At 45.5% G+C, this 108,689-nt stretch overlaps 1 protein-coding gene across 2 annotated transcripts; it reads right to left on the bottom strand.

Annotated features, from left to right (window-relative positions):
- Positions 1 to 25,399: 25,399 nt before the first annotated feature.
- CLCN4 (chloride voltage-gated channel 4) lies at positions 25,400 to 98,779 on the bottom strand. 2 transcript variants are annotated; one of them, XM_040266483.1, is made up of 13 exons: positions 98,629 to 98,779; positions 97,238 to 97,490; positions 68,706 to 68,860; positions 65,355 to 65,454; positions 60,791 to 60,978; positions 57,975 to 58,097; positions 50,891 to 51,097; positions 50,710 to 50,790; positions 49,087 to 49,632; positions 47,451 to 47,637; positions 45,968 to 46,366; positions 39,197 to 39,413; positions 25,400 to 30,325 (listed from the first exon to the last, which is right to left on the bottom strand). In XM_040266483.1, exons 3-13 carry the CDS (start codon positions 68,847 to 68,849, stop codon positions 30,235 to 30,237), a joined length of 2,283 nt encoding a protein of 760 aa, XP_040122417.1. In that variant the 5' UTR covers positions 68,850 to 68,860; positions 97,238 to 97,490; positions 98,629 to 98,779; the 3' UTR covers positions 25,400 to 30,234. The 2 variants fall into 2 exon arrangements, with proteins under 2 accessions (XP_040122417.1, XP_040122418.1); XM_040266484.1 differs by having other exon boundaries at positions 97,238 to 97,365; positions 98,629 to 98,773.
- Between the last annotated feature and the right edge of the window lie 9,910 nt (positions 98,780 to 108,689).

Raw genomic sequence — 108,689 nt, forward strand, 5'->3', positions numbered from 1 at the left:
TTAGTCAGTATAGGATTGGCTGTGCTGCGGTAATAAATATTTCAAAGGCTTAGCACAATGTAAGTTTACTTCTCACTTACGTGAAGTCCAGAGCAAGTTGGCCAGAGCTCACTCCCATGTGGTGACACAGGTATCTGTTTCCTCCATGCTGCCAATCATAATCTGTGAATTCCAGGGTTGCCATGCTTGGGAAAGAGAGGGAAGTGGCACTTATGGGCCAACTCTTCATTTCCTTGGTCCATAAGTGACTCATGGCTTTTTCATACTCAGTTCACTCACTAGAAGTTGTCAGATGGCCCCCTTTTCACAAAAGCCTGAGAAATATTGGGGAACACATAGTAACTTTGATGACTAACCATCTTTGCCATATAAGAGGAATAAAATTAGTTCTGAAAAGTTAAACATATTTTGGATGCAATTAAGAATCAGGAATGTGTGTATAAATGGGTGACTGAAGAGTCTGGGAGATATCCAGAGCTCCATGAAGACCCTGAGGCCCTGGAAAGTCACTGGCTAATCTGGAGATTAAAAGGCCTTGGTGCTTCTGGTCACTGGCAGTATGTCAAATTTTCCTTCATCTGGGAAAAGAAGAGATACCTAAAATTGATGCTTTTGTCAATAAGGCAAGGTTTTGCCAGACTCTTGTTTCAACCCCAAATATAATTTAGACATGCTGCAAAAAGAGAAGAGAATTGCAGATACAAGTATAAATTCCTGAGCTAGAACTTCCTCTTCCAAAGTTGGGACTTGCTACCTTAAAGATCCTATGAGAGAAAACCTTCCAACGAGAAGAGTCAATCGTAAGCAGAAAACATCAGTTCTCATCATTTCTGCCCCAAGATGAATTAAAGTCACTGGGCATGGCTCCATTTGCCCCATCCACAATCTTGGGATGAGCATACCCAGCTCCAACATTTGAAAGATAAAGAAACTTGCACTGATTTGAGGCTAAAACACCACATGTGGTTAATAAATGATTATTACTTGGTATTGTTATGGAAAAAAGAAATGAGAGAAAAACATTCTTTTTCTTTGTTTACCTCTTTCTGTTTTGAAATGTCCATCCCAACACTTTCAAAAACCATTGAGCTAATTAGGACTAGTAAGAGTTTGCCCCTGATCCCAGTAAGATCAGAATTATACCAGCCTCAACTTAGAGAGGCAGGTCTAGAAGGTGATTGTAAACTATTCCACTGTGTTATATTCTTTTTACATCGGTTGGATCATAGAAAAAGCAAGAGAATTCTAGAAAAACATCTACTTCTGCTTCATTGACTACATCAAAGCCTTTGACTGTGTAGATCACAGCAAATTGTGGAAAATTCTGAAAGAGATGGGAATACCAGACCACCTGATCTGCCTCCTGAGAAATCTGTATGCAAGTCAAGAAGCAACAATTAGAACTGGATATGGAACAACAGACTGGTTCTAAATTGAGAAAGGACTATGTCAAGGCTGTATATTGTCACCCTGCTTATTTAACTTATATGCAGAGTACATCACGTGAAATGCTGGGCTGGATAAAGCACAAGCTGGAATCAAGATTGCCAGGAGAAATATCAATAACCTCAGATACTCAGATGACACCACCCTTATGGCAGAAAGCGAAGAGGAACTGAAGAGCCTCTTGATGAAAGTGAAAGAGGAGAGTGAAAAAGCTGGCTTAAAATTCAACATTCAAAAAGCTGAAATAATGGCATCCAATCCCATCATTTCATGGCAATAGATGGAGAAACAATGGAAACAGTGAGAGACTTTATTTTCTTGGGCTCCCAAATCACTGCAGATGGTGACTGCAGCCATGAAATTAAAAGACGCTTGCTCCTTGGAAGAAAAGCTATGACCAAACTAGACAGCATATTAAAATGCAGAGACATTACTTTGCCAACAAAGGTCCGTCTAGTCAAAGCTATGGTTTTTCCAGTGGTCATGTATGGGTGTGAAAGATGGACTATAAAGAAAGCTGAGGGCCAAAGAATTGATGCTTTTGAACTGTGCTGTTGGAGAAGACTCTTGAGAGTCCTTTGGACTGCCAGGAGATCCAACCAGTCCTTCCTGAAGAAAATCAGTCCTGAATATTCATTGGAAGGACTGATGCTGAAGCTAAACTCCAATACTTTGGCCATCTGATGTGTAGAGCTGACTCACTGGAAAAGACCCTGATGCTGGGAAAGATTGAAAAGAAGATTACAGGAGAAGAAGGGGGCCACAGAGGATGAGATGGTTGGATGGCATCACCAACTCAATAGGCGTGAGTTTGAGCAAGTTCCAGAAGTTGGTGATGGACAGGGAAGCCTGGCATGTTGGAGTCCATGGGGTCGCAAAGAATCAGACATGACTAAGCAACTGAATTGAATTGTACTGATATTCTTTTTAAAGAAAGACTATTTTTTTTTTAAGGTTAGATGGTACTAGTCTACCTGTAAACTAGAAAAATGTGTATGTTTGCATGTGTGCTAAGTTGCTTCAGTTGTGTCCAACTCTTTGGGACCCTATGGACTGTAGCCCGTCAGGCTCCTCTGTCCATGGGATTCTCCAGGCAAGAATACTGGAGTGGGTTGCTATGCCCTCCTCCAGGGGATCTTCCCAACCCAGGGATCAAATCCACGCCTCTTACATCTCCTGCACTGGCAGTTGGATTCCTTACCACTAGCACCACCTAACAGAAGCAAAATATAGTAATGTTTATCCACAAGAGAAGAGGGCACTGAATCTGACAAATGCAAATGCTCTTATTCTTAGAGATAAATACTAGGGAGAGAGTTGAGTGGTTTAACAGAATCACCACGACCTGGATAGAGTAGCCTTGACAATCCACTAGCCTTGATCCTATTCCTTGTCATCCACTCAGTCTTCTGATTTCTAAGCCAACTCCCCCACATGTCTGGATACCAGGACAGAAGGCATCAGGAAGGCTGGCACAGATGCCCCCACCCAGCACCCATTACAGCTGGCATTTGTGTCCTATGTTTTCTCAGTCTATCAGGTGATTGGCTAGCTTGAGTCAATTCCCAAGAGCTCAGTATCGCTGATGACATTGATAAGATAGACTTTCTGTCCTTGAAAACCCAGAACATGGTGAGCCCCTATGTTGCCTAAGCTGTCAGTCCATCAGCTCATGTCATCTCTCTCCTGGCTTTGGCAACACCAGTCACACCTTCCTGGATGTACGCACAGACACTCGGTACAATGAAGTCACTCAACTCGGTTACAGTTTATGATTTAACAGGAATAGACATAAAAAGAGCTCGATTCTCAACTGCTGCTGCTAAGTCACATCAGTCGTGTCCGACTCTGTGACCCCATAGACGGCAACCCACCAGGCTCCCCCGTCCCTGGGATTCTCCAGGCAAGAACACTGGAGTGGGTTGCCATTTCCTTCCCCAATGCATGAAAGTGAAAGTGAAACTGAAACTGAAAGTGAAGTCGTGTCTGACTCTTCGCGATCCCATGGACTGCAGCGTACCAGGCTCCTCCGTCCATGGGATTTTCCAGGCAAGAGTACTGGAGTGGGTTGTCTTCTCCACGATTCTCAACTACAAAGTAGCAATTATATAGCCCTTTGCTTGTTAAATTTACCCAGCTACAGACATGCCTGTAATAGCATTTGTCTTCAATTTGCCCCTTGAGGCCATGGGAAGTTTCAGGACACTGTTACTGACTCGCACTGGGTTTCCATGCTGAAGGTTCCACAGAAAACCACTATTATTTGTATTCACATCAAATCTCAGTAATTAGAAGTCAGATGGGTGAAGCAGAGCTTCTATTCTGTTCCCTCGAATGCAGGTCATGAGAAGTCACTATGGGAATATATTATGATTTTCAGCCACTCAGAAAAGAAAGAATGTTGATCACTTTTGTTTACCTGCCAGTGAAAATAGCAGCAACTGCAGGTGCATTTTTTCAGACCATATGACTTGGAATTCGTGCCTTTTAGCTGGCTGACTTCTGATGGACATTTATAGACCCATAATGTTATGTGCCACCTTCCCATAAAATTCACTCCTGCTTTTTAATCCCAAGGCCAGTGATGTGCAAACTAGGTATCTGAATAAACATTAGACAGAGTGATCTCAGAGAACTGATGACACTCAAGTCCAGGGTAATACCCTGTTTCCTGACTCTTTCTTTGACCTTGGATTTCCAGTTTAGCAAGACTAAAGTCAACCCCAAACAAAAGAACCCCAACCCTGTCCATACTGTGCCTGCTGGCAGAAGGCAACTCACATGGAAGATTCTCAATGGAATTCATGTGGTCTCACCTAAGGTTCTACCCAGGGTCAGTGCCTCCATGAGAAGTGGCCATGGCTACATGGGCTACCCCAAAGAATGTGGGTGGGCAGGCCATCTCCTTGCTCTCTGTGTTCATCACCCCGCCTTGATGGAGGCCATGGCCTCATCGAAGTAAAGTCTACACCCTGCAGTTGGTGGCCCACCCAAAGCTATAGGCATAGCTTTCAAATCCAGGTCTGCCTTGTATTTCCAGGGCAAGTGTCAGAGAGGGACATAGGTCACCTTGGAAGTGGTTCTGCTTGTATATTTTTTAACAGTATTATTTGTATTTGCTTTGGTGGTGGAGGGTGGTATTTTTTTTTGGCAGTGCTGAGTCTTCACTGCTTTGTGCATGCTTTCTCTAGTTGTGGCAAGCAGGAACTACTTTATAACTGCAGTGTGCATGCTTCTAGTGGTGGCTTCTCTTGTTACACAGCATGGGCTCAGTAGATATAGTGCACGGGCTTAGCTGCCCCTCAGTATGCGGGATCTTTCCAGACTAGGGATTGAACCCGTGTCCCCTGAATTGGTAGGCCAACTCCTAACCATTGGACCACCAAGGAAGTCCTTGGAAGTGGTTTTGAAAAGAAGCACCAATGAGGTGGTGATTAGAAGTCTTTTGTTGTACCCACTCAAAGTTTAATGTTCTCGCCTCCCTCCTCCCTCCTCCTTCTTCAAGGTCTTTCATCCCTTTAAAGAAAATTGATTGTTTCTTCATCTGCCCATGTGCCCATGAGTTCTCCAGGAAGCAGGCACCAAGATGGATTTAGAAATGCAAAAGATGTATTGCAGAGGAATGTCTGAAGATAAAAAGGGAGGAGGAGGGATGGGGCAGGAGAAGATGCCAGACTATGATGCTGACCTGACAATGCTGAGCCTCCATGACAGTGAGCTCCAGAGCAAAAACCACCCTTAGCGGAGCCAGCATTGGGGAGAAATGGCTAGGGTCTTTGTAGCACCACCTTGTTCAGGCCTTGGCCAGGGACTGCCCTTGGAAGAGCATGACCCTGGCTCCAAAGTGGAGGCAGTTGGCCAAACAGACTCTGCAACTCATCACCAGCTTTTTCCTGAAGCTGGAAGAAAGATCTGGGCAGCACAACTCCATGTCTGCCAGAGCCAGCTACCTCTCCCCTGGGACCCAGCCCCACACCCAACTCCATGTCATTCTAGAAAGGCAACGAATTGAGACCCTTTGCTTTCTTGATCATGGGGATGAGCACATGTCCCACGGAAGGATGATCAGAATCAGCTTTTGAACATTAGGCAGAAGGCAGCGAGGGTCCCTCTCTTTTTCTCTGCAGGGATGAACTCTAAGGACCATGGCAGCTTACTGCTTCTGGGGAGCATGTTGTCACCTTGTGGATAAGCCTATCAGAGGATCAGGCAGAAGCAAACACAATCAAGAGATGGCACAAGGGGCAGGGAGGTGGAGACACACTGATGTGAGGGAGACACCTGTCTGAGCCACTTTCAATCCTTTTGGCCTCTTCCAATCCTCTTGGCCTCTGCCCTTACTCCAGCCACCGCTACCGAGATCAGATTTGTGCAGGCTTCACCCAGCACTGTGAAGACAGAATCTGTGCTATGTGCCACCCTCAGACTTCCCTGTGGCTGCACTGAGTTCACTTTTTCCCCAGAGGCTTCTTTCTGGTGGGACACCTGTGGGAGCTGCTCAGCACTCCCATGCACCACCCATCAATGTGAGAGGAGTCAACACCCATGGGCCATGCTTGATGAATTCAGGAGAGAGCCGATGAATCCATGCCTCCCTCTTCTGTCTCCAGGAAGGACAGTCCTGAGATGCCCTGGAAGGCTCTCCTGAAGATCCCACAACTCAAGCTCCAGTTTCCCATCCTGCCAGGCATCTTTTGCTGCCTTCCCTTTCCAATGCTGCTCCCAAATAGACCACTGGGACACAAGCCTTTGTCTTAGGTTCTTTTATGGAGGAACCTAGCTTATGACAGATAACAGTATGGGAGCACCAGGATCCAGCTATTCCTGAAACCACTGGCTTGGACTTCTCAATTCCTTGAGTCAATAAATTTATAGTTTCTTTTTTCTTTTTCTTTCTTTGCTGTGTGTGTGTGTTTAAGGTAGTTTGAGTTGAGTCTTTGTGATTTGCAATCAAAAAGAATTCAGTCCCACAACCCTATTCTCTTCTTCTAAGTCACTGATCACCCCCATTATAGCACCACCACATCCATCTTCCCAGTACTCTCCATATTCCCGGTCAGCTCCAGGAAGACAAAGCGTCATCACTGACTCCTCATCCATCTGCGCCCACTTACGAGCAGATGTCAAACCTTGCAAGCTTTCAGTGTTCTGCATCTAAAATGTGTCTCTTATAGATGGCACCTTGACCCTGAAGTGCCTGGGAGACCTCAGCTGTACCCGGTCGGGAAGGTAGAGAAGCCAATCTGGAGTACCTGAGAAGGTCAAGGCCAGACGTTAGTGTTCAGTTCAGTTCAGTTTGGTTGCTCAGTCGTGTCCAACTCTTTGCGACCCCATGAACTGTACGCCAGGCCTCCCTGTCCATCACCAACTCCCAGAGTCCACCCAAACCCATGTCCATTGAGTCGGTGATGCCATCCAGCCATCTCATCCTCTGTCGTCCCCTTCTCCTCCTGCCCTCAATCTTTCCCAGCATCAGGGTATTTTCCAATGAGTCAACTCTTTGCATCAGGTGGCCAGAGTACTGGAGTTTCAGCTTCAGCATCAGTCCTTCCAATGAACACCCAAGACGGATCTCCTTTAGGATGGACTGGTTGGATCTTCTTGTAGTCCAAGGGACTCTCAAGAGTCTTCTCCAACACCACAGTTCAAAAGCATCAATTCTTTGGCCCTCAGCTTTCTTCACAGTCCAACTCTCACATCCATACATGACCACTGGAAAAACCATAGCCTTGGCTAGATGGACCTTTGTTGGCAAAGTAATGTCTCTGCTTTTCAATATGCTATCTAGGTTGGTCATAACTTTCCTTCCAAGGAGTAAGCGTCTTTTAATTTCATGGCTGCAATCACCATGTGCAGTGATTTTGGAGCCCAGAAAAATAAACAGCCACTGTTTCCACTAGTGAGGGATCATCAAAACCAAGAGCCTGGATGAGGTTGCTGAAACATCTTGACCGAGGGGAGGATCGAGGCTGGAGCCTACAAGCCCATATTTACAGACTGGAGGAGAACAGTGTTCACTGTTGGTCTCCCCAACATTACAGGTATGTTACACAGGCCCAGAGGAAAGCTCAGTAGCAGAATTTCAGGTGCTGCAGAAGATAAAGAAAGACCCAGGAGGCAGCAGAGCCCTCACTGAGGGCCCCCTTCCTCTCAGATGGACTCCGTCTGGGGCATCACAAGGATGAGGAGGTGAAAATGAGTCTCTATCTTCAGCCACATCTCTGAGTATCGAGGCTCCCTCCAAGATAGCTCCCTTGTCATCACTGATCAGATCACAGAAGATGATTGACTGGGGCAGAAGTGCAGTTTGGAGGGCAGAGAACCAATTTATGCCCTCTTTTCTAGGCTCAAATCTCTCACTTGTTATCTTTCTCATTTTTCCATTAAAAAATCTCTCCATTTCTGGTGGTTGCTGATCATGGCCAAGCAGCAGGCCTGAAATTTACTTAGTTCTGAATTTGTGCACAATTGAGGACCCAGCAAAGGTCCCCAGGCTTTGCAATCATGCTCAAACTGCATCAAAGGGAAATTGAAGAGGGGCTGGGGAGAGAGCTGACATTCCAGAAACCTGACTGAACTCGGCTTAGAGAGGCTTGGGAAGTGTGTGTCAGAATGACGATACAGCATGAGGTTAGCTGAGTAAAATGGGAGGTGACAACTGATTGTTGAGAAGGCATCTTAATGAAGTTTCTAAGGGAGGAAAGGATACTTGCTGACAGACAGTAGTTGCTACTATGATAGCAGACAATTTTCTGGGGCCTTGAGTAGGAAGGTATTTTGTCTTAACCAATGCGCCCATATTGCAAATGCCAGATGGCTGGTGCACACAGCACACACTTCATAATGACATTTACAACCTCAGATGGCAGAATTCTCTGCTCTTTCTTTCCAAACATACTGCTTCTAACATGTGCCTTTGAGGACTATCCAGTAAAAGAGAAGATAAATTCATCAGTCACCATTCCTAAAACATTAGTTCCTCAAAATAAACTAGGGTTGCCCCAAAAGTTCATTTGGGTTTTCCCGTAACAGCTTATGGAAAAACCTAAATGAACATTTTGGCCAACCCAATACCTATCACAAGATGAAATAGAACCTGACCCTGAGCACCTGCATTTTTCCAGGAATATTTACTCCAATAAGATAACTGGGGGATTAGGAGAAGAGAGGTTAAACATCAAAAGGCAAAAACATTCCATTCACCGCCCTGATACTGGGGGTCTCCCGGGTCGCACACTCGTTTGCAAAGGGAGGCTTTGCACCTCCTGTCTTCCCGAGCCTCCTCACGTTATCTTTAAAAACCCGAGGACTGGCTTAGCACAGGAGTGTCAGATGGTCCTCACTGCTCTCAACATCATGAACTTGCAAATGAGGTAAGCAGTTGGTCAAGCCAAAGAAGAGTCCTGCCATCTAGCAGAAAAGTATCTGCCATAACGTCAAACCAGGGCCTGGCCAAGGATGGCCCTCGGACCCAATTCACCCCCCGCTCCCCCCCCCACACACACTTATTCACTCTGCCTGTGGTGTGTGGGCTGCAGATGTGACTGGAGCAGGCTGACAACTGAGAACCTGGAGACCAGCCAGGGTGTTGCCCTCTACTCCTACTCCCTCCTCTGTACCCAGAACCTGACTCTGGGTCCATGCTGGTCACCACTTACACACTGGGGCCACAGCTATGGGCAACTGCTGGGTGGTGAGCAGCCTGGGCCTCCAGCCAGGAGTCTGGGTTAAGATGACTCAGATGTCCAGAAGAGAGGAGTGTGCTGGGTATGGGGGTCCCTGAGGCAGAGAATGAAACTGATTAGGGGGCATGCCCCTCTCCCAACACCCAGCTCCTGCTCCAGCCAGCATCGGGCCCCAAGGCAATGGCAGAACACTCAGCCCCTGGAGGGCTCCAGCAGATGGCAACTGGACATGAACTTGCCCAGCACCCAAGACCAGCTACCTGGGCCGATGGATGGAGGCATGGCAGAACTCTCTCTCTCGTTCTATGAGAACTTCCAGAAGAGGCTCCACTTTGCCTCCTGACCTGCAAATCAGGAAGATTTATTATTCCCTTATAGAAAAAGGATGAGACCACTGACACAGATTTCCATAAAATGTCTTCTCCAAAAGATAAATCATGACAGTGAGGAGGGGGCTGGAGAGGGGGAAGCCTTGGGTGCCTACACCGGGAAATCAGAGGTTCTTCATAGGTGCACAGCAGAGAAGCACAAACCAGATTATGTCTACACCAGAATACACACACTTCTGAGCAATGCATTACTTTTTTACCTTTCCTGTCATTTGTATACCAAAATGGCAACCCACTCCAGTATTCTTGCCTGCAAAATCCCATGGACAGAGGAGCCTGGCAGGCTACAGTCCATGGGGCCACAAAGAGTCAGACACAACTGAGCAAATAACACTTGGGTCTTATGGGTATTTGACAGCCATCTGGTGGGTATGAGTGGCCTCCACCCATTGGAAACAAACTGGGCAGTGACAGCTGGCATCTGATCGCGTAGCCCGGCTGAGTCACACCACACGTGACAGCTGTCGAAGGATGGGGTACACGCTGAAAGGTATTCTCTGCCACAAGCAAACTTCTCGCTCATGACAGAGTGAGGCTTCTCAGCTCCTCTGTGGTGGGGGGCTGTCCTTTGCATTGTAGCCTGGTTCTCAGCTTCCCCGGCCTCTACTCCTGTTGTGGGTTGAACCATGCCCCCTTAAAACATATGTCCAAGTCCACACCCCCAGCACCCGGGACTGGGACTGTGCTGGGCAATAGGGTCTTTGCAGATGTTAAGGCTCTCAAGATAAGATCATCCTGGATTTAGGGTGGGCCTTAAATCCAATGATGAGTGTCCTTATGAGAGAAAGGAAAGGGGGATTTGAGGCACAGAGATATAGAGGGGAAGGCCCCAGGAAGCTGGAGGCAGGGACTGCAGTGATGTGGCCACCCGAGCCTGGGACAGAGGCCTGAACGGAAGTCTCCCTCAGTCTCCAGAAGGGACAAAGGCTGCAGACATCTTTTGGACTCCTGGCCTCCAGAAATGTGAGACAGGACATTTCTATTCTTTTAAGCCACCTGGTTTGTGGGAGTTTGATACAGCAGCATCAGGAAATGAATATAACTTATTAGAGGCCAGTAGCAGTGTCCTTCAGCTGTGACAATCAAAACTACCTCCCAGAACTTCTCTTGGAGGCCTGGCAGTTAAGACTTCACCTTCCAATGCCAGGGGTGCAGGCTCGATTCCCGGTCAGGGAGCAAAGATCCCATACACCTCATGACCAAACAAAAAAAAAAAACAAAACAAAACATAAAAAACAGAAGCACTATTTTACCAAATTTAATAAAGAGTAAAAAAATGAAATGGAAAAAAAAAAAAAAACTTCCCAACATAGTCAGGTGTCTCCTGAGGAACAAAACTGCCCCTGGTTGAGACCCACTGTGTTAGCATGACACATTTTAGAATTGAAAGGGAACGGATCATGCCATCTAAAAGGAAGAAATTCCTGAGTCCATAAATGCTACTCAGGCATCGTACAAACAGTGCCCAGGTAGAGACCACCAGCATGCCAGGCAAATGCAGACACCTGGATGGAGGGACTGGAGATGCAGAATGAGCAGCACAGTGCTTCTTTTGTTGCTCAGACATTCTCTGAATCACCACTGGACTCAAGAATACTTTTTAACCCATTTTTGATCACAAAACATTAAGAGACCTGGGAACTTCACTTCTTGGCAAGGTGGAAGGTGAAATTCAGCATCCATCAAACCCCAAGAGCCCCCTCCCTTTCACAAAAACACATCTCTGGGAGCCAGTGAAACAGTTCCCAAAAGGCTGCCTTGACTGACTCGTGGCCTGTTCCACCACTAGCTAAGGCGAGATGCTGACTTCTCTATTGCTAAGAACAAACTCGAGCCATTTCCAAAAAGAGGGTGACATACAGTATCAGTGCTGGTTAGAAGTGTGGGCTTGAGAATCAAGCCACCTGCTTTTGGAGGTGGGTTCTGCCATGCGCTAGTCAAATGAGTTACCCAGAGCCCCATATCCTCGTCTGTACAGTCTGTGCAAGTGGGGGCAGCCATAGGGGACTCAGCTCAGATTGAGTTGTCAAAAATGTCATGATCTTAAAAAGTGCTCAACCTGAAGTTTGACGGGTCAAGTGTTAAGAAAATACTTGCGATTATTAATTAGAATGAAGCCCATTCCTGAATTAGCCAACCAGTTTGGTGAGAACATAAAAGTTACTGTTTCTTGGAAGACTGTACAAGAGGCTCAGAGCTGGGGGAAAAAAAAAAAAAAACACTGGATTCCAAGCAGCCAGAGTGTTTGGGAAGAGAATTTTCAATTATCTGGATGAGGGATTATCCACAAATAGTTCAGGTAATCAAAAGCAGCAGTTAATCCAGAAACACCTGGACAGCAATCAGCAGCCACCATCACCAGGCAATTTCCCTCCTGGCAACGGCTAACTTACCTGCGTGCAAGGTCAGGGGCTCTGCTCTGAGAAGCCCCAGCCGATGAGTGATAGCAGATCTAAGACATGCCAACCCTGACCTTGATTTCATCACAGTTAACCCACAAAACAGATTCTGAAAAATAACTGAAAATAGATGCCCCAACATCACAATTATGTTGGATTCCCAAAGGTAATTTAAGAATTCATGATTTTTAAAACTTGACACATAGTATATCGGCCTCGCAGGTGGCTCAGTGGTAGAGAGTCTGCCCGCCAATGCAGGAGGCGCAGGTTTGATCTCTGGATCAAGAAGATCCCTGGAATAAGGAAATGGCAACCCACTCCAGTATTCTTGCCAGGGAAATCCCATGGACAGAGGAGCCTCATGGGCTACAGTCCATGGGGTTGCAGAGTCAGAAATGACTGAGCAACTGAGCACATGTGGGTATATTAGTTTCCTCTTGGTGTTGTAACAAATTATCACAAACAGAGCAACAGAAGCATATTATCTTACAGTTCTATACAGCAGAAGTCCACATGGGTCTTATGGTATTCCTTGTATTTTCTACCTTCTAAGGGCTGCCCACATTCCTTAGCTCCTGGTCATGCATAACTCTAATCTGCTTCCATCATGTATCACCCTCTCTGACTGTGACATTCCTGTCTCCCTCTTATAAGAGCCTTTACGAGCCCACTCAGAAAATCCAGGATCATCTCTGCATCTCAAGGTCCTTAAATGAATCACACCTGTAAAGTCCTTTTTCCCACCGAGGGTAAAAAATATTCATATGTTCTAAGGTCTATAATGTGGACATATTTGAGGGACAATTTTTGTATCTACCAGAGTGCAGAAATTCTAATGACATACATATCTAATCCGAGATGACTATAATTATGGTAGATTGTAAGAGAACTCTCCAGTTCTGTCATTTTTAAGAGCGTGATTCAAATCATTCTTTTGATCATTCTTGTTATACATGAAGGCACTGAAGGGACTGAATGCATACAGAGGTCAGGGTGCATATATGATCAAAGTCATGGTCAAGGACAGCCAAGAGAAAACACACGAAGTATAGACAGAGAGGTCAGAATAAGGGAGTTGGCTCACCTCTGATAAAGCAGAGTAAAGAGATTCTCAGGGGCCAGCTGGGGAAAGAACAGAGGCAAGCTGGCTATCTGGACAGGTTACGGGCATCCTAGACACGTCGATGACCAGAGAGAGCTGACAGATACCCCAGTCCTTGCCCCTCTGCAGTGAGATCTCTGGGGTGTGTGGTCTGCACTGTCACTCACGTCTCCAGCTGCCCACAGAGGCAACTTGCAGGATAACACACCCTTCACTGGCCGCCTCTCCCTCTCTGCCTCACCTCTTCCTGCTCTTTTATGCTGGTTCCCAGCATCATCTTCCAAACAAATGACTTGTCCTTGAGTCCTTATTTTGGGATCTGCTGGTGGAAGAATCCAGACTGAGCCCCCTCTGTCCTCCCTCACAGGGAGGCATCAGCCCTCACGGGAGTGCAAGGCAAACAACACTTTCCCTGGTGCCTGTCATTACCCAGTGCTTGAGTGACAGTAGAATCAGCGTGCTTCAGAAGACAGTCCCGGGCCAGGTGGACCAGTGACAACCAGATAAACTGGGGAGGGAGGGTGCAACAAAAGGCCTGAAAGTCCTAAAGACCCCAGACATAAAAATATAGCCCTTATCTCAAAAGGTTTCCCTGGTGGCTCAGGAGGCAAAGAATCTGCCTGCAGTGCAGGAGGTCTGGGTTCCATCCCTGGGTCACAAAGATCTCCTGGAGGAGGAAATGGCAACCCACTCCAGTATTCTTGCCTGGAGAATCTGATGGACAGAGGAGCCTGGTGGGCTACAGTCCATGGGGTCACAAAGAATTGGACACAACTGAGCAACTAAACAACTGGGCTCAGCTTGCATCCTTTCGGGATGTCTCCTCTGTTGAGTTATTCAAAGCTGGCCTTGGTTCACAACCACACACACTTCTAAGTCTTACACATACACAACACACTACATTATGAGGTTCTGAATGAGACAAAGAGGAAAAAGATATATCCCCAGTCAGCTGTGTTCTGATAAATGTTCTCCAAAGGAGCCCCCCCACCACCAAAAAATGGCTAGCTTGTGGTACCCGCCAATCTCTGGGGTGTAATTTTCCCACTATGGCTGATTTCAAGCTAGGAATGTGACATCAACCTGCTGGCAAAACTCCTACAAATTAAACCATGGTTCTTGTGAGCGGTACAAGCTGACTTTATCACATCACTGCCCACTTTTCTAGGAATTTATAACTGTAATAACTGCATAGTTCAGGTGGGCTATTTGCCTTATCAGAGTGACCCCCAAAGTGGAAAATGACTGAATATAACAGAGCTTTGTTTCTCAGTCATGTGTCAGTGCTGGGCCAGTAAATAGGGAGCTGGGAGTTCTCTTCCATGGTCATTCAATAGCTTCCAAGGTCATCCCAGGTCATCTCCATTCCACCCCAGCAGAGTAGAAACCTGCAGAGGATCACACATGGGACATTTTCTGGACCTCACTTCTGCCCATATTCCATTGGCTAGAACTAGTACATGGCCACATCTAACTGCAAAGGATGCTGGGAAGTGTAGTCTAAGCTATGTGCCCAGAAGAAAATATGGATTTAATGGGCATCAGCTGTCTCTGCCACAATCATAGTTTTAGCATTCATGTGTCAGACACCATGCTCAACAAGTTTATATGGATAGAAATGGACTAACATCTTTTACAGTTGAGAACTGAAACTTTCAGACACTGGCTTTTGTCTTTGGGTAAGCCTTAAGTAGGAATGGATTCTTCCAAGAACAAGATGGGGCCCCATGAGCAACCTCTGTGGTCATGCCAGGAGGGATGTGCAGATATCCCCCAACACAGCTATGCATTGACAGCTATGACATGGGGTCCAAGCAGTTTGTTAATAATATGAAGTATTCATCTATGCACAGTATCTATTCTTAAAAACTATAAATTAGTATACTTATTCCTTCAATATCATTCCCCAACATTGTGTCTCAGTCTCCTTGAATCCCCCCAAAATTAACCAGGGTGCAAACAGTGTCAGGATTTGCCCACAAACTCAACGTCTCCCTGTGGGAGCATGTGTGCTGGTGAATTTCAGCCATGCTGAATGTCACGGCTGAAAACCACTTCAGGAACCATTTATCTAAAGATGACAATGCTCTACTTACAGGTCTATTTTTATTACCCTTCAGACACAGTTATGAGACATGTCTTTTGGATAATTTTTCTACTGCTGTTTAGTTGTTCAGTCATGTCTGACTCTTTGTGACCCCATGGACCCCTGCCAGGCTCCTCTATCCATGGAATTCTCATGGCAAGAATACTAGAGTGGGTAGCCATCCCCTTCTCCAGAGGACCTTCCCAATCCAATGATCGAACACAGGTCCCCTGCATTGCAGGCAGATTCTTCACTGTCTGAGCTACCAGGGAAACCCAATTTTTCTACTAAGTAAAGAGAATTACTTCAACTTCTTAAATTTAAAAGGGAGAAGATCTATTAACCAAATCCAGAAATACTGAAATTTAATCTCTTTTTTATTCTCTCTCAACACTAAACACCAAAAGAACTTTCCAGTTACTAGGGCATTTTTCCCTTTGATGTGACATGTTCAGTAAAGCCATGGGCATGGATTTCCTGAGCTGTTGGTCTCTGTGGAATTTAGAACCTGCCACGCTTCTTTGTAGGTTGAGTTTGATCAAAGATACACCAGGGCACAGATTCTTCAGACTGCACTTTCAGAATCATTCTTTTCAAGTTCACGATCCCTCAACCCAGCAGCCCTTCTTAGGCCATGAAACACCAAGCCAATTACCATTTTCTTTTGACATGGAATGTTTTATGTGACATTTTACACAATGACAGATGGGTCTCTTCTGGGGAAATGCTCTGTGTCTTTAGAAAACTCTGCCAGGATTATTTTCTTGATTTATTCTAAAAGGTCACAAGTAAGGAACAGGTCTTTAGCACTTATCTGTTCTTCAAAAACACATAATGGTTATCATCAATATACAAAATACTAGAAGTGACACTGAAGAAAGATCTTGGAGACATCACTCTTTGACCTTGAGAAACTCACAGATTTGACCAAGAAAGCTAATCTCAGTTTTTCACCTTCAGAACTCCGACTCTCAGAATCAAAACTCCATGTGTGTTAGTTCTGGGCTGAAAAATCAAACAAAACCACAAGTGATTGCATCTGCTTCTAGATACTGTACTTTGGAACTTAAAGTTAAGGTACCCCATAAAGCAAGGCCTGCTCTTGTTAACTTTTAGGGTCCAGCTTGAATGTCAAAGTGCAGACTTTAAACTGTCATGAGCTCACACGGTCCCACCCATCCTGGAATCAGCATATGCACTGCAGTTTCATTCTCTAGGTCCAGTAATTGCAAAAGCAAAAACCCAAATCAGATGATGTGATTTCACCCAACAACAGCCCTTTCTCGGAGTCTGTAATCACTGTTTATACTTTCCCATGTCAGTCTGCGGGAGTCCCCCTCTCTCTGCTTTTCTTCTCCCATTGGCAGCTGGTTCTGTGAGCATTTGGTTGAAACAAACATTCTTTCCCGGGGTATGAATGTCTGTCTCCTTGATCTGGGGCATCAGCGCATAGCCCTGAATTCCGTACATCTTGGTGAGGTTTTTCAGATCGGGAATGTTGATGCTTTGGAGAGGGGGAGGCTCCAAGAGGGACAGGGTGACGCTGGGCTCTTCACCCCCTACCCGTGCCACACCAAGGTGTCCCTTCCCCTTGATAAGCCTTGACTGACGATCCTCTCCATTTTGGAGCTCACATTACAATATGACTTCTGGGGCCTTTGAAGTCCCAGCTGCAGGAGCCAAAGAACTGGAGTGATTAGGGGGCCAGCCCTCACCAGGAAGGGGGTAGCTGCACACTTGAATATGAAGTGCAATTAAAAAGGAGCACCTGGGCTGAAATTGAAGCAAGGAATGTGACTTTGGATCCAAGGAGAAGTGGGCTCGTTGTAATCACGTAAGAATGCTCATCTCCACAAAGTGCTTGATTCAGAAAAACCCCAAAACTTTAAAAAAAAAAAAAAAGCAAAACACCTCCTGACTTGCCAGCACGTTAAAAGAATGCGAGGATTCTTGTGGACACCTTCAGGGTTGCTCACAGTAACATTAACTTAGCAGAGGCTCCACCCAGGACAATGGTGAGACCTTTTTTCGCTTTTCATCATCCTGGTGTTTCCTAGTTCCCCAAACGCCCATAGATTCTTATTACATCCTTTCTCATACTCATTTTGCCTGGCCACACCCTCAGCTAATTTCCCAGAGGCAGTGCCTGTTCCCATGTGTTGCTAGTGGTAAAGAACCCATCTGCCAGTGCAGGAGACATAAGAGACATTGGTTTGATCCCTGGATTAGGAAGATGCCCTAGAGGAGAACATGGCAACCCACTTCAGTATTCTTGCCTGGAGAATCACATGGACACAGTAGCTGGGCATTCTATACTCCATAGGGTTGTGAAGAGTCAGACATAACTGAAGCAACTTAGCATGCACACACGCAGTGCCTGTGTGGGGGATGGGAGAGTGGGTGTGTGGGAGTGGGGGATGAGGGGGCGTGTGTATTCTGCTTTTAACATCTTACCTTCATCACAACTCGCCCATCACTTTGACCAGAGGATCTAAAATTTGACCTGCATCTGAATCAGCTATTAAAACTCAGATGGCTGGGTTCTGTCCCCAGACTTTCCAATTCTCTAGGTCCAGTCTTGGGCAGAAAATTTGCATTTCTAACAAACTGCTGGAGGATCATGATGCTGTTGGTCCAGGGACTACACTCTGAGAATCACTGGGTTAGACCAATCAGTTCAACTCAGAGACTGAGTTAAAGTGAGTCGTCATATTGAGGGAAAAGTTCCTGGGCTGAAAGTCAACAAGAAGAACCAAGTCTGAGCTCTAGTCAGACCCCCAGTAAGCTCGGCCAACTTGGGCAGGACTTTGCAATCTTGATCACACTACAGAATACCTGGCAGCCATTTATCAAGTTAATGCCAGGCCCACCCAAGATGGGCTGAATCAGAACCTCTGGGTGATTTCCATGTGCTTTAACCTCTCCAGGCCTCAGCTCTGTCTTCTAAACAATAGGGATAGTAATTTTTACCCCATAGAACCACTGAGAGGAAAAACACAAATATTAAAACCCCTTTGTAGATATACAGATGGCCCAAAGGCACATGAAAAGATGCTCAACATCACCAATTATTAGAGAAATGCAAAGCAAAACTACCATGAGGTACCACTTCACGTGGGTCAGAATGGCCATCATCAAAAAATCTACAAACAATAAATGCTGGAGAGGATGTGGAGAAAAGAGAACCCTTCTGCATTGTTGGTGGGAATGTAAGTTGGTGCCATCACTATGGAGTACAGTACAGAAGTTCCTCAGAAAACCAAAACAGAATTACCATATGATCCAGCAATCCCATTCCTGAGCATAAACCCAGATAAAACTCTAACCCAAAAGAGATACATGCACCCCTATGTTCAGAGAAGCATAATTTACAAGAGCCAAGACATGGAAACAACCTAAATGTCCATCAACAGAACAATGGATAAAGAAGATGTGGTACACATACACAACAGAATATTATTTGGTCATAAAAAATGAAATATAGCCATTTGCAGCAACATGGATAAACCTAGAGATGATCATACTAAAAGTTAAGTCAGAAAGAGAAAGACAAATATCATATGATATAATTTGTATATGGACTCTAAAATAAAAACACACACACACACACACACAAATGAACTTATCTATAAAACAGAAACAGACTCACAGAACTAGAGAACAGACTTGTGTGATTGCAAAGGATAAGGTGGTACAGGAGGGATGGACTGGAAGTTTGGAATTGGTGGGTGCAAACTACTATGTATAGCATGGATAAACAATAAGGTCCTACTGTACAGAATGGGGAGCTACATTCAACATCCTGTGATAAATCATAATGGAGAAGAATCTGAAAAAGAATGTATATGTGTATAACTGAATCACTGGTGTACAGCAGAAATTAATGCAATATTGTAAAACAACTATGGGCTTCCTTCGTAGCTCAGTCGGTAAAGAATCTGCCTGCAATGCAGGAGACCTGGGTTCGATTCCTGGGTCATGAAAATCTCTTGGAGAAGGAAATAGCAACCTACTCCAGTATTCTTGCCTGGAGAATCCATGGACAGAGAAGACTGGCAGGCTACAGTCCATGGGGTCGCAAGAGTCAGACAGGACTTAGCAACTAAACCACCACCTAATCAACTATACTTCAATAAAATTAACTCTTAAAAATTAAAAAAAAATTATACCTTCATAAGTGACAAAGCACCAGTCAAATGCTAGCTGTTACATTTCCCTTGCAGAAAACATTTCAATTTTAATTGAGCTTACCAATACCTCTATTAATATCTAAGTCAGAACAGATATCTCTGGCGAAAGTTAATCTCTTGGAGGAGAGAAAAGCTTTTCAACACATTCATCTTGCTCCACTAACACACAGGCCTCTCCTTGCTTCTGTTTTGAAAACATGTCTTTGTGTTTTCCACCCAGTGCAAGGAAGAAGGTTCAATTACTCTTGGTGGTTCTCCAGTGGTTTGGTGACCCTAATTAACTCTAAGCCAGGAGTTGGCCAACTTTTTCCGTAAAGGGCCAAATAGTAAATCTTTGAGGCTTTTCAGGCTATACAGTCTCTGCTGCAACTACTGAACTCTGCCTTTGTGGCTTGAGAGCAGCCACAGACAATTCACAATGAATGGGCATGGCTGTGAGCCAATAAAACTTTATTTACAAAGACAGGTGGCAGGCTGGAGCTGGCCTGTGAGCTGCAGTTTGCCAACCGTCTCTCTAAACTTACAATAAAGGCACAAAAAAGTTCAAGTTAGCAGCTCGGTATCTTTCTAACAAAATGTCATGAGCAAAAAGCTGTTTTCTATCCATGCGCACGTGCATGTATGTGTGTGTGTGGAGAGAGTGGGAGATATCTGGCAAAGGAGAACAGGGAAAAGGACAGAACTGGCTGAAAGTCAAGTCACTTGCTTCACAATTGCCACCTGGTGTGAGCTGTGTGCCCAGGTAAGGTGACTATAGCCTTCGCTGGTGGCCCATGTTAGGTTTTTTGAAAGCAACAAAGACTTACTGGACAGCACAGGAAGCTCAATATTCTGTGATAACCATATGAGGAAAGAATCTGAAAAAGAATGGATATATGCATATGTATAACCGAATCACTTTGCTGTACGTCTGAAACTAACACAACATTGTTAATTCAACTATACTCCAATCAATAAAAAACTTCTAAAAACTTAAAGCAAAAGTCCCTCTCGCATTCATCTGTGTTTTCTGTTTAAAGCTGGGGGCACACTTCCCAAGCCACCAGGCACAGCAACGCCTGTCCCCAGACCTTGGACTCCCTACCCCATCTTTGCCTGACACAAGGCACTTCCCCCTACTCCCCCTATCCCAGCTTTATGAAAAACTCACCTAAACACCACCAAACATGGTCCCTTTGTCTGGGCTTCATAAATGTCAATGCTCACTTCTACAGAATTCAATTGTAGGGAGGCGGGTGGTGGGGGGATTTGCTCCCCCAACACATTCACCTTGGCACTGTCCAGACATTTGGGGTTGTCCCCACCAAGGGGATGGCTGCTACTGACACCTAGTGGGTAGAGGCCAGGGATGCAGTCAGACAATTTCCAGTGCATGGGCCCGCCCCAAGAATGATGGCGCCCCTAAGGCTACTAGCGTTGCGGCTGAGAAACCCTCAGGGCAGAGGTGACTGGGAAAGTCTGGGCACTGAGAAATGGGATTCAGGGACCTCATGCCAAGTTTCACTCCACCACGTTTCTCTGGACAGGCTCCTTCAGTGCCTCAGTCACTGAAGCCACCGCCGTTTCTTTCCCTGGAAGTGAGAGAATCTTGGAGAACTGTGGATCTCAGAGCTGGAAGTGAACTCATGAGACCCGTCACCTAGGGCTGTTGTTTAGTTGCTAAGTCGTGTCCAACTCTGTGACGCCATGGACCGTAGCCCACCAGACTCCTCTGTCCGTGGGATTTCCCAGGCAAGAACACTGGAGTGGGAAGCACTTCTCAAACTTGACTCTGCACACAAATCCCTGAGGATGTTGTTCCAATGCTGATCTGACTCAGTAGACCTGGGAGGGCCTTGGAACTCATTTCTAACCAGCTGTGGGGATCCACACTCAGCTAATCCCTAGATATCTTACAGGTTATGAAGCATAAGGAAATGTCCCTGCCTCACAGAAAATGTGCTTAAAGTTCATTAAAGGGGCCTCGCTTCTTCCAGGTCACTCACACAGAGATTCTGAAAAGAAACAAAAACAGACACTCCTGATGCCATAGTTACAACTCTCTAAGACTAGTCTGGGGAACCCCATGAGACGGAACTTTCCAGTTTAGTTAAGCACAGAATCCACTCTTTCCCTTGGGCACCCGGCAGAAATACTGAATCTTGGAAACACTTGTGGAAGGGCAACCCCACCACATGCAGACCTGCTCTTTGAGACCCTCTACTCCATGGAGCAGGGCTTCCCAGGTGGTGCTAGTGGGATAGAACCTGCCTGCCGATGCTAAAGATATGTAAAAGGTGCGGGTTCCATCCCTGGGTTGGCAAGGTCCCCTGCAGGAAGGCATTGCAGCCCACTCCAGTACTCTTGCCTGGAGAATGTCATGGACAGAGGGGCCTGGCAGGCTAGTTCACGGGGTCCTAGAGTCAGACACAACTGAAGTGACTCAGCACTCCATGGAGCAAAAACTCGGTGCTGGGCAACTCCCTGGAGAGTTCCTCGGTGATCATGTAAACCATCCACAGCGAGTCCTAGAAAGGCTCAGGTCTTTCTGTGGACTGACAGAAGTTTGAGAAATGTCAGAAAAAGAAATCATCGGAAGGGAGCTAGCACCAATTTCCACTTGGTTCAGAATCCCTGGCAGGACACAAGTCGGGGAGCCCTGGGAGCAAACCTGAGGCATGAAATGAACATGGAGCCATGCAGAAGGAAGGAAGGAAGGAAGGAAGGAAGGAAAGATGTTCTACTTGCAGCAGCATCCCCGGGACTCAACCTGTCAGGCAGCCTGTGGACTGAAAATTTACGTGTGTGTTTTCAATTTCTTTGACAGAATCTGTTTGGATTGAGGATGGCTGTTTAATCTTTGAAATATGTGTTCCATCACAAATGCTGGAATCACAGAAAAATTGCTCCCTTCGTTCTGGGAGCCAAACCCTGACCAAAGGGGTTTGGAAATCCCCACAAGGTGCTCTTTGGTTATTGCTCATTCAGAAAGAAAAAGCCGTTTCTCTAATGAAATGCAGTGCTGAGGAACTGCCAGAAATAGATGCTCCCTACCTGCTTTCCCAGATGGTAGCTTCTTTCTAGCCAATTAACTACCAATGAACTGGGGAAGCACTGTAACACAGGCATGCTGGGCTCCCCTGGGCTCAGCCAGAGCATGGAGTCCTGGGAGGACATGAAACTCTGCTTGTCTTGATTCATGAAAGCCCAGAAAGAAGCCTGCCTGACCCGGACAGTTTATTTGCAAGGTCATTCTGGTTAGCTTGAGCTAGAATTAAAACTGGTGGGTTGCCACCTTTCGGACAACTGTTAGTTCATTCTCCCCCCTCTGGCTTCTAACTACTTAATGTTGAAGGAAGTGCTTCCCAGGTGGCTCAGTGGTAAAGAACACATTTGCTAATACAGGAGACATGGGTTCAATCCCTGGGTCAGGAAGATGCCGTGGAGGAGGAAATGGCAACCCACTCCAGTATTCTTGCCTGGGAAATCCCATGGACAGAGGAGCCTGGTGGGCTATAGTCCCTAGGATCACCAAGAGTTGGATGCGGCTGAGCACGCACATTGAAGGGAAATAGCCAGAACCTATAAAAGGCTGCTCTTCATGAGTTTACTAATGAGACATCTTTCTATATTAATACCATGCCACAGTCAGGTTTCTCTGTCTGTAAGAGTAGTGGGTATAGGGTTTTATACCATCTGAAAATAAGTAAGTTAAACAGTCTTGTCAGAGAAGGCAATGGCACCCCACTCCAGTACTCTTGCCTGGAAAATCCCATGGATGGAGGAGCCTGGTAGGCTGCAGTCCATGGGGTCGCAAAGAGTCGGACACGACTAAGCGACTTCCCTTTCACTTTTCACTTTCATGCACTGGAGAAGGAAATGGCACCCCACTCCAGTGTTCTTGCCTGGAGAATCCTAGGGACGGCGGAGCCTGGTGGGCTGCCGTCTATGGGGTCGCAGAGTCGGACACAACTGAAGCGACTTAGCAGCAGCAGCAGCAGCAAACAGTCTTGTGTTTCAAGAACTCTTGCTCTAAATCTGAGGCTAATTAATACTTCAGCATCCATGGGAATTTATGCTTTTCTGCTCAAAAGTCATTATAAAATAGAATATACATATGTATAACTGAATCACTTTGCTGTACATGTGAAACACAACATTGCAAACCAACTATACTGCAAATAAAAAGTCAATATAAAGCCATAGAGAAATGGAATTTCCCATCAAGTGGTTTCTTTCCTAATAATTTCCCATTAATCTGGAGTCAGTGAGGGTTTTTTTTTTTTTTAACATCCCTTAAGAGAGCTGAGATTTTGGTTCTTCTGTTTGCTTTGTTTCATTTTTGTTTTGGGGGTGGAGGGAATGACTGAAAGAGTTGGTGGGAAAGGCAACTGGTTAGTTCAATTTTTGTTTATTTTTAGCAGTCTTAAAACGTCTTGTCCATTAACTACACAAAATTAAAATAACTTCCAGTTAAAGTTACTGGGAGGACTGTATAACATGAAAAGGCTATAACATTTACTATTTGCATGGTCTATTCCAGGCCACGTGCTTTACACTGATTAACTCTTACAACCACATCTCTAGTGAAGAGCACTGACCCACTCTACAGTAATGGGGAAATCCAGGCTCAGAGAGGTATGATTCTTTAACAATGTCACACACCCAAGAAGCTGCAGAGCTGGAATTCAAGGGCAGTTCTACAGGCATCTAAGTCAGCATGACTCCCTGAAACCTCAATGCTGAAGTTCTGTTAGAATGTTGGTTTTTTTGCTCTTCAGACACCACTCAGTTCAGTTCAGTTCAGTTGCTCAGTCGGGTCCAACTCTTTGTGACCCCATGAATCACAGCATGCCAGGCCTTCCGGTCCATCATCAGCTCCCAGAGTTCACTCAAACTCACCTCCATCGAATTGGTGATGCCATCCACCCATCTCATCCTCTGTTGTCCCCTTTTCCTCTTGCCCCCAATCCCTCCCAGCATCAGGGTCTTTTCCAATGAGTCAACTCTTCATATGAGGTGGCCAAAGTACTGGAGTTTCAGCTTCAGCATTAGTCTTTCCAATGAACACCCAGGACTGATCTTCTTTAGGATGGATTGGTTGGATCTCCTTGCAGTCCAAGGGACTCTCAAGAGTCTTCTCCAACACCACAGTTCAAAAGCATCAATTCTTTGGTGCTCAGCTTTCTTCACAGTCCAACTCTCACATCCATATATGACCACTGGAAAAACCATAGCCTTGACTAGACGGACCTTTGTTGGCAAAGTAATGTCTCTGCTTTTCAATATGCTATCTAGGTTGGTCATAACTTTCCTTCCAAGGAGTAAGCATCTTTTAATTTCATGGCTGCAGTCACCATCTGCAGTGATTCTGGAGCCCCCCAAAATAAAGTCTGACACTATTTCCACTGTTTCCCCATCTATTTCCCATGAAGTGGGACACCACTAGACCACAGAAACTTCCAGGCATGGCTTTAATACCACAGATATGCCAATGGCTTGATTTCCATCTCCAACTCTAATGATTCCCCTGAACTCTGGACTGGAACGTCCAACAGGTACCTCCAGTGTAGCACTTCCAAAATGGAGCTATTCACCGCTACTAGCCCACCTCAGTAGATGGTGACCTAGCTGTACCGTTTCATATCCATCCCACAATAAATCTGCTGGTTCTGCCTTGGAAATACAACCAAAATTCAAGAACCTCTCTGAGACAAGCCTCTATCCCAGCTCACCTATTTGCGATAGCTTCTGGTCTTGCTATAGAACAGCCAGAATAGTTTGTGTACCAGGCAAATTCAATCACATCCTTCCTCTGAATTCTGTATCTTTCCCTGGCCTTCCATGATGGACAAGCATCTCCTTCATCTCCTCCTCCCTGACAGGAAAAACAAAACCAACTTTAAAACCTCCACAGCCTCCCCAAGCACCATACCCTGCAGCTACTCACCGCTGGTGGCCCTCAATATCACCCCAGGCCTGCTTTATGAAGGACAGTTGCTCGTGTGGGCCACCCTGCTGAGGGTAATCCTCCTAAGCTGCCCTCGTCGAAGGGGGCTCCCCTCACTGCCTCTTCCAGGTCAAAGATACATGAGCATTCTTGGTGCCTTTTTTTTTTTCCATTTTTCTGTAAAGTTGACCATTTAAAAATACAAAACTGGTCAGGAAGGATGAATTCAAACCCACCAGGCTAAGAACAAGGGATTTAAAAGCTGAGCCAAGCTCAAGTCTCAATCTCGCACGACGATCTTAAGAGTGGATCTTTAACCTTGCCAGGCACTTCCGCAGTCACCAGAATCAGGTTTTGAAGGTTCTCCAGGGTAGCAACAGGCTAGGATATCACAGCCTCTCTTCCATTTTACAACATGCTGCTTGAGGACTCATGCTCATTTCACTTTTCAAAAACCCTCCTACACTGTTTGTGGGAATGTAAACTGTTACAACCACTATGGAGAACAGTACGGAGGTACCTTAAAAAACTAAAAATTGAACATATATGATCTAGCAACCCCACTTCTGGGCATATATCCAGAGAAAAACATACTTTGAAAAGATAAATGCACCTCAATGTTCATTGCAACACTATTTATAATAGCCAGAACATGGAAGCAACCTAAATGTCCACTGACAGAGGAATGGATAAAGAAGATGTAAATAAAATGGAATGGATGAAGAAATAATACAATGGAATATTACTCAGCCATAAAAAGGAATGAAATAATGCCATTTACAACAACATGGATAGACCTAAACATTGTTGTACTGACTGAAGTCACTCAGACAGAAGAGAAATATATGGTATCACGCACACCTGGAATCTAATTTTTTAAAAGATACAAATGAACATACTTACAAAACAGAAACAGACTCCGATTTTGAAAACAAACTTATAGTTACCAAAGGGGAAAGGTGAGGGGAGGGATAAATTAGGAGTTTTGGATTAAGCTATACACACACTAATATATATAAAGTAGATAACCAACAAGGACCTTCTTTTTAGCACAGGGAACTCATCTACTCAACACTCTGTCACAATCTACAAGGGCAAAGAATCTAAAAAAGAATGAACGTGTGTATAACTGAATCACTTTGCTGTATACCTGAAACTAACGCAACACTGTCAATCAATTATACTCTAATAAAATGTTTAAAAATAAAGTTTCTTTAAAAATAGAGTTCAAACATACAATGTTTAGTAATTTGCCAATGTTTACACAGAGTGTTACAATAATTAAAAAAAAACAAACCCACATTGCTATGTCATCATTCCAACACCAAACGTGAACGTATTTCTTTCCCAGCACAACTAGGACTGCAAATAAATGGTTAGACCCACGTCAGTGAAAATGGAGTCTGGTTCAAGCTCCCTCCTCATGTCAACCATTTCAAAGGTTAGAAGCAGAGTCTGATAAAACACTGCCCACATGAAATGAAAATGAAGACATAATATTACAATTACTTGAAATTCAATAGTTCTCCTCGAGTTTCTCACCTTTTCCAGCTCAGCATCGGAATAATGAATACAATGAATGCTGAACAGATTTTGCATGTGTTGATAATTTAAAGGAAACGGTTCTCACCTAAGTGAAATAAACTGCTGGAAATTTTTTTCAGTTTCTGTGACTTATTAGGGCCAAAAAAAAAAAAAAAACCTATTGACATGCCCTCTCCTTTATCAAGTCATCTAGAAATTTCAAATAGAGAACTATGAGATTGCCACAGCAAACACTGAATATGGATTTGCTTCTAGCACACTTGCCTTTCCGTAAAAGCCACATGCACATGGGCATTCCCAGGGGATGTGCTGAAAAACACAAGAAATCCACATGTCACATTCAGGATGCTCTTTATTTGCCATCTGTCCTTCTACAACACATTCCTTCAGTGATAGAAAAAGACAGCAAGAAGTAGGTCAATGTGCCTCATTACGGAACTCCTTTTCCATTACATATTTATATTTTATTCACATAAAAAATCTATTCAGAGAGAACCCAGAAAGTTCTACAAATGTCTACAAACTTTGGTTCTGGAAAAAGAAACAAAAACAGTATTCAACTTGAGTCAGAGTTCCAGATCCACTCATCTCGTTCACCAGATCACCAGGTAAAGTGGATGAAGTTCTACATGCGGATACAGCGCTCTTCAGAATCCCCATCCATGTGCAACAAAGGGCCCAGCGGAATGTTCCCTGCGAGTCTGTCTGAGGCCAGGGTCAGTGCCTAGTCAGGGCTCCAGGAGAGCCAAGCCGTTGGCTCTGGCAGTGGTGCTACAAGGCCCCCATCCCAGCCCTGACCTGGCTGTCTAGTGCTGGCCCCCTGAGCCCCACAGTTGACTCTAAGCTAAGCACTGGGGGAAGAGGACATGACCATGGTTGACCTCAGCCCAGAGTCAACTCCCCTCTCCTCTCCTCTCCTCTTTCCAGGCCTCAGCTGGAGGAGGGGGCATTCTGTGGTTTTACTGAACTTTGGCTGTCTGTTCACTGTTTTGTGTTCCCTTCTGAAGCTCCATGTTTCAGCTAACAGGATGTCCTGGATTATATAAATCCAGGCTATGACTAAAACTTTTTGGAGAGCCTATATGGGAGTAAGAGGGGAACTACATTAAGACTTTTGAGGACTGAAAGCCCAGGAGAATCCAGCTTCACTCACATTGTTCCATGGAAACCTCAACAGCAACAAAATATTATGACCCACGTAGGTCCTGTGAGTGCGACCACAAATGTCATTCTCTTATAGGACCTAAGATTATATTCTACTACCACAGATTGACCGTTTCACACTGAAGTGGCCATCTGCTATTATTTGGAAGGAGGCCAGTTAATTATAGACACATATTTCATACTTTTGTCAGTGGGATCTGACTTCAACTCCTTTAAGTTTTCAATCAGGTTAAACCCATCAGTATATTTTCTTTGTATCTATCAGAAGTTTCACCGAAACCCTCTTATAGTTGGGTTTCTCTCCAGAATAAACATTTTTATTAGGGCTAAGAAAGGATGGCTTCTGATTGGGAGTGCCAAGTTAAATCCAAGAGGGGAGGGGGCTGTAAGGTCACAGGAGAGTGACTGACGTCAGCAAGACAGAGTGGGAAGATGGCAGGAAGAACAATGACAAACATACAATGACAGCATCCAATAGAGTAGACACCATCCCCTTCCCAAGGGCCAATCCCCTTTCCTTATTCAGTAGAGTTTCAATCTCATTGAGTGCAACATGCCTACACAGCTAAATACTCTCCTTCCCAGACTCATGTGCAATGGGGGGGCACCAGAATTTCAGCCAATGGAGGTAAGCCAATTATCTCTAGGAAAGCTCTGTGTCCCCCCCCCCCACACACACAATACACCTTGTCACCTGCCTCTTCGTTCCTCTTCCAGCTTAGAGAGCAGTTATCAGACCTGGCAGGTCAGTGACCATCTTGTGACTACGAGGTAGGAAGCCAACGGGTAAGGGGTAAAGATATGGAGAAAAGGTACCAAAGGCCACGAGTCATCAAGGATACCGTGGAAACAGTCCTGAGAGCCCACCTTCAGGTTTCTTAGTCCACTCTTCACTGTGTGTTTTCTATTATTTGCAGCCAAATGCACACCTGATACATCAAGAGCCAATGATGAGACTGAAAAGGATGAGGATGACTCAGGGAAAAGGAAAGAACAAAGACAAAAGGGAAAGGACAAGGAGCATCAATCTTACCGAGGTCACCCAGTGGACCTAAGAAACATAGCTTAATTCCTTCCCACAGACATGACCGAAGTCCTGACTAAAAGAATAAATGTATCATTACGTTCAAATCAAAGATGCTCAAATTGGCTGTCTCAAATTTAACTCTGTCCTCCTGTGCTCTGATTGCTAATATGAAAGTGCATGCTTATACATTAAAGCTGGATGTTTTGCATCCTACAGAGAGGAGAATGGAACAGATTTAGAATCAATTTAGTATTTCTCTTGCAATCCATTTGGAGGAGTTCCCACTGAGAACTCATCTGCCTCACCCTCTCGGCAGCCGTATTTAATAAGATCTAAGAAGTAAAATAAGCACTAACACTGGGTAGTCTATTTTGACACTTGTATATGCTATTTGGAAATTCAAGTCACTATGGCAAGCTGGCAGAATATAGGACACGGCCCTTGGAAAGCGTTAGACTGATCAATATTTAAGAATGCACAGGCAACAGCAATAAATGAAGCAGATGCAATGGAGATGCAAATCAATGATGGGTATGTATACCCTCAAAATAAGGACAAATCTCTTTCTGTGGCAGGAAACAGCGCAGCACCAAATGCTCAAAAGTTCATCGTGCAGCCCCCAGGTGCTGGTCTTGCAGAGAGAAATGTTTTCTTCATACTCAACATGGCAGAAGACCCAATCTTGGTTCAGAAACTGAGGGATAAGCAACAAAACAGGCTGAGAACAGGAGCCAGTAATGGCTGGTCACAAGTGAACCCACTAGCATACTTGCAGCTTTCACTATGTTCACATTTAATTTCTTTTTCTTTTCCAACAAAGTAAGTGTAAATATCTTTAGTCTGATTCAGTAACATAGCAGCCAAACCTCAGGAACCAATAAATAAGGACACTGACATGCCAATACCCCTCAGCCTTTCACATTCAAAGCTTTACCAACACCAGCCTGCAACAGAAGGGGCAAATGTTTCTTGACTCAGCAATTGTGTTCCAGATCCTTGTACAAACCACATCGTTTACCCCCACCCACATGCCCCCAAAGCAGTTACTAAACTCACAACACAGCTTGAAACTCATAAGGGGTTAAAGCTATAAAATGCCTACTCATAGATGTATATTTTTTTAAGTTTCATTCTTTTCCCTTTCCTTTCAAACAAAGCTTTTGTTTCCACTGCTCCCAGTGCATGACGGTTCATTAGGATAATAACTATCATTTGTTTATTTCTTTCCAATGATACAGTTGTATTTTTCTCAAATAAACTACCATCTTGTTTCTAATTAAACATGATGGATTCAGGGTCCTGGTTTGCCATCTGGGCCATATGTCTCAGAACATCTTTTTTCGTGATGATGCCAAGAAGTCTCCTGGAGAAGAAACAAAATAGAGAAAAAAGGTCAGCCTTGCAATATTGATTCACACTTCTCTCTGATCCCCAGCGCCCTTCCCACCTGGGCGCAGAGAGAGACCACATTTCCCAGCTATCCTTGCAGATGGGTAGGGCCATAGGGCCAACTGAGAGAGCTCTGGACAATGGCATGTGGGTGGAGGTGAGTGATGCCCCTCCCAAGTCACCTGCACATTTCCTCTCTCATTTGATGGTTCCAGACAGAGGAGCCAATAAAGGACTCTGAGGTCACAGAGGATGAATCGGGAGCCATCAGATTCAAAGACCTGGGCCCTGGGATGACTGTGTGGTACAGAGCTCACACCTGCTGCAACTCATACTGGATGTGACATGGGAGAAAAATTAACTTTTATTCTGTTTGGCCACTGATATTACAGGCTTGCTTATTACTGCAGTAAGCCTATGACAACTAATATATACTCACCCAATTTTTAAGAATATAATCAGTTAAAAAGGTCTTACAAAAGCCAATGTCAAAACTTGATCACACTGCAGAAATCCCATGTGTAAGGCATTTTAAGTGTAAGAAATTTTAAGTATAACAATTGGTTCAATTTTAAACCTATCTTACTGGAAGGGTAAAGTTTGACATTCATGTCTGACTATTTATATAAATTACCTCCTCTTCCAAAGTTCCATGGCTGTCTCCTTACAAAAACAATGCCACTTCCCAGAGCCCCTGGTATAGGGCCACCTATACTGTAAACTGTCCAACTCCTTTTTACAAACACAATGTGAACAGTGTTCCTGGGTCATGAACACACATTTGCACAACTGTTCATGGCAGCCCTAGCCTCTTCTCAATTTTATTAAATATTTAAATGAACATCTGCTGGGGTCAAATCATGCCCCCAGGGGAAAGTGAAAGGAGTGACAGAAAGGGACGTACACAAGTTCTCCAGGGAAAAGAAGTTCCACTGCAAACTCAACCTGCAAAATTCTGCTCACCTCGTCTTCATCATCCCCAAGAAGAGGAGAAGAGAGAAGGATGGCAGTCTCACCCTGCAGTATTGTATGGCTATTAAAATGAAAGGTTTCTGGGGCTTCCCTGGTGGTCCAGTGGTTAAGACTCTGCTTCTAATGCAGGGGGTGCAGGTTCAATCCTTGGTTGAGGAACAAAGATCCCATAAGCCACACAAGGTGCGTCCAAAAATAAGAAAAGATTTTTTTTAAATGATAGGTTTCTCCTATCTGTGAAAAATGATGATATACCAAAAAATATGAAAACAAAGCTGTACTACACTGTCATTTATTTAATTAAAGCCAAAGTATCAAACTCATCTCTTACTAATAGGAAGTGAACATGAAGATGGGGGCACAAGTACTCATAGCAGTATTGCATAAGGTATAGCTGGTGAAACAGAGTGGTCAGTGAAACTGTAAGGTCAGAATTCTGACTTCTTTGTCCATGACCACGCTGGGCCTGAAAACGCAATTGATTTTTTGTGTTAGTTTCCCCATCTATCACACCCCGCGGCAGAGAGGGACTTCTTTCCCTCCATCTCACTGGAACATCAAGAGAGAGAGGGAAAGACCAAGAAAGGCCTTTAAAAGCATGATACACAGAGGCTTCCCTGGTGGCTCAGTGATACAGAATCTGCCTGCCAATGCAAAAGACATGGGTTTGATCCCTGGTCTGGGAGGTTCCCACATATGCCACAACTACTGAGCCTGTGCTCTCGAGCCAGGGAACCGCAACTGCTGAGCCCATGTGCCACAACCAGTGAAGCCTACACACCTAAAGCCCGTGCTCCACAACAAGAGAAGCCATTGCAATGAGAAGCCCACACACAGCAAGGAAGAGGAGTCCCCACTCACTGCAACTAGAGAAAAGTCTGTGCAGCAACAAAGACCCCGCATAGCCAAAAGTTAAATCAGTAAGTTTTTTTTAAAAAAAGCATACTACTAATGTATGGCAAAACCACTACAATATTGTAAAGTAATTAGCCTCCAATTAAAATAAATAAATTTATATTTAAAAATAAATAAATAAAAAGCATACTAATTACAAATAGAACGTCCATAGGATATAATATAGTTTTCATACGTGAAAAGGAATAGTAGTAACTCTCTTCCCTCTTCTCAGTAACACCCATATGAAATACAAGGTAAAGAGAAAAAGAGCAGATATGACAGTAACTTCTGTGTGACTGAGTCAAATTTGCTTTTCCTAGTTGTCTATTAACTACAAAAAATGAAGATAACTGGAAATTAGCCAGCAGTTTACCTCTAAACAAGACAGTAATAAGTTTTATAATAATCACATTTATAACATATTTATGTTAAATTGCTTGAAGTGTTTAAACAAGCCACATTAAATTTTAGTTAATGTTTAATATTTATACATTGTCAATACAGAAAGTAAATAATTGACTATGAATCTTTAGAAATATTACAGGTAAAATGCTGAAAGTGTTTTTTAAAAAAACATGCTGAACAAAAAGAATAATGGCAACATAGATGACAAAACCGAAAGAAAGCACCACAACTAAAGCAATAGTCTCAAAAACTGGAGAAAAAAATGTACCAAGCACAAAAGAATTAGAAAATCAACATTTTGCAACTCCCAGTGCAATCATTAGTTTAGTCAATCATTTATCAATGGATTCCAAAACCACTGGGTAAATGGTTGCTGGAAAACAGAAAATTCACATGGTCTCAAAGTATCCCTCCACAGATTACGTACAAAGAGAAAAATGTCCCCTTATAACAGAGGGCTCTGGCCATCACCACCTCATCCCAGTGATGGAGCTTATCACCAGTCAAGTCAGAAAAGCTGACATTATGACATCATCAATATTGGAACATTGCCCGAAGCTACTTAAAAAAAATCAAACCATGAGGAAGCAATCAAACAAATTCACAATGTGGGACTACTGGTCTGAACTCTTAAAAACAAATCTAGGTCATAAATAACAAGGAAAAAAGACAGGAAGCTCTTCTAAATAGAGACTAAAGAAGCAAAACAAACCAATGCAATGTGTGAACACTGAAGGAATTCTGGACTGAAAATGATATGAACTAGATAGTGAATGATATACTTAATTACTGTTATGAAAAAGAATGTCCTTAGTCTTTTAGAAAATGTATGCTCCAAATATAACTGCCCAAACTTGGAAACACTGAAGACGTCCTTCAGTAGGTGAGTGAGTCAACAAACTGGTCCATCCAGACAATGGATATTACTCAGCACTAGAAAGAAAAACAAGCCATCAAGCCAGAGAAAGACACGGAGGAACCTGAAATGCACACCCCTCCCTCCCCTACACACTGTGTGACTCCAACTCTATGATGTTCTGGAAAAGGCAAAACGATGGAGACAGTAAAAGGATCAGTGGTTTACCAGAGGTTGAGGGGAGGGAGGGATGGACAGACAGAGCACAGAGGATGTTTAGGGTTGTGAAACTATTCCTGATGATACTACAATGGTGGATACATGTCATTATGAATTTATCCAAACCCACAGGATGCACAACACCAAGAGTGAACCCTAAAGTGAATGATTACTGTTGTTTAGTCACTCAGTCGTGTCTGACTGACTCTTTTTGCGACCCCATGAATGGTAGCCCACCAGGCTCCTCAGAATACTGGAGTAGGTTGCCATTTCCTCCTCCAGGGGATCTTCCCAAGCCTGGGATTGAAGCTGCATCTCCTACACTGGCAGGTAGATTCTTTACCACTGAGCCACCAGGGAGATGGATCATAGTTAATAATAACATCGCAATACTGGCTCACTGAGGGCAACAAATATAAACCATAAATATAAGATGTTAACAGGAAGAGAAACAGAGAGGACCAGAGAGGGAACTCTATGCTTTCTGCTCAATTATTTTGTAATTCTGAATGGCTCAGAAAATATAGTCTATTAATTCAAGAAGACAAAATTCTTAGGAGGGAAGAAAGTGGTTGTCTGAATGGAAGGGCCAGGGGTGGTGAAGGAGGACAGAGCTAAGAACCATTGTTCCTTCCAGCTGTGTAGGGCTTTCCTAGTAGCTCAGATGGTAAAGAATCTGCCTGTGATGTGGGAGATCCAGGTTCTATCACTGGGTTAGGAAGATCCCCTGGAGAAAGGAATGGCTACCCACTTCAGTATTCTTGAGCTTCCCTGATGGCTCAGACATTAAAAAATCTGCCTACAACACAAGAGACCCAAATTCAACCCCTGGGTCAGGAAGACACCCTGGAGAAGGAAATGGCAATCCACTCCAGTATTCTTGCCTGGAGAATCCCTTGGACAGAGGAGCCTGGTGGGCTATAGTCCATGGGGGTGCAGAGTCAGACACAACCGAGTGACTAACACTTTCTTCCTTCCGCTATTTGGAGCTACTTGACTTTAACCATTTTTATAGATCAGTGACTAAAACACACTTCTAAAATTTATAAAAATACAGTAAAATCAAAGATGCCCCATAAAACAAGATGCTATTATCCTAAATCTGCCAAGGTGAGTCTGATTTCTGACAGAGTCAGCTTGTACTGCCGTAAGAAAGTACCACAAACTAGGTAACTGAACAACAGAAATGTATGTTCTCCTGGTTCAGAAGGCTGGGAAGGCCGAGATCGTGGCGCTGGCCAGTTTGGTTTCTCCTGGGTGTGGAGATGGCCACCTCTTTGCTGTGTCCTCATACAGCCTGTTTCTCTATGCAGGCATTGCCAGTGTCTCCTCTCCTTCTAAGGACATCAGTCCCATCTGATTAGGGATGGGGCTTTTACGACCTCATTTAACCTTAACTCCCTCCTTAAAGTGGGCTTCCCTGGTGGCTCAGTGGTAAGGAATCCACCTGCCAACGCAGGAGATGCAGGTTCAATCCCTGTGTTGGGAAGAGCCCCTCGAGGAGGAAATAGCAACACACTCCTGTATTCTTGCCTGAGAAATGCCACAGACAGCGGAGCCTGGCAGGCTACAGTCCATGAGGTCGCAAAGAGTCAGACATGACTGAGTGGCTCAGCATGCATACACACACCTGCATACAGACACGGTCTCCAAAGACAGCCATATTGGAGGCTGGAGCTTCAGTGTATGAATCTGGGGCTTGGGGCACAAAATTTAGTCCATTACAGTCCTTCAACTCCCTTTAAACTAAAAAATGAATAGTTAGAAGGCAAGCAGCTTACGCCTATAATACACAACTAAGAAAGGTGCGATCATCAGAGAAGTAGCAGCATGTGAAAGGAGGAAGAACCTTTTCATCCGAGGTGGAAGGAGTTCTGAGGCTGGCGGCCACCAATCAGCAGACAGTTGTTCAGCTTAAAAGTCTCTTCTGTCCTTTTGGACATTTGTATTGGAAAGCCTGGCTCAGGACACGACCCTCCAGAACACTTGGAGAACGTAACTCAAACTGGATAATACCCATGTTCCTTGGTGGATGACAAGCTCCTTGATTTTCTTTTTTGTAACACTCTTTGAGCCTCCTCCAGTTCTCCCTCACACAGAAGCTCAGTAAGATGCTGAGGAAACCAATATTGCTTTCAAAAAAAAGACTTGGTAGCATCTGCAAAGTGACAAGAACTGAACTGTAACACACACAGGCACCCTTCCCATATCTATAAAGCCTGGGTTTTGTTTCCTTATGTCCATACACTAGGCATCTGCAGTCTTGACAGCCCTGTCTTAAAGCTTGGTAACTATAATGTCTGAAAATCAAGCTGGTTGTAACAGTTCTGGGGAAATACAGATTCAGGAGCTGCCTTGGGTTCAGGCATAAATTGTGCCTTGGCCTGCGAAAGTAATTCAGTCCAGTTCAGTTGCTCAGTCATGTCTGACTCTTTGTGACCCCATGGACTGCAGCACGCCAGGTTTCCCTGTCCATCACCAACTCCCAGAGCTTGCTCAAACTCATGTGCATTGAGTCAGTAATGCCATTCAAATATCAAAAAAGAAGAAAGATGAGCAACCTCCCAGAAGGAGGGAGCATTCAATCCAAGGAGGTTTGTTAGTGGTATGAAATGTCCTACTTGAGCTAAATCAACTGTTTCAATGTCCAGCCTCTTTGGGTAGCAGTTCAAGTGAAACTTTGGAATGATAAACAGTCCATCTATGACCATGAACATAATTCAGATTAGAGCACCGGGCTCTTGTGAGAAGACCACCCTGGTCAGGACCTAAAGACCCACCTAGCATCTCCTCTGCTCCCTTTTTCTTTCTAGGTCCTCTATGGGGAAAATCCAAAAGTCACTCTTGGCCACTGGACACTTCCAAGACTTCAACTTTATGAGGACAAAACTTCTCTGGCTCCTGGTCTGGTTTCATGATCACTGTAGAGCCCAGGCCCTGAGAAGTCCTTCAGACTACACTAGTCAAGGGTATGAGCTGTGGGGCTCAGCCAAGAGCTGGGACGGTACATGGTGATGGAATAGATCAAAAACACGAGCTGGCTTGAGCCGGGCCTGCCCTGGCTCAAAGCCCAAGGAGATGAAAGGCCCCGCAAACAAGGATCTCCTGCCAGCACTAACGTATCAGCATCTGTGTTTGTTTAAAATATGTACAGCGAGAGAGAGTGAGAGCGATTTTGTGTTCTCACAGAACATTCGGAGCCAATTTCGGCACCCAGATCTTCACAGGAAAAACTCATGGGGCTCCATGAGGTGTGAGCGGGCGTCAAGGGCAGAATTTCCTGCCAGAACTGAAAATTCCAATGATAACTGACATGGGATTATTATTTTAAAGGGAAAGAGAAACTGCAAGACACTTGAGACGACACGGGTAATCGCGGTGGTATTTCTGCCGAGCACTGGAAATTCAAGCACATCAGTGGGCTTCAGTCGTTTATCAAGTGGGGACCTCAACCAGCAGTAGCCCCTGGGAGCTGGTTACAAGTATAATTCTCAGGGCCCCTCCCAGATTGGAAGGATCAGTAACTGCAGGAGGGCCTGGTACTCGGGGTTTAACCTGAAGGTTTATTCCTCTCAGATTCTGATGCCCGCTCAAGTTTGAGAACCACTGGGTGCCTTTAAAAACCACCAGTAGAGGGCAAGTCCCGGGCAGTACAGTAGTTAAGACAAGTCCCGGGCAGTACAGTAGTTAAGACTCTGCACTTCCACTGCAGGGGGCCCAGGTTCAATCCCTGGTCTAGAAACTAAGATTCTGCAAGCTGCACAGCTGGACCAAAAAAAAAGAACCCACCAGGAAAAATGATCTCTAGCCTCAAATGCTTATTCGTATGTTCATTGACTGCCCCTCCTCAAGCACAAGACACCCACCAGCTGTAGTCAGAGCTAAGGAGGACACTCATCCCGTCAGCTAGGAGTTCTCTGGGTCAAGTGCAAATTCAGCCCCTTGCAGAGACCCGTGCTGCCCACCATGAGCAAGGCGGCAGGAAGAAATCTCTGCGAGTGAGGGGTGCCTGCTCTGTGCTCAGTCACTCAGTCATGTACGACTCTTTGCGACCCCATGGACTGTAGCCTGCTGACAGAGGCTCCTCTGTCCGCGGGGATTCTCCAGGCAAGAATACTGGAGTGCATTGCCATGTCTGTCTCCAGGGACTGAACCTGCATCTGCCTGCGTCTCCTGCACTGAAGGCAGATTCTTTACCCATAAGTCACCTGGGAAGCCCAAGTGAGGTGTGCTCTGAGGCTACCCCAGGCCGCCAGCCCAGGGATGCTCAGCTGGAACAGGAGTATCACTCGGGCCTGATGAAGTCTTTGCTTTGATGGGGGCCATGCTGTGCACTGGAGGGTGTTAAACAGCATCCCTGCTCTCTACCCACTGGATGCCAGTAGTAGCATCTGCCCCCTCCACTTATGACACCTCCAAATCTCTACAGGGCCAATCACCCTGCTTGAGAACTGCTGGGTTAACCAGGAGCGAGGTAGCCCTGGAAACTGTGTCAGAGAGTTGAGCCTCAGGATTCTAAAGGTCAAAACTGCTATTTCAGGTACCAATATCTCCATAGCCCATACCTTACCTCCCACCTCCAGCCCATAAAGCAATCAACTAGGCAGAGAATCCCGGATTCCAAGCTACCTGAACCAAACCAATTCCTTCCTCCACCCAAGTTTCTGAGGCCCTCACATTTAGGGAGAGCCCCTGAGCCCAAGGCACAGCCCCCAGGGCACTGCACCTCTCACACCATCATGAACCTTTGATCTCTACAGCACTGGTTTTCTACTTCCTGATAACATGGTGTGAAAGCAATACTGCTGTGGCAGAGACTGAGCCACGAGCTACCAAAGCTCACGGCTCTGCAGTCACACTGGGAAACGTTAAGTCATTTTTAACAGGCTGGTGCATCAGGGAACAACTTGAGCCCAATGTGCACCTCACGTTTGTGTATGGTGATTTGTCTATGAGAAAAGTCCAGAATGGAGCACCCAGTGGCATGGGAAAACCCAGCTGCAGCCCTCGCCATGCCCGCTTCCACAAGCCAATTGCACGGCTTTCTCAAGGTGAAGGGACTAATATCCTTCTTCTCAGCCACTGCATGTGTGAAAAATGTGCAATAGTTTTTATGAGATTCCCATCTCTCTTTCTTAGTGTGTCACCGACAGAGTGTTGGAGCATCGTGCACCTCAAGCTATTTTTCTCATCAGCTCTGAGATTTTCCTTGCTCGTTTTAGCAGAACAGGGTGAACCTTCTCCAGGAACCTGGACCACTGTAGGGGCTGGGGTAGGGAGCCCCAGCCCCTCCCCTAGGGCTCCTCCCCTTTAGACTCAAACTTCAGCCTCAGGGCAGAAGACAGCAGCCCCACCTGGAAGGCTGCCTCCAAGCCTGCTGGCATCTGCTCCTGCACTCGCCACAGCCTACTGACATCTCTTAGAGGACTGGTCCCCGGTCCCCATCAGCCTCCCATGGGCCCTTTATATTATGCCCCCCAGGGCCCGGCCACTCACCCGCTCCGGGTCACCAGGCACTGGCGGAGTCCCAGCTTCCGGAAGATGTCCACCACCGTCTCCATCGGGGTGTGGTCGGTGACCGTGAAAGGGCTGAGGTTCAGGACGCGCCGCAGCTTCAGGGGCTGTGGGCTGTTGGCCGGCAGTTCGGGGGGCTCCTCGGTGAAGTACATGACCGAGTCGCTTACGATGCCCTCCTGCCTCTGTCTGGCATTCTCTGGAATGGGCCAGCAGGACAGTGAGCTGCACAAGACTCCCGTGTGGGGTCCCTCTCCCCATCCCAGCCCAACCCACTCCACCCACAGCCATATACAACTCCCCCTCCCCAACAACCTCAAATCCCCCAGAGAAGGGGAGCAGAGGGCAAACTGTACACTCCTAATGAGGGGCTTCAGCCAAACTGCGGTGGAATTGGCATCTCTTTCTCTTAAGCTAATGCTGTGCGAGACTCCCCTGCTGTGTGTGACCTGATCATCCATTGCAAAGACTTGCAAGATGGGCCTGAGCAGAATGGCTCCTTCCTGGGAATGCACTGCCTTTGCCTGGACGCCAGGGCACCCCTGCTTTCTTAACACACCTCATCAGGGGCTGAACTCTGACATGAAAAAAAAAAAAACAAAAACCTAATGAGCTGCCCAATGACCTTAATACATTGCTTTGTTGTAGTTTCACAAACTAACTTATAATGAGCCCAAATGGCATTTATAAATCCTGAAAGGAACAAGAAACCAAGAGGACCATCCCAGACTTACAGCCCAGAAACACAGCCTAATTCCAAATATAAGCCTTGGGACCAAAAAAATAGCCCTAGAAAAAGCTGCATTCCCCACTCCTCCCCCACCGCCAAGCCTTTGGATTGTCTCTCTTAAAAAAAAAGGGGGGGGGGCCATTTTGTGGATTTCTCAAAGAAAGACAGTAACACTGTTATGGTAACAATTAGCCTATTTCTATCTGTAGACAGGCCCATGTGAAAAAAAGCTGCAGAAAAAGTAGGGTAACAGGAACTCATTAGAAATACAGCTTTATGTGGTACTAGAAACCCAGGCTATTTTAAGTCACACATGAAATAAATCCATCGGTCTCCAGATATTTCTCCAAGGCGATTTTCCTTCTGTTGGAATTTTAATCTTTCTTTTGGTTCATGGGAAAAGGTTAGGGAAGAGGTACAGCAAGGCTTGCCTTAAAATGGATCCTGGTTTCTATAATACACTTTTTTTGCCTTCTCAAAGACGACTATTCACCTATATTGTTCTTTGAAAAATAAAAATTCTAACTGCTGGCTCTAAAGCCATTTATTGCCACAGAATACTCTAATGGAAAACTGGCAGCATTCGGGGTCAGACTGAGTTTGAAAAGGGGTCTCTGTTTAAAAGGGGAACAGAGGGCCCGCTGGGCAAATGCCTGCACAGTATGGGCGTCAGGTTCAATCGAATTACATCAAATGGAGTAAGATTCAACCCCAAATACCAGATGACACTGGTGCACAACGTGTTTGCAGATGTAGATGCTACACAATACACACTGCACATTTCTCTCCTAAATCAAGACAGTCCTATCCTAAAACTCTAAGGTGAGAAGCAAAAGTCAACACATACTTACTACTCATTTTCATGAAAGTGAAAGCATTAGCTGCTCAGTCGTATCCAACTCTTTGTGACCCCATGGAATGCAGGCCACCAGGCTCCTCTGTCCATGGGATTTCCCAGGCCAGAATACTGGAGTGGGTTGTTATTTCCTTCTCCAAGGGATCTTCCTGACCCAGGGATTGAACTTGGATCTCCCGCATTGCAGGTAGATTCTTTATCATCTGAGCCACCAGGGAAGCCTACTCATTTTCATCGACAGATTGATTTTCTCAAAGTCCCACATAACAGGAATTTCACCTATTTCAACAGTCCAATTGAACATCAGGTTTGGATCAATCCACAATCCCCAATCAGGAACTGATCACATGGATTTGTTGCTGCTGCTGCTGCTAAGTCACTTCAGTCGTGTCCGACTCTGTGCGACCCCATAGACGGCAGCCAACCATGCTCCCCCATCCTTCATAAAATCAAATACAACTTAGCCAACTGTGGATCCACTTGTTGAAATAAATAACAAGCTTCTATTGCCTCTGAATATACTGATTGAGTTAGAAGCCCTGATTCTAACAGCACTGAGCTCTGTCATTTCTTGCTCAGTGCTGTGTTCCCAGAGCCTGGACAATGCCTAGAATACAGCAGACACAAAACAGATATTTGCCAAATGCACACATGAGTCAATCATTCAAAATGAATGAATGAATGAGTAGGTCTACTGACCATCAGTGCCCTTGGCTCTGTCTCCCATACACAACACAGTCTATCTCACAAAGGAGGCATCAGAATGAAAGCCTTGAGCTCTCCGCTGCTCAACAAAAAGGCACCACTTCATCAACACTTTCCTCATCATGTCAGGTTCACGGAGGGTAATGAGGAAAGTGTTGATGAAGTGAATTTCAAAAACTGTCACAGGCCAAGAAATTTTAAAAGACTGAGATGGTTAGATAGCATCACTGACTCAATGGACATGAATGTGAGTAAACTCCAGGAAATAGTGGAGGACAGAGGAGCCTGGTGTGCTACAGTCCATGGGGTTGCAGAGTTGGACATGACTTAGCGGCTCAACAAGTTACTACAATGGCTTCAGAGCAATAGTTCTCAACTGGAAGTAATTCTGCCTCCACCCTCAGGGTAGAGAGCAAGGATAATACTACAGCGCAAAGGTAAGCCCCTCCCAACAAAGAATGATCCAGCCTCAGTGTCAATGGTTGAGAAACTCTAATCATATTTTTAGGGAGGTAATACTCTATCATCCTGTTCATTAAAAATGCTTCCACAGATAAACAAGGTCCTACTGTAGAGCACAGAGAAGTATATTCAATATATTGTGATAAACTATAATGGAAAAGAATATGAAAAAGAATGAATGTATATCTATGTATAACTGAATCACTTTGCTGTATAGGAGAAACTAACACAAGATGGTAAATCAACTATACTTCAATAAAAAGTTGAAATTTAAAACAATTTTAATTTTTAAAAAGCTTAGGCAGATACCAGATATCGAAGTTTAAAAAAATAAAAGCTTCCATAAAACACACATAACTAACAAGAAAGGTTAAAAAGGAAAACTAGAAGCAACTATAGTGGTGGTCAGTACAAAGCTGTTGTGGTTAAAAAAAAAAAGTAAAAACTATTTAGAAGAAAAAGTAGATTATTTTGTGACAAATTATAGCTTATAAGGGCTTCCAAGGTTGCATCAGTAGTAAAAAAAAAAAAAAAAAAAAAAAGAAAAGAAAAAAAAAGAAAGAAAGAAAGAAAAGAAAACCTGCCACCTCAATGCAGGAGACATAAGAGACACTGGTTCAATCCCTGGGTCAGAAGATCCCCTGGAGGAGGGCTAGGCAACCCACTCCAGTATTCTTGACTGGAGAATCCCAAGGACTGAGGAGCCTGGCAGGCTACAGTCCGTGGGGTCACAAAGAGTTGGACACAACTGAAGGACTTAGCATGCATATAGCTTATAAGACATGGAGAAATTCCTCTGCACGTATGTTTTCATCCCCAGCAGAAAGAAGCAGATGACACCACTGTTCCCCATGGCCTTTCCCATCATTAACAGCACTCTCAGGAAGAATCTCTTCAGGGACAAAGAGCTCACCCAACAGATCAGACACGTTTCTTGGTGCTCAGTTCTGGACAGAGAGCTCTTGTAAGCAAGCCTCTTCCATACGCTGGAGAATCATCATCAAATCATCCCCCAGGAAAAAAAAAAAAAAAAAAAAAGAGAGTTCCCTTAACTCTGGCCTGTGATTCTAACTTTCCATCCCTTTAATCATCTTTGTGGCTTCCCATGGAGTCCTCTCTGGGTCTGTCCTCACTTAATTGCAGAATTCAAGACTAGAAGAGCCTGAGCCTGCTGAATGCAGCAAGAGCCGCATCATTGCAAAGAGTGCCAAGAAGTAAAGTCCCATGTCCCAGGACCTTGCACAGGGCCATATACTGCCTCGTGTGTATGTGATGGTGAAGGGGGCCACATGTACTAGCTGCTCTCCAATAAAGACAGCAGCTATGGTTTGGCATACCAGAGATGGACTGGATATACAACATTTCCAGCTTCATAGGAGCAACTTATATACTATTTTAAACATGATACATAAGGAAAAAAAATTGTTCTTTGTCTCATCTACTGGGCTTCCTTGGTGCCTCAGTGATAAAGAACCCACCTGTCAATGAAGAGGCATAAGAGACTTGGGTTTGATCCCTGGGTCGAAAATATCCCCTGGAGAAGGGCAGGGTGCTCACTCCAGTATTCATGCCTGCAGAATTCCACGGACAGAAGAGCCTTGCAGGCTACTGTCCATGGGGTCGCAAAGAGTCCGTCCATGGGATTTTCCAGGCAAGAATTCTGGAGTGGGGTGCCCTTTCCTACTCCAGGCCATCTTCCCGACCCAGGGATTGAACCTGCATCTCCTGAATTGGCAGGCAGATTCTTTACCACTGAGGCACCTGGGAAGCCCCTACTAGCTCAATGCTCAGGTCCTTTTTCTATATCCACAAAAGGGCATCTCATGCCACAAACACTCCACCAGGGTACTGGACTCTTCTGGAAGGAAAACAGCTTTTCTGACTGCTCACACCCAAAGACACCTTACCTTCCCAGAAACCATGCAAATAGCAGCTTTTACACTATTTTCCATCTGATGGAAAGCATATAGGTACTATTTACACTGTGTGCTGCCTCTCCAAACACTTCAAACATAGCTTCTAGGAGAGCACTCAGTTGGCAAGCTGAAATTTCTTCTCGAACTGGTTGATGACAATTACTGCTTCCCAGTTGATTACAGTAATGGGTTTCAGCAAAATTAGTAAGCTGTGTCTTAGCAGGTGTGCCTGCAGCTACACAATAGGTAATGGATTCTGTGACATTTATTACTTGAGTTTTAAAATTTCAACCTTTGCTTAAAAGATTTTAGGGATTGAATAAATTTTTTTAAAGGCTGCTGATTACATTAATTTAAAGAAACCCAACCTACTATACAACTTTTTTAAAATTTCATTATTTATAAGGCTATAGTCATGTTTAAAGGCACCTACCTATTAAGTTACAGGACCTATAATAAAGAGAAAGCAAATGTGCTTTTGTGTCTAAAACATAAAAATCAATTGTTGCTTTGGAAAGAGGTAAATATGTTTCAGGAACATGCTAAAATTAGACACTATAGCCTGCTTAAACTTATTTTTATAAAGCCTTTGATGAAGATACTTTAAAAATATTTTAAAAGCTACTTAACATTGTGAAAAGGTTCTAGAAATTCAAATAGAGAGCCTGAGAAATAGTTAACAAAGGGCAGGGATAAGCAAAGGTATTTTCCCAGTGAGGCGCTCTGCCATCGCACCTGGAAAAGTCCCTGAGGCAAACTTCATAAACGTTCTGGAAGTTCAATTATCAAGGGCACACAGGAATTAGGCCATGGGCCCCTAGCATACTGCGAGACAGAGGGACATGCTGAGCGGGAGAGCATTAGTGTTGACCTCGCACCAAGGATGCGTTCTGTGGCTCCTTGCCCTGGCTGCATAAGGAGGTCTGGCAGCACCACCGCGGGGACAAGGGGAACGCTTCTCCCTGCCAGGGCCTTCACAGACTCACACCTAGGCCTGTCTTTGTAATCCTTCTGCCTCTTGCTCCCCTTTCAAGGTGCCCCATCCATAGGTCAACAGGGGACCTCAGGCTTGAGCCGCCCATCTCTGGGACATAACAAACAGCTGGGCACCATTTCCTCTCTCCTCTCACAAGTGAATAGCCTGCCCCTTGGCACAGCTCGCCCAGTTAGCCTGTGAGGAGGAAAACCATCCCACAGTACTGACTTGACCCACGTGGAACCCACGTGACTTGACCTGCTGGAACCAGATATGACGTCATGAAGTGACAGCAAGAGCTTGAGCCCAAGGGAGGTTTCTGAGGCAAAGAACTCAGCATCTAGGTCAGTGAGCCCCCGGAAGTCCATAGGCACTGGCCCATTCACAAAAACCTCACCAGGGAGGAGGAGATGGGGTTTCACTGTTTCGTTGAATGGGAACTAGATGAGGGATTGTGTCTTGCTAGGTGCCCTTCCCAGGAAGGGGGATGCCATGATCACACTCCTTACTGGCCACTGATGTCAGCCACCCTACTCCATTGGCCTCCAGCAAGAGTTTGAATAAATTCAGGTCAAAGTTACAGGTGCACAGCCCTCAAGCGTCATAGTAAAGCTGCTCATTGATCACTCCATTCAGAGCATGCACTCCTAATATACAGTGATGAGATATTGTTATTTTATGATCTTTTCATTAAAAGTTTGATTGAAAAAAAGAGGGAGCTTGGGAGAAATGCAGGGTCTCAGGTGGCGCTAGTGGTAAAGAACCCACCTGCCAATGCAGGAGATGTAAGAGACGTGGGTTCGATCCCTGAGTTGGGAAGATCCCCTGGAGAAGGGAAAGGCTACCCACTCCAGTATTCTGGCCTGGAGAATCCCTGGACAGAGGAACCTGGAAAGCTACAGTCAATGGGGTCGCAAAGAGTCAGACACAACCAAAGCGACTTAGCAGGCAGGTACCACCCCAGACCTCCTGCAGTCTGGCCAGATCCCCAGGTGAAACGAACAAGCCCTCAGCTCGGCCTGAAGCCCTCTGACCCTCATCCACCCTCTCCAACCTCTTGGAGAATTTGGGGGCACATTTGTCCCTGGAGACTCCCTACTTTACTCACTTATGGCAAGAATCAGCTCTCTCCTCTGGGCAAAGCCGATGAGGCGCTCTGAGTCCCTGGAGACGACCACGGGGAAGCCGTTGTAGTCAGTCTCCTTGATGAGTGTCTCCACGTCCTCGACAGTCATGCTGTCCTGGGTAAGCACGGACAGGGGCGGCTCCCCCCGCCGCGGCCGCATGACATCAGTGGCCAGTGTGCGGTGGGTGAACTCGTCCTTCACGTCCAAGAATGGGTACCCGTTCAAGTGGATGTGGGCCTCGTAGATGCCTTCCTTCCCGAAGGCATCGGCCACCCACTTGCTGGTCACGGCCGCTGCCATCAGGGGCACAATGTACTCGAGGCCTCCCGTCAATTCAAACATGATGACCACCAATGACACCGTCATCCTGGTAACACCACCTGCAACACAAGAGAGGAAGGGAATCGCAGGACTCCACTCCACACCTGCAGAAGGACACGAACTGTGGAGACTGACAAGCCGGCTCCATCCTCCTGGCCCTTGTTCTATAGGAATGGTCCTACACGGTGCCCATGCTTGGACCTTGGTAAACACAGCCTCGCATCAGCACCATAAGTCACATCTGTCTGGGTCTCCTCCTGTGAATGACAGTGAGCTGTCTATTCACCCAGGACTACACCCTCTGCCTGCAATGTGGAAGACCTGGATTCGATCCCTTGGTTGGGAAGATCCCCTGGAGAAGAAAATGGCAGCCCACTCCAGTACTCTTGCCTGGAAAATCCCATGGATGGAGGAGCCTGGTGGGCTACAGTCCACGGGGTCGCAAAGAGTCGGACATGCCTGAGAGACTTCACTTTCACACCCTTAGCATTTTGGTGAGTGGATCCTATATGGGCTCTGCAGGTTTCTGTCTCAGTACATGTGGCTCTTTTCTCGAACCCCTCAAGCTGGAAATGGTAGAGATTTCTAAGGGCTATAGACAGCCATGTCCCAAATGGCTCAGTGGTAAAGAAGCCACCTGCCAATACAGGGGATGTGGGTTCAATCCCTTGGTCAGGAAGATGGCCTGGAGTAGGAAAGGGCACCCCACTCCAGAACTCTTGCCTGGAAAATCCCATGGACGGAGGAGCCTGGCGGGCTAGAGTCCATGGGGTCCCAAAGAGTCAAGCACAACTGAGCAGTTAAATGATGACAAACAACAGACAGGAGATGCCCCCATCCTTGTGTCCCTTGGTATTCAAAGGAAGAATCCAAACTAACTCCCGATCTTGCAGTGAGGAACAGTTGGAGCTGGGTCATTCTTCCTTCACTGGGGTGGGGGTGGGGGAGGGCTGTCCTATAGATTCTAGGATATTGAGCAGCCCCCTGCTGCCTACGCACTATTTTAGATGGTACAGTGGCAAGATAGCAGAGATCCCATCAGCCTGGGTCCCTGGATGACTAAGCAAAGAAAAGCCCTGCTACTCACATCTCTCTCACACACACAAACCCACGCCCACACACACACCCACACCCACACGGTACCTAGGCAAGCTGCAGCCCCCACCATGGCATAGAGCCCTGGGGTGACACAGTCTGCACCGGGCCTGCACCAGTTCCTGAAGATGATCCAGTCATGGTGATGGTAAGCCAGCTGCTCCACACCAATTCCCACCATCCTGCCTGCCATGGCCCCCACAGCCATGCTGGGGATGAAGAGGCCGGACGGGATCTGCAGGGAGCGCAGGAGAAAGATGCATGAGGGAAGGGGTCCCCATTCCCGCCGCCACACCCCCAAGGAAACTTGGCCTCCCTCAACAAGCTGGTATCTTCCTTCAGTCTTCAAAGGCGGGGCAACGCTTCAAAATATGGGTCCACTGGGAAACCATGGACCAGTGATCTACTGTGACTTGGAGAGAATGCAATTTTACACTTTCATTTCCTTGCCTTCAAAAGCTGGCGTGGTTTGCCTGCTGTGGATTAAAGGATGATAAGCCCCACTGCAAATAACATTCAAAGTGCGCATCTGTCACTTGAGATACTCACCACTCTCTCTCCCCTCGCCTATCATTCAGATCAGCTTTTAAGATTAAATGTCACGCCACCGCATGACAATGGAAACGCAAGGCCTTTAACTGTGCACAGGTCAGATAAAGAAGCTAAAAACATCAGTGGACCTGCCTTGCATCTTCCAAAAACCTTGTCATGAACTTACTGCCCTCTTGAAAATACAGTGGCCAAACACCTGTCAGAAAGACTATATAAACTGAAAGGCCTCAGTAATAGCACATTTTGTATTTTGCTGTGTGAGAATACATGTTCATCTCTCTAGTCATCGGACACGTGGCACAGAAAAGACTTAACTCTGTTCACAGAGACTGCACATGGCTGCCGATTGTGACCAGAAGCTGCATTTATGAACCGCAACCCCTTCCTGGCCAATTGTCATGAATCTGAGGATGGAAGTGGGTCTTTAACCAAATTCAAGTTAAGTTTGGATCCTCCGGTGTAATTTCAAGAGTGTGTGACATTCCTGAGGAAATTATTCCTTGAACATCTCTTATCCCCACCCCGCTTCATCTAATTCCCTGTGACTTCAAAGCAGACTTCTCCCAGCAGGCACCAGAATGAAAATAAATCCCTCTGCATCACAGTCACCTGTTTAATAACGCCTATTCTTCCTTGTTCTCAAAGAAAAAATTCAGGTTTGTGTTTGACCACTGTACCCAAGTACACAGCTTCTCAAGACTTTTTTTAAAAAGAAACAATTCATAGAAATACCACAAAAACAACTGTGGTAGAACACAATTGGATTCTGGAAGGTTCCCAGTGTTCTGCTCCTGGTCTGAGGTGCTGGTCACACAAGTGTATTTTGTGAATATTCACCAAGCTGTACACATCTCCATATGAATGATATACTCTGAGCCTTAGGTTCTTCACTTATAAAATGGGGTTAAAAATCTCTACTCCAAAAAAAAAAAAAAACCTCTACTCCGCAGGCTTAATGTTTATCAAAAGTGTTGTTTTTTGTTGGTTGAAAGAATGTCAAGTGGCTGGCACCTGAGACCATTCAGCAAAACTCAGCTCCCTCTTTCTCCTGGCATGATTGGATTCTGGGGTCCCATCTTCAGGAGAACAGGGTTGCCCACCACCCCTGGCACCTTTCCTCCCCTTCACTGACCTTCATGCCAAAGGTGAATATGGTAATGATGATCTTGAAGATCAGCGCCAGGGCCAGCTGCCAGATGGCCGTGTAAACCCCAACCCCGGCTGGCCGGTCGGGGATGTCATCCACAGGCCGCGTCATGTTGGGGTCGTTGATGTAGTCACACAGCTGGGAGGACTCAAGGGCCCCGCAATCATTGAAGAGCTCGGAAATGAGCTCACTTGTGCTGCGGCGTGTGTAGGGGTTGGGGTAGGCAACAATGGCGGTGATGGCAGTCACCGCGATGACCTCCAACACTGGGTACTTCCCCAGCTTGGTGGTCTTGCGCCTCCGGCACCAGGCGATGTTGCAGCGGATGAAGAGGGTCCCCCACAAGCCCCCGAAGACCCCAAGCAGGATGAAGGGGAAGAGCTCAGCCATGTACCAGGGCGTGTGATACTCCACGTAGAAGAGGACAAGGCGGCTGTTCCCAAATGGATTGATGGATCGCAGCGTGAAGGCTGCCACCAGGGCCGCAAAAAAGGACCGCCACAGGGTCTTTAACGGAAAGTAGTAGCTGACCTGCAACCAACGAGTGAAAAGTAAGAGGCTGATAGACAAAAGAGCTGCCCCAGGGCCCCAGACCCACTGATTAGCAGCCCCCTGCAGGCATTTGCCATGAAAGTCACGCTCAAATCAAAGATGGGAGGAACTTACTTCCTCAATCAGTGGTGTAAATAAGGCCCAAACACACGAACAAAGATATTTTAAAGGACTCTGTCTAAAATTGGAACAGAAACCATTTAAGGTGCATTTGAGCTATTTTATAAGAGAAATGTGAACACTGTATCATAATTATGTTTATGGCAGAGAAAGCCTCCTAAAAGAAAATCAATCTCTGATTTGATTCTCCAGACAACAGAGCCTGGGTTGAAACTCCTGGCTCAGCAGATGTATCTGGAGGGTGCATGAGTTAAGAATGGTTTTTACACTTTTAAATGGTTCAGGGAGAAAAAGAATCTATATATATGTAACTGAGCAGACATTAACACAACATTGTAAATCAACTATACTTTTTGGGGAGAAAAGAATATTTTGAGACGTGAAATATTCAAAAGGAGGACAATATCTGGTGACAGTGATAGAAAATTCACTTCAACATTCATAAGGAAGGTCTCTTTGGAAGACAGCCAGGCAGTGCACATGCACGTGGCCTGCTGCACCCTCCAAGCTACAAGGGCCGAGATCAGTGACTGGGACCGGGCGCCGAGACACGCAAAGCCTCAAGTATTTACTGTCTGGCTCTTGACATACAACATGGGCCAAGCACTGGACTAGATCCATTCCGGTGGCAAAAAAATAAAAATTGTTTATTCATTACATTGCTTATGGAAGAGACAGGAGACCAAATCTCCACCCCGCCCCCTCAAAATCACACTGGCAATTTTTAAAACAAGACTTAAAAAAAAAAGTATTTCACAGAGAATACTGTGGCTCCTTCATGAGTTGTAGGAATCTCTCAATCCTCCTTTGGATCCAGTCCTCAAGAGGGTTGAAGAAGAACACCTCCTGCCTTGCTGACAGCCCCCCATGTGTTTCTCCCCGCAATATGTTCCTCAGTGCTCAGAACCATGGGGCCCCTCCACTGCCCACGCTCACCTCTTCCAGACTGAAAAGCACACCCCCAATCGGGGCACCAAAGGCCACAGAGACCCCGGCAGCGGCTGCGGCTGACAGCACCTGTGAGGCAAAGAGCTCCCGTCAGTTCCAGGTCTTTCGGGAAAGTCAGCAGGTGCAGGTAAGCCTGGAGAGGGCAGGGCTTCACCCTGCGCATGCTCACCTCACGCCTTTTGCCCTCGTTCTTGCTGTACTTGGAGAAAAGGCTGCTGAAGAAGTTGCCGCAGCAACAGGCCACGTGCACCAGCGGCCCTTCCTTGCCCAGGCTCAGGCCTGAGGACACCACCAGCACCAGTGTGACAGTCTTGATCAGCAGGGTCCACTTGCCCAAGTAGCCCCTGATGATGAAGCCACTCAAGATGGTCTTTATCTGAAACACAGGACGGAGAAGGTGGGGGAGTGAGCCGCCTCAGTGCCTCTGCCAGGAAAATAACACCTGCCTCCTCTGAGAAGCATCTTTCAAGCTGAGATTCACTAAATTGTATGGAACAGAGGCTGCTTTCATTGATAATTTTTAGCTATAATTTGATATTATAATTTATATTAATGCATACTTTTATACATTAATGGAACCCTCGAGACAATTCACTGCATAGTAAATCTTAATAATTTCAGAGTAATGAGATCATTCAAGGAATGAATAAGTAATTATCAGTCTAATTTTATGTATAGCATGTTATCCTATGCAGGTTACCCTCTGTTGTGTTAAAGATACATGTATCTATTAACAGATTAATCATTTTAATCAAACAATCACAAATCATTAAATGATTGATGAACACATTGTCAATAATGGAGCAAATAGAAATCCTGATGCATGTATCTATTGATTTTAACTGTTAATTTTTGACTGCTGAAAGATGGCCAATATAGAGACATCTCGCTAGCTTTGTTGCAAAGCAAATATAATAAAATATCAATGGAACTTTAGATAAGGGTTGGCTAACTATGGCCAGTGGGCCAAATCCAGACCACAGCCTATTTTCCTATGACCCACAAGCTAAGATGTTTAAAACCTAAGCTTTTAATCATTTTAAATGTAATATGAAAACAAGGTAAAAGAAGAGGGCAGCAGAGGACGTGATGGTTAGATGACATCACTGATTCAATGGACATGAATCTGAGTAAACTCTGGGAGACAGTAAAGAACAGGGAAGCCTGGCGTGCTGCAGTCCATGGGATCGCAGAGTCAAACATGACTTAGCTGTTAGTGAGAACAGTTCCTCAATTTTGCCTCTTGACTCACAAAGCCTGGGCTTCCCAGGTAGCGCTAGTGGTAAAGAATCTGCCTGCAATTTAGGAGATGTTCGTTCGATCCCTGGGTGGAGAAGATCCCCTGGAGGAGGAAATGGCAACCCACTCCAGTATTCTTGCCTGAAAAATCCCATGGACAGAGGAGCCTGCCAGGCTACAGTCCATGGAGTCACAAAGAGTCGGATATGACGGAACATACATGCATGCACTGGATACAGAAGCATCACCAACGGATAAATAACATTTTATCTTCAACCTCTCCCACAATTGGCTGAAATGAAGTGAATGTTTACTGCCTAGCTAGCAATTTACAAGCCTGTAATCAGAGATTCATTAGACACAGAGTGAGCCAGCCAATGAAATTTGTGGTCAGTATCCATTTTCCCATTGTATAATGCATAATGGGACAGTCTCAGCTCTTGTCACCGTCAGGATGTTTATATAACATCAAAGTGCCTCCTAGTGAGCATTGCTCTGCCAAGAAATCAGTTTCTTGAATAGCTATCCCAGTCCTTCTTGAGCTTGGTGCTCAACAGCATCCTCTGGGGACTTAGAAACCAAGGAGGACTAGTTAATCCCCTCCCCTGGAAATCTGATGTAATTGATCTGAGGTGTATCATGGGCACAGGGGGTTTACAGACTCCACAGTTCAGTTCAGTCGCTCAGTCGTGTCCGACTCTTTGTGACCCCATAAATTGCAGCACGCCAGGCCTCCCTGTCCATCACCAACTCCCAGAGTCCACCCAAACCCATTCTAAAAGGCAGTCCAGGTAGAGAGGCACTGTTCCCATCCTGAGAAGAGCAATACAAGTATTCCTAATTTCTCACTATTTAAGGGCAGTCCTGAAATACTCTTTGGCTTTTCATCAGCTGTAATGCTAATACTGGAAATTTTACAATGGGTTTGAATGGACCATTTTCATCTCAGGAATTACTGACAGAGATCTGTTTTTCTTAATTCAAAGAGAAAGACCAACAGTGAGCAAGCATGTGGACATCTGTTTGAAAGAAATCACCAAGCTCCTTCCTAGAAAACACAGGGAGGTCTTCCAGCTCTCTAATCAGATAAACTAGCCTTTAACTAAAGGCACACAAACTAGCAGTGGTTAAACTGGTCTTTAACTAGTGGTAGCGGGCTTATTTGAGCTTGTGCTCTGGGGAGCCCATATCCCTTTATTTAAGGGATGTTTTATTATGCCTGCCACAATCCTGCCCTTTTGTATTGCCTAGAATAAAATTATCTATAATTTTTTGTCAGTTAATGTGGATTTGGACCCAAGGGTACACTTGAAGAGCATGATACCATTTAGAAAATTACAAGCATCTAAATTACCTGAGCCATTGCCAGCCATGACATGTGGTGAGCTGAACAATGTGAGAGGTATTTCATAATTCTTGAAAGTGACTGAATAAAATTGTCATGATAAAATTAGGGATTAAAGAAGGCAAATTTGTTCCCAGCAGATGCCAAAATCTAATCACTCGCTTTAATTTGAATTAATAGAGACTGAATCAAGCAGGGCTTTAAGGCAATGTATTGCAGAACATTTGTGACTTGATGATGGTAACTTTCAAACCTCTGTGCTGTGTGCTGTGCTTAGTCGCTCAGTCGTGTCTGACTCTGGGACTCCATGGACTGTAGCCTGCCAGGCTCCTCTGTCCATGGGATTCTCCAAGCAAGAATATTGGAGTGGGTTACCATTTCTTCCTCCAGGAAATCTTCCTGACCCAGGGGTCAGGACCTGCATCTCCTGCATTGCAAGGCGGATTCTTAACCACTGACCACTGCATCCCAGATCACCTCCTATGATGGGAAATATATTTTCTAAAAAGCTCATTTAGTGTCTTTGCCAAAATGAAGATCAGCTCGGTATCTCAAACTGAGTGGAGTTGGTTGCGTAGTTAGTTGGGTTTTGACTGGAAGGATGTTATTTGTACCCATGAATGATTTCTTTGCATTTACTTTTTACTCTCCTCCTTTCCTCCAAGAACTGGGGTAAATGTTAGGAATTTCTAGCTCTACTATAATAACAATGAAAATTTGCTACTACTGAGTCATAATAACTAAACTTCAATTATAAAATCTCCATTGGGTTCCTAACAATTGAAAAGATTATTGTGAACTCTTTTATAAATAGAGACATGAACCTGTTACATACTATATACAGCTGAAAGCATATTCATGTACCTACTATCATGTCAGTTCAGTTGCTCAGTCGTGTCCAAATCTTTGTGACCCCATGAATTGCAGCACGCCAGGCCTCCCTGTCCATCACCAACTCCCGGAGTTCACTCAGACTCACATCCATCGAGTCAGTGATGCCATCCAGCCATCTCATCCTCGGTCGTCCCCTTCTCCTCCTGCCCCCAATCCCTCCCAGCATCAAAGTCTTTTCCAATGAGTCAACTGTTCGCATGAGGTGGCCAAAGTACTGGAGTTTCAGCTTCAGCATCATTCCCTCCAAGGATATCCCAGGGCTGATCTCCTTCAGAATGGACTGGTTGGCTCTCCTTGCAGTCCAAGGGACTCTCAAGAGTCTTCTCCAACACCACAGTTCAAAAGCATCAATTATTCAGCACTCAGCTTTCTTTACAGTCCAACTCTTGCATCCACATATGACCACTGGAAAAATCATAAGCCTTGACTAGATGGACCTTCGTTGGCAAAGTAATGTCTCTGCTTTTGAATATGCTATCTTAAGTTGGTCATAACTTTTCTTCCAAGGAGTAAGTGTCTTTTAATTTCATGGCTGCAGTCACCATCTGCAGTGATTTTGGAGCCCCCAAAAATAAAGTCTGACACTGTTTCCACTGTCTCCCCATCTATTTGCCATGAAGTGACAGGACCAGATGCCATGATCTTCGTTTTCTGAATGTTGAGCTTTAAGCCAACGTTTTCACTCTCTTTCACTTTCATCAAGAGGCTCTTTAGTTCCTCTTTACTTTCTGCCATAAGGGTGGTGTCATCTGCATATCTGAGGTTATTGATATTTCTCCCGGCAATCTTGATTCCAGCTTGTGCTTCTTCCAGTCCAGCGTTTCTCATGATGTACTCTGCATAGAAGTTAAATAAGCACGGTGACAACATACAGCCTTGACGTACTCCTTTTCCTATTTGGAACCAGTCTGTTGTTCCATGGCCAGTTGTAACTGTTCTTCCTGACCTGCATACAGGTTTCTCAAGAGGCAGGTCAGGTGGTCTGGTATTCCCATCTCTTTCAGAATTTTCCACAGTTTATTGTGATCAACACAGTCAAAGGCTTTGGCATAGTCAATAAAGCAGAAATCAATGTTTTTCTGGAACTCTCTTGCTTTTTCCATGATCCAGCGGATGTTGGCAATTTGACCTCTGGTTCCTCTGCCTTTTCTAAAACCAGCTTGAACATCTGGGAGTTCACGGTTCACGTATTGCTGAAGCCTGGCTTGGAGAATTTTGAGCATACCCACTCCCAAGTTTAGGACAGAAGAGCAGGAACCTGTGAACACCTTGTCTTTGCTTTCTCAGTGGACTCTTCCAATCATTTCCTTGCCTTTCCTGAGAGCTGTAGCATATCTGGTTATGACTAAACAGTATGCTTGTTTCATATAGGCTGTTTTAGAGCCTCTACAGAAATGGAACCATACTTCACATATTCTTCTCTAACTTACTTTTTCCACTTGATATCACTTTTTTGAACTTTATTCACATCAATGTGTTCCTTGCACTTTGTCACACAGGAAACAATGCTGAACTTGGTATTTGACTCATTTTGGGTTCAGCTGTCATAAATGAAGATGCCATCTGTGGATGAACACCAGGTCCACCGGACACCCTCCCAGACAGAATTCCCTGTCTATGAGCTGGACCATGCATCTCTGGTTCTTGGAAGAGGAAGATGGTATCCCCACTCGCAACACCTTTTATTGCTGCCTTCAATTTCCCACCAACTCCCCACCACCCATCTCCTTACTTTGACAGGCAGCTTGAGCCCAAAAGCACCTGTTGCTGGGTACTGGGATCAGAAACTAAGATGCCAACAATAATCTGTTTTCTTTGTCTCAATATCCAATAAAATGCAGTCAGTTCTGCCCGGACACTTGTTTGGAAAACACAAATTTGTTCCAATATGATTCATGCGTCGGGGCAGAACTTGAGCATGATGCCAATTTTGCGTCTGTTTCTGCACGATTTCCTCTGAGAGAAACACAAGGCAGAAAACTGCAGCTGCCAAACTGAGCCAACACACAAGCACACGTCTCGGACTACTCCCAGCTTGCATGCGCACTAGGGCAGTACTCATACATTCCTTAACCATTTAACATGTGTCAAACTGTGCTACTGGTTCTATGTGGTTCCCATCTTTTTTATGTGCCACCAATAAGGTTTCTGGGCACTGTGCCCCTAACTCCATCTTCCCAACAAGCTCTGTGGTTTTGGTGATGCAGTTTCACATCGCCCTATGACTTGGCATGCATATGGTACATTAGGAATTTCCCAGGTGGCTCAGTGGAGACATGAGTTCAATCCCTGGGTGAGGAAGATCCCCTGGAGAAGGAAAAGGCAAACCCACTCCAGTATTCTTGCCTGGAGAATGCCCAGGGCAGAGGAACCTGGCGGGCTACAGTTCATGGGGTCACAAAGAGTCAGACACGACTCAGCATGCACAAAGAGTGCATTACAGCAGCACTGGCTATACGGAGCAAATATGTTGGTACTGCAGCTTATTTTTTAGGTTCCTCCAGCAACGTGTTCATATAAACTATCCAAAATTCAGCATGAAATTGCCTTCTTAAAACATCTTTTCCTGGAACAAGATAATGCTGAGCTTTCCTTTCAACGATCCTTTAATTACCCCAGCCCTTCCCATGAACCGCCCAGACCAGCAGTGCTGTTGGCAGTGCTGCCAAAGACTGTGGGTCCGCTGGCGGTGCTGCCAAAGACTGTGGGTCCGCTGCCATGACCGCTCACATCTTTATAAACTCAGCATCCCCACTGTCTATGGGAGCTGCTGAAGCAACAACTTGAAGGAGAATGCAACAGCAGTGATTAGAGTGATCGTCTAAGAACTTTAAAAATGATTTCTGGCTCAAAGCTGCACTGTCTGGGTTTTTCGGGAATTGGCTCAATTATGGTCTTTCGAACCCAGCAGATCCTCCGTGGTTTGAAGTTTAGTCCCGGGCATTCTTCCTGATCAATGAGGTCACTTCCCTCATGCTCTGGTTACCAGAAAAAGCTGAAAATATTTATAAGAACTCTAAACTCACATGGGTGCATTCACAGTACATGTAGTGAACACGGAATTTACTTTTTAAAGATTGCTATTATCCTCTCACAAGCAGAGCAAAAATGTGGCAAGGGAGTTTAATCAATAAACTTTCTGAACACCAAACTTCCACTGTTGCCCTTTTCCACATCTTCTCATTGATATCCTTGCATACGTTCATGCTCAGTTGCTCAGTTGTGTCCGACCCTTTGTGACCCCATGGGTTTCTCTGCCCTTGGGATTCTCCAGGCAAGAATACTGGAGTGGGTTGCCATGCCCTCCTCCAGGGGATCATCCAGACCCAGGGATCGAACCTGAGTCTCCTGCATTGTCAGGCAGATCCTTCATCACTGCACCAACTAGGAAGCCCTAAATGCACTTAAGGGTTACTATAGGACCACGCCTGCGTGTGTGGTTAATGAACTCCGATTCCACAGGCTTTAAAACTTCTGCCTGGTATGCAAAGACAAGAATTGAAGCATCTGAGAACAGAACATAAATCCTGAAGCCAGACAGCTGGGGTTCAACTCCCAGCTGACCAGCTTAGTGACACTGGGCAAGTTACTTAACCTCTCTGTACTTCACTTTCCCCAACCATCAAATGAAGAATAAGAGTACCGACCTCATAGGCTCTCTGTGAGAGCAAATGAGTGAACAGATGTCCAATGCTGGGAACCATGCTTAGCACCTAAGTGCCACATAAGTGCTTGCTCTTCTAATAATTGGCACAAAAAGCCAGTCCCCACTCACCTCGGGTATACCAGAGCCACAGGCATATGGTGCAAATACTCGTACCAGGGAGACAGCCAGAAATGCAAACAGCAATGCCCACAGGATGTACATTAGGTAATTCAGAATGTAAGCACTGGCACCCTAGACAACACACAGAACAAGAAAAGACACGTGAGCCAGTGCACACGCCTACCCCTCTAGAATGAGAGAGGACCCTCTGACCTGACTGGGCAGCTTCTCGCCTGGTCCTGTGTCAACAAAGAGGCAGGTTAGTTTTATCAGCTGTTGCTATTGCTACAACGGTTCACACAGACACAGCACCAGCTGCTTTTCCAGGAGCTGTGTACACACATCTTCCACCAGGTGACACCTCAGCAGTCCTGGAAACTGTGAATGAGGCTGGGTTTGAATCACTCTGTGCGCTTGAGTTAATAAAAGGCATGTAACAGAAAATTCTGCCTTTGAACCCCCAGAAAGTTTGTTTGGTCTTGTCTGCGGTGGATCAGCCTCTTTGCTTTGGTGAAGGCCAAAGCCACACTGTGATTAAAACCAAAGAGGAAGTGTGTGAATTGCCTTTTTTAAACTTTTTATTTTGTATTGAGGTATAGCCTATTAACAACGTTGTGACAGTTTCAGGTGGGCAGAGAAGGGACTCAGCCATACATATATCCATTATCCCCTAAACTCTTGTCCCGTCCAAGGGGAACTGCATTTTAGAATACTGCTACTCAGATGTGGACCCTGGACAGGCAGCATCACCTGGCGTGGACTGGAAATGCAGTCTCAGGCCCTGCTCCAATATTCCAAATAATCTGATGTGTGGGGAACACCTTCCGAACCAACAACACAGACTGAGGTCTTTGAGGCTGAGGACCTGGTGTGCTGGGCAGAGACTACGATTCTCTAGGCCTCAGCTTCTTGCCACCATCTGGATCTGTCACATGATGAGCAGGAAAAGCCAGAGTGCCTCTAAGCCAGGCCACTGACACGGCCACACGTGTGCCTGTAAAACACAAAAACACGCTCCAGGAGATAGCTCTAGCCTTAACAACCAGAGATATTCATTCACACCTGATGTGGTGAGAAATCAGGAATACATTTCACCTGGATAAAAATGAACTTTTCTGTGACTAAAAATAACATCTCACCTTGGATTCATAAATCTTGGAGATGGTCGGGAAGCTGGATGGCCATGGTTCCCCCCAAAAGTGGGAGAGAAGAAACCAAACATGGCGGCCAGCCAATTCAGCCTGCCTACCTCCATCCATCCAAGTGAGAATCTATTTTTGGAAGTGATGGAGAGCACTGAGGATGTGTGAAATTTCAAGAGCCCATCAACTTCAGAGATTTGACAGAATTCATTTTCAACTCCACTGAGAAAGGTTGAGCAAAATGGCAAAGTGCATTCCAGAAGTCTTCAACAGAGGTAAATCAACTGGACAAAGGAGAATGCAGGAGCGAGGAGGAGAATATGTATCTTCCAAGAGCAGTTATTTGGTGAACGGTCCTCACAGTACCCTAACGTGAATCCTGGCAACCTAGCTCCCTATCACCTGGGTTTCTGATCTGTCGATGACCCTTAGTCATTGTGGTAACCACTGAACTCAGTTAAAAATTAACTCTTCCTAAACAAAGATTTGTGTGGATCTGAAAGTCAGAGTGCCATGAAGGCTAGCGCCTGGTCTGTGCTTCACTGCTACAGCCCCTAGGCTGGGATATTCCCATTGCAGAAGGCCCACAAACATCCTCTCTGATGTGTTCCTAAGATGCACTGGAAGATGATAACTGTCTCCACAGGGAGACAGCACTTCTCATTTGCTAGGAGGGCTACGATCCAAACCAGGTTAACAACTGGAGTCGGTGAGGATGTGGGAAAGCTGGAACCCACATACGCTGCTGCTGGAACGTAAAAAGGTGCAGCCACTTTGGAAGACTGGCAGCTCCTCCAAAGGTTAAATATAGGGTTGCCATGTGACCCAGGAATTCCCCTCTAGGTATGGACCCCAAAGCAATGAAAACATATGTCCACACAAAAACCTGTAGATAAGCTTTCAAAGCAAAGTCATTCATAAAAGCACAAAAGTGGAAGCAACATGTGTTCCTCAGCTGTTGAGTGGAGAAATGACATGTGCTGTATGCAGACAATGGCATGTTATTTGGCCATGAAAAAGAATGAAGTCCCAATTTACAGTATGACACAAATGAACCTGGAAAACATTATGCTAAGTGAATGAAGCCAGGCACAAATGTCCATGGATTGTATACTCCATTTACAAGAAATGTCCAGAATAGGCAAATCTGCAGAGATAGAAAACAGATTAGTGACAGGTACAAGGTTTCTTTGGGGGTGATAAAAATGTTCTAAAATTAGATCAGGGTGATGGTGGCACAAATGTGTGAATATTCTAAAAGAATATTAGCATATTCGTGTTGATGAATATTAATTCATTGATTACACAGATTAATGTATCCCCATAGAATATCCTCTGGAATACGAATTACATTCACTAAAGCCATTTTTCTAAAACAATATCTTTTCTCCTTAGTTAGAAGTAATAAAAATTAACCCTATTTCTTTAGCATGATCAAAAGACCAATCTCAGTAAGAAAAATAAAACCAAATACCAGGTTTTAAAAACTACAGACGTTGTACACATGAAATAGTGGGGAAGGACTTTCCAATTGAAGTTTGAACCCTAGAGCTAGAAAAAAAAGCCGAGTGGGAAATGGTACTCATATTAGCCACAGATGAAGGTCAGAGCAGAAGGTGAGTGCATGGACATTCCCCAACACCAGCCAGGGAGCTCCCAGCCAGGACACACCCACGCACTCACCTCTGACTGATTCACCAGCAGCTCCGACCACTTCTGCCACAGGGGACACTTGTCCCTGTCCTCAAACGTGGTCTCATTGGAAGTCCAGCAGCACTGCTCGTGGCTATACCAGAAGGCGGACAGACAGATGCCCTCTTTCAGGTCGGTCATCCAGTCGACAGCAAGATCGATGACCCCGGCCAGAGTGCCTGGAAGAAGCAGCAAAAGCCACTGAGATGGAAGCCAGCTGGACCTGGGCAGCATGGAAGGCAGGCAGAGATGCCCACACCCTGGGCTGCCATATGCCCCAGAAGCCTCCTTCAGCAGTCTTGAGGTCACCTGAGCATGTGGCAGGGCCCATGGTGTGGCAAAGGTGGCACCCAGCCCACTGAGACACAAAGGCCAACAATATACAGTCCTCGGGGGGCTTCGATCACACAGGAGGGAGAGACCTGCCGGGTAGAGTTCACTGCAACCCCCTGGGGCTTTCAGAACCCAGCCCTTCTAAGTTTTAGAACTAGGGTACCAACACCCAATAAAAGACGGAACCCCCTCAGCGACTTCCAGGGCAGGATGCTGGAATCACAAACTTATCTCTCCAGAAAAGACAATTCAGACAAAATGGAGAGAAATCAACTATGACAGCCTCATCATTTCAATCAAGTTTTATATCCAAGTGGAACCCAACTTGAAAAATGTCACTTATTAGAATCTTCTAAATGTTTACATTTTGGTTGAAGGACTGAGGAGCGATATAAGTAAATAACTACTCTAAAGGCCAATAGAAGTGGGATAAAATAGAGTGTGCAGTGGGTCACAAAAGGCCATCTTACTAGAGTAATCCATTCCAGTCCTTTGCGAAGGCAGAGAATACTCTCAAGCTACCAAAGTTTTCAAACTTTTACTAGCCTTTACTACAATATTATTTCCCTGCCAGCATCAATACCAAAGGCAGCCATACACCAACAAAAGGCCCCCTGGCCCTGCCACTCTCCTGTTGCATCAGCAGTCACCCACTGTTCTTTCCAGTACTGCCCAAATCCTCAGCAGCACACAGGCTCTATCCTCAGTCTCCGAGTTTCTCTCCAGGCTCCTCTCTCTCCACCACTAACCCCACACGCTGCCCACGCCATGCTCCTGAGCACACCAGGCCCTCCTCTCTGCACTTCCTCAGACAGTGCTGCCCTCCCAAAATTGGGCAAGCTCCTATTTATCTTCCAGATCCTGGCATTTTCATCACCTCCTTCAGGAAGCCCTCTCTGATTTCCTAAGTCTGGGCTAAGTATATTTCCCAGGCATCCTGCCATCCCCATACTTATTACATCCTGATATGACTATATTTATGTATGTGTGTGTATACATACACACACACACACACTCTGACTAGTCTATAAATGGGGCAGGGAGAGAGTCTCTTGTCTGGTTCATGTGTCACCGTGGGAATCAGGCCAGGCATCCAGACCCTGTGTCCCCTTTAAGTGGGCAAGGGCCTCCAGCCTTGTCCACTGTTGTATGCATGTCAGATGTACAGCTGGAACTATATATATCAGGTTGAATGAATGAGAGCAGCAAATGAATGAAAATCAGAAAACTCAGGTCCGTCCATTCCCTCAAGGGCTACTTACTGAGCACCTACTTACTATGGAAGTAAGCACCACACCCTGGGGTACAGCACTGAACAAAGCAAACTCAGGTCCCTGACCTCACGGAATCATACCTCATGCAGGGAGAAAGACATTAGACTAAATAAGTAAGTAAGGGGGCTTCCCTTGTAGCTCAGTTGGTAAAGAATCTGCCTGCAGTGCAGGAGACCCAGGTTCGATTCCTGGGTTGGGAAGATTCCCTGGAGAAGAAAATGACAACCCACTCCAGTATTCTTGCCTGGAAAATCCCATGGATAGAGAAGCCTGGAGGGCTACAGTCCGTGGGGTTGCAAGAGTTGGACATGACTTAGCTACTAAACCACCAAGTGAGGGGCTCTGACAACAGGTGTAAGTGAGGAAAAAAGAATACAGTGTGCTCCAGGGGTGGCCACCCCCCACAGTGGTGCTGGAGAACAGGTCCTCAAAAAAGGCAAACCAAGAGTCGCCATCTGACCAAGGAATTCTACTCCTCGGTGTCTGCCAATGAGAAATGAAAACACATGTCCTCACAAAGATGTGGGCACAGATGTTCACAGCAGCATATTCACAAAAGCCAAAAAGTGGAAACAACTCATATGCCTGTCAACTGCTGAATGGAAGAACCAAATGTGGTCCACCTAGGATGTTAATAAAAAGGAATGAAGTACGGACACATGCAACAGTGTGGATGAGCCTTGGCAACATTATGCTTAAATGAAGCAAGTCAGAAAGGATCACATATTATATGATTCCATTTTATGAAATGTCCAGAATAGGCAAATCTACAAAGAGAGAAAGTAGATCAGCGGCTGTCTAAGACTAAAAAGAGGCTGAGGGCACTGCGGCTGATAGCTAAAGGGTAGGGAGGTTCTTTGGGAGCTGGTGAAAATGTTCTAAAATCGACCTTGGTGTTGGCTACAAAACTCTGTGAATACACTAAAAACCACTTTAACAGGGTGAATTGTATGGCACGTGAGTTACAGCTCAATAAAACTTTTACATACATACACACATACTTACATAATGGTAGGCGAGGGGGATGAAGCTCCGAGAGAGAGAAAGGTACTTTTAGAAAAGGTGGCAAGAAAGATGACCTTTGAACAAAAACGTTGTATGGAACAACAGCGACCTCCAGCGGTAGCTCTGGGTTAATGCCCCTCAAAGAAGCCGCAGTTTGGGCCACTCCATCTTAGGAGTCAGAATACCCAGGCTGCCACTAAGGAGGTGACAGGCCAGGCAGTGGGACTCCTGGGTCTCACCACCATTAGAGAGCTGGGGAATGGGAAGGTGAATAGGGCAGAGTTTTCTGGATTTCCCTCCCAGTACATCCAGATCAAAAGAACACTTTAGCTACCTTCATCGTCAAGATCATCCATTTCTTGCCTCCCTCCTCTATTTATCTCCTGATGTGACCCTTTGCCAGTGGTCCTCATCCCTGGCTGCACATCAGCATCACAGGTAGAAGGGGCCTTACTCAATGCTAGGGTGTCATTTCTGGAGTACTATTTAATTGCAATTTGGGCAGTAGTAGTTTTAAATCCCCAGGTGATCCCACCTAAAAGAAGTGAGGGAAATTGGATTATCAGAGAAGCCAGGTTGTTGGTATCTGATGTGTTAAAGTCAGCCCAACTGGGCTCTTGGATCAGTTAATAAATCTAGGCCAGAAACATCTACTCGGACTCCTTCGTTTCCCACGTCCATCTCTCCTTTCCAGGAACCAAAAATAACCCTGGGTAGAGTTTTATAAATCTATTCTAAACAAAGACATCAAAATTCACAGCAAACTACTTCTCTGCCTTCCTTTAAAGGTCTTCACATTAGCAGTCAAACAAAGTGGAGGCAAAATGTATATCTATGAACTGCTACCAATATCCATGGAGAGTGGAAGGGTAGGATGGGGTGAATGGGCAGCTGCTGTGACTGGAGGGAGAGCACTGCCACTTCAGCACTCTTCTGGGCCCTTTATGACCCACCCTGGCAACCGAGCCCCTCCCACCATTGTAGATGTAACAAATGAGAGGTGGCCAGAAATCAGAGTCCTCCAATCACAAAATTTCACTCTGTGCCCCATGGGAGTGCTGTCAGACAGCAAGTAACTACACTGGATCCATATCACAGTCATTCTCTGATCAGTCCTATAACCATAACTATGATGTTACTACAGGCAGAGGGTTTTCTTAAGAAAATCTCTTTAACTTGATCAGTTTTTTTCCTCTTTGACATTAACCTTCACAGCCTCCTAAGAGTAAGGAAATTTCAGGAAACGATTTCCATGGAGGGCTGGAGTGTTTGCGATTAAAAGGGGAGGCGTCCCCTCCAGATACATGTTCATTTGCTCTGAAAACACTGATGGGTCACAAACATGGTGTTGGGATTATAAAAATGAAGAAGGGTCAGAACAACCCAAGGACTGGCGGTACCTCTCCCATGCCTCTCTCAGACCCTGCAGCGTCTCGTGTTACTGGGAGCGTCTCTCAATGTTCATCCCAGGGCCTGCCAGTGTTAGTCAAGTTCACTCTCACAGGATGTTTTAGAGAGCAAAATGTTCCCATCCTTTCTAGCCTGCTCCATAGCCAAGTCCTACAGAATGTGAAGTGTGTGCTTTTGGTCACTCAGTCACGTTCAACTTTTGTGACCCCATGGACTGTAGCCCGCCAGGCTCCTCTGTCCGTGGGATTCTCCAGGCAAGAATACTGGAGTGGGTTGCCATTCCCTTCTCCAGGGGATCTTCCTGATCTAGGGATCGAACCCGTGTGTCTTGCACTGGCCAGTAGATTCTCTACCGCTGAGCTACCAGGGAAGCACAGCTCTCTTGGTACTGCTCTCCAATGACTGTACCTAGTCCACTCATGCCTTGGGGTCTCCTTGCTTCACTGATGATAGATTGGTAAGTCATGTATTTTGCTCTACGATATTTCAAGCCACAAACTCCTGGCATGAAGTACAAGAGAAACAGCACGTACCTGCCAGCAGGCCGATGAGCAGCATGACTGCCCATCCCGACCAGGCATCCAGCAAACTCTTGATGAACTCCCATATGGACTCCTTGCTTTTGCTGGTTATCTAGAAATAAAAAGACATCAGAGCTGATGTGGATACACGTTCCAATTCAAGCTTCCTTTTCTGCAACTGTTTCCTCAGGAAACAGGGTGACTGAGAAAACAAATGTAATTAAGCAACTAGATGGCCACTTAGGTGATTCTTTCAGTTACTGAGCATGATGGTCAAATGGGCTTTCTCGTTCACAGAGCTATGAAGATGACGATCTCCAAAGAATCAGAATCCCCAAAAAAATCACTTAAAAAAACCTTACTAAGCATGACTGGATCCCTGATTATTCCAAAGTCATTCTGAAGGGAGACATCACTTTGGTGTCAGCATTTTCAATACGAATCACTATTTCAGCTTATATTGTAAGGCCTATTCACAAAAGACCCTCTTCAACAAAGATTTCATTTCCTTCTTTGGTTTTCCAGGCTACATGTTAACAGCAAGAACATCCTGGTCAAATACATTTTATTTAACTGGTACTTTGCAAGCATAAGAACACGTGTGTGTGTGTGTGTGTGTGTGTTTACAGCTATGGACTTTTGGACATCTTTTTTCTAAAGTGTTTAACTTTTTTATTGAAGTATAGTTGATTTGCAATGATGTGTTAATTTCAGGTGTACCACAAAGTGAGTCAGTTTTTTTATATATCTTCTTTTTCAGATTCTTTTCCACTATAGGTTATTACAAGATATTAAATATAGTTCCCTGCACTATACAGTACGACCTTGTTGTTATCTATTTTATATGTAGTAGTACATATCTGTCAATCCCAAACTTCTAATTTACCTCCTCCCTACTTTCCCCTATGGTAACCATAAGTTTGTTTTCTATGTCTGGGAATGTTTTTTTTTTGTAAATAAGTTCATTTGTATTAAATAAGTTTATTTGTATATTTTAGACTCCACATATAAGCGATATCATATTTGTCCTTCTCTGTCTGACTTACTTCACTTAGTATGGTAATCTCTAGTTGAATCCATGTTACTGTAAAAGGCATTATTTCATTCATTTTTTATGGCTGGATAGTACTCCACTGTATGTATATACCACACCTTCTTTATTCATTCCTCTGCTGATGGACATTTAGGTTGCTTCCATGTCTTACATGTAAACAGTTAAGAGTTTTCTCTAATATGCTCAGGAGTGGGATTGTTGAATCACAGGATAACACTATTTTTAGTTTTTAAGGAGCCTCCATCCTGTTCTCCATAGTGCTATACCAACTGACCTTTCCACCAATGGTCTAGGAAAGTTCCTTTTTCTCTGCATTTATTATTTGTAGACTCTCTCTCTCCAGCATTCACTATTTGTGGACTTTTCGATGATGGCCATTCTGACCTGTAAGAGGTGACAACTTGTTGTGGTTTTAACCAACAGCAAGAACGCTGAATGAGGCAGCAAAGACCACATTTTCCAGGCAGATGGTTAGGTCTACACACACTGTAGGAGCCCCCTTTTCCCTCCCTGTGTTAACAGAATCCTACATCCCTGAGATCATCATTCCCCTGCGCCCTTAAGAGCAAGGGCTGGCAAACATTTCCTATAAACAGACAGAAAGTCAATATTTTCAGCTTGGAAGGTCAGATGGTCTCTGTGGCAAATACTGGAGTCTGTGGTTGTCGCACAAAAAGAGCCATAAAGAGTCCGCGCAGGCGCGGCTGTGTGCCAAGGCAGTGGGACTTCTGGGAACAGGCGACGTGCTAGATTTGCCCAAGGGCCACAGTCTGCGACCCCTGTTCCAGACAGAAGGCTGCCCCCTCGCCTCCATTCCTCCAGGTCAGAGCCAATCACCTGCATCAGTGTCTGTGGGACCTCACTCCCTACACATCTCTCAGCCTCCCTTCCCTGCCACTGTGTAACGTGGTGTGACTCGGGCTCACTCTGGATATGACGGCTCATTCAGTCTCTCTGAAGCTGTTCTCGCCTTTGTGGCTGCTGCATCTCTGACCTGACTTCTCGGTGGAGGGTGCTCCATCCTCGCCACTCTCTCCCCCTTTCACTTACAGCCACTCTGCTGGTCGCCCTCCTTCACCTAAGCATCCATCCCTGGTCCCCAGCCCCTCCCACGGAACCCACTAAATCCTGGCAACACTCCTGATCTCTCCCTCTCCAGACCCAGGCCCCCTAGACCACTTCTAAAGCTTCAGCACCCACTCACACGCCAAGGACACCTCATTCTCCACCACAATCCTGACCATGCCCTTGAACGGCACAGGGATGCAGGCTGGACAAACAGCTCAAACTCACAGCAGCTGAAACACAACTCAGTGGCCTCCCCCTAAAATCTGCTGCTCTGCTTTTCTCCCATCTCATCATCCAAGGCCTCACCCCCTTCTGACCACAGCCAGGCCATCATCCTGACGCCAGTACTGCCCTCTATCCTGCCAATGGCTCCTGTGAAGGATCGTGACCCCAAGCCTCTCTTCGTTGGCACTCTTGTCAGATCTTCTTCCTTTCTCCTGAACTCATTTCCAACCTTCCTGTTTACCCCCTGGTGGAACATCTCTCTTGTGGCCATCAAAAGGAAATGTCAACTCTTCTACTCAGTCATTCCCAATGTGGCCCCATTGCCCATGCACCCAAACTCATCTCCAGTCCTCTCCTTCCTTGAATCTGCCACCAGACCTCAGAGCTCCTTAAACTGCCTAAATGTGCAGTCTTTCATGTTCCTGTGACCTAAAACAGGGCAGCTCCTGATTAGGACCCTTTCCCCTTCCTCTGCCTAGCACACTGTAGTCATCCATCAACACGCCATTGAAATGCCACCCTCACTAAAAAGTCCCTCCTTCATGGCCCCTCCTAAATGATCCCACAGCACTTGATACACAACTTTACCGGAGTCCATTAAAATGCATCTTGATGCCAGTGAGACACCAGGTGCTGTAATATGCGCTTTCATACACACATAGCCTCATTTATTGATAGGTATAATTAACTTCATCCTTGCAAATGAGAAGACAAGGTCCAGAAATAGCACCCCAAAAGTGACCCAGCCTGAAGGTGGCATGGGCAGGATGTACTCGATCTATCTGGTTCCAGAGCCCCCTCCTCGCCCTCCACACCACACCTTGGTATGACACAGCCTCCCACCCAAAGGACCTGGTACTATAAGTATCTGTTCACATCACTTCCTTCTCTTCTCTAGAACCTGCCTTAGAACATGATGCATGAATCCAAGTACTAGCTCGGTAACTATCTGCTGAAAGCATGACTAAGCCCTCTGAAGGGATTCCCCTCAATGTAGCTTTATGAACAGCACAGACCTTCCTGTGTCTGTCGGTGTCCCGTGATTTTTCCCTCAGCCAGTCGATGGTGTGGAAGTCCTCATATGTCCCCACATCAGGGAATGGCTCGTCGAGGAAATCCATCAGGTTTCCAGAACCACTGATCACTCCTGTATTGACCATGCTACTTACATCTGGAAGAGAAAGTCTGTGGTTAGAAATGAAAGCAGGGCATCTGCACAGTCCTGGAAGGACAGTCTATGTGCTCTATTTTCTGGTACCAGAAAGACTGATTTCAGCATAAGCGGTTCTGCTGTGATGAAAAGAGTCTGTCTTAGTCAGCATCGACTGCTGTAACAAAAAATACCACTGACTGGTTGGCTTATCAACAACATACATTTATTTCTCACAGTTTCAGAGGCTGGAAAGTCCAAGATCAAAGCACTAACAGATTTAGTGCCTGCTGAGAGTCCACTTCCTAGCTCATGTGGCCACCTACTCACTGTGTCTTCATGTGACGGAGGTCTCTGGGTCTCTTTCATAAGGGCACTAACCCCATCCAGGAGGGTCGCATCTTCATGACCTCATCACCTTCCAAAGGTCCCTCCTCCTAATACTATCATACTATGGATTAGGTTTCAAGATATCTTCCCTGGTGGCTCAGATGGTAAAGCATCTGCCTACAATGCAGGAGACCCGGGTTCAGTCCCTGGGTCAGGAAGATCTCCTGGAGAAGGAAATGGTAACCCACTCCAGTACTCTTGCCTGGAAAACCCATGGACGGAGGATCTTGGTAGGCTACAGTCCATGGGGTCACAAAGAGTCAGACACGACTGAGCAACTTCACTTTCACTTTGGGAAACCCAAACATTAATTACTTATTATTTGAGGCAGTTATGTGCTATAAAGTCACCATGGCCACTGAATTAGTGAGTACTGAAGCACTGTCCCTAAGAGAATTGTAAGGTTAGGTTACTTGAAGCCTTTAGTCACAACATCAATATATAACTTTATTTTGTGTTTCCTTTTAAAGACACCTTATCAGATACATATGGACTTCCCAAATGGCTCAGCAGTAAATAATCCACCCACAAATACAGGAGGTGTGGGTTCAATCTCTAAGTTGAGAAGATACCCTAAAGAAGGAAATGGCAAATCACTGCAGTCTTCTTGCCTGGGAAATCCCATGGACAGAGGAGCCTGGTGAGCTACAGTTCATGGGGTTACAAAAGAGTCACACACAACTTAGCAACTAAACAACGACAGCAAAAATATCAAATATATATTGTTGACTCATTCACATTGAACTCACAACAACAGCACTGTCACTCATGCTGCAGGAAGCTTGTCTAACACACGTATTTTCTCCATAAGGCATAGCATAGCCTTCTCAGGCTCAGAAACACTACGGGCCCTCCCTCCCTACATCTCAGGGCTGTTGGAAACAATGAAATTACCAGTAAAAAAAAAAAAAAAAAGGAACAAAAATGGGAAAAATATGGCACTAAAAAAATTGTGAAAAGGACACTTGTTTCTGGTCTGGGAACTAAAACAAGATGGCTGAGCACCACCTTCTCCAACCTCAGCAAGGATCACGCATTTCTGGCAGCTCACCATGTGCACTCTGCAAATGACTGGGCCAGCACCACAAGCACTGAGTGCTCTGGGGCTTACAAATACATTTTAGTGAGAAGGCAAATTCACAAATACGGAGCCAGTTATACTGACAGTCGACTATACACATTTCTAGAAAACCTCACATTCTGCAAAAGCAGGACATCAAAATGAGAGAGCTGGTGGAGTGGAAGGGAATAGGGTTGAGGCCTATCACTCAAAACCAAAGCACTGTAATCAAACCAGTAACCAGCTCCCCTAGGAGATAAAGTGGACCATGCAGGCAGGCAGCCGCTGGGGCTGTAGTGTGGATAGCCAAGACCTACAAAGGTCTGTCAAGTCAAAGCTATGGTTTTTCCAATAATCGTGTACAGATGTGAGTATATAGAATATATATATAGAAGGCTGAAAATAAAGAAGGCTGAATGCCGAAGAACTGATGGTTCTGAACTGTGATGTTGGAGAAAACTCTTGAGAGTCTCTTAGACAGCAAGGAAATCAAACTAGTCAATCCTAAAAGAAATCAACTCTGAGTATTCTGTGAAAGGACTGATGCTAAAGCTGAATCTCCAATACTTTGGCCACCTGATGCAAAGAACTGACTCACTGGAAAAGACCCTGATGCTGGGAAAGATTGAGGGCAGGAGGAGAAGGGGACAACAGAGGATGAGATGGTTGGATAGCATCACTGACTCAATGGACATGACTTTAAGCAAACTTCAGGAGGTGGTAAAGGACAGGGAAGCCTGGTGCACTGGAGTCCATGGGGCTGCGAAGAGTCAGACATGACTGAGTGACTGAAAAACACCACCACCAGGAGCAGCAATGGGAGAGTGAAAATGCTAGCAAGACTTAACTGGTGGGAGAGTCATTCTATGGTCTGAATGTTTGTGCCCCAATCCCAAATTCATACGTTGAAACCCTAATCCCCAATGGATGGTATTAGAAGGTGGGACCTTTGGGAAGTGATTGTATGCTAAGGGCTAATCCCTAAATGGGATTAGTGCTCATATAAAAGAGGCCCCAGGGAGCACGCTGGCCCCTTCCACCGCATAAGTACACAAGAAATCTGTGACTGGAAGAGCCCTCAGTCAACCATGCTGGCAGCCTGATCTCAGACTTCCAGCCTCCAGCACTGTGAGGAATAAATATCTGTTGTTTATAAGCCACCCAGCCTGTGGTATTTTGTTATAGCCACCCGAACAGACTAAGACAAGCCAAGAGCCATGCCAGGCTGGAGGCACACTGCCCTGGGCAAGCTGCCCTGAGTGCAGGCACTCACTTCTAATTTTCCTTAAAATCCAGTCAAAAGGGCGCCTGCTGCCAGGGCAGTAGCAAAGTTGCATGTTTCTTCCTCTCCTGCCTAAGACAGCAATTCCACTCCCATTACCCTGGCTCCCCTCATCTGGAAAACAATTGCAAATAAACCAAGACATCTCCTGCAGTTATACTGCCATTAGAACCTGATTTACAGATCACATAGGAACTCATCTGACCCAGAGAAAACACTCTGCAGCAGGACCAACACTCACCCCCAGTTAGCGAGGAAAATCATACACTCTTACAAAGACAAGAGGAATAAGCACTAAATTAAAATTACTTTGGCAAACAGCATGGCAATGTGAATTATAAGGCGGAGACCACAAAAGTGCCAGAATAAGATGGTTAAAGAAGGGAAGGGTGGTTATTAAACTATTTGAGCACAAGCTTCTCTCACTGCTTTATGTATTTTTATATCTGGAGGACTCACCCATGACCTGACAAAACTCCATTTTGATCACATTGAGAAGTCGCTACGGGCAAAGTGGAGTAATCACCCTACACACAGTAGTGGCCATAGTAATGGATTTATTGACTGCACAACTTAGCTGCTTTTAAAACTTTAGAAGTTTGAGGTTTGAGCCATGCCCAGCTGAAAACTATACCCACTGATGAGTGCCCAGCAAAGAATACTGCAGAAGTCAGTAGCAACCAATAAGTAAAGGGAAGGCATAAAGTTAGAAAGCAAAGATTTCATTCTCACTTTTACAAAAACAAGATGGTAATGGCCTTGTATTATATGCGGTAAAGAAAATCTCTAATGGGAAAAAAGAAGGCGGCAGGCTGTTAACTCACCACAGGGAGCCCCTGTAAGAAAAACCTAACCAGCAGCAGAGCAAAGAACTCCAGACACTTGGATGTTCTATTATAAAGAAGTTCATGTTACCTGAAACTTAACCAAATCTCTAAACAAGCAACAACTCCAGGCAATAATGGTTGAAACAAGAAGTCACTCTGGAGAACAACTGCAACTTTAAACTTTTTGATAGAGCATGACATGGTCATGACAATCAGACATAATTGGTAAAGGAAAATAAATATGATCTAATCTGTAGATCTAACTGGGGGCCTCTTAGGGGACTCAGAAGGAGGTGGTAACTTTGCATAGTTCCCTGGCCAGGAACTGAACCCAGGCCCCAGCAGTGAAAGTACCAAGTCCTAACCACTGGTTGTTGTTGTTTAGTTGCTAAGTCATATCCAATTCTTTTGTGATCCCATGAACTGTAGCTCGCCAGGCTCCTCTGTCCGTGGGATTCTCTAGGCAAGAATACTAGAGAGGATTGCCACTTCCTTCTCCATGGGATCTTCATGACCTAGAGATCGAACCCACATCTCTTGCATTGGGAGACGGATTCTTTACCACTGAGCCACCTGCAAAGCCCCCCTAACCAGTGGAACTTCAGGGAATTCCCCTGGCCACATCACTTTCATTGAGGAAGTCACAAAAACGCCGCTCAGGTTCAAGGGGAGGGAAGGAAATTCCATTACTTTTAAAGGGAATGGCAAGGCTCTAGAAGAGCATTCAAAATCAGAAATATTGTACCATTTTTCAAAAATACAACTTACCACCCAACTTGCAAAAAAAATCTTGGAAAATTCGGAAAAGTAGCAAGAAGAAAATAGCAATTATCTGTCATCATACTGAAAGTGTTAATAGCCTCTGTAGGCAGGCCAGAGATCCCCAAGCAGCAGGAGGAACTAAAACTGCAAGTGGCAGACTTTTTTCTTTTCTCTAATCCCATGTTGTCATGGCAACACCTGGTTCCGCCCGAAGGTAACTTTATCCCAAACCTTGAGCTCAGTTCAGTTCACTCAGTCATGTCTGACTCTTTGCATCCCCATGGACTGCAGCACACCAGGCTTCCCTGTCCATCACCAACTCCCAGAGCTTGCTCAAACTCATGTCCATCGAGTTGCTGATGCCATCCAACCATCTCATCCTCTGTCGCCCCCTTCTCCTCCTGCCTTCCCTCTTTCCCAGCATCAGAGTCTTTTCCAATGAGTCAGTTCTTCCCATCAGGTGGCCAAAGTACTGGAGTTTCAGCTTCAGCATCAGTCCTTCCAAGGAATGTTCAGGACTGATTTCCTTTAGGATTGACTGGTTTGATCTCCTTGCAGTCCAAGGGACTCTCAAGAGTATTCTCCAACACCACAGTTCAAAAGCATCAATTCTTCAGCAATTAGTCTTCTTTATGGTCCAACTCTCACATCCATACATGACTACTGGAAAAACCATGGCTTTGACTAGATGGACCTTTGTCGGTGAAGCAATGTCTCTGCTTTTTAATATGCTGTCTAGATTGGTCATAGCTTTTCTTCCAAGGAGCAAGCGTCTTTTAATTTCATGGCTGCAGTCACCATCTGCAGTGATTTTGGAGCCCAAGAAAATAAAGTTTCTCACTGTTTCCATTGTTTCCCCATTAAGTGATAGGACCGTATGCCATGATCTTCGTTTTCTGAATGCTGAGTTTTAGGCCAGCTTTTTCACTCTCCTCTTTTACTTTCATCAAGAGGCTCTTTAGTTCTTTTTCACCTTCTGCTATAAGGGTGCTGTCATCTGTGTATTTGAGGTTATTGATATTTCTCTTGGCAATCTTGATTCCAGCTTATGCTTCATCCAGCCCAGCATTTCTCAAGATGTACTCTGCATATAACTTAAATAAGCAGGATGACAATATAAAGCCTTGACGTACTCCTTTCCCAATTTGGGACCAGTCTGTTGTTCCATGTCCAGTTCTAACTGTTGCTTCCTGACCTGCATACAGATTTCTCAGGAGGCAGGTAAGGTTGTCTCGTATTCCAATCTCTTTATTTTCCAAAGTTTGTTGTGATCTACACAGTCCAAAGCTTTGGCGTAATCAATAAAGGAGAAATAGATGTTTTTCTGGAATTCTCTTGCTTTTTCAATGATCCAATAGATGCTGGCAATTTAATCTCTGGTTCCTCTGCCTTTTCTAAATCCAGGTTGAGTATCTGGGACTTTACATTTCACGTACTGTTGAAGCCTGGCTTGGAGAATTTCAAGCATTACTTTGCGGGCATATGAGATGAGTGCAATTGTGCGGTAGTTTGAACATTTTTTGGCATTGCCTTTCTTTGGGATTGGAATGAAAACGGACTTTTTCCAGTCCTATGGCTACTGCCGAGTTTTCCAAATTTGCTGACATATTGAGTGCAGCAATTTTTCTTATGGAAATGTCTTCTTAAGCTATGTTAACGAACTATGCATTTGCTTGGAAATTTGCCTTTCTTCAAGATTCATGTCAATTGTTTTACGGCCTGGGATGACTCACCTTGTGCTGATGCCATCTCAAAATGCATGTTGTGGGTGAGGGGCCTGATGTAGCTCTCTGTTTTGAGGTGTTTCGTTTCTCTAATTAGCAGCTTGCTAATAGGTATATTTCTTTCCCCAAAAAAGGCAATGCCAAAGAATGCTCAAACTACCACACAACTGCACTCATCTCACACGTTAGTAAAAGTAATGCTCAAAATTCTCCAAGCCAGGCTTCAGCAATACGTGAACCGTGAACTTCCAGATGTTCAAGCTGGTTTTAGAAAAGGCAGAGGAACCAGAGATCAAATTGCCAACATCCGCTGGATCATCAAAAAAGCAAGAGAGTTCCAGAAAAACATCTATTTCTGCTTTATTGACTATGCCAAAGCCTTTGACTGTGTGGATCACAGTACACTGTGGAAAATTCTGAAAGAGATGGGAATACCAGACCACCTGACCTGCCTCTTGAGAAACCTACATGCAGGTCAGGAAGCAACAGTTAGAACTGGACATGGAACAACAGACTGGTTCCAAATAGGAAAAGGAGTACGTCAAGGCTGTATATTGTCACCCTGCTTATTTAACTTATATGCAAAGTCCATCATGAGAAACGCTGGACTGGAAGAAGAAGCTGGAATCAATATTGCCAGAAGAAATATCAATCACCTCAGATATGCAGATGACACCACCCTTATGGCAGAAAGTGAAGAGGAACTAAAAAGCCTCTTGATGAAAGTGAAAGAGGAGAGTGGAAAAGCTGGCTTAAAGCTCAACATTCAGAAAACGAAGATCATGGTATCTGGTCCCATCACTTTATGGCAAATAGATGGGGAAACAGTGGAAACAGTGTCAGACTTTATTTTGGGGGGCTCCAAAATCCCTGCAGATGGTGACTGCAGCCATGAAATTAAAAGAAGCTTACTCCTTGGAAGGAAAGTTATGACCAACCTAGATAGCATATTCAAAAGCAGAGACATTGTCAATAAAGGTCCATCTAGTCAAGGCTATGGTTCTTCCAGTGGTTATGTATGGATGTGAGTGTTGGACTGTGAAGAAAGCTGAGCATTGAAGAATTGATGGTTTTGAACTGTGGTGTTGGCGAAGACTCTTGAGAGTCCCTTGGACTGCAAGGAGATCCAACCAGTCCATCCTAAAGGAGATCAGTCCTGGGTGTTCATTGAAAGGACTGATGTTGAAGCTGAAACTCCAGTACTCTGGCCACCTCATGTGAAGAGATGACTCATTTGAAAAGACACTGATGCTGGGAAAGATTGAAGGCAGGAGGAGAAGGGGATGACAGAGGATGAGATGGTTGGATGGCGTCACTAACTCAATGGACGTGAGTTTGTGTGAACTCCGGGAATTGGTGATGGACAAGGTGGCCTGGTGGGCTGCAGTTCATGGGGTCAGAAAGAGTCGGACATGACTCAGAGACTGAACTGACTGACTGACCAATAGGTATATAACTCCTCGCTAAAACTAGCAAGGGGGCACTCTTTCTGTCCCCTCCTGATGTCTGTGTCAGAAGCTTTCTCTATCTCTTTTACACTCAGTCGTGTCCAACTCTTTGCGACTCCATGGACTGCAGCAATGCCAGGCTTCCCTGTCCATCACTAACTCCTGGAGCTTGCTCAAACTCATGTCCATGGAGTCGGTGATGCCATCCAACCATCTCATCCTCTGTCGTCCCCTTCTCCTCCTGCCTTCAATCTTTCCCAGCATCAGGTTCTTTTCCAGTGAGTCATCTCTTCACATCAAGGAGCCAAAGTATTGGAGCTTCAGCTTCAGCATCAGTCCTTCCAATGAACATTCAGGACTGATTTCATCTAGGATTGACTGCATTGATCTCCTTGCTGTCCAAGGGACTCCCAAGAGTCTTCTCCAGCACCACAGTTCAAAAATCTGTGGTTTTTTATACTTTAATAAAACTTTATTACACAAAAAGCTCTGAGCAATCAAGCCTCGTCACTGGCTCTGGATCGAATTCCTCTCCTCCGGAGGCCAAGAATCCCAGCGTTGTTCACGGCTCCTAGCAGCAACCTTTCAATACTTCAGAGAGAGATCCACTGTAACATGCTGGTATATTTTCTTCACAGATATATTTTAAAAGAATTCAAAGTGTCACATATCTGGGTCTTTAATTTCATGCTTTTCCCCCTCTACATTTTTTGAATAGTTACCACTGGAAAGGCACCATGGCATAGTGGTTAAAAACACAGGCTTTGAAACAGCACTGCCTTGGTTCAAATCTCAGCTCTGCCACTGAGTAGCTCCGTGACCTTAGGCTAGTTGCTTAACCTTACTGTGCCTCGGTCTACCCATCTCTGAATTTGGGGGTGGGGGCAGGGGTAAGGGTGGTCTAACAGCATCTACCTCCGAATTTTGTTAGCACACTTAAAGAGCAGACATTTGTGAAGCACTTTACTCCTGATACAGGATTGCTGGGGCTTCACAACTGTTTGTCAAATGAAAAACCTGAAGTGTTTTATGAAAACACGTTTCCTTACCACCCCACACGTTCCCTTGTTCTCACAGTTTATCTAATCCATCCTTTGATGTCTGCAGCTGACAGAAGCAACCTGATGGATCCCATTTCTGCTCAAGGAGATTAAGCGAAATCAAACTGAACTTCTTGGGGACCCTTGGTGATTTCTGTTTACCAAGAACCCGTGAGGCCATTAAAACATGAACCCATGCCTGGCATTTTAAATATCATCCTGAAAACTCTTCAAAGTCTTTACATTTATCAGAGACTATTTTCTTTCAAATGAAAGACATCTATTTTCACTAACTGAGAAATCTGCATTAATCCCATCTGGCTGTGTGAGCGCCACTAATCTCCACTGACCCTCACTCCGTCCTCTCAAAACGCAGAATCCTGGGCTGGACTGTTTCTCAGGTGCTTTCCACTCCAGAGCGCACGCACGTGACACAGAGCCTGAAACTTACTACTAGCCCCTTTCACATGCATGGGGACAAGCAAACATTTTTGAATTCCTCAAAACTTTTTGTCTCTGTACAGATATTGGTTAAGCCTAGGGGACTTTCCAAAAGTTTCAGAGCTATCTTTACCGCCAACTGTTTATATCAGTTATTACAGAGCAGAAAAACATCTTTTAAAAAAACATACTCTTCCCTGTTGGCAAAGTTAAAATGAGATCATCTGAGTGATAATCTCACATCCTCAAAAATTATAGTAATATATGTGAGCATATTGCCCTTCACACTTACAAATGGGAATCCAGAAGTATAACACACAAGAGATGACTAAACACACAGAAAAAGTGAGCCCCGGGTAAGTAGGGGGATCTTGTAACCAGCAAGAAGCCAAGAGTGCGTGTTCCCTTCTTTGATGAAGTGCATGCATACCAGTAGCTGCCGCAATCTAATTTCTCTCCAATCAGACCAGATGCAAAGAGCAATCAGCAAAGTGGGGTGTGGGGCTGGGCATATGGGCATAATCAACGGGGAAGTCCAGGAAGCAAGTTATTTACAATCTCCTGTTATGCCCTGGTTTTGGTAGAACTCCAGTTTTAGTAAACAGAAGCAGCAAATCTAATGTCCTCATTTTAGCTACATTCTAGAAACTGCTCTGTGCTACTCAGCTGGCCTGGGGGTAGGTCTGGATTACCCTGTGGAAAAGTCAGACCTTCCCCTGGTCAACCTTTGCGTCACCTGTATTTGGAAGAGGGGCATGGAAGAGCAAGCAAGGTGGCTGCCGTCTTGGAACCTTTTCCTTTTGGCTTACAGAGATGCACAGAGGGGTGACAGCGATTGTTCTTTTTCTACATATTTTTAGATATAATTCACATACCATAATATTCACCCTTTTACAGTGGGATTTAATACATTCACCAGGTCGTACAACCATCATTACTATCTAACTCCAGAACTTTTATTCTCTACAAGTAAGCTCATGCCCAGAGTAGTCACTCTCTTGGCCTAACCCCTGGCAAGCACTCATCTGGACATTTCATAGAAACAGAATCATGTCATATGTGTCTTTGGTGCTGGGCTTCCTTCTCTTATCATTATGTTTTCAAGGTTCATCCATGTTGGACCATCAACGCTTCACTCCTTTTTAATGGCTGAGTAATATTCCATTGTGTGGCCAGACCACATTGTGTTTATCTGTTCAACAGCTGATGGACATCCGGGCTGTTTGCACTCGGGGGCTATTGTGACTAATGCTGCTATGATCATCCAAGTGTTCATGCAGACATGTATTTTTAGTTCTCTTGGGTAGACACCTAGAAGTAAACTTACTGGGTGATATGGAAACTGTATGCTTAACTCTTTGAGGAGCTGCCAGACTGAAACCACTTTTCTTAGTGAAGTCTTTTTTATTGAAATAAACACGTTTATAAAAAGGGAAAAATCCTAAGTATACACCTCGACAAATTTTCACAAACTGAAATCCCCCACATAAGTGGCATCCAGATCAAGAACAGAACATGACCAGCCTCCAGAAGCTCCCTCATGGCCCCTTCCAGGCCCTCCTCCACCCCTAAAGGTATTCACTATCCTCATACCACAGATTAATTTGGCCTGTTTTTGAATTTTATATAAATGGATTCTTTTGTTTCCAGCTTTTGTTCTATGTTGTAAGATCTATCTATGTTGTTGAGTTTATCTAATTATCATTTGCTCATTCTCTATGCTCTTCAACAGCAAATTTTCTCCATTAAGGGCTAGATAGCAAAGGTTTGGAGGTTTATGGGCCACGTGGCTTCTGACAAGGACTACTCAACTCTGCCTCTGTCACGTAGCAGCAGCCAGAGACAATACACAAATGAATGACTGGGACTGTGTGTCAATAAAACTTGATTCATGGACACTGAAGTTTGAATTTCATATAATCTTCACCTGTCACAAAAAAATATTCTTTCAGTTTCTTTTGATCATTAAAAATGTAAAAACCATTCTGAGCTCATTCTTGGCTCAGGGGATGAGCTGGATTTGGTCCACGAGATGACGTACTTTGCCTCTTTCTATTCTATGGTATTCGATGCTGGAAACAAACCCCAATGAGTTTATCCGTTCTCCTGTGGATGGACATTGGGCTGATTTCCCACTTAGAACCAATATACATGGTGCCTCCATCAATTACACATGATGCCGCCATCATTTTCCATGTACACCCCCTCCAAGAAGTGGCAAAAAACCCTTCCACCCGTCCCCTCCTCTCTCTGCCCAGCAGGGCCGGGTGCCATGAGACCCTGACAACGTTCATGCCAGTTCCTCTCCCAAGTCAGACTGTGACAACTTATTTGCCTACTGACTCTACTAGCTAATCCCCAGATGACTTGAGCAGGTGGAATGCCAAGTCATAATTCAGATTAAAAGTCTCCAGTCAACAAGGAAGGCTGGTCACTTGAGGGGGAGTTCCAGCAGGTTCCTTTGGCAGCGTGGGCATGGTAGAAACTGCTACCAACTTCTGCTCCTGGCTTCATAAACTCTTCTAGCAGTCTGGCTTCACCACCTTTCTCCTTCCTCCTCACAGTAATGTAACTGCCCTTCAGGGGCTGGCAAATGTTTCCTACAAAGGGCCAGACGGGGACTCTTTCAAGCTCAGGGGGCCATACAATCTCGGTCACAATTACTCCAGTTGGCCCTTTGGTCACTGAAGCTCAACGCAGCCCAGACAGAATGGAAAGAAGGCGTGTGCCCGGGTGCCCCAACATGTGACTTACAGAAACAGGCAGCAAGCTGGGGGCTAGGGGCTGCCGGCCCTGTTCACACGAGCACTCATGGGGCATCTGCTCCTGGCCCCACCCCTGTCCAAGCTGTCAGAGTCACTGGCAGGCCTGAGAGCCTCCCCTACAAACAGAAACAGCAAAGGAAGCATCAAAATCCACTGGGAATTCACAAAGATAAAGAGGCACAGCCGTCTCGCACAGGATTCTGGAAGGGAAGGATGAGACCCCGGAAATGCAACCACAGGACCTCAGTAGCAACATTTCAACCCGAAAGCTTCAGGGAAACAAAAGGTAGTTCTACACGCACACGCACACGCACACGCACATGCACACACGTTTCTATGACATCTTACTATCAGAGAAGTTTCCCCAACTAATTAGCTATCCTAATGCTTCAAGACGGCAGATGCTCCTGGCATGTCAATAAAAATAAGGTCATAGCATATCTCTGACAAAGTGGTCAAGGTCATCAGGGCTAGAGGTCACAGATATTCACAGGACATGGTGGAAAAGGAAGAACACTGAGTTCAGAGCCAGACCTTGGATGGCAACTGAAAAAAAAAAAAACAAACTGCAAGAACACTGCAAGTCTTACAGATTTTCCAGAGGCTCCATCAACCAACCACAAGCAGCCTTTACAAAGTCGCTTTTCTTGCAACCTGCATGGATTACACCAGGCACTAACCTCAGGGCTGATGCCTGCCGGCCACTCCTCTGAAGGCCACCAGCCTGAGCGCCCCTGGGCTCAGAGAGGGTGTCATTGCAATACTGGGCCACCAGAGGGTGCTCTGCAAGCAGCCCTGCTGCCACCAGCAGATGAGTCTGCTGAGCAGAGCCTTCCTCTTTTCTCCATCTGCTGCAACCAGTACCCCCTGCCTCCCCTGCCATCCTTCCCTCAGCTTCCTTTAGCCCTAACTCCTGCCTGAGGTCATGGGAACTCCTGTCTCCACAGCCCACAGCTTGGGCTCTGTGCCCTGAGCCAACTCAAGAGCAATTTCCACTGTGACCTGTGGTCACTCCTCTGTCACCTTCAGTGGCTTCTCACCTTCTGTTGTTGCTGTTGTTCAGGCACTCAGTCGTGTCCGACTCTCTACAACCCCATGGACTGCAGCACGCCAGGCTTCCCTGCCCTTCGCCATCTCCCAGAGTTGGCTCAAACTCATGTCCATTGACTCAATAATCACCCCCTGACTCCAGTGCTTCCCTAAATGTACTTGTAATGGGCAGCTCTCACAAGCCTGCTGATCAGAGTTGAGACCCATTAGAATCTGGACTGTGATCTCATCTGTGAGTGCTCAGTCACTCAGTCGGGTCCAATTCTTTGAGACCCCATGAACTATAGCCCACCAGATTTCCCTGTCCATGGGATTTTCCCGGCAAGAATGCTGGAGTGAGTTGCCATTTCTTTCTCCAGTGATCCCATCTACAAGGAATCATATACATTATACGTGGGGTGGAGGCATGGACACTTCTTGTACAATCCATTAAGCCATACACTTAGGTGTTATGCACTTCGGGGAGTGTTTGCTATACTTTGCAATTGGAAGAAGTATCTGAAAATGTGACCTGCCCATCAGTAAATGCAGATTCTCAGGCGTGATTCTCACCTGTGGCTTTTGCCCAGGGCATGTATTATTTCTTCCAGTGATGGTAGTGTCATTTTTCCTTGGAGCACAAGCCCTTCCCCACTCTTCATGGTCATGGAAGTTTGGGTCCACAGGGACTATGGTGGCAAGGGAAGCTCCCGTTCGATGGGCAGGTACTCTGGGGCTGTCTAAAAAATGCTTGCTTTTTTTTTTTAAAGTTTTTTTTTTTTTCAAGGCAGATAATCTTTAAGTCTATATTGAATTTGTTACAGTGTTATTTCTGTATAATGTTCTGGGGTTTATTTTTTTTAGATTTTTTGGATGTGGATCATTTTTAAAGTCTTTACTGAGTTTGTTACAATATTGTTTCCATATTATATTCAGGTTTTTTTTGTTTGTTTGTTTTTTAGCTTTGAGGCATCTGGGATCTTAGCGCCCCACCAGGGATGGGACCCATACTCCCTGCACTGGAAGGTGAAGTCTTAACCACTGGATCACCAGGGAAGTCCTGCTCACTTTCTTTCGAAGCGCAGAAGTGTCCAGAGAAGAACAGGATGCTCTGAAACAGCTCTGTGACAGCCCTGTGGAAGGCGACCTAGGGGGAAGAAACTGAAGAGGGATTAGGGGATTAGGATCCCGGGGCCCTGCAGGCTAATGTGGGCACATCTTCGGCCCGGTGGAGTCCAGGTTTCTCACTTGAAAAAGGGCTGAACACCCTCCGAGGGTAGCCTGGGGATGGGTCAGGAAAGGATGGCACCTGGCATTTGACAGATGAGCTTGTTACTGAGTGGATGACGGCCCAGTCGAGCATTTAGCTCCACACAGGGGTGCAAGAGTGGGCCATTCTCACCCCCTAAAATTGTCCCTCCGCCCATTTGATACCAAAGCTGCCCCCACTCCCTGCCATGTGGGCACATGACCCAGGCTGGCCAATGAAAGTCTCCAACCACTGTGCACAGCCACTGACTGGGGAGTGAGCAAGGGACCCACACAAGGCCACGTGCAAATGGTGGGAAAAACCAGGTCCCTCCTTTGAAGGAAGTGGCTAACCTGGGAGCCACCACCGTTAGGGCAGGTTTGGGGTTGCAGGAAGGAATGAGGCTGGGCAGCAGACACCAAAGATGGACAGACCAGTGCAGTGGTTCACATTTGATGAGGTATGCTGCTGGCATCTAGTGTAAGATGCTGCTCAATATCCCACAATGCATAGGACAGCCCCAAATGCCAACAGCACTGAAGTGGAGAAATTCTTTGCCTTAATCCAAAAGTGGATCAAAGGAGCCTTTTAGACACTTCCCTGTGGGGGTAAAGAATCCACCTACAATGCAGGAGAGATCCAGGTTTGATCCCTGGTTTGGGAAGATCCCCTGGAGAAGAAAATGGCAACCCACGCCAGTATTCTTGCCTGGAAAATTCCATGGATGAAGGGACCTGGCGGGCTACAGTCCATGGGGTTGCAAAGAGTCAGAGATGACTGAGCAACCAAGCATTACACAGCCACAAAAAGGAACGAATTTGAGTCAGTTCTAATGAGTTGGATAAACTGAGACCCTGTTATACAGAGAGAAGTAAGTCAGAAAGAGAAAAACAAATATCATATATTAATGCATATACATGGAATATAGAAAAATGGTGCTGATGAACCTATCTGCAGGGCAGCAATGGAGACGCAGACATAGAGAACAAACTTGTGGACACAGTGGGGGAAGGAGAGGGTGGGACCAACTGACAGATTAGCATGGAAACATATACAGTACCATATGTAAAATATATAGCCAGGGGGAATTTGCTGTATGACCCAGGGAGCTGAAACTGGAGCTCAGTAACAACCTAGAGGGGTGGGATGAGGTGGGAGGGAGGCTCAAGAGGGAGGAGATATATGGCTGATTCAAGCTGATGTCTAGCAGAAAACAACCCAATACTGTAAAGCAATTATCCTTCAATTTAAAATAAATAAATTTAATTATAAAAAAAGAAATAGACCCACAGACACAGAACACAAACTTATGGTTACAAAAGGGGAAAAGGATAGGGAGAGAGTTTGGGATTAAAATACACACACTACTATATACAAAATAGATCAATAACAAAGATCTACTCTATACCAAAAGGAACTCTATGCAATATCTTGTAATAACTTATAATGGAAAAGAATGTAGAAAAAAGTGTATATATATATATATATATATAAAACAATCACTTTGCTATATACCTGAAACTAATACAACACTGTAAATCAACTATAATTCAATAAACACTTTTTCAAAAAAAAACAAAAAATTTACATCCATCAAGACAGAAAACTCTTATCAAGCAGTGAGCTCAATGCTTTGGCCATCACTGCAGAGGCAAACTCAAAAATACAAGAAAAACGGCTTGTCTGTGCATATATACAGGATAAAAAGAATATGTAAACCATACTCGACTCACTAGATGAAAATGAGAGAAATTGGGACACGCTTCTTTGACTGTATGCCTTTCCCATACCAGTTCTGTCCTTTGCCTCAATGTGAGTTTGGAAGGCATGGCTTGCTTTCCCCTACTAGGCTCTGGGGGTTTCCTTAACTGCTCAACTCATCTTGGTTTTTCCCTTATTGCTTTAAACCCCAGAAAAAAACTGGGTTGACAAATATAAAGACACATCTCCTCCTCTGAGCAGCCAGCCGGCATTCTGGCTGACACCCCACCATAGGTGTGTGACCCAGAATCACAGGGGCCCAAAGGAGCGGACTTTGGACCTGTCACAGCAGGGGCGGCGGGGTGGGGGATGGACTGCAAGCTAGCAGTTCCTGTAGCCGCCCAACAAGCCAGACTGCCCTTCATGCTTCAAGACATGCTGTCCCTTCCAGCATGCCCCACTGGTGGCAGAGTCACTCCTGATGGATTCAGTGTGGATGAAGACTGCAGTGTGATGAATGCAGGAGGCAGTCCTCGGCCTTTTTTGTAAAGCAATGTCTTGGTCACTTCCCCAACCACTCAAAGCTTTTTCCCTCCCCTCTCCATCTGACCTGAAACTCCACCAACTTCAAATCCATTTGAGATGATGGAGTCTCGCTTCTAAAATGTAGACACCTTTAGGACAGTGAGGGGCCATGCTTTGTACGCCCTTCTAGCCAATCCTCCAGCCTCTGAGTGACGCCCCAGTCCTTTCCCTGGGCAGGGAGTGGGGATTACACAGAGAGGCACCAACAGTGACAGGAGCCCCCTGGTGGCCCAGGAGAAAAAAAAGCTCAAAGCCACAGGACGCCCAGACAGAGAAACAAGTATTAACCTTTGTCAGTTTCAAACTGTTGCCTGGTGCTGGCAGAGTCAAGCAGGGTGACTTCCGCCTCCAGCTCCTGCATCCCCCTTGGCCCCCGCCCAGCAGCCCCCTCTGCCATGGCACAGTTCCTGTGGCCCCTTTCAGGGGGGCTCTTTGTCCCCTTTCAGAACACAGCCTGTGTGTGGGAAGGGGATAAGGCCAACTGCAAACAGCCTCCTCCGAGTGACACAATGGACTCAGTGTTCTCACACCCTCCGACTCCAGAGGGCAGGGAGAGGGCCCTGAGGTCTTGGCGTTTCCGGTGCCTAGGATCAAGGATGGAGAACGTCCCCAGGGCTTCATCCTTGTGTGCTCAGTCACTCAGTCGTGTCCAGCTCTCTGCAACCCCATGGACTGTAGTCCACCAGGATCCTCTATCCATAGAATTCTCCAGGCAAGAATACTGGAGTAATGTGCCATTTCCTCCCCCAGGGATCTTCCAGACTCCAGGATCAAACCCATGTCTCTTTCATCTGCTGCACTGACAGGCAGGTTCTTTACTTCTAGTGCTACCTGGGAAGTCCTCAATTAATTTATCATCTTCATGATAATTAACAACAATCCCAGTCTAAGCACTTCACACGGATCAGTCACCAGGGCTCCTGACACTCTCTGAATTAAATACCGTCAGCCTCAGGCCCATTTGACAGATTAGCAAACTGAGGCAGAGGAGGGGGTGAGGTCCCTGGCCCAAGTTCCCCAGATAGTGAGTGGGGAGCCAGATTCCCACCAGGGCCCCAAAGGCCCTTCCTCTTGGGTCGTGGGAGGACCGAAGAAGTCTCGTTCCTCTCAGGAAGCAAGAGCTACCTGTTCCCATAGAGAAGGTCCTGTTCATCAAGCTTCTCCTAAACTGTGCAGAAAGCACCAAAGCAAAGGCCTACTGGGCTCTCCTCCATTCTCCTAGGTGAACAAAGGCACCCATGCACTGGGAAACACTGCTGGACTGGTTCATCAGGGCTACCCTGACAAGCCCCACAGACTGGGCAGCTCAAATGCTTGAAACTTGTCTCCCAGTTCCAGAAGCAGAAGCTTGAGGTCAAGGTGCCAGTAGGATTGGTTTCCTGGGGCTGGATCCAGCCACAGCCTCTCTGCTTAGAGTGCTGATGGCCGTCTTCTCCTAGCACACCACGCATCCTCTCCTCTCTGTGCCTGTCTGCAGAAAGTTCCTCTTATAAAGACCTCAGTCAGGCTGGACTGAGGCTGCCCTCATGGCCTCATTCTACCTTGATTACCTCTATAAAGACCCTATCTCGGCTTTCTCTAGTGACTCAGTGGTAAAGAGTGCACCTGCCAACGCAGGAGATACAGGTTCAATCCCTAGTCTGGGAAGATCCCACATGCTGCAGAGCAACTAAGCTCATGCACTACAACTACTGAGCCTGTGCTCTAGAGCCTGGGAGCTGCAACTACTGAAGCCTGCACAGACTAAAGCCTCTGTTCCACCTCAAGAGAAGGCACACCTAGAGAGCAGCCGCCATTCTCCACAACTAGAGAAAAGCCCAAGTAGCAATGAAGACCCAGCACAGCCAAAATTGATAAATAAAAATTATTAAAAAAAATTTTTAAAGACTCTATCAATATTTTGGCTGCCTGATGCAAAGAACCAACTCACTGGAAAAGACCCAGATATTGGGAAAGATTGAGGGCAGGAGGAGAAAGGGGTGACAGAGGATGAGATAGCTGGATGGCATCACCGATTCAATGGACATGAGTCTGAGTAGACTCCGGGAGTTGGTGATGGGACAGGGAAGCCTGGCGTGCTGCAGTCCATGGGGTTCCAAAGAGTCAGACACGACTGAGTGACTGAACAACAAGAACAAAATCTCCAACTAAGGTCAGATTCTGAGGTAATAGGTGATAGGAATTCAAATGTACTTTAAGACACATGGTTTCAGCCCATAACAGCAGCTGAAGACAATGCTGGTAAGAAATCCCATGCAGTACGGTTCCTTCTCCCAAGAGCTCTGCAAACCATCTTCCACCATAACAATCTAACTTTGTGCTTATGTGGGCTACGTACCCTCGTGGATGAAAACAATGTCACAGACACTCACAACCAGCACCTCCCTGAAGGATAAATGCAGGGAGTCCTCCAGCACAGCCTTGAGTTGTCCTCCCCGGTGTCCTAAGCGTATCCCAGCGGGGTTGACCCCGGGGAGGGCTGAAACGTCAGTCGATTCCTATGTTTTGGGTAAAGTGGGTGCTGGTGGGAGGCCGGACTGAGTTAAGAGGAAAAAGAATATGTCTGTAATCATTGGGGTGGCCCCTCTCCTCCTAACCCAATCAGTGCCTCCAAGGGTTCTGGTGGACAGAAAAAGAAAATTTCACCCTGAGTTATATCACAACCCAGAAGGGAGACTAAAATCCCGGAAGGAGGTAACCTCCATTCATCCGGTGGGATGTGGTTAAAATGTGCTGGGCAAGCACAAGGGAAGCAACGGCCACCACAAGAAATGAGTCAGCAGGTCCCCGGCCACGAGGGCGAGGAGCAGACTTCCCGAGGGGACAAACGGAACATGGCACCTTGGTGAGGCTCCCTCTAGCCAAACCCCACAGCCATCCCCGCACTGGTGCTGCTGCTGGTGGAAGCAGCCTGATAGCATCCTGGGGGGTTCGAAGGACCCCAGGAGCAGGAACAGTCACCACCAACGGGGAAGGCTCTGGTCTCCAACTTCCATCAACTCTCAGGGCCAGCTCTCAGGGCCACACAAGGACCTGCACAAGAGCGCTTGCTGAGAGGGGACCATGGGTGACCCGGGCTGGCCAGCATGGGGGGTGGGGGACAGCACTCCAGGCAGAGAAGAGCCACCTCACAGGTGCAGGGCACGTGGTGGGCTCAAGGGGCCTCAAGAAAGCTTGGGTGACTTCATCCACAACCGGAGGCCTAAAGGTAAGCCTTGCTGGTGTCACATGTGGAATGCAAGAGCTGTTGCCTCTGCTGTCCCTGTGCAATGCTGCCTAGCCCCAGTGACTGTCCTGGGAGGCTGTGCAGGTGGCCTCCACCTTGAGGCACCACAGTTACAGGGTTACAGTGTGCCCCAACCCACGCGCTCCCATCATAGCCAAGGCCTGCCTGCTGCTGAGCACGACACGGCTGCTCAATTAGTCAGGGTCACAGCCCTCCAAGGGCTTCCCAGGTGGCACAGCAGTAAAGAACCTGCCTGCAGTGCAGGCGATCCGGGGTCAGTCCCTGATCAGGAAAATCCCCTGGAGAAGGGAACGGCAACCCACTCCAGTCTTCTTGCCTGGAGAATCCCATGGATGGAGGAGCCTGGGGGGTTCCAGTCCACGGGGTCACAAAGAGTCAGGCGTGACTGAGCATGCACGCATGCACAGTCCTCTAAGCTGCAGCTCACGTGGCCACCCAGCCTCCTCACTGGCCACTCGGCTACCTCGTTTGCCCACCTCTGACTGTTCTTACGGCAGCCACAGCCAGGCCTTCGAACACAAGTACTGATGTGTTCCTCTCCAACCCCAAAGCACTCCATGGCTTGTCACTTAGTCACCCAGGGTTGGTTTCACTCCCACTAAGTCCCTGCATGGTCCACCCTAGCTACCCCTCCGAGCACTTGCCCCAGCATGCTTCTCTGGGTGGCTCTTCTCTGGACATACCCACCTCACAGCTGTTCCCTCAACCCTGAGCTCTCCATCTCCTCAGTGTTCACATGGCTCCCCCTCAGTCCCTGGTCACATGTGAGCCCTCAGAGGGGCCTGGGTAACCACTCCGTCTAACCAGGATTCTGAATCCACTGCTGTCCACCCTCTGCCTCTCACTGTACTTCACACGATCGCACAACCTATCGAATCCAGTTATCTTCTCTTTCCTCCACTTGAAGGTCACTCCCACTCAGGCAAGAACCTTGTCTGTTTGGTTCCACAGCAAACCCCAGTGCCTAGACTTGTCGGTCTCAACCAGTTAGGGGCAATTTCACCGACCCCGGAACACTTGGCAATGTCTTGAATTCAGCTGTCACAAGTGGGGGTTGGGGCCGTGGTTGCAACCCCCATCAAATGGGGGAAGGCCAGAAGATGCTGCTCAACATCTTCCAAGGCACAGGACAGCCCCCCACAGAGAGTCCTCCAGCCTCAAAGGCCGTAGAGTCCAGGGTGAGGAGCCCTGTCCTAGACACACAGCAGGGACCCAACAAACATTGGCAGAACAAAGAAGTAAATGAGGGAGTGAATGAACAAAAGAACTTGGAGGCTCAAGTCTCATACGAATGTCCCTGCAGTTCTCAGGGATATCAGTGGGCTTTTCTCAGGGGACTAATAGTTCCCTTAAGTTTTCCTCTAATTTATATTTAATGAGTACTTACTCTGCCACGAGTTATGTGCTAGGTTTACACTGGTGAGCAAAACACTCACAGTTCCTGCGTTCACAGAGCTCATAGTGCAGGAAAGAACATTCTGGGGACTTTCTTGGAAGTCCAGTGGTTAAGACTCCATGCTCCCACTGCAAGGGGCTCAGGTTCAGTCCCTGGTCAGGAAACTAAGATCCCACATGCTACACGGTATGGCCAAAGAAAACACTCTGTTAGAGGCATCTTGGGACCTGGAGGGTTCCCCAACTGTGTTACTATCAGTCATGTGACCTTGGGCAAGTCACCTGACTTTTCTGGACATCTCTTGGTCACATGTAAAATATAAGAGTTGCTTTGATCTCGAAGCTAAGTCCCAACATCTATACTCTGTGCATTTAATTAATCCTGAGTGAGTGAATGAAGTCACTCAGTTGTGTCCGACTCTGTGACCCCGTGGACTGTAGCCCACCAGGCTCCTCCGTCCATGGGATTCTCCAGGGAAGAATACTGGAGTGGGTTGCCATTTCCTTCTCTAGGGGATGTTCTCAACCCAGGGATCGAACCCAGTTCTCCTGCATTGCAGGCAGACGCTTTAACCTCTGAGCCACCAGGGAAGCCCATAATTAATCCTAGAGAGGTCTTTTCCTCTTTGGCATTTTTACATGAGCATAATACCATGAGCACAGATTACAAAAGCTTGAGGAATCCACACGCCCATCAAAATGAGACTGGTTAAGTAAACTTCCATACCGTCCACACTCTGGAACTCAACTGTAAGTGAGATGATGTAAAACAGCCTCCAAAGAATGAAGAGAAGCAACGTATACCAACTGCCTCCATTCTCTCTTTAAAAGTACTTTCACAATAAAATGGAATGAATGAATCACTGCTACATGAAACAACATGGATGAATCTCACAATCATGCCTGGTAACAGAAGCTGGATATAAAAGTATAAAGATCACAGGACTTGAGGTATATGAAGTTCAAGAACAGGTCAAAGTAAACTGTGCTGACAGAAATCAGTATGGTGGTTGCCGGAGGATTTGGCTAAAAGAAGACAAGATGGAGCCCCTGGGAGTACTGAGAATCCTGATTTCTCAAAATCAGCTGAATTAAGATCCATGCATTTCCCTCCATGCAAATTACATCCCAATGAAGAAAAAAGAGAAAGGAAAATGCTATACACATAATACACGTGGGTGTCTTTGCACAGACATTTTCAGAAACAATATATAAGAAAGTCATTAGTGGTTGCCTTTGGAAGGGGGATGAGGGACTGGGAATGAGAAAGAGACTTCATTTCATTTTCATAACCTTGATCCTGTGGGAAGTTCGCACAACCAGCAAGTATTACTATTTCCTATTTCAACAGAAAACAATTCATTCAAAAATCACCACGTTCTGGAAAGAAAATCACCCCTTCTCTTAGAAAGGAAAACTCATTTCCAGTCACCCTTTGCAAATACAGTCAAGCAAGGGTTTGATAATAAGGCCTTTCCCACCGCCCACTTGCCAGAGTTTGCCGAGGGCTCACACACATCCCCTCCTCATTGCTAACTCGCGCTCCTAGGTCTGGTTCAGGAGGGCTTCTGGGTGAGCTGGGAACTTCCAAGCCAGCAGGTCTCAACTGAGACCTCAGGTCCCTGCAGTCAAGGGCACCTTGAGTTCAGGTTAAAAATGTTCCCCAGATCTCAATCAGAATCCCCCACAAGCCCAAGAGTCTGTGTTTCTTTTCTAGCTTCTTTTTAACTTTTTATTGGGCACATTTTCAAATATACAGCACATTATAGAGAAGAGTCCAATGAAAAACACCAATCAGACTCCAGTGTTCCTATTTAACTGTATTGGCCTCCCGCACTGTCTCTCCATTCAACTGAACCCATTTAAAAGTAAACTACTGTTACCATAGGTGCATTATATGTGGAATCGAAAAAGAAATGATACAGATGAACTTACAAAGCAGAGACTCACAGACTTATCAAATGAACTACTTGCCAGGGGGAAGGGATAGTTAGGGAGTTTCAGACGGACATGTACATCCTGCTACAGTTAACATGGATAACCATCAAGGACCTGCTGTACAGCACAGGTAACTCTGATTAATACTCTGTAATAATCTTAGTTACCAGAGGGCAAGGATCGGGGGAAGGATAGTTAGGGAGTTTGAGATGGACGTGTATGCTGCTGCTAAGTCACTTCAATCGTATCCGACTCTGTGCGACCCCAGAGACCGCAGCCCACCAGGCTCCCCCGTCCCTGGGATTCTCCAGGCAAGAACACTGCAGTGGGTTGCCATTTCCTTCTCCAATGGATGAAAGTGTATACACACTGCTATATTTAACATGGATAACCAACAAGGACCTACTGTATAGCACATGGAACTCGGCTCAATGTCATATGGTAGCCTGGATGGGAGGGGAGTTTGGGGGAGAATGGATACATGTGCATGTATGGTTGAGTCCCTTCCTTCACTTTCCACCTGAAACTATTACAACATCGGTAATCAGCTATCAGTCAGTCAGTTCAGTCACTCAGTCATGTCCAACTCTTTGCAGCCTCATGGACTGCAGCATACCAGGCTTCCCTGTCCATCACCAGCTCCTAGAGCTTGCTCAAACTCATGTCCATCGAGTCAGTAATGCCATCCCAACCATCTTATCCTCTGTCATCCCCTTCTCCTTTTGCCCTCAATCTTTCCCAGCATCAGGGTCTTTTCCAATGAGTCAGTTCTTCGCATCAGGTGGCCAAAGTATTGGCCAAAGTAATCAACTATACTTCAATACAAAATAAAAAGTTCAAAAGAAAAAATAAATTACTGTGGTTCTCAAAGTGTGTCTGAGATTCCCAAGACCTTTAAGGGGGTCCGTGCTGTCAAAATTATTTGTATAATAATCTTACATTAGTTGCCCTTTTCCATTCTCATTCTCTCAGGAGTGTAAAGTGGAATTTTCCAGAGGCAACATGACATGTGATATTGCAGCACTGAATGCAAAAGCAGGTTTGAGAATTCATCTGTGTTCTATTCAGAAGTACATAAAAGAGAGCTCCAAGGCATTAAAAAAAAAAACACTTTAATAGTACCCTAGAGCTCTCATGACACTTCAGCCCTAAATACTTCAGCACGTACCACTGAAAAATAAGACTCTTCTACATACACATATGTCAGTTATCTTCTGCTGTGTAACAGATTAGCCTATCAGAGGACAGCAGGAAACAACCATGTCTCATCTCACTGTTTCTGTATCAGGAATCAGGAGTGACTGAGCTGGGTGCCGACTGCACCATAAGATTATCACATCTAATCAAATTTACAGTAGTCTCCTCATGTCATCTACTAGGCAGTCACATACAAATAACCCAGGTATCCCCAACACCTATTATAGATGCCTGCCCAGGCCAGGATCCAGTCAAGGGCACAAGCTACATTTGGTTATTGTCATAGACTGAAAGTATCTTTCCGGAATTCATATATTGAAATCCTAAACCCCAATGTGACTTGGACTGCAAGGAGATCCAACCAGTCCATTCTGAAGGAGACCAGCCCTGGGATTTCTTTGGAAGGAATGATGCTAAAGCTGAAACTCCAGTACTTTGACCACCTGATGCGAAGAGTTGACTCATTGGAAAAGACTCTGATGCTGGGAGGGATTGGGGGCAGGAGGAGAAGGGGACGACAGAGGATGAGATGGCTGGATGGCATCACTGACTCGATGGATGTGAGTCTGAGTGAACTCCGGGAGTTGGTGATGGACAGGGAGGCCTGGCATGCTGCGATTCATGGGGTCACAAAGAGTCGGACACGACTGAGTGGCTGAACTGAACTGAACGTGATGATATTAGGAGGTGAAGCCTTTGGGAGGTGATGAGGCCATGAAGCCGTGGAGCCCTCATGATGGGACTAGTGCCCTTAAAGAAGAGACCTCATGTGTGGATCTGAGAGTTGAAACATATAGAAGGCTGAGCGCCAAAGAATTGATGCTTTTGAACTGTGGTGCTGGAGAAGACTCTTGAGAGTCCCTTGGACTGCAAGGAGATCCAACCAGTCCATCCTGAAGGAGATCAACCCTGAATATTCATGGGAAGGAATGATGCTAAAGTTGAAGCTCCAATATTTGGCCATCTGATGCAAAGAGCCAACTCACTGGAAAAGACCCTGATGCTGGGAGGGATTGAGAGCAGGAGGAGAAGGGGGTGACAGAGGATGAGATGGTTGGATGGCATCACTGACTCAATGGACATGACTTTAAGCAAACTTTCAGAGATGGTAAAGGACAGGGAAGCCTGGTGTGCTGCAGCCCATGGGGTTGCAATGAGTCGGACATGACTTAGCAACTGAACAATGACAACAAGACAAGACCAGAAAGCTAGCGTGTTCTCCTCCCACCATATGAGGACACAGGGAGAAGATGGCCCTTTGCATCCAGAAGAGAGCCCCCACCAGAACCCAACCATGCTGGCACCATGATCTCAGACTGCCAGCCTCTGGAACTATGAGAAATAAATGTCCGTTGTTGATAAGCCACCTAGTGTGTGGTACTCTGTCATAGAACCAGAGCTGCCTAGCACGGTGATTCTATGTCTTATGTCTCATTTGATGGAGAATACTCCTCCTTTTTCATTTTCTTTCTCAGTATTGCCTGCGTGAAAAGACAGCACCTGATAGCCCACCCAGGGTGCCAAGCCATTCTGGGGACGAGGTTCCTGGCCAGCTGTGGGTGCCACCTGCAAAGAAAATGGCTGGAAGTGGACAAAGGAGGCTGTCTAGGCCCTGGCCTCTGCACACTGGGCCTTTCTCACTAAACACCAACCCTCTTCCCAGGAGAGTCATTTTTATGGGGCTGCAAAGAGGCAGAGAGAGCGAGCTGAGAGCAAGGGAATTGGAGGAGGGACACACTGCAGTGCCAGGCCCTCGGAAGGACAAGGATAATTTTTCTAATCATTCCAAGCCTCCTCCCCCAAACCCACTGCACATGGCCCTCATCCTGCAATGCAACTGCCACCCTCACTTCCCGTCTCCCAGGAGTTCCCAGTGTGCTGACCCTTTACCATCCATCTGACCCCCTGAAAACTCAAAGCAGCAGGACCAGCACGAACAGTAGCCCTATTTTATGGATTCAGCAACAGCTCTGGGAGTGGAAGTGAGGCTCTGCAAAGTGTCAGAGCCAGAGCTTTAGTGGTCAGTCCTGCACTGAAGCTTAAAGGGCAAGACCGTGACCACCACCACCTTCGGGGGCCAGACGGGGGCTCTGGGGGCAGCTGGCGCTGGCCTCCTCCAGCCACACATGCTGCCAGCATCTCTCCGCCACAACGGGCACCAGCACCCCCGTTATTTCCCTCCCTGCTTGTGACACCTCCACCCGGTCCTGCTATTCCCACTTCTGCAGATAAGGATGGTGACTTATCCAGTTCCAGACATGCTACTCCAGTTCCAGACATGATGGTCTAGTGCTTGTGTTTTTTCCTCTCTCCCTGACACTCTCCCTTCTGCCAAGCCAGCTTCCCAGCTACAACTGGCACACACACAGGCCTCCCCTTTTTGACAGAAGCTATTTCTGGAACTCCACAGCAGAAAAAAAGCCTTCACACTGTGTTTCCCAATATATACAACATCATGAAAGGGAATCAGATCTCCGACCGAGGGCTCAGCATGAAACAACTCACAAGAAAATGAATTCTAGAATACTGGGGCCTGGAGAACATTGAGAGGTCATCTGAATCAACAATTCTCAAGCAGGGGCAATGGAGCCCCACGATGGGACAATGGCAGGGTCTGAAGACATTTTTGGTTGTCACAACTAGGGGCATCTAGTAGGTAGAGGCCAGGGGTGCACGTGAACATCCCCACAACAGATTTCTCCAGCCCCAAATGTCAACAGGGGGCTTCCCTGGTGGCTCAGCAGTAAAGAATCCACCTGCCAAGGCAGGAGACGGGGGTTCGATCTCTGGGTTAGAAGATCCCCTGGAGAAGGAAATGGCAACCCACTCCAGTATTCTTGCCTGAAGAATCTCATGGATGGAGGAGCCTGGTGGGCTATAACAGTCCATGGAGTCACAAAGAGTTGGACACGGCTGAGCAACTAAACAATGACAAAATGTCAATAGTGTCAAGGCTGAGAAACCTTGATATAATACTCCTTGGTTATTTTGAGGACAAGAAAACTGAGGCCCAAAGGCACAAAGTGACTTGGTCCAAGTTGCACAATCCCAAAGGCAGAGGTGGAGCTAGGTCTCTGCCATCTGTCATCTGCTCTGCTCTGTCTAGGGTTGGGCTGGGGGAGAAAGGAACATGGGAACAAGAGGATCATAAAAGTCTTGTAGTCAACCTGAGCCAAATGAAGAAAACTGCAGTAAATTAATAACTAAACTACTGTAGCAAAACATCAGGGTGTCCAATCGCTGAAAGAAACGCCTTCTTCAATTATCAACTAAAACAGCATTGCTTTACTGGTCCTCCAACAATTGCTGGATGGGTCAAAGGATACATGGTGTGAGGTCCAGTACAATTTAGCAATACCACAGCTTCCCAGGGGATCACGTTTTACAGGTAAGATCGACCACATTCTCTTCCTAAGGGTACTGCATCTATCCCGGCCTCATATGTGAAGGAGAGAAAGGAATGCAAACACAGGTGGGAAATCTCAAGTGTTCATTAAAATCCCACACACTGTCCTGTTAAAATTGAAGTCACCTGATTCCCCCTTCATCTGTCGCTGCATCATCAAGCCCCTTCTTCCAGCAAGCAAATTATTTAGCAAGGGAGTTAAAAAGAACACTGAAAAATCATAAGGTTTGGTGTTCAGCTCCACCCCCTTCTAAAGACCATTTTGTTCTTAAGAGATATAACTGGTTTGCCTTCTCTTACACGCCTATTGGAAGCTTTATTTTAATTGGATACTGTTAATTTTTTTAAATCTATTTAAAACACCAGGATGAAACAAACATTTCTGACATATCCCCTTTAAACGCCTCAATCTTGCAAAATAATGCAAAACAATTTAGACAGAACATCTAGCTCTTCAATTGCTAACCAGTAAGTTTCCGTTCCATTTCAACCAAAGCAGCTTTGGCTTTGAAAGAAATCAGGCTAAATACTGAGAACAAAACAAACCCCTGTAAGAAGAATTAGTAAATGTGTCATTATTTAAGAATCACTCTGACAGTCGGTAAACAGTTGACAGTTCTCTCGGACAAGCCCCTCTCTCTCTTACAATGCGTATATTGTGATCATTCCTGATTTTTTTTTCCCCCTCCTGCTTAGGAGGCCGGGGTCTTTCTGTCTGGCCCCAGGCCACTTTCCTGGGATGGATGGGCACAAGACCTAAGTCACGCGTAAGCCTACAACAGTCGTCCCCCACTCCCGCCCCCGCGCCCCCCTGATGCCTGATGCCTGCAGCAGCCCCAACAGCCTGAGACCCTACTTTCGTTTTCTGGGGCGCCGACGGGCTGCAGGGGCTCCGCCTGCAGAGTCTCTTACCTGCAGTGCCGCATGGCGCAGGCCGGTCGCCCACCTGCACCGCATCCTAGAGCATCCTTTCTTCAGCGCGACGGCTGCGAGCGCGCTGACGTCACCGGGAGGCGGTGCCCACACCGCCACGTGACGCCCTAGGGGCAAAGAGGGGAGGGTGGGAAGACCCTGCAAGTGAGGAGGGAGTGGCCGGGAAGCCCCGCTCTGGCCTCCGTTCTGGGCGGCTTGTTTGATGTGGGCAGCTGGCCTAGACTTGCACGAACTGTGGGAAACAAACGGCACACAAAAGGGAAGACTCAAATGATTCCAGGCTCCACGCAGGTAATAGGATTTCAAAAAGAGCTAGCAATAAGGGGATTAGTAATGAAAGGAAATGATTTAGTCTTTTATTTTTCAGTCTTCATCAAATGCAATGGAGAACTAAACAAATCTATTTTGTGCAAATCAAAATGACAGTTAAAATATGGAGTTGCATATACATACTTTGCATAGAGGGTCCATGTTTCAAATCGTATATCAAAAGCATTAATCTAAAGTATATTCATTGTGGCATATAATACTAATTGCACTATAATGCTATTACTCCATAACAAATACTGCATGCCAATATTAATGTGGTTTTGGAAAAAAACGGTGCCATTGCATATTTATACTTCTTACTTGAACATTTGATGATTTAAAATAAAGTGCTATTGCATGAACGTTGTACTTGTGTCTGTTTTCATAAATCTTCTGGCAAAGAATTTAATCTCTCGACATAAAAGTTAATTCACAGTAACTCATTATTTCACGTTTTCTAATTTTTATCACATTCTGCAGAAGTGAATCATCTCACTATTTCAGAAAATATGTACAATGTCAATATTTCTCATTCACAACTGAAACAGCCTTGCCTAGAAAGACTTAGAAAATTCCAACTGTGACCATTTCGTAAATTTGAAATGGCATATTTCAAACTTAAACTGTGAAAATATCAACTTTCTTGCCAAACCGCATAAACGTTTTCGAAATGTGAAAGGGCAAAAGCAGGAACTGTTTTTATTTAATTTCCAGCTTTATATAGATTAGTTGCTTTTCGTTTGAGTTTAAATGGCAATTTTAACATTCCCTTCGCTGGCGCCCCTGAAAGAGATGTGAAATAGATTGTTTTACGAGCAGGCCAGGGTTAGTTGCTATTTATTCCGGCAGCTTTCGTGTCCTTCTATATTTAACCCTGGACTCTTTTACCACCATTCCCTCCGGATTAGCCGAATTTCTGTTAAGAAGGTCAGTCTGTAATTTGGCCCTTGCCTCTCACAGCAATTGATTATTTTCAACTCGATTTAAAAAATCTACAAAGTGGCCACATGGTATCCTCGGGTCCTCCTCTCATCTGTTTTTCTGAGGGATAAGTAACTTACCTTCTGTTTCAGCTTCGTGGGATATAAAATTTAAATGCTACCATAATCCCCTGCTCCAGTGGGTTGAGGGTCAGACAAGTTCATTTTCCTGCCAGAGGCAAATGTCGATTTCAGCCTCAGGCGCCCCGGGCCGGCCCCACCCCCAACCCCCACAACTACCCCCAGCCGAGAGCCAGCCTGGGAGTGTCACGTGCTCCACCCAGCCACTCAACCCTACCCAGCCGGCTCGGTCACCTCGGAGGCTGGCCCTGCCCATCTCGTTCGCCTCGTACAGCCGGTGCCTTCGGGTCCAGAGAGAACTCCGCGTCCCCAATACGGGACGCGCTACCCGCTGGGACTGGGCTCGGTGGACGACAGTGATGGGCGTTCCAAGAATGAATGGAGGTGGGGTCGGGGATGATTTATATTATGCCGTCCGAGGTCTGAAATTATTTGCTTTGTGCTCTGACTTAACGGAAATGACTAAAAGTCACCCTCCTCGGCGTGGGGCGATTTTTTTTTTTTTTTTGTCAGTAGGTTTCACCTTCTCTTCTCCAGGTGATTGCTCAAGTGTGAAAAACATTACAGCAAACAGGCGATTCAGGGCGCAGTAATTTTCAACAGAATGAGGTCACTTCCGACATCCTCCACCTCCACCTATGAAATTGTCCTTTAGGCAGAGGTTTACCAAAATAAAAACAGAAAACAACACAACTAAAGCAAACATAGAAAAAACAGATACCACCCATAAAAATGTAAATGATCAATCTTCCTGGTGGGCTGTTTAGCAATTCCTACCAAAAGCCTTGCAAATAAGTGCAGGCCCATACAGTGGGCCAGGAACTTGCTCCAGGGGGGGAAAAAGGGAAGGAATGGAAACAATTGTGAAAGGAAAAACTGCTGCAGTATTATTTATGACCTCAAAGCACCAGAAGCAAGTTAAGTGGCCAAAACCAGAGGGTGGGTTCAGTTGTGAGACATAGGTACGAAGGAAGAATTAAAATATCCGGTAGCAGATATTTTTTGACCTGGAAAGACATTCACGGTCTATTAAATTAAAAAAAGCAACTTCCAAAGTATTATGTGCTGAATGATGGAACGAATGTATGTCTGTACGGTGTTGAAGGGAAGCAAAATATGCCACCCCAAATATGTCACTTGGCATTTCGATTTTTAAACAGTCTGTGCAAAATAGATACTGACCTTCCTTGGTCCCCCTAAAAGCATATGAAATTACCCTCCCTGTACCAGTAGATAAAAGGAATTCACCTCCTGGAAGGCTGTATAAACAAGCCTTGCTAACTTCACTAATTTGCTAGCCTACTGGGACCCTCTTGTTTTTCCATTTTGCCACATTGTTTCCCTGTCTGGAAGGCTGCCTGCTTTGATGACTTCCTGGAGTCCCCTACAGTAGGAAATTAAATTTATTTTTCTCCTGTTAATCCATTTTGTATCAATTTAATTATTAGACCAGTCAAAAAACTGGGAAGAAGGGAAAAGTTTTACATATGTTTTATATATGAACATAGAAAACAACTGGGAAGCATATTCATTAAAGTATCACCCTTAGTATTTCATTATTAGTGAGATTAAGGGTTTTTCTCCTTTTCCTCTTTTTGGCTTAGCTGGTTTTCTAATTTTCCTATGATTAACCTGCAATGGGTTTGTAACAAGCAATTGCTATTGCTTGGTTTTTTTTAAAGCACCGTAGGAGACATGATCATGGAATATGTGTATTTTGCTACTTTTTGATGCATATTTCATAACTTGAAGATTATCGATTTTAACCTCAGGAGAGAACAATTCCTAGTCATCTGAGTTTGGCATCACGGACTCGATGGACGTGAGTGTGAGTGAACTCCGGGAGATGGTGATGGACAGGGAGGCCTGGCGTGCTGCGATTCATGGGGTCGCAGAGAGTCGGACACGACTGAGCGACTGAACTGAACTGAACTGAGTTTATTCTGCCCATAAAAATGTTTAGGAAAGAAGGTGGCAACTTGGAACTGGAATTACCCTTTCGTCCTCTGTAGGTTCAGCCTTAATTTCTCATCCATATAAAGTCACTCCTTATTCTGCTGTGTGAAGATTCAAAGTCAGCCGTTACGATCCTTCCTAAAAAGATTCTTCAAACACTTGTGTAATAACCTTTGAGTGTTAATTTCTCCATATTGATGCCTTCTATTTTCTTCACACATCTCTACTTGTTAATCCCTTTGAATCTGTTACATTTTCTCCCTCTTATCTGCTGCTGGGACATTTGGTAAGGCCTGGGGACAGTTGGGGTTGTCGCAACTGGGTGGGGGGATTGGGGGTGCTAAGAAACCTTGCATATAATTTGATGCCCCGAATTTTCCATTTCACAGCCTATTTATTTATTTATGGCCACAAGGCTTGTGGGATCTTAGTTCCCAGACCAGGGATCAAACCCAGGCCCCCTGCATTGAAAGTTCTGAATCTTAACCACTGGACCATCAGGGAAGGCCCTTCCAGTCATTTTTGTTTAATATATATATAATGTTGTTATCTCCATTTTCTTTTTTAAAAAAACAATTTTATTTCTTTATTCACTTGTGACTATGCTGGGTCTTCTTTCTGTGCAGGCTTTTCTCTAGTTGTGGAGAGTGGTGGCTTCTCTTGTTATAGAGCACAGGCTCCAGGCACACAGGCTCAGTAGTTGCGACACACTGGCTTAATTGCTCTGGGGCATGTGGGATCTTCCCCAACCAGGGATCGAACGGATGTCTCCTGTACTGGCAGATAGATCCTTCACCACTGAACCAGCAGGGAAGTTCCCCTTCCTGTTCACCGTCATATAACATGCTGGAATCTCTGTTTCATGATAATCCCTTAAATGTGGTACTGCTGGCACAGGGAAAGTCTAATTGCCTGTATGTGTGTCTGTGCTCAGTCACTCAGTCATGTCCCACTCTACTCTTTGTGACATCCCCCCTGGGGTGTAACCATCCAGGCTCCTCTGTCCATGGAATTTTCCAGGCAAGAAAATACTGGAGGAGGTTGCCAATTCCTACTCCAGGGGATCTTCCTGACCCAGGGATCATACCCTTGTTCTCTTGTGTCTCCTCCATTGGCAGGTGGATTCTTTACCACAGTGCCACCTAGGAAGCCCTAATTGCCTGTATATTCATAAACTATTTCAGAATCAGTGCACAGGAAACTGTGAACAGTGGTCATCTCTGGAGAGCAGAGCTTAGTGGCTGGGGCACCGAGAGGAGAGGGAAGTTTTCATAGACATGGGAACACATAACACGATTTAAAATTAAAAAAAAAAAAACAAAAAACTATCTCTGAGATACTGTGTTACACCAGAACCAACATGGTCTCTAAATGTTCTCAGATACTACCTTAAAGTAATACATGACTGTATTACATGTTACTGTCTGTGCTATTTGCCAAGCTTCTGCAAGCCTGGATTTTTCCTTCTGGAAAGTGGGGAGCAGTAGGGGTAGTAACAGTATCCACCACCTGCCGCAGTTTCGAGGCTTACGTGATAGATCTGGCAAGAGTAAGCAGTGTTGGTAGAGCTTTCGTAAAGTCTGAGACACAAGGAAAAATGTGTACCCCTATATATGCTTATCAAAATATCCTCTCATACAGGTAGAAAAAGGTATACTGACTCACAATCAGGGCTTTCCTTCATGGTTTGGTGGTTAAGAATCCACCTGCCAATGCAGGAGACACAAGAGACTCAGGTTCGATCCTTGGCCCGGGAAGACCCTGCTTGCCGCCGCAGAGCAACTAAGCCCATGCACCACAACTATTGAGCCTGCACTTTAGAGCCCATGAGCTGCAGTGACTAAGCCCCGTGCCCTAGAGCCCATGCTCCACAGCACGACAAGCCACCGCAATGAAAAGTCTTCACACCGCAACTAGAGAGTAGCCCCTGATAGCCACAACTAGAGAGAAAAGCCTACACAGCAATGAAGAGCTAGCACAGCCAAAACTATAAATAAATTAAAAAATGTTAAAAAGACACACACACACCTACATATAAAGCCCCACATGACCCAATTCATTTGCACACCATTCTCAACTCATATAAACGCACCCACAGGTGCAAGCAGGGCATGTGCAAGAGAACATTTGGAACTCCCAGCCAGTTGGAAATGCCTGTGCCCCTGGCACAGTAATACAGAGTCATCAAACACACAGCTTGTTTTTATTGTAAAAGGTGACATTTTGCTCATGGTGAATGTGGGCATTAATTTTGATTTTCATGAATAATCTATTATCTTGATGACAAAATCTTTTGATGCCCACTTAAATTTTGCCTCCAAGGCTATAGTGCCTTTCTCACCTCCTGCAAATTCTAGCCCTGTGTAGCTGGTACATTGTACTATAAGCGGGGTATCTGATAAAACCTGGAGGTGAAGACCTGTTCCATCTCTTTGTCCTGAGCTCGTGTGCATCCAGTCACACTGTCCAAGTGAGCAAATGCATGCGAGCCCCCTTACCTAGTTGGGTGCTGTGCACATGGCCAACTCACAAAAGATTTGGGAAATAAGTGAAAGAGGTAGATGATAAGACGATGCCATCCAACCTTCCCCAGACACTCTGAGCTGTGGTCACAGACCGTGATGCACACCTGAAAGCTACAAATGTGGACCACATTACCCTGTTTGTGGCGACAAACATCAGCCTTGAAAGCTCTCTGCACTTCTACAGCAGCATCATTGTCAAAGATGTTGTCATTCCAGGAAGCCTGAGAGAAGATCCTGGGTAGCACTGAAAGAAAGTGTTGGTTCCTCATTTGTGTCTGACTCTTTGCAACTGCATGGACTATATAGCCCACCAGGCTCCTCTGTTCGTGGGATTTCCCAGGCAAGAATAGTGGAGTGGGTTGACATGTCCTCCTCCAGGGGATCTTCTCGACACAGGGATTGAATCTATGTCTCCTGCACTGGCAAGCGGATTCTTTACCATCTGAGCCACCCTTGAGGGCTAAGCAAATCCTTGCCCTCTCAGAAAAGAACTGTTAGTAGATAGCCTTTTTCTCTTTGGGTGCCAGTAGACTCAGATTGTTCCAAGGCAATTCAGTAGGCTTGGCTCCTCAAATTAGCATAAACACAGAGGTATGCTGGTCAAAGTTCAATAACCCAGGTCTCTAAGGGAGGGGACGGGAGGGGTTGGAGCGCTTGATTTGTAGCAGTTGCAGATGGCAAGGGTGTAAATTCTTCCACCACAGCCAGCTTCAAACTACTGAGCCTGTAGTTGGACAGTGGCATTATATATCTCCCCGGTATCCAGGCAATTGAAGTACATTCTTTTATGTGGATCTTAGTTCCCTGACCAGGGACTGAAATAGTGTCCCCTGCATTGGAAATGCAGTCTTAAGCACTGGACCAACAGGGAAGTTCCAGAAGTAAACTCTTTTCTCACACCTAGACAAGGGGCAGTTTTTCTTACCCAAGAACTGGCTTTTGAGAAAAGCCGTTCCTTGTCCAGGTGCTTCGGATTGGAAATATGATTTTTGTAAAACTGCACTGCTTCAATATAGTAGCAACTAACCACATGCTGGAAAAGACTCTTGTGAGTCCCTGACTATAAGGAAATCCAACCAGTCAGTCCTAAAGGAAATTGCTGAATATTCATCAGAAGGACTGATGCTGAACCTGAAGCTCCAGTACTGTGGCCACCTGATGTGAAGAACTGACCCATTGGAAAAGACCCTGATACTGGAAAAGATTGAAGGCAAAAGGAGAAGAGGATGGCAGAAGATGAGATGGTTGGATGGCATCACTGACTCAGTCAACATGAATTTGACTGGTTGGATCTCCCTGTAGTCTAAGGGACTCTCAAGAGTCTTCTCCAGCATGTGGTTAGTGGCTACTATATATTGAAGCAGCGCAATTTTACAAAAATCATATTTCCAATCCAAAGCACCTGGACAAGGAACAGCTTTTTTCAAAAAGCCAGGTCTTGGGTAAGAAAAGCTGCCCCTTGTCTAGGTGTGAGGAAAGAGTTTATTTCCCGGGATAGTGGAGGATTGAGGAGCGTGGCTTGATGCAGTCTATGGGGTTGCAAAGAGTTGGATGCAACTGAGCGACTGAACAACCACCACCACAAGCTGCTACTTACATTTAATTTAAATTAATAAAATAAAAAATTCAGTTCCTCAGTCACACTACCTATATGTTAGGCACCTGATTACCACACACAGCTAGTGGCAACCATATTTTAGTGCAGATACAAAATAACTCCATTATCACAGATTGTTCTGTTGGACAGTGCTGTGAAGCATTTCTTTTAAACTAATTTCATTGCAATAAAACAATTTGTGATTATTGTTCAGGGAATTCTGCCTGTAATTACAGAGCAGGGAAGGCAATCTGGTGAGAGTGTCTGTTGGTGAGAAAGACAGAAAAGCACAGATTCCAGAAGGCTGCATGCCTCTGGCCGCAGGCCCCAGGCAAGATGTTTCCAAACACCACAAAATGTGTAACCTCTGCCTTTGGATCTAACCAGGGGCCTGCAAATCTTGATCCAAAATAATAGGAGTGAGGGGCTTCCCTGGCAGTCCAGTGGTTAAGAATCTGCCTTGCAATGCAGGGGATGTGGGTTCAATCCCTAGTCGGTAACTAATATCATACATGCCTCAGGACAGCTAAGCCCTCTCTTCACAACTAGAGAGCTGGCATTCTGCAACAAAAATCCCTTATGATACAATGAAGACCTGACACAGCCAAACTAATTAATGAAATGTTTTTTTTTTAAAAATGAGAGCGCATGTGTGATTACTTTTGTCAAAGGAAAAAATGAGATGCATGACAAGACAATATTGTCTATCTACTTAAAACCATAAAAACAATGACCGCAGCAATGAGTAACCCTGTTCGGGAAACACTGACTGATACCGCCCACCCTGGCCAGGCATGATAGTAACCACTTGCATGAGTTATCACCACAACAGAGGGTCCTGATAAGGAACAAGGAACTAACAACCTACCACCAACGGGAAGAATTTGAGGAAAACTCCAAAGGAGAGAGGAGACGCCAGCCCATAAGTCCTAGCACCTCCCAGAATCCTCCTTGCTGGCGTCCATCTTGGGTGAACAATGCATGCATGTGCACCAGGAAGGACCCTGCATCAGACTGATTGGTCAGAGACAACCCAGAAGCTAATCCCATTACCATAAAACCTGAGAGTCTGTCACGTGGCAGAAGGAGTTCTCCTGGGTTCCCTTACTCTGTTGCTCTCTTCCCAGGCGCCCCTTCCCAATAAAGTCTCTTGCTCTGTCAGCAGGTGTGTTTCCTCGGACAATTTATTTCTGAGTGTTAGACAACAGCCCATTCAACATCTCAGCACCAAGAAACCAAGTCTCCTTGGAGAAATGACCGTGTCTAGGTCAGAAACATCTAGTCACACAGGGTGGTGTTACCAAAACCAAATGGTCTGCTTGCCCATTGCAAAGCAAAGCAAATCTACTGCTACCAGGTTGCGGTGAAGTAAAGCACAGCATTTACTGTAAGGCCAAATAAGAATGGGTGGCTCAGCTCAAAAGACCCAAACTCCCCAATAGCTTTCAGGAAAGGATTTTTAAAGACGGTGTGAGGGAGAGGGTGGCAGGGTGTGTAATCAGCTCATGCCCAATTCTCTGATTGGCTGATGGTGAGCTAACAGGGTGATGTTTCAGGAATCTCAATCACCAACCTTCTGGTTCCAATCTGTCTGGGGCCTACATACATGCTGGTGATCAGCATGCAGTTAACTCCTTCCATCTCATGTCTGCCCAACAACTGAAGGATATGGCCCAGGGTATTATGTATAGCCCTTGAGGAGGAACCGAAGACGCTTGGCTTTGTTTTAGGGCCAAACTATTACTAATGTTGCTTGAACATTTTCTTTTGTTCCTATATTTTTTTCTTATTAAATTTTTCTTTTTGGAACTCAGGGAAGGTCTAGGATGCTAATGATTTTCTACAAATGAGGTGGGTAGACAACATGGGGCCTGGGCAGTGTCTGTCCCTGAGAAGGCTTTAAAGGGTCCTGTTCCATTTCAGTAACAATGAAGCCATCTCAGACTCCTGGGGACATATAAAAAGGACCCAGGAGTCAACCAGTAGAGGCTGCCCCAGCCACAGAGAGGAGAATTTGAGCATCAGTAAGGATAACAACTCCAATGGATTAAAGCATATCAAACATGTTTAAATTTATGTGTTAGTAATAATTATTATTAAAAATATCCAGGAGATAGTGAAGGACAGGGAAGCCTGGTGTGCTGCAGTGCATGGGGTCACAAAGTCAGACACGACTGAGCAACTGAATAACAACAAAAATCACACTAAAAAAAATTCCAACCCCCCCCCCAAAAAAAAAGGGTCACCACTGTAACAGTGCTGGGAATCATTTTTAAAACTGGTCAATAAAGAAAAACATCAAGCAGTTATCTTGCTTTTTCCAAACTGTACCACAAAATAACCAAATAGGTAAATTTCTCGTTATAAAAGTTGTGGTGGTGGTTTAGTCGCTAAGTCGTGTCCAATTCTTGCGACCCCATGGACTGTAGCCTAGTGTTTCAAAGTAAATAATAATGTCTTAAAAATGGAGAGAATACCATCATTTTGCAACCTTTAGTGAACTGATGGATCTATCCATTGACTTCCTTGGACTGCAAAGAGATCCAACCAGTCCATCCTAAAGGAAATCAGTCCTGAATATTCATTGGAAGGACTGATGTTGAAGCTGAAACTCCAATACTTTGGCCACCTCATGTGAAGAACTGACTCATTTGAAAAGACCCTGAAGCTGGGAAAGATTGAGGGCAGGAAGAGAAGGGGGTGACAAAAGAGATGGGTAAAAGATGGGTCTGGGTCTCATCACCCAGAAGATGAGATGGTTGGATGGCATCACCGACTCAATGGATATGAGTTTGAGTAAACTCCGGGAGTTTGGTGATGAACAGGGAGGCCTGGTGTGCTGCAGTCCATGGGGTCACAAAGAGTCGGACACGACTGAGTGACTGAATTGAACTGAACTGAGGTATTGATTATCAATAGTTGCAAACCCCATAAAAAGAAAAATTATAATTCACTTGATAGATGAAGGTATGTCTTGCCCCTCATCCCATCCCCCCAAAAAGGGAAAAAAAAGAAACTTAACTCTGATCAAGCTTTTAGATTCAACAATAGCTCTTCTCTGCATTTAATTTTAGGAAATAAAATTCAGAAGAACATGTTAAAATTATACTTACAATAAGATACAATGAGCCAAGTCCAGACTGTGGGAGATTAGAGAACACAAACTTTGTTTCTTCAACAAAGGTGTGTGTATGTGTTGAGGGGGGATAGGTTCTGTGAATTAAAAACAGACACAGCTCCAGTGAGATATCAATGTACACCTATTAACATGGCTAGGATAAAAATGACAAGTGTTGGCCAGAAAGTGGAGAAATTGAAGCCTTCGTATATTCCTATCCCTGGTAGGGAATATAAAATGGGCTGCTGCTTTGGAAAAGTTTGGCAGTTCTTCAAATGATTAAACAGAGTTATGGTATGATCTAGCTATTCCACTTTAAGGTATAGACCCAAGAGAAATAAAGGCCTATGTCCACACAAAAAATTGTTAACGTGGGGTGGGAAGTGGGAAGGAGGCTCAGGAGGGAGGGGCAAACATTATGCCTATGGCTGATTCATGTTGATGTATGGCAGAAACTAACACAATACTGTAAAGCAATTATCCTCCAATTAAAAATAAATTTTAAAAAACACTTGTATACAAACGTTCATAGCAGCATTATCCCTATTAGGCAAAAAGTGGAAACCCAAATCTCCATCCACTGCTGAACAGATAAACACAATGTGGTCTATCTACACAAAGGAATATTACTCAGCAATAAAAAGGAGTGAAGTCCTAACACAGGCTACAACGTAGATGAGTCTGGAAAACATGATGCTGAGAGAACAAAGCCAACACAAAGGCCACATACCAAGTGATTCCATTACTAGGAAACATCCAAAATAGGCAAATCCACAGAGAAAGATCAGTGGTTGTCAGGGGGTGGGGGAGGAGAAATAGGGATGACAGTTAATGGGCACAAGGTTTCTTTCCAGGGTGAGGAAAA

Source organism: Oryx dammah, unplaced genomic scaffold (assembly GCF_014754425.2).
Source record: "Oryx dammah isolate SB20612 unplaced genomic scaffold, SCBI_Odam_1.1 HiC_scaffold_23, whole genome shotgun sequence".
NCBI lineage: Eukaryota > Metazoa > Chordata > Mammalia > Artiodactyla > Bovidae > Oryx > Oryx dammah.

Excerpts from the sequence above, each read along its gene's own strand:
- CLCN4 (XM_040266483.1), bottom strand. The coding sequence starts at position 68,849 with ATGGTCAATACAGGAGTGATCAGTGGTTCTGGAAACCTGATGGATTTC. Across the intron at positions 65,455-68,705 it reads ACACCGACAGACACAGGAAG|ATAACCAGCAAAAGCAAGGA; the intron begins GTCTGTGCTGTT and ends TTTTATTTCTAG. Across the intron at positions 51,098-57,974 it reads GTGGCTCTGGTATACCCGAG|ATAAAGACCATCTTGAGTGG; the intron begins GTGAGTGGGGAC and ends CCTGTGTTTCAG.